At 40.8% G+C, this 130520-nt stretch overlaps 2 protein-coding genes across 2 annotated transcripts; both read right to left on the bottom strand.

The window, feature by feature from the left end:
* Nucleotides 1-31243: 31243 nt before the first annotated feature.
* PALS1 (protein associated with LIN7 1, MAGUK p55 family member) lies at nt 31244-117237 on the bottom strand. Its single transcript, XM_075192486.1, has 14 exons — nt 117089-117237; nt 74541-75027; nt 60282-60490; nt 56986-57063; nt 53745-53891; nt 53438-53599; nt 48388-48465; nt 45356-45539; nt 44982-45053; nt 43093-43164; nt 41395-41562; nt 38642-38844; nt 34001-34111; nt 31244-32387 (listed from the first exon to the last, which is right to left on the bottom strand). The coding sequence occupies exons 2-14, from the start codon at nt 74902-74904 to the stop codon at nt 32211-32213; spliced, it is 2025 nt and encodes a 674-aa protein (XP_075048587.1). The 5' UTR covers nt 74905-75027; nt 117089-117237; the 3' UTR covers nt 31244-32210.
* On the bottom strand, nt 65511-67039 carry LOC142108666 (uncharacterized). The gene is made up of 2 exons (XM_075192487.1): nt 66412-67039; nt 65511-65944 (listed from the first exon to the last, which is right to left on the bottom strand). Exons 1-2 carry the CDS (start codon nt 66995-66997, stop codon nt 65730-65732), a joined length of 801 nt encoding a protein of 266 aa, XP_075048588.1. The 5' UTR covers nt 66998-67039; the 3' UTR covers nt 65511-65729.
* Nucleotides 117238-130520: the final 13283 nt, after the last annotated feature.

The raw sequence follows: 130520 nt of genomic DNA, 5'->3' as shown, positions 1-130520 counted from the left end.
TCCTTTGGCCTCCCGAACCACCTATATGCCAACGGCACACAACTCTACCTCTCATCTCCTTATCTCTCCCCTGCCCTCCTCTCTCACGTGTCCAGTTACCTCTCCGCAATCTCCTTCTGGATGTCCTTACGCTTTCTCAAACGTAACTTGGCCAAAACTGAACTCATTGTCTTCCCTCCATTAATAATCTCCTCTCCTCCTGACCTCTGTCACTGTTGAAAACACCACTGTCTCCTCTGCTCCCCAACTCCGCTGCCTGTAATATGAAGTATAATCCTCCGCTGCCTCGGTATCATTTTTGACTCGCCACTCTCATTCACCCCTCACATTCAATCTCCTGTCGCTTCCAGCTCCACAACATCACCTGTATCAGACCCTTCCTCTCCCAGGATTCCACCAAAACTCTTATCCACTTACTGATCATTTCTCATCTCAACTGCTGCAATCTTCTCCTTACTGGCCTCCCCCACTCCCATCTCGCTTCTCTTCAATCTATAGTTTAATGTTGCAGCTAGACTTATCTTCCTTTCCCAGTGCTCCACATCTGCCTCCTCTCTCTGCCAAACCTTACACTGGCTCTACTTCCCCTCCAGAATCCTCTTCAAACTACTCACCCTCTTGTACAAGGACCACTCCATCTCCACTGCTCCCTATACCTCCAACCTCATCTCCATATATACTCCCTCCCATCCCCTCCAGTCAGCCAATGACCTTCGCCTTTCCTCCCCATCTCACTCCCTTATCCAAGATTTCGCCCATGCTGCACCTTACCACTGGAATCATCTCCCTTGTTCTATCACACTATCCCCTAACCAGTATAGCTTCAGACATTGAAAATTTACCAGCCCTCCACTTAAGCATTTCACCATGTAGTATACCTCACCCTCTTTCATCCTCCATCTCTCCCACTCTTGCTTGTTGCTCTCAGATCCCCATACATTAACTCACCCCCCATGTGTCAACTGTTTGTCTGCCCATTTCCATTAGATTGTAAGCTTTAGTGAGCAGGGCCCTCTTCCCTTCTGTTCTCATTACCTATAACTTTTGCTCCTCAGCTACACTGTGCACCTTCTCCTTGGGCTCTCTGCCCATTACCTACACACCTTTATTGTCATGCACCTCTTTCAGTGTCTCTAAACCTGTTCGTTGTGCCCACGCTAATGGGTATAGGTTTCAGCCTGCGCGGAATATACCCCTTGCACCCTAGTAGCTGTGTTGTGAGTATTAGTGTTATTTATTTACTGTATTGTACTATTATACCATGTACTGTCTTGTTGTTTTCCCTCTGTATGGCGCTGCAGACCTCATGTGACGCCCTATAAATAAAGGTTAATAAACATAATAATAATAGCTTGGCAGCAAGTTGCAGAATCAAGCTCTTAATTACATCGGCATTAAAAGAGTTACACATTGTTTATGCCTACCTGCATAGGTAAAGCAAACACCTGACCCAGCTCTCTCACAAGTACAAACCACAGTGATCTCTATCACTGGCCTCTTGGACCAACCAGTGAAAGCCTCATTAGCAGTGTACTATATCTAGCCACACTGTCCTTGGACTCGACCACAAGCATATATCTGACCCATAGGGCATAAGATCCCATAGCCACCTATACATAGCATTGGGCAGCAGCAGGAACCTGTGCATGTCTCCTCAACAGAGTCAATGGACCAATCCAACTCAGTCATAGAGCAGGAACCCAGACCCATAAGATTCCAGGACAACTACCATACAGACCACCTCTTGATCACAGTGACCAGCAGCATACCTCCCAAATATCCTGATTTATGTGGGGTAGGCCATGTTTGAGGGCTATGTCCTCAATCCTGATCAGAGAATTTGGGAGGTAAGTCTCATTCACTAATAAGAGATGGATGGGTGTCGTGTGTACTAGTGCTCACAGTAATGGAGGTGTTTGGAGGGGAGGAGAGTACGGGGCAGCCTAGTGCTTCAAAAGTGCTAGGCACGCTCCTGGGGGTGTGGCCACATGCGCAGCGGTCATGCCCTTTGCCCCCAATGCTAGATTCTCAAATGTTGGGAGGTATGCAGCAGGGACAGCCCTCCCCACCCACCCCGAGTATCAGAACACCTTCGGTGAGTTAAACATGGTGAGATTGGCCTTTAACCTCTTAATAGCTATGATTAACCTCTGATTGTACCAGACGATTGTGCGACCAGTGTTCCTCCCTTGCCAACTGGGGGGCCCCTACACCCATGGGAAGACCCCTTCATCGAAATCTGTAGGAGTTTCCTAAGTCAGTCCTGCACATCTTAAGTACTTAAGAGTAGTTTCCCGAATTACTGTTGGTCTGAAACTGCCCATCTGCATTCAAAAGGAATTTCCCAAGTCACTGTTGAATTAGAAACTACAGCCCTTTGTTTCCAACCACATACTCTCTGGCAGAACAGACACAGTTGCTTTGAATCTCCTACTGACTGTATTCTGAGCTCTACTGCCATCTTCTGTCCACTTAGCAAAATGACTGAATTTGGCAGCTTCTGCTGAACAACTTTTCCAGGCGGTATCGATTCAAGTCAGCAAACTTGCAAGAAAAGTTGGCTATTATCTAAATAGCTCCCTCTTTCCTCATGATCCTAAAACATGCAGGTGGAGTAACCCATTGCAACCCTCACAAAATACCTTACTCCAATCAGGCAACTTCATCACAAAATGCTTATGGGAAATAAACCACCAGAGAGTGACCTCACCCACTATTGAATACAGAGTGATAGGCGACTGAAGTCTGCTGTAAAAGGCACTTAGATAAAGTTATAACTAATATAATAAAGCTCAGTTTAGCATGTAAAGCAGTGGTTCCCAAACTGGGTGCCTTGGAGATCTCACAGGGGTGCCTCTGCCGGGGCCATTGATAAGCAAGGTGGGGGACTACTTGGTAATTATTTTGGCTTAGGGGTGCTTTGAAAACATTTTGGAGACCCTAAGGGTGTCTTGAACTGAAAAAGTTTGGAATCCACTGATGTAAAGGATTCACTGATGGAAGTATGTCAGTCCAATAAACAATGTGTGTTTGAATGACTGGTTTCCATGAATTAGATTTGTCATATGAAGATACAAGCTCATAGTGTTAACACAGAAGAGTAGGTTAAACGCAGCACTAAAATGTAGGTGTAATTGAGTAAAACTAGTAAGTTGCTATTACAGTCAGGGCTGCCAAGAGGAATTCAGGGCCCCGGTACAACAAATTCATGGGGCCCCCCTTATAGTTGAGTATGCTAAACTACATGACCACAGGTGTGTGGTCATGCATTTGGGGACGTGGCAAATGCGCCATTGGGGTGTGGCTAACACATCAAAATCACTAGGCTCTGAATTCGCCGGAGCGTCACATATGTCCAAGCACTCCTGACTTTCAGGACATCTAGCACCACAGTGTAGTATAGAAAGAATGCAGTGTGTACACAAACAGTTCACTCTTGGCCTGCACCTTACATTGGGCACAACACTCACCAAATATTGCCATTGTCCCTACTAGAATCACAACATTTCATGCTCTCTCCTACCTGTTCTTCTCACTTTCACCACCTGTCACCACCTGTGGCTGCAGGTTTTTCTTTAGTTGCGGCTTATCTGGATCCTGGAATGCTGGGGGCCCTATTTGGAAAAAAATGGCTACATTTAGATAATTCCTAACAACCCTGGCGTTAAATTAATACCACCCATGATTAATATTTAGGCCTTCCACTAGCTCCAACATTACAATAATGTGCCCCTTCATCATCCCACTGTGCCATGCTGCCCCCCTGTTTTCTAACCCCACTGTGCCATGCTGCCCCCCTGTTTTTTAACCCCACTGTGCCATGCCCCCCTCGTTTTTTAACCCCTCTGTGCCATGCTCCCCCCGTTTTTTAACCCTTCTGTGCCTTGCCCCCCCCTTGTTTTTTAACCCCACTGTGCCATGCCGCCCCCCTGTTTTTTTAACCCCACTGTGCCATGCTGCCCTTCTGTTTTTCAACCCCTCTGTGCCATGCTCCCCCCGTTTTTTAACCCCTTTGTGCCATGCCCTCCCTGTTTTTTAACCCCACTGTGCCATGCTGCCCCCCTGTTTTTTTAACCCGACTGTGCCATGCTGTCCCCTTTTTTTAATCCCACTGTGCCATGCCCCCCCCACATTTTTTAACCCCTCTGTGCCATGCCACCCCAGTTTTTAACCCCACTGTGACATGCCGCCCCCATTTTTTAACCCCACTGTGACATGCAGCCCCCGTTTTTTAACCCCACTGTGCCATGCTGCCCCCCCCTTCTTTAAGCCCACAGTGACATGCTCCCCCATTCTTTAACCCCTCTGTGCCATGCCCCCCCTCGTTTTTTAACCCCTCTGTGCCATGCTCCCCCCGGTTTTCCTTCCTTTACTTACCTTTTCCTTTTCTTCTCTCTTCTTTCTTGGTCTCCTCTGCTCCTTTCTGCTCTGTCTGAATGCCAGGCATGACATGATGATATCACACCCGGCATTCAGACAGTCTGAATGGAGCAGAGAGGAGGGACACCGGCGCCGCGATCACGTGAGTCACGTGAGTATGTTTATTTTATTTTTTAACTACCCTGCTCCCCCCACTAACGACCGCCAAACCCCCCACCCTGCCGCCGCAAAAAAACCCAACAAAACAAAAATTAGTTTTGAAAAAAAAAAAAAAATGTAAAAAAAAATAATTGGCGGCGCTAGGGCCCGGGACGGGCCCCCTGGCATGCCTGGGCCCAGGTAATTAGTACCCGCTCCCCCCCCTCTCTGCGGCCGTGGTTACAGTATATAAATATAAGAAAGTTACTAAATGGCAGAACATAAAGCTGGAGAATTTATACAAGTGGCAACTGTCTAACGTTTAGGCTGCATATACAGGGCCACCAAGGGGAATATTGGGCCCCTTCCAGAGCTGCATAAGGGACGGGGCCACATCAGGTTGGTGGCTTCTTCCACTAAACAGACAGGCTTGGTACTTTGTATCTGCTATGGCTGCCTATTCCACAGAAGGGGGAAGTGACCAGTGACAACAGCCTTGAGTGTACTTTTCCTAACAGATTACTAACCCCTTGCAAATCACTTGGTGTATAATTCATGTGCACAAATGGGCAGGGTTAGCAAGTTCTGCCAAGAAAGACTCCAGAAAATCAATAATGACACGCCAACTCTCTGACCTACATGCCTTCCTTAAATCATCAACGGCCTCTGATATGAGCAACACAGCCTTGTCGAGATATTCCTCTTAGCCGCTCATGCTTCACTACCAAACCATGAAGGGCAAGCCAGCTACACCGCCTGCGGTAACGGACCAACCAGACCTGGCACAGATCTTGTAGATGCTCATGTCACTGTCGACTAAGCAAGAGCTGCCTTCCAAAAAGGGCTTTGAGATGTTGGAGGCCAAACTACAGGAAGTGGTGAGACAGGAAGTTGCCACATTTCAGACTGACCTCACCCACCTAAGACACCAGCTGGTTGCCCTTGAGGAGAGTAGGGAGGCAGAGGACGAAACATTTTGCCACTTTACAAGCCACAATTGCTAATTAGTCTAAGGCCGTGCAATGGCTACACTACAAAATGGATGATCTGGATAATAGGGTGCGCAGGAATAACATGAGAGTCAGAGGCATCCAGGTAGACATACCCACCCAGGGCTTGGTTGAGGTGCTTATAACATTGTTTAATGAGATACTGGAACAACCACCAGCCAACCGAATTCATTTTGACAGAGCACTTTGGGTCCTCTGCTCTCGAGGGGTCCCCTCAGACCACCCCAGGGACGTTATGTGCTGTCTACATTATTTCTCATAGAAAGACCAGATCCTACAGAAACAGACAACTTGAGGTACTTAAATTCAACAGGCACGAGGTCCAGGTGTTTCAAGACCTCTCGTGGCACACTCTTCAACAGCGGAAGATGCAGGTCACCCACAACAGGAAATTAGCTGTCCTCCGAGAGCTGTCAGTCCATTCCTCCATCTGCTCCGCCCTGGACATTCAAATGACCCCACTCCCAGAATGGCAGGAGTCATACTCTCGTCTAACCCCAATGGTCACACCATCTGGAGAGGACAGACTTCAGCAAAATGGCAGACCTAAGAAAAATCCTAAAGGACGACGATTCAAAAAGGCACTTGACCCCCTTGGCAAGACATATGGGACTGTTCCCATACTTGAGGCCTTCCCCCATGTCCCTGTCCAATGACACTCGTTACCGACTTACACTTTCCCATTTCCCAGACTACCTATATGATTATTTTCTAGTGCGCTATTTTTCCCCTCTCTAGGTATTTGTGCCCTGCAGGCCATGGACTGATCCTGGGACAATCACTTGAGGGCCTCACTTCATGTTTCTACAAATGAGTCCTTCATTCCTCATACTCAGATAACCACTCTGAGGCCTTCATGCTCTCCTGATTCTTCACTGACTGCAAGGGAAGGGGGTGTTGTTTTGGGGACACGGCCGGCTTGAGGCTCCTAGGTTGACCCCACAACCCCGATAACATTTTCTTACTCTTTGCAAAGTTTCCAATTCTGTTTTACTTGTTCTTTTTCAGTCTGTTCAGACTGGAAAAGAAGGCCACTATGATAGACGTGGCCTTCCTGCAGGAGACCCACTTTAATCAATGGTCAGCACCCTCCCTGAGCAGCCACCCTTATCTCAACTCATTCTTGTGCAACAACACAGATAGCAAGACACTAGGAGTAGCCATACTTTTCTCTAAATTATTACTTGTACAATAGTGGCAGAAATTTATTGTTGAAATGCAAGATCTTCCATCAATTATTTCCCTTTGTGATCCTAACCATAATCAACCTGCTTTCCTAGAAACCCTCAATTAGACACCCTACAAGAAGGAATCCTAGTAATCGGCGGAGACTAGGCCCTGCAACCAGCTGTAGATGCATCTAGACATTCAGGCAAGCAAGGTGAGGAATGACCTGCACAAACACCAACTGGTCGACACCTGGAGACTCAAACATCCCACAGACCATGACTATACTTTCTTTTACCACCCCCACAACATTTACACCCGGCTAGACTACTTTTTCTGTCACACAAACACCTACACATAATCGCAGAAGTCACTATGGGCCAAGTCACATGGTCCGATCATGCCCCTGTATTCCTGTCCCTTGCTTTACCACGGCCAGGAATTTACCACTGCAAATCCCAAATTGAGACAGTGCTGGACGAATACATTCAGTTCAATGACCCCCTTGATATTCCATCAGTGATCCCGACGAAGTCACCGTTGACCTTGATCTTGGCTGTCGAGCACGTGTACAAGCCCCAGATCCTCTCTAGCCCCACAGGACCCAAACCCAGGTTGCCAAGTATGCCCAGCATAAAAATCCCAGTCCACCCTATTGAATGCCTTTTCGGGGTCTGTGGACAAAAGGATTGAAGGAGTATTGGTGGATGATGCATAATGAACAAGGTCGATTATTTTTGTGGTGTTGTCTCAGGTCTTGCAACTTTGAACAAACCCACCCGGTCAGAATGGATCACTTTAGGCAAAACTTTAGGGAAAATTAACTTCAGTCTGTTTTGCCACAAGTTTAACATACAATTTAATATTCACATTAAGCAGAGAGATGGGTCTCTAGCTGGGGCATAGTGTGGGGTCTTTTTCCTCCTTGGGAAGGATTGTGATATGTGCTGCTAGGGATTGAGTGGAGAAGTGGAATTGGTCGCAGATGGAGTTGAAGGACTGAAGCATAAGTGGGGTCAACCAATATTTGAAAGTTTTGTAATAAGGGACTGTAATGCCATACTAGGCGATTTCAATATTCTCATTGATAATCCCACTGTCTCTTCTACCTCTAAACTTCTTTCGCTTCCTCCCTTGGTCTCTCCCAGTGGAACTCATTTCCCACCTACTGTGCTGGGCACTCCCTTGACCTGGTCTTATCCCGCTACTGCTCCATCTCTAGTTTCACCAATTTAGCATTTCTCTGACCACAACCTCCTTCCCTTCAGCCTCACCTTACCTATTGCCCTCCCCCTGCACCCAAGTTCACACGTACACAACACCTAAATACCCTTAACCCAATCCACTTCTCATCTTCACTAAAACAACTATTGTCTCCTATGTCTTCATTGTCCTGCCCAAATCAGGCCACCTCTTTCTACAACAAAACATTTCAGCCCTAGACAAGGCAGCTCCAGCTACCACATACAGTCTCCGACGAGCAGGGTCCTCCATACCCTTTCTTTTCATGTCTGCATTTATTCTGTCTGCCCTATATGTCCTTATTTTATGGATGTCCTGTTTTCCCTACTGTATGGCGCTGCAAAGCACTGTGGCACCTTACAAATCTACAATAATAACGGCGAACCATTTTGCCTTGAGCTCAGGTTAACAATATTCCGTTAGGGGATACACATCTCAAACTCCTGCAACATCTTGTTTCTCTTGTCATTTCAATAAGCTGTGCCATTTTTCAATAAAATTGATTGTACACAAAAAAAAAGAAGAAGCACTCTAGCTTTGAAGTGACAAAAATAAGACATAGTATCGTCTTTTTTTACAATCTGGCCAGGGACTTAAAATCAGTAATAAACAACACCTTTGATAAGGTTATTTCTGGGACCACTTCTCTCACCAAGTCAGACCTTCGGAAATCCAAATCCCTTCTCAGACTCACGAAATCCCAACTCCTCTATGACTCAAGGAAACTATGAGAACATCTGAGCCTAAATATACCTGCTACTCCCCAGACCAATGAATATTCCCTCATAGATATGATCCTGATCAGCCATGACCTAGCTCTAAATTTGATAACAGCTCATGCTCCCATATCTATGGACATTGCCAACTTAGTAGTACTCCATCCCAGACCTATGACATGGCACCTTAACAACATAACTTCTGCACAACAATAACATAGTTGCCCAACTAAAAGACATAATAACTGAATATTTTAATATTAACTCCCCTGACATTTCACCCTTGGTCCTCTGGGTGGCACATAAGGTTGTCCTGAGGGGCAACTTAAATAAAATCAGTGAACTTGACCTCCTCTCCACACAAACTGCCAAACTCCTCTTATGGATAAAGTAAACCTTATATGTGAAGGAGGACAAGACAAATAAGATAATGGCTTAGAGACTGAGATATGGAGGAACCCAAAACAACGTAACCATCAAAAACTCCAACAAACAATTAATGACCGGCAACACAAGCACCGATCTGAGTTTCAAAATTACAATAATCTTTACATTTACAGTTCTCCCTCTCTTTCTAGTCAAGCTATGGATACATTAATCGCTACACGTGGCATACGGCGATCGCAAGGTAAAATACGCACGTACACAGTCGCATTACAACATTTAGTTATTTATGTAATTCATATTCATATTGGTTCCGTTACACAGTAATTTATGAGCAGATAGTATTTAGTTTAATATTAGTTTATATGCTATGATTATATGTACACCTCAGTGTTATTTAAGGTTCAGGTTAAAGGAAATGTGTCATGTCTGATATCATATTAATGCCCTTTCATCAGCAGCTGTCCGGTGCATTCGGCGAAGAGATCGAACATTGCATACTCTTGTTATTGATGTTAGGGAATAAACCTTTAATATGATGCTGACCATAAAATGCTAATAGACTAATTGTAACTGGAGAGTCAGGCGGGAAGAAAGGAGCACATCCCCTGGAGAGATGACCCCCACCTTTGGATTCTTTAGTTTGAACTATCCTATGACCTGTTTACCCTGGACCCACCCGAAGTCTGGACCTATAGAAGCAAGCCACGTCATCTACATTGTTCTCTCTAACACTGAATGTATATATAATCATAGCTGCACTCCCAGTCTTCAGTCTACTCTGACCACAGTATTCTAAACAAATATACGGTACACTGGGACCCGTGGGAGCGCAGCGAACGCATGCGATAGCAGCGGTATGTATTTATCTTTTGGTATTGGCTGTACTGTACTGTATCTTAATATAATAATGTATTGAACTGTTAACTATTTACATCTACTAAAATAAATCACTTTGTGCGTTGGAAACACAATACAATCGCCTATGCAATGCTTATTTGAAAACGATAGAATTACTTTAATAAACCTCAGCGGAGCAGGGGGATCACACTGGAGGAGACAGAGGCCACCATACAATACAAAAAGAACGACAAATACCCATGTCCATTTTAGTTTACCGCTACATATTACAAAACACTATTTTCAACAAAATATTAACAGGGGACTCATTCCCCAGCGAGATGTTAGAAACCAAGATAGAGTGACCCACAAGGAGGAAAAAGACCCACATAACAGTGTAATAGGCCTATCTTGCTCCTTAATAATGACGTTAAAATCATCAAAGATCCTGGCTAACAGGCTGAACCAAGCTGTCCCTTCTTTGGTCTATTAAGGCCGAGTTGGCTTCATCCCAGGTCTACAGGTAAGGGACAACATGAGATGGGCTATAGATATGTAGTTCATAAACTTCAGGAGATGCCCAGCATCTCAGTGTTCAAAAGAGTCTCCTGGAGTTTTATGAAGCAACCATTACAGAGGGAACTTCCTTCATTCAAATAAGGGTACCACTAATTTTCCGAGGTCAGGGTGGGGGAGATCTGTTACTTACTCCTCATCCTTGGACTTTCTGTACAATTATATAATAATATTCTGCGCTAAACCTAAATAGTGAAATAATGATGATTGTCCTAATGTGGTAAAATAGTCTTTATCAACTGGTATTAGGTAATGCAATCAGTGGATTACAGGACATGAAAAACATAAACAATGGTGCAAATATACATCATGGGTACATCATAACATGAATTAAAGCATAAATCATGGTGGTTAATAGGGTGCCATGCTCCACTGATGCTAGAAGATAGTGGAACAGACAGATGGTTGATCAATACTTTAACGGAAAAGTCCTGGAGATGTAAGATGTCCAGAGAATTCAATAGTGTCCAAAATAAAAGGGGGAGGAGGAGAGAAACAATGATACTTGCATATGGAAACAGTCTCAAGTATTCCAGCAGGTTAAAATATCCAGCGGAGGGAGAAAAGAGAAAAGGGGTAATATTACTTGCGCTTGAACCAATCCGGGATATAGCGGTGATCCTCAAGATATCTGGTATAATCCGTGTGGGGTCCAGACGGAAGGTAGGTAGTCCTCGCGAGGAATATTCAATACGGGATCAGGAGATCAGGAGAATGATGAGCTTGGGGAAAAGAGTAGCGAGCGGGATGTCGGCGTGCGTGCCAACCGTGGAACGCACGCTTCCTGACTGTCCAAGACCGGATGTGCACAAACTGGAAGTGGTGGGTGATAGGCCGACGCGTTTCGTCACCTAGGTGACTTTTTCGTTATAAGTTAGCGTCTGTTCTCTGTCACTGGGTAGGGAAATCAACTCTCCAGATTGCGCATCGTGCTGAACCTGATATTCCCCACCGTGCGCACAATGGGTACTTGTCAGGCCCACACAGTATCGCCTCCGAGTTCGGATGGTATCGGGCATGGACTGTGTGGTATGTCAGCACGGTGCGCATCTGACCTTGCCGTACGTGATGAGTTTCACAGACAGCTACAAATATCGAACTCCATATTAAGTCCTTTGGGGGTCTGCGTATCTAATTCAAAAATCCATCTATGTTCTTCTTTGCTGATATTTTTGGCGAGATTACCACCTCGCCAATTCTTCTTGATTCTTGAGATTTCCGTAAATGTGAGCGAGGATGGATCACTGTTGTGTTTTAAGTGAAAATGATGTGAAACGCTATGGGTGTGTAGGCTCCGTTTGATGTTCCGTATGTGTTCCGCTAACCTTACTTTTAGCGGTCGGATTGTTCGCCCTACATATTGTAATTTGCATGGACACTGGAATAGGTAAACTACCTCTTTGGTTTCACAAGTTATGAAGTCCTTAATCTTATATGCTCGGTCAGTCGTGGTAGATTGGAAGGTATGGATGGGTTTGGTGCTTCTCACACCACATGTTCTACATGCTATGCATTTTCCGCAACTGTAGAAGCCTGACTGTTGTTGTTGTGGGAACAGGGTGGTTTCTATTGGTAGTCTTGGGGGAAAGTGATTTTGTACTAACTTTTTCTTCAAATCAGGGGCTTTACGGAAAATAATGCTCGGTTTCTGTGGGAGAATTGGACGCAATTCAAGATCTTGTTTGAGTATGTTCCAGTGTGAATTTATAATTTTCTGGATTTTGAAAGCTTGATTATTGTAGTTAGTGATGAAAAGTATTTTTTCTTGTTGTGTGGATTTAGTTGGGGAATGTCTTGGATGGAGTAAGGATTCTCTTTCTCTGACTTCAGCTCGCTTGTATGCTGATTCAATGGTATCTATGGGGTAATTCTTCTCTAGAAATTGTTGTTTGAGCTGATGCCCTTGTTCTGCAAAATGATGTGGTTGTGAACAGTTCCTCTTGATTCTCGTGAATTGACCATATGGGATATTGTTAAGCCATTGTGGGTGATGATTGCTAGTGGCAAGAATGTAGCTGTTTACGTCAACGGGTTTTTGGTATGTTTCTATATGGTTATTCTGGATGAAGATCAATTAATCTAGAAATTCTATTTTGTGGCGACTATACTTGGTGGTGAATTGAAGATTGAAAGGGTTGGTGTTCAGTTCCTGCATGAAAAAGGTGAGTGATGTTTCATCACCTCTCCATATGGCAATTATGTCGTCTATGTATCTGTGCCAGAGGACCAGGTTTGCCCCATGTTGGTGGTTGGACCAAATGTATTGTTCCTCCCACCTGCTCATGAACAGATTAGCGTAACTCGGGGCAAACCTGGTCCCCATGGCAGTGCCCCTAGTTTGCAGATAAAAGGTGTTTTGAAACTAAAAGTAGTTGTGAGTATGAACTGAATACTGTCTAGGATAAATTGAACTTGAAGTGGTTGCATGGTGGGGTCGCTGGAGAGAAAATGCTCAATGCTTTGTATTCCCTGGTGGTGAGCAATGACAGTGTAGAGGGAAGTGACGTTGCTGGTAATGAGCCAGAGATCATCACCCCACTCCACTTTGGACAGGATGTTTATGATATGTGTCGTGTCTTTAATGTATGATTGTTGAACTTTGACGTAGGGTTGTAAGAAATGATCAATGTATTGGGATAGATTGGAGGTGATGGAATTGATGCCGGAGATGATAGGTCTGCCCGGGGGTTGTGTGGCACTTTTATGTATTTTTGGCAGGTAATAAAATACTGGGATGGTTGGGTGTGTGATAGAGATGAAGTCGTGTTCTTTCTTGGTTATAATTCCTGATTCTAGGCCAACATTGAGCAATTTTGCCAATGATTGTTGGAATGAAGTAGTTGGATCTGTCTTTAGTTTGGTGTATGTGGTGGAATCATCTAATATGTCATTGGCTACTTTAATGTAATCTTGCTTGTTTAGCAGAACTATCCCGCCGCCTTTGTCAGCGGGCTTGATAACTATATCGGTATTTTTGTGCCGTTCTTTTAGAGCACTTGTTTCAGGTATAGTAAGGTTGATGCGGTTGGACGCAGTGTTTGTATTCATTTTTTGAATATCATCCATAACCATATGCTCAAATGTTTGTATGAGAGGACCATTGAGAAAGGTGGGGTTGAACTGTGATGATGGTTTAAGGGCGCTGTGTTTGTATGTAGATGTAGTTGTCGCGTTCTTAGTCTGTAGTAGATGTCTGAGGAAGTATTTCTTTAATGTAAGTTTCAGAGTAAATTTATGTAAGTCGAGGTACATTTCGAATTTGTCTGGTTTGTGGCTAGGCGAATTTTAGTCCCTTGTGCAACAGAGATGCGTGTGGCGTTTTTAATTAAAAGTTGCTAAGATTGAAGATACCTTGAAGTAACTCCTCTTTGGAGGGTTTGATTAGATTATTTTTACTTTTTTTGCCACCTCTTCGGCCTCTATGTCGTTTTGGTGGAGTTTCCTTTTGATCTGGGGAGTTAGTGTGGTCTGTTGGTGTGTGGAGGTTAGTGGTGGATCTGGTGTTGGATTTTGAAGACTGATGTCTAAAAAAGGGACCAGGGTTGGATTAGTATTAGTCAAATCTATATGTTCAGGTCCTTGGATTGTATTGCTGAAAATAGGGACTTCACTTTGTATGATGTCAGTCAGATTAAGGTCGAGCCAACCTTGCCCGAATGACTCTCTCACTAAATTGTCATAGTGGGGGTCATGATCAATTTCATAAATTGAAAATGATGTTGATGATTCATCTTCTGATGAGGATGAAGATGTATTTACTGTAGGTTTAGTTTGTTTGTGTCTCTGGGGAATGTGTTTGGAATGTAGCTTGGTCATATATTGTTGGTAAGTTAGATTTAGCCGTTTGTATGCAGGAGTATTTTTATGGGTTTTTAGGCTATTGCGGCTATATACTTCCTTGTGTACCTGATGCACGTGACTGGGGGATTTTTTGGTACTTTTATCTCGTGACCTCGTTGTGATCTGTTGTGGACATTGTTTGGATTTTTTGTGTGCAGGACCTTTGATCCCAAATTTGTCTCGTAGGAGTTTCCTCTTTTTAATTTGTATAAGTGTGTTTTCTTTTTTATTTAGCCTGGTTTTTATTAAGCCTTCTAGAGTGGCATATTCTTGTTGAGTTTTAAATGGGTGGAGTATAGTCTCTAGGTCAGTGATATCTGACTCTAGTTTGTTGAGTTCGCTTTTCTACAATTAATTCAATAAGGCTTCTGGAACATGTGTCTAAGATATCTTGCCATTTTGCCAGAAATGATAAATCTTGTAGATGGTGAGTGGGGCTCTTTTTAATGTGTAGGCCTTTAGGGATCAAGTTTTCTTGTTGGTACCAGAGAAGTGTTTGTTTATCCCACCATAGTTTATTTTCTTTTTCTAATAATTTTTCAAGTTGTAGAAAGTGTTGGCAGAATGTACCTCCATTGTCACCAAGATCTATGGTATTATGTATATTAAAAAAGGATTCTGCGGCCCTAGCTGGTCTAGTGTTTCTGAATTCAGCAATACCCATGGGTGGTGTAATATAGGTTTGAAACCGTGTGCAGCTAACCTAGGACTAGTTAGTAACAGATAAAAAGCAGAACGGGGGGAAGCGTACTAAGGATGTGTATAGGTGAAAGCAGCGGAATATCAGGATAGTCCAACCTGAGATAGTACAATTATATAATAATATTCTGCGCTAAACCTAAATAGTGAAATAATGATGATTGTCCTAATGTGGTAAAATTGTCTTTATCAACTGGTATTAGGTAATGCAATCAGTGGATTACAGGACATGAAAAACATAAACAATGGTGCAAATATACATCATGGGTACATCATAACATGAATTAAAGCATAAATCATTGTGGTTAATAGGGTGCCATGCTCCACTGATGCTAGAAGATAGTGGAACAGACAGATGGTTGATCAATACTTTAACGGAAAAGTCCTGGAGATGTAAGATGTCCAGAGAATTCAATAGTGTCCAAAATAAAAGGGGGAGGAGGAGAGAAACAACGATACTTGCATATGGAAACAGTCTCAAGTATTCCAGCAGGTTAAAATGTACATATATATAAAAGACTGATTGTATGCGTTACTGATATATGTCAGAGTCCAGGGATAACATATATACATGGCAGAATTAAGTAGACTGACACCATAATATTGCTATGGATTATAAAATGTGAAGTGCCGCATTCTGGATATAAGGAAAGAAGAGGGGGAGGGGGGAAGGTGACTGGTCAGAACATTTTGGGTGTGGTTTGGGGCATATGCCTCACATTTCCCTAAATGTGGACTTATGTATATATGCATAGAGATGTATCCATAAAATGTACACACGTATGTATATATATATATATATATATATATATATATATATATATATATATATATAACAAAAATAGACATCTATGTCTATATATAGATGGATAGCATACAAATGGTACACATATCTGCGATTTGGAAAGAAAATAATGACTTCAATTTGAGAGATATAATATGGAGGAGGTAGTGTACTGCTGCGCTAATCTAAATGTATCTTTATTAAAACGGAAGGGACAGAGTGTACATTGATGATTGACAATAAATAGCTGGTATCATCACTGTGATGATGGTGAATTACTAGCAGTCACACGATGGTGTTAGTTCCGTTATAAGTTAGCGTCTGTTCTCTGTCACTGGGTAGGGAGACTCTCCAGATTGCGCACCGTGCTGAACCTGATATTCCCCACCGTTCGCACCCCCAAAGGACTTAATATTGAGTTCGATATTTGTAGCTGTCTGTGAAACTCATCACGTACGGCAAGGTCAGATGCGCACCGTGCTGACATACCACACAGTCCATGCCCAATCCCATCCGAACTCGGAGGCGATACTGTGTGGGCCTGACAAGTACCCATTGTGCGAACGGTGGGGAATATCAGGTTCAGCACGGTGCACAATCTGGAGAGTTGATCTCCCTACCCAGTGACAGAGAACAGACGCTAACTTATAACGGAACTAACACCATCGTGTGACTGCTAGTAATTCACCATCATCACAGTGATGATACCAGCTATTTATTGTCAATCATCAATGTACACTCTGTCCCTTCCGTTTTAATAAAGATACATTTAGATTAGCGCAGCAGTACACTACCTCCTCCATATTATATCTCTCAAATTGAAGTCATTATTTTCTTTCCAAATCGCAGATATGTGTACCATTTGTATGCTATCCATCTATATATAGACATAGATGTCTATTTTTGTTATATATATATATATATATATATATATATATATATATATATCTATATACGTGTGTACATTTTATGGATACATCTCTATGCATATATACATAAGTCCACATTTAGGGAAATGTGAGGCATATGCCCCAAACCGCACCCAAAATGTTCTGACCAGTCACCTTCCCCCCTCCCCCTCCCCACCTTCTTTCCTTATATCCAGAATGCGGCACTTCACATTTTATAATCCATAGCAATATTATGGGGTCAGTCTACTTAATTCTGCCATGTATATATGTTATCCCTGGACTCTGACATATATCAGTAATGCATACAATCAGTCTTTTATATATATATATATATGTACATTTGTAATGTTTAATTACCGTTTTTGATTCAATCAACATCTATCAACGCTACAGGACAAACTATGTTGAACATTAATCACAAAAAGCACGTGACTATTACCCACCACTTCCGGTTTGTGCACATCCGGTCGTGGACAGTCAGGAAGCGTGCGTTCCACGGTTGACACGCACGCCGACATCCCGCTCGCTACTCTGTTCCCCAAGCTCATCATTCTCCTGATCCCGTGTATTCTGTATTGAATATTCCTCGCGAGGACTACCTACCTTCCGTCTGGACCCCACACGGATTATACCAGATATCTTGAGGATCACCGCTATATCCCGGATTGGTTCAAGCGCATGTAATATTACCCCTTTTCTCTTTTCTCCCCTCCGCTGGACATTTCTGCCATGTATATATGTTATCCCTGGACTCTGACATATATCAGTAACGCATACAATCAGTCTTTTATATATATGTACATTTTAACCTGCTGGAATACTTGAGACTGTTTCCATATGCAAGTATCATTGTTTCTCTCCTTCTTCCCCCTTTTATTTTGGACACTATTGAATTCTCTGGACATCTTACATCTCTAGGACTTTTCCGTTAAAGTATTGATCAACCATCTGTCTGTTCCACTATCTTCTAGCATCAGTGGAGCATGGCACCCTATTAACCACCATGATTTATGCTTTAATTCATGTTATGATGTACCCATGATGTATATTTGCACCATTGTTTATGTTTTTCATGTCCTGTAATCCACTGATTGCATTACCTAATACCAGTTGATAAAGACAATTTTACCACATTAGGACAATCATCATTATTTCACTATTTAGGTTTAGCGCAGAATATTATTATAAAATTGTACTATCTCAGGTTGGACTATCCTGATATTCGCTGCTTTCACCTATACACATCCGTAGTGCGCTTCCCCCCGTTCTGCTTATTATCTTGGACTTTCTGTAGTGTAGGCGTTATTGTCTGGTGATCACACAAGATAGTAGTGTTGCGCCTCACACAGTGTTTAAGAAAAACAATTGATATCACCTATCCAACTAATAACAATAAATGAACAAACCTTTACACGGATAACAGTATAAAGATGATTCTGATGATAAGCATTTGTCTAAGTAAGAGCTTCATCTAAAGGTGTGGCTTGTGTTGATTAAAGTATTGTCAGGGTCTTGTTATAAAAAACCTGGATTGCCCTGGTTGTCTGTAATTACAAGCTGCATGAAGAGACCTCAGTGATTGAAAGAGTTCTGATTGTTGGTGCACGTTTGGCAGTAGCTTCAGTTGCTCGTAAAACATTATCAAGTTCAGCTGTGTCTACGAGTAAGAAAGAATTTTGTGAAAAAAAAAAAGCATAGGGCAAAAGTGGGGAGAACAGGATTGTGATATATGTGCATTAATTTGAAGTGCAAGTTAAAGCAGATGGGCAACTGCAGATCGTTCAACTGCAATTTTTCATGAAAACAGTAATCCATAAACACTTGGCAATGCACTTTTGCTAGTTCACTGGTGCAAATGACACAGATAATGGACTATCGAGCAGTAGAGGAAAGCAAGATGAGCACTCTTAACCATATTCTCAACAAATGGATGAGTGTACATGTGGAACAAAGCTAAAGAAGTCTACAACACTGAGTACTTATTTTCAACAATAAAGGATTCTGATGGTTCTGTCATGGTTTGGTACAGACTGATCATCTTTAACCCATCATGCAGCATTATTTCATGACAGGAGAGGTCTTCCAGGATTTCAATACCTCCATCTACAGAGCATGTGCGGTAGCTAAGTGGTGTGAGGCTCATGACATTGGAGTTACCGATATGAAATTACCTTCTTAGTCACCAGATCTAAACTAGCATTTATGAGATATTCAAGAACAACACCTTAGACAGCGTTTTCCACCACCATAAACCAGATGTCCTCCTGAACAATTCCAGATATTGGGCAGCACGGTGGCCTAGTAGTTAGCACTTCTGCCTCACAGTGCTGGGGTCATGAGTTCAATTCCCAACCATGGCCTTATCTGTGTGGAGTTTGTATGTTCTCCCCATGTTTGCGTGGGTTTCCTCCGGGTGCTCCAGTTTCCTCCCACACTCCAAAAACATACTAGTAGGTTAATTGGCTGCTATCTAAATTGACCCTAGTCTCTCTCTGTGTGTGTGTGTGTATGTTAGGAATTTAGACTGTAAGCTCCAATGGGGCAGGGACTGATGTGAATGAGTTCTCTGTACAGCGCAGCGGAATCAGTGGCGCTATATAAATAAATGGTGATGATGATGATGGTAGACTCAATGCTACGGCAGATGCGGTCATACTGGGCGCATATAGTGGCCCAGCACCCTAAAATTTAATTTATGAGGTTCTTTTTTTGTCCACTATCGGAAGGGAGAGGGAGAGGATCAGCCACAACATTAAAACCACTGACAAGAGAAGTGAATAACATTGATTATCTCGTGAAAATGGCCCATCAAGGGGTGGGATATATTAAGCAGCAAGTGAACGGTCAATTCTTGAAGTTGTTGTGTTGGAAGCTGAAAAACGTGCAAGCATAAGGATCTGAGTGACTTTGACAGGGGCCAAATTGTGAAGGCTAAACTACTGGGTCAGAGCATCTCCAAAACAGCAGGTCTTGTGGGTGCTCCTGATATGCAGTGATTCCTAACAAAAGTGGTCCAAGAAAGGACATCTGGTGAACCGCCACAGGGTCACGGGCGCCCAAGGCTCATTGATGCACATGGGTAGTGAAGGCTAGCCCATCTGTAGGACAAATTGCTGAAACCGTTAATGCTGGCTATGATAGAAAAGGTACAAAGTGCAGAGGGACATGTCGCACCAATAAAATATAAATGACTAATCTATTCTAATATATTCACTTTAATAGTGCTCATTGATAAGGTAGAGGTGCTAGTGCTAAACGAGAATAGATACAAAGAATAAGAAACTAGAGTTTACTGTAGTGTACATAGTCTTGAAAAAGCAATAATTGTAGAAACGGTCATATTCCTACAAATGTTACAATCAATGTTCAATTCTTTTAAAATTTCTAACTTACAAAGCCAGCGAAATAGTAGTGAAAAGTGACACATGGAAAACAATAGTGATCGTTAAAATCTGCCGAGAGCTGATATTTTCAATATCTCATTTCTGTTTTTATTAAATGAGGTATTGTTTGCTGATCTTTTGCTATTATTACGTGTATATCTAGTTCTTTCTAAATAATTCTCAGCATCTTTATGTGATTCACTAATCATCTCCTTCTTGTAATGTTAGATTTCACTATTTAAAGAAGGTTGGTAGAAGTAAAATGATCATTTGTAACAGAATTGATTCTGCATCAGTAATCAGATCATTATAAGTTGAGCTGTTTGTGTTACTGTGAGAGTAGATGACAGGTATGATTTGTAATTTTATATTTGGCTGTGTATCACTGTTTTAGTTTCTGCTTCATATATATTAAGCAAGTGTCTTTTGTTTTTTATATATCTCTTAGTCCATAGCACTATAAAGACTAGAAGCAATTACAGTATAACTTAATTATAGATTCTTGTAAGCTCCTCAGAATTTCCAACTAATAGAGTTGTTCTTTTTGAGGACAACTACTATAGTGGGTAAATGATAGTGGCCACTAATAGATGAGTGTTATTCAAATAGTAAGAAGAATAAGGAGTATGGTAGTATCATCCGCTGGTACGATCGTCAGGGTCGGATTAACAATGGGCCTGATGGGGATGCAGCCCCAGGCCTCTCCACAGAAATAGGCCCAATATATATATAAAATTTGTGAGGGCACCTACACTGTCTATTGTATGTACATAGAGGATCAATAGATATATACAAGACAGTGTGTATGTAATGAATATATATATATATATATATATATATATATATATATATACATATACACATACATACATATACACACACACACATTCAAGTTTTATTTTTTGTATTTATTTTCTTAAGTACTGTACTTTGTTCAATGTTAAAAACCTGAAAATGAGCACTTTCATGTATGTGTCTGTTAAACACTATAAATAGAAATAATAAACCGTTGTTTGTATTTTTGTCTTCAATGGTCAGTAAAATAACATACCTTAACCTCTCAACTGTCCCGATTCCATCAAGATAGTCCTGATTTTAGGTGACTAGCCTGATTAGCCAGGAACCAATATATAGAAGGAAGGATAGGCGGGAGATACAAGTGGCTGGAGGGAAGTGCAAGCTATGCCCTCCATGGTGCTGGCCACACCTTTGGTGGGATGGCACTTCCCACAATAGGCCCTTTATAATTTTCAGCCCCAGGCCCATGTGGCCCTGAGGGTCATTCTAATGTGCCATTAGGAAATCTTTTTACAAATCAGCAAAGCTAGGACTAAAGAGCTGTTCCTAATATTTAGTTTGTACAGTATCTAATCCCTTGTAGTTAGGACCGCATTGTAAACTGGATCTAGCTATTGCATTTATCGCCTCTTAATTTATAATGCAACCTGAGCTCACTGCAGAAACAAATTAGTGCAATATATACAAAAAAAAAATTATATATATATATATATATGCTTAGTGGTGGCGTGTGTGTAAAAAAAAAAACCAAGTTGCAGCGCCACCTGCTGGGCGGAGTTATACACTGACCTACTAAATTCTTAGTGTGTGTGGGAAAAAATAAAAAAATAAGAAAGGGCTGAAATTTGGTATACTAAGATGTTTTTAATTTGTTAATTGTTAAAAGTGTTTACAAAGATTTAAAAAATATATATATATATTTCTTGAAGGAGAAGTGACAGTTGGGAGTGGTTGGTGGTTGCCGGGGGTGACAGTGGGGAGTGGTTGGTGGTTGAGGCCTGGGCTATGGCCCAAATGCATGACAAGAACCTTTTTAACACCTTAAGTAGCTTGATTTGACTAGAATGCATGAGTATCATGCACGGGTTAACGTGTGTGCGCGTGTGTATGTATGCGTGTATGCATATACACACACACATACACATATACATATACATATACACATATATACATATATACATATATACACACACAATACTTTGGAAAAGTTTTAGGCAGGTGTAGGAAAACTGCTGCAAGGTAAGAATGCGTTAAAAAATACAAAAGTGTTATCAGCTTAATTTATCTATTAACAAAATGCAAAGTGAATGAACAGAAGAAAAATCTAAATAAAATCAAGTCAGAGTGACCATTATTTGCCTGCAGACGATGATTATTGTACCATGACTTTTACGCACCACGTGCCTTTGCAGTCCCTTGACCCCACTTTGTGGCCGAGCTGCTCTTGTTCCTAGATGCTTCCACTTTTTAATAATATCACTTACAGTTGACCGTGGAATATCCAGCAGGGATGAAATTTCATGAACCATCTCATTGCACAGGTGGCATCCTATCACAGTACCACGCTTAAAGCCACTGAGCTCTTCAGAACCCATGTTGTATCACAAAAGTTTGCAAATGGAGACTGCGTGGCTAGGTGCTTGATTTTATACACCTCTGGCAACGGGTCTGATTGAAACACCTCAATTCAATAATTAACAGTTGTGGCCAAATACTTTTGTCCATATAGTGTATGTATTCATGAAAGCCTTACAAAAGTGTACTGCACTAAGAAACTAATGCAGGGCCCTGCAATGCAGAAGGCAAATAACACCATCATTTGTACCACACTGGATGTCTCTCCTCTGTGGAACTCCAACTGACTTTTGGAGATCTATGCAGGACAGTGTGCACGGTATAAGTAGACCAGAAAATGCTGCCATGAATGCCTCTTCAGCAATGGTACCAGGGGCAAGTCATTTGTGGGGATCTGTCTACTGATTAAATGCTTTTAGCTTTGTATACTGGGCAAGTTGAATCTGTGTCTCATTCACAATACAATCTACTGGACAAATAAGAACCATTTATTAGTCAAATCAGGGGTGTTGTTAGGGCCTTACACCCAGGGCTTCATCAGTCATTTTTCTTATTAAATCTTATCAGAATTTACAAGATTTCAACACTAATCTATAGTGAAAAATAGCAGGTCTTGCAACTTTATATTGTGTGCATAATAGGAGCTACTAAAAATGTGGTGAGCTTGGTTGTGGGGCCATGTGCCCAGTGTTTTGTGAAGCTTGCAAGAGCATCAATTAAAATTGTGCAGAAATGCACACTGGTCAAAAAGGGAATTAAAGTTGGTGTAGCCTAAGAAAACGACAGGCATGTAGACTGATCATTGTTTTAATATACACTCTTGTCTTTGAACAAAAGGTAGGCATGGGTTGTAATTGAACAAATGAGTAAATGTGAAACGGAAGAGTCATTATTCTGTATCTTTAAACACACACAATTGTACAACAGTAATTTTATTTGAAATCTAAAATATAATCTTACATTTTTACATAATTGTGCAGTTTGTGACATCTCATCCATACACAATGCAGATGCATGACCGATACAAAAATTAAGAAGGTTTAGACAAAAATATTTAAGGCTTTATGTTTTCCATAAAGTTAGTGAAGTTGTTTTTCTTCCCAATTTGTCAGTTAAAACCAAATACTTCCATTGTCTCTCTTTTTTTTCATTTTTAAATCAGATATAAATCTGGAGACGATCAAGTCATATAACAGTTTGTTGTGTATAAATCTTACGTGGTCTAAAAAAACACAAAAAGTGCATCATACTGAAATATATAAATACATATTTTACAATCTTTCCGTTTATCGCTCACGTTTTGTATATGCGTCAATCACATTTTAGGAATATAATCATGTCAGATGTTAAGTCATCAGAATTGTTGACTAAGGGTTAATGGATCATTTTAATAACCGAAAAACATTTAATGTGAAATATAAAACAAGTGAACGATATGCAAATAATTCTTAAACTGCAGTTAGGGTTTTGTTCCGATGCCGTTATGGAGTCCATGATAAGTTTTGTTTCTCATTTGAAGCACAGTTTTTGATGGTTTGTTTTTTTGCCTTTGTCAATAAAAAGGAAAGACAACTACCTTTTGCTTTGTTCAACATAATGAAAAAAAACCTCAAACTAAAAATTATTTGCCTACAGCACTTGCAGGTTATAAATACAGACTAATCAAAATCTAAAATGATGCATCACGATGGAATAAACCAGGTGCCTTTTCTAGTGAAATAAATAGCAACATTAAACTAGATTTCACTTTCAAAAGAGATCTTGTGTGACTTCATTTCAAATTACATGCAAAACTTTCTTTATGAGATCTTATGGACCCAACAGATCCTCTAGGATTACACTTGAAAAAAGAGGTGACAAATAATTTATGTTTAGTAGTAAAAATATATTTGAGAAAAATCCGACTGGATTGTTTCTCTGGAACAGAAGAGTAAAACTGAAAGCAGCTGCACAAGTTTGGTGTGTAAGACTGGATGACACCATTTTGAAGAGGTAGTGCCGTTAAACATTGGATTGTTATTGTACCAAACACAATCAAACAATACATTGGTAGAGATTTCCTAAGCAAAAGCAAAGGAAACGTTCAGTAATTTATTATGACCTTAGTGCATCATTTCCAGAGATAGCAATTAGACATTTTGTGAATGAATAAAGCACCCTACAAGTCAGAAAATCATCTTTTGCATGGAACCCTAAAAACAGATACTATGCAGTAGAAAATTCATTTGTCCTGTACTTTTACATGTACACTGAATTAACAGTTGTAGAAAATGTGGTCAGATGCCTCTTCTAAAGAATACATGCACTGCAGAAAACAATATAACCGTTCACCATTTCTACATGAGATACACATTTCAAAAATTGCAGATTGCAAATCTCTTCATGTGCTTACTAGGTTGTTTTTTTTTTAAGTACTTTTTGGTATGAGAGAGTCTGTGGACTGCAATGTAGAGGGATGTTTTTCTTTACTGTATTGCAAAAAACAAACAACTATCAAATAGATACTTCTACCGATGTTGTGCAAATTGTTTTTTCACCTGGTTGTAAAATTAGTATTTGATAGACTAGACCAGTGTTGGCTAACCTGTGACACTCCAGCTGTTGGGAAACTACAAGTCCCAGCATACCCTTCCCACAATAAGCTGCTATATATATATATATATATATATATATATATATATATATATATATATATATATATATATATATATATATATATATATATATATATATATATGAGCAAAGCATGCTGGGACGTGTAGTTTCACAGCACCTGGGGTGTCACAGGTCAGCAAACACTGGAATAGACAATAGACTGCATAAGAGAAAAGCTTAACTAAATTTTATAAGCACTACTGTGTCACTGCTTTCAGTTATAACCAGACAGGTAACTTAAGAAAATAAAATCTAATGTGTGAATAGAAAAAGTTATTGCAATTTATAAGTAAAAATCAAGCTCTACTGCACAAGGCTTGTTGTAAATACAAGATTGAGTGTGTGCACAATTACTGTTAGTATCGACAACTTACAGCATACAGGACTACAGTTGTCATGTCCATATTAGGCAAAGGAAGTAGTTATCTGAAGTGTTTTCCTTACACTGTAGTGCTGTCAGAGACAGGAATACTAAACAAATTCTTATTCTCAACTAAACCTAAATTAACATTTAGAAAATTATAGTCTGTTATGGCTTGTTCAAAGAGGAAGTATCAAGTTATGCAAAATGAATAATTATTGCTCAACTTAGGAGAACTTCAGACTACCGACATTTCCTCCCTCCAATGGTGTCAAGCACTGGTTACAAATTAAACAATTGTTATCATGTGATGTGACACAGGCAGATTGCAAATTAAAATGTTAGAAAAATGCTTTTATTTTCCTTCCCAACCAGTTTCTACCAGCATAAATATTTGGAGTTAAGAGAAATATCAACTGTGTTGTTTTTACACTCATTGGGGGGTATTCAATTGCCTGCAAGTTTCTTTTTTTTTGTAAGACCGTGTTGTCATTTTAACGTTATTTTTAACATTTTCGAGTGGATTAACTTTACCCGTGATTCAATTCCAGTTTTAACGCTACTTTTTTTTTCATGAAACGGTCCTCTCGCGCTCCAGTAGAAGGTCTACTGAAAGTATAGGGTGTGCAAATATGCTGTTTTATCTCGCACCTCTTTGAGGTGTGATAAAAATAAAAAAACCTCTGATAACTATTTGAAATCATGTAATAATGAGAAAAAAAAAAAGTTAAACTATGTTTATCACTAATGCCCAACATGTAAAATGGATTGTTTTTTGTTAAAAAAATAATGAAATAATAAAAAAAAAAACCTGCTGTTTTTTTTCTTTTTTAACGCTGCGGGGGAACCCCCCCCCCAAAAAAAACAACTTGCGGTCAATTGAATACCCCCCCGTAGAATGTAAGAGTTGATGTTACAATATTTTTGAAAGCCTGTCCAAATCAGATATACTATCTGCACACTATACCATAGAAACAATGGGGTTTTTTTGGGTTCTTTTTTTTAAACTTTCTTTACCTATTTAGGTTTTCAACCTCTACATAAAATATCCAAAGCACCTTCCATTAGCACACAACTTTCTTTGCCCTCACTATAGAAAGCCCAGTATCACCCATTTGGTAAACATGACAGTTCCCAATTGGCAAAATGCCTACATAAAAGCCTATTTGTCAACTTCACTGATTTTTTGTTTTGGGTTTACTGCACAAAGAATTTCTTAGAGTTCATCTTTATGAAAACATACATTAAATAATTATTGAAGCATCACTGAATATACAGTGAAGACAAAAGCATTTTAAAAAAATGATACTTCCTCTTAAAGCAGTTTTACTGTCAAATGAAGTGTGTGAACTTATAACATTTTAACAGTAGTGCTACGTTTTTGCTGCTGGTCTGTCAGTAATGTACCCTTACCCCAGCAGTCATTTATCCCTCAAAATGGAGTTTTCACTGTAATACTCGACTCAGAAAGTAAAAAAAAAAAAAAAAAAAAGTGTAGCTGGTCCCAGAGAGAGTTGTCAGTGCCAACAAATTGCAAAATGGCACCTTACAGTCATTGATACAACAGCAAGTGTAGTCTTAGTGCATTGTGTAGGGCACTTTAAGGCTGTTTGTGGTCCCAAAAACAAATCCTGATCAAGATATGATTGGGAGCTCGTCTGAAGATGGCGGTCAAGATGGGCGACAAATGGCCGCATCGATATGTGCAAGTAGTCACCATTAGACGGTATTATTGGCCAGCACTACAGCTACATTAGCACAGAAGCATTCTGATTAGGCATCACACAGCGGATTTATTTGTATGTCCAAATCTGGCATGTTTAGCAGAGCTCCCGGATTGGCTAGTGTACAACTAGGTCAACATATCCTGTTTTTTATACAGTAAGTTCGCACTACGTTGGAACAGAGAAATACAAACTTGTTTCACAATGTAATCTTAATTTATTAAGCAAAATTCAGTCTAAAGGTTCTCGAAAGCTGGCGTAAGAAAATGCCCAGTGCTTCAAAAAAAGCCAATCACAAAATGTCTAAATTGTTTTAGGCACTGCTACATTATGTGATAGACAACATTCAGCTAAATGAAGACCAATTAGGTTAGTTTAATACTGAGCAAATATGTAATATATACAATCCCAAGCCTTTATTTTAAAGGATTTAATTTATAAGAAAAAAAACAAAAAACAATGATATCCAGTGTTTTGAGTCCCCTCCCGTAAAGTCAAAAGTAGTAATCAAGCAAGCCTTTTGCAACATTTAGGACTAGCTCTATAGTCACTGATTGGCACAATAAATCCTTGCAATTTAAGGGTATATATACACATTTATAAGTTTTTGGTGCATGTTGTTGTGATGCATTAAACAGGAATTAGCATCTGTTTAGGATATTGGGCTCAGGCTCCATAAACAAATGTTGAAAGTAAGGAAGAGGCCCAGGGGTATATTTACCAAACTGCGGGTTTGAAAAAGTGGAGATGTTGCCTATAGCAACCAGATTCTAGTTAGCATTTATTTTGTACATTCTACAAAATGATGGCTAGAACCTGATTGGTTGAGGTAGGCAACATCCCCACTTTTTCAAACTAGCAGGTTAGTAAATCTACCCCCCAGTGTTTCTAAAAACAGAAACCAGAAAAAGCTACCAATTACATTTACAAATATATATGTAAAAGCTTCAGGGACTTATCACAGATATTTGATAGATATATTACCCTATATACACGCAACAGATTGCATTCAGTGGAATTACTAGCAATAACTCTGCAGTCAGCCACTGTTAGCCACCTTTTGCAGAAAATAGGCAAAGTGAACCGCTTGCAGTCAGTCACACAGCAAATATAAAAGCCACACAGGCTGAGCCTGTCAGTATTGTGGTCGAATCCCTCCCTTCAGTCTATGCCTGTAAGTGGTTATTTTCCAACTGCACTAAGAGTGTAGTCATTTCCTAACTACATTAAACATATCCACTTCTAACCAGATTACTTTTGATTGTATTATTGGGTACTATGGTCATTTTCAGGCCTACTGTGACATTGGGGCAATGCTCAATATCGGTGTTTTGGGTAGTTCGTGGCAGAGATAAATACAATGTCAGATATTACAGATTACATACATATATGCAACTTGTATTTGAGGTTTATCGATTTAGCTTTGCCTAGGAGGGAATGTTTACCCCACTGCTGTATCTCAAATATCATGAATACGAATAACTTCCAGAAACACTTGTTTATGCACCTGAAACTGTTACTAGTAGCTAATCTTACTAAAGCAACTTGCATATTTATTTTACACTTCTAGTATAAGCACTCAAGGCATTTAAATCTCAGACATTTGTTTGTTGCAAGCAGATGGAATGCATGTCTTAGTCTGCACAGATGGATAGTGTAAAACAATGTCTAAGAACAAACTTAAGGTGCCCACAGATGCCAATAAGCCCACACGGAGATTGATCGACATCCGACGTGGTAAAATGATAGTGTATGTGGAGACAATATGTATGCCAACACCGACAGCACTTCATTCCAGTTAGGCTGAAACTAGCTTAACTGGCCCTCAAAATCCTGGTGTGCATGGGCTCATTCAGAGGTTTGGGATTGTCCCTCATTAGTTTGTCCTCGGATACTCTTTCAGACCTTACCATCTGTCAATGCCCTATTGACATAACATTCTCCCTGCCATGCCAGCAAGCTGTAATATCACATATTAATAAAGACTGTCAGGAGGGTTTCAGAAAGGCAGAGGGAATTATGGGCAAGAGAAAAACATTGGTTCTGTAGGAAAAATAAACTCTGCATACGCATCTCGATATTCACATGACAAAACACAAAGGAAAAATGAACCAGCTTAATATGTCTAAGATTCGTTGATCGATTGTTCCTGTTTATTACAAGAGTAGAAATGACCGATTCTAATCCTGAGCAGGCATTACATATGATTTATCTAGTCAATTTGTACAGTATAAGATTGCAGAGAAAATGTCAGGTTTTTGAATGACATATGGTAAAATGTATGATCTCTAACAGGAGTGTTAGGTGAGCACAACAATCCAGGTGGAAAATATGACATAGTAAATACAGCAAGAGAAGGAAAGTCACCAGACTATTTAAATACTGTAATACCCATCTCCTTTACTCCAACCATCTCTTAGCAGAATATGTCCTCTCACCTGCAGCCAACACTTACATAAGTTATATGGTAATCATACAATTCTAAGAGGCAGTTCTAGAAACACACTGGATAAATATGAAAAACTCTTTGAACCTGATCAGATATTTTTCTTGGAAGCACAGACTTCAAGTCTTTAACCCCATTAAATTACACAACATGAAGCCTTACAGAGACAAAAATAAACAGAAACCAATACCTTGCATTAAAGCTAAACAGTAACTGAATATACAATATATATTTAGGGATCTATAATTAAACCAAAAGGTTTTACCAATATATTTGTGAATGTCAGAAGCTACCTTTGGGATAAAATGGTTGTTGAAGCTAGGAAGATTTTATTCACTGGATCCTAATCCAAACTACTCACCACCACTCCTGTAAGCTGCATAGAGGAATTGCTGAACTGATCAGTATGTCAGAGACGTTTATACTACTACTTATGGCACAACGACACTAGAAGGACCATAAGCACAGTGTGTCGGGACTCCTGGGGGTAAATGTATCAAGCTGAGAGTTTTCCGGTGGGTTTAAAAAAAATTCTAGTTCTCAGTTTTTTAGTACATTCTACAAAATGACAGCTAGAATGTAATTTGTTGCTATAGGCAACATCTCCACTTTTCAAAACCACCGGTAAACTCTCAGCTTGATACATTTACCCCCTGGTCCCTTCAGCATTTGTGAATTCAGCCAGGAAAATTTATCACAGGGAGATATTTCACTCCATTATGAGACATGCTCAAAACGTGTTCACATTCGGGTAATCACTACAGAGGGTAATGCACCATGGCTGATGTTAAACCACCAAGGATCATGTATCCCTAGTGATTGTACCTCTTCAGTGATATATGGAGTTCCTGCTAACATCCAATACATCAGCTGCTGAAAAAAAAAAAAAAAAAAAAAAAAAGTATATCGTTAGCGATTACAGATTACGATATCAAGTCTAATGCTTAAACAGTCTGAGTAGTAGCACGCCTAGTCTAAACAACTAGGTCAATGAAGTTAGTCATCATACAAAACAGCTAGCAGCACCAGCAGAATACTTCTATAGAGGTCCTACGTTAAGTTTGTATTCATTCGGAATGAATTAAACATTTCAGTTTGCCTTCTCACTATATTAAAAAAACAAAACCAAAAAACAACCAATCCTTGAAAAAAAAAAAAAATCAAAAAAAATCATGATATGTGAGACTGCCAAGCCATAGGTTTCCAAAGGTAATAAAAGTATGTGCACACGTTTGCGTCAGTCTATTCATCTGCACCAGCCCTGGGTGTCATATGACTCGTACTGAAAGGGTTTCAGAACAGAATCTCTAGCTGAATGCTAAACACATCTAGATGTGAAGATCCCCTCATACAAGCTACTCTCTACATGATTTCATCCCCAGTTAACCATTTCCTTTGTTAGCTTGTGAATAATGCACCAGCTGACCAGCATGTAATTATCTACAGATCATACTAGCTGCACCTGAGACAATTCAGCGATATTATACAAGGAGATGCATTATTCGTGATAATTATATGAAGATAGATAAGTTTTCTCTTGAGTGTAGTCGTGGCTCAGACAGACAGTGAACTTCTTAAAAGAAAGAATTTCACACCTAAATTATTCACCTATGCAACCGTATTACTCAAGTTTATTTAAAGAAGGAGAGAGAAATAAAAAAAGTTTACATTCGTCGCAATTTTTAAATCAAAAATGACTGCTGGCATCAAGTGCTTTTATAGAATGGAATGTTTTAAAGTCCCAGATCATGTAAAACGAACGTTTCTCTTGTTTAAAAATAGTGGCAGAATTTGTACACTCCAGCTTGTGATATGCCATATGGATTTATAAAGCACATTGCTAAAACACAATCTATTCTCTTATATGTACATCCAGTTACTCGTTCCCAGTAATTTAGCCTGGCAAGTGTGGCAACACAGCCATGAAATCGTATCCATTAACCATTGCCGGCTAGTAGAGCCCCAACTGTGCTTCTGATTCTTATACACGATAACCAACTAACTGCACATCTGAAGACATGGAGGATGGAAACCAATTTTGTTAAATAACAGTGATCATTTCAGTGTATATAGCGTTTTCTTTCTTAACAATGTAACTAAATTGTTAGATGGTATTATGTAGTGTGTAAGTCATGTATAAATGTCAGTTTGAGCTCTATTACAAATAGATGAATGGGTTTCTGTAAACAGCTAAATATACCTCCTTCCAATGGGCTATTAGACTGGCCTATCTAACCCTAAGCCCTGCACAATCTGGAGAAAGGGCAAGTAGCTTGCATTAGGTACAGTAGCTTAGCCCCATTGACCAATCATATAATGCCAAGAAATATTTCACACAATTTAAAAAAATGTGATGATCGCTATAATCACAAATTGCAGATAGTAGTTGCACACTGTTTGCTGGGTCTTCGCAATGCAGCTCCTTAAAATAGATTAAGCCTAAATTGTGATCCAACACTGGGCAAGGTATCCTCCATATGATGTTTTCAAGCCTTCTTCTACATTAAACCAAAAGATTCAAACTGGCTCTTCAGCACTATGCCTTGTAACATCCCCTGATATGTCCCTATCCACTTTGCTTTTATCGCAGCCACGAGGATGGAACCCACTGAGGCTCTGTGTCTAGTTTATTGATTAGTCGAAGGAGTTCCTGAAAGGCCTTGTCTAGATCGGTATTCACAATGGCCGTGTCAAAGTAGTGCCCATTATTTTGCTCCATTTCTCTTGCTTTCTCAATGATCTCTCTCAGTTCCTCTGGCTGCAGAAATAAAGGTAAACGTTATCCACACGCAACACAGCTATTGATGTGGCAAATTACAATACAAAATAAAAACAGTTTACAGATTGAGATTTCTGGTTTCTCAGATTTAAATCTCTAGAAGAGTGCACCAAGGTATAATTCTATATATACAAAACAAATTCTTTTTGTTTTACAGTTCCTTAAGCTATGTTCAAATATTAGTGCTTGATGGGCGTTTCAAAAGAGTGCATTAACTGCACTTAAAAAGGAACAGTAAAATAATGACTATGATAAAAACAGTATTTCACACAGCACAAATGATTGCTACCCTATATATGTATGCAATCTGAATTGATTAATACTTTCTCTGCATGGATCTTTGCATGTGATAAATAGTTATGTCTGTTTCTCTCTTCAACCTATATTTCCCGGGAGAATACTCACTTCAGGGCATGCTGTAAAACAATTTGAATCTGTCCACAAGCTGTGTTATAGCAGTCAATGGAAAACACAGATCCAATAGGAGTGAAATAGTAAAACCTGCACTTTACAAGCCGACACAGTAAAGCTACATCAGCCGCTTAGCACAATTTTGGCATGTATGCAGTTTAAAAACACAAAAGCACAATGCCCATGTTGATGCATGTAAATGTGATTGAGTCTCCCCTAACTTCACCTTTAGCTAACCACCATAAGTTAGAATATGGGTCTGGGACACGGTGGACCGCCAAGTACAAGTATCATTTAAGTACTTTCCTTGTACCCAAGTCCTTAGGATGGACGTTGTGACAGGGACAAGATAAGCATGACAAATGTTGGGGTACGGGTAATCATGTGTGAGGTGACCACACACACGTTTGACAACCATAACATATGAATGTTACATACAACAATGACACTACTTTATCATGCAGTGGAGGGAACAGGGGAAGATTATAGATCTACAAACATTAACAAACATGCCCGAATATAATCCAATTGATTTTGATTGGATAGTTCTTGGACATGAAGTTTGTTTTAGGGTCACATACATAAGCCAATGTGCAGATATTTTGGGCAGCACGGTGGCTAAGTGGTTAGCACTTCTGCCTCACAGTGCTGGGGTCATGAGTTAAATTCCCGAACATGGCCTTATCTGTGTTGAGTTTGTATGTTCTCCCCGTGTTTGCGTGGGGTTTCCTCCCACATTCCAAAAACATGTTGGTTGGTAGGTCTGTCTGTCTGTCTGTCTATTAGGGAATTTAGACTGTAAGCTCCAATGGGGCAGGGACTGATGTGAGTGAGTTCTCTGTACAGCGCAGCGGAATCAGTGGCGCTATATAAATTAATGGTGATGATGATGATATTAGGGAGTGTGTAACCTGCATTAATCTTTCCTATTTTCAGCCAACTTAAAATCAAAAGTGAAGACATTTAGCCTTGCCAATTATAATATTTAAAAGGAATATTTTCTTCCCTGCCCAATTTAGAATCAAACATTTATAGAAGCCTAAGAGGATCAGAGTAATTAAGTTATTTTTTACAACCGATACGTTTTATTCAGTTTCAGTTCTTTTATTAAGAAGCAATATTTTTGCCTGCAGACTGTCATTTCACATACAACACTGAAAAGCAACAGAGGATTATCTTACCTTTGGATTTCTACCATCTTTTGCTAGCAGCGCACGCAACCTCTCCTGGGAAGGTGGAGCAATGAATATAATGTATGGTTTTAAATCGGAATTCCGCAACATTTTCAGAGCCTGAAATTTAAAAAATACAAATAAATAAAAATACATATACAGTATATGGAGGATTGATCCTCATATCATAAAAAGGATTATTTATAATGTCTAAAAGCTGTCAGAAGCCTCTATTCTTTGGGCAATTTACCACATTTTAATAAGAAATTATCCAGTAGGGCAGTTTTTATTGGTGAAAAGACAAATGTAAAGTGTTGATATAGATTACATTTCATTTATGCCATTAGCATAAATAATTAAATATTGGTCTATAAATAGACAACTGTAAGAAACTACTATAGCATAACCTTACTATAGATAGTACTTTCTATAAATGTGGCAAACATGAATGTATGCTCAAAAAGTAAACCAAACCAGTTTCAATTTGAGCTGACTGAATATTGTCTGACTGAACATCAGCACAATGCATTCAGTACAGTGTCTTAGGGGTTTATATTAGCGGCCAGCAATCACATAAGACCTTGCTGTTTATCTTCCAGCTGTATTGCTGTAAGCGTGGGAGACCAAGTGGAAATTCATAAGAAAACCAATGCCGTTTATAATACGGGCTTGTTTATTACACTCCCTAAAAACCTCAATGGGCTGACCAGGCACAAAGCAATTTTAATGAATGACTTTCCAACCTTATTAGTATAAATAGAATCTACAGTGCTGATATATACTGATAACTGGTGACATTCGCTCTTGTTATTCTAACCCTCTGCATGACACCCAATGCAGATTTGACACCCCCGGATAATCACTCCTAGGCAACAATCTTCCCTCCTCTGTTGAGAGATACGTCATGCATATTCCAATGGCTGAAGTAGAAGGAACGTACTGTGTGGGTGATATCTATGAAACCCGGTGCAAAGGAAAACTATGTTGTCGCCTATAGCAACCCATCATGCTATGGGCTACACTTTACCTTTGACCAATTCTCATAAATGTCCCCCAGTGAATTTAGCAGCATGCCGTATGACTGAATATCAGATCTTAGGGGGTAAATCAATCAGATGTGCGCTGCCTGTAGTGTAACGGAGAGCAAATCAATTACAAGATGCACGGTACTCTGTAAATAGAGATTAATTGCGCTCATTTTTTTTATCCACAATTAAATGGCCTATTTCCAGCCACTAAACTATCATCATGCTGATTCTCTTAACATCTCAGAAAACAGAGCATATTCATAAAACAGCACTGGGTAAAAAAAGTTTGTAAATTGAAGCAATAGGTATCACATGCCCAGTGCAGCATACCAAAGAGAAACTGCTGGTTTGGTTTCTTCATTGCCACGCTTACTTTCCATTTTCAGCACGGCTGTAAACTGGTCCGATCTCATCACTGAAGAGTAGCCACACATTTATAAATATAACAATTGTATAATAAGGTGAAGAAACATTTTTCTTACAGTCCCACAATTTTGGTTTCTTAGAAGCCTCAAAAAGAAAACCAGCATCTTTTTAAGAAAAAAAAGAAAAGAAAAATAAATCTAGAAAGAAAATGGGTGAGTGGTAAGTGGGAACTGATCCCTGTGACCTCAACACTGTTATGTTACTGACTATAGTGATATAATACTAGCTGGCATGTCAGTGTTACGGAGGTGGAAAGAAAGACATTAAATTATGCCACAATTACAGCACTGGTACCGTGAGTTCTGTATAAAAGACCACAGCATTTAGACTCTATGCTGTGATGTGGTGATCAGTTGCTTGGCAATCAAACCCAATGGCTTTTACATAATATATAGTTATAGCAGTATTGTTACCAGGTAGGCAGGCACTGAAAGCTCCTGGCTTCTTGACAAGGGGATAATATTAATACCCACACCACCAGGAATTTTGGTTGAGGGTAGTGAATATTTACCTCGAACAAATGATGGCCCTAAGAAATCCCTTTGTATTAAGCTTAACACCAGGAGCTATTCGGAGTATTTACCCTCCCCATTTGTGAATGTTACAATAAGGTTATTGCAGCTGGAAAGGCAGTGATATTTACTAAACTGCGGGTTTGGAAAAGTGGAGATGTTGCCTATAGCAACCAGATTCTAGCTTTCTTTTATTTAGTAAATTCTACAAAAGACAGCTAGAATCTGATTGGTTGCTATTGGCAACATCGCCACTTTTCCAAACCTGCAGTTTAGTAAATATACCCCTAAGAGTTCACACAATGACAGTTTTTAAATATCATCCGCCATAGCAGTTTTAGCTCTATATCATCAGCAATAATGTGCTGGTATAGTCCCTATACTTTATTGCTTGTTGACTAGGAGTTATTGCTTTAATGTTTTCTTTTAACACTATGTATAACTACTTCCGGGCATGTTTAACAAGTGCATGAGCACCTTTTGTTTGCTCTTTACGCATCCATGGGCAAGTAGTTTGACGTGGTAACTAGCCAACTAGGAAATTGCCATCCTGTAGCCAAGAAGTTTCAATAGACTGTGCCTAGTCTCTGCTGCCCTGGCACCAGTCAATAATCTCCATGAAACAGACCAGATCAGAACAGTAACAAAATGTGTTAAACAGGCTTCTTCTAACTTGGGATGATGGCTAGGCCAGTAACACTAAACATATCACCGGTAGTAGCAAACAGGTGCAACAGAAGTCAATACTACAGGACATCAGTGAGTTACAAAACATCCTAGGACTGAAGTTTATTAAGCAACTACAAGTTTCAATATATTGTTTAAAATGAAATAACACTGCAGTCTAATTTCAGGGCAAACGTTTAATTTATTGCTTTTATATGTTATGTAAATAAGATCTGAACCCTTAAAACATTTGTATCATTGCATTTTTACAATAAAAAAAAAATAATTTCCTTTCATTTTCAAAAATATTTAAGGCTCATAGTTTAAACCAGCGGTTCCCAAAGTGTGCGCCGCGGCTCCCAAGGGTGCCGCGGCGCTGCCACTGGGGTGCCGCGACCAGCCAGAGGAAAAAGAAAAAACACTTACCAATCCGCGCGGCGTCGGGACCCAGCATCCTTCTCTCTCCTGCAGCTGTCACTGATTGTCGGGCGCGCTGCAGGAGAGAGAAGGATGCTGGGTCCGGGCGCCGCGCGGATTGGTAAGTGTTTTTTCTTTTTCCTCTGGCTGGCCGCGGCGGAGGGGGGGTCAGAGTGGCTAAGAGGGGGTCAGAGTGGCGGAGGGGGGCAGAGTGGCGGCCAAGTGAGAGAGAAGCATAGAGAAAGGGGCAGAGAGTGAGTGGCAGAGAGAGAGTGGCAGGGGCAAAGTGAGAGGGGGGCAGAGTGAGAGGGGGGCAGAGTGAGAAGGGGGCAGCGGGGACAGAGTGAAAGGGCAGCGGGGACAGAGTGAAAGGGCAGCGTGAGAGAGGGCAGCGTGAGAGAGGGTAGAGGGGCAGCGTGAGAGAGGGCAGAGTAAGAGGAGGCAGCGTGAGAGAGGTCAGAGGGGCAGCGTGAGATGAGGCAGCGTGAGAGAGGGCAGAGGGGCAGCATGAGAGGAGGCACCGTGAGAGAGGGCAGAGGGGCAGTGTAAGAGGAGGCAGCGTGAGAGGTCAGAGGGGCAGCATGAGATGAGGCAGCGTGAGAGAGGGCAGAGGGGCAGCGTGAGAGAGGGCAGAGGGGCAGAGTGAGGAGGCAGCGTGAGAGAGGTCAGAGGGGCAGAGTGAGAGGAGGCAGCGTGAGAGAGGTCAGAGTGGCAGCGTGAGAGGAGGCAGCGTGAGAGAGGGCAGAGGGGCAGCGTGAGAGGAGTCAGCGTGAGAGAGGGCAGAGGGGCAGGGTGAGAGGCAGAAGCGTGAGAGAGGGCAGAGGGGCAGCGTGAGAGGCAGAAGCGTGAGAGAGGGCAGAGGGGCAGCGTGAGAGAGGGCAGAGAGGCAGCGTGAGAGAGGGCAGACGGGGCAGCGTGACAGTGAGCAGAGTGAGAGGAGGCAGCATGAGAGAGGGCAGAGGGGCAGAGTGAGAGTAGGAAGCGTGAGAGAGGGCAGAGGGGCAGAGTGAGAGGAGGCAGCGTGAGAGAGGGCAGAGGGGCAGTGTGAGAGGAGGCAGCGTGAGAGAGGGCAGAGGGGGAGCATGAGAGAGGGCAGAGGGCAGCACTGAGAGAGGGCAGACGGGGCAGCGTGAGAGGGGGCAGAGTGTGTGGAGATGAAGGAGGTCACAGTGTGAGTTAGTTGTCAATTATTCTTTGACAGAAATATAATTGAAAAAAAATATATAAAAATATTATTTTTTCCTTGGATCTATGCGTATTATTTTGCATACAACTAAATAAGTATTTCTGTCCTGACCTAAATACTTATTATGTTTTTTTGACCCAACTACTTCTAAAACAGGACTGCTCTGTAATTATTTTGGAGGGGTGCCTTGAAAAAATTATGGAGACTCTAAGGGTGCCGCGAACTGCAAAAGTTTGGGAAACACTGGTTTAAACATATTGAAAATAGACATCACTTTGACAAGCACACACCATAAACCATTTCTTGTAGCTAGACTTTTGTGCTGGAATGCGCATTATGGCCTTCTTTAACTAAGGCTCCTGTAATGCAAGTTTGTTTGCAGTGTAGGATTCTTTGGGTGGCCCCACTCGCTCACCTGTGTATAAAGACTTAACAGGCAAATCTTGCCAGAATTAATGACTTGTCGCACTGAATCGACACTGGTGCCGTAGATGTTTTTCTCAAACTCCCCATATTCGATGAACTTGCTGGCAGCAATGTCGGCTTCAAACATTTGTCTTGAAGCAAAGTGATAATCTCTCCCTGCAACTTCGTTATCTCGCCTATTTCGAGAAGTATCTGGAAACAGACAGAAAGCAGACAGAGAACATAGCTCATTTAATGCAGAGATAAACCAGATCATATTCTACGATAGGCAATATATTCTTCTGAGAGAGTGAAGGCCTCTATTAAAGAGAATAAATATGTTTGCGTTTGGATAACATAATACAAGACTCAGAAGTGTTTAAGAAAGACAAAGGAAAAAACAGTGCAGCACTTCGCTGCTATTAGGGAAACATGGAGTGATGCAGCATTTTTTTGAATGAACAACAGTAGATACATCCATGTTAAAATATAGTAATAAATAAAACTAGAAACACGAATATATAGCAATAGGTTTGAAAAAAACCAAAACCCTAATAGCTCATCTTCAACTTATATAAAAAGATATGTACTTTTTCACTTTTTTCACTTCACCCCCAACCAACAGAAATTTGGGGGCCAAACTTCTGCAGACATTTAAAGATGGTTAGCTTTATTTACTTACTGGTTCTTTACTAAAGAACTGACAGAATGAAGTCTCTGTGCCTCTGGCTAGGGGCACTGGGCACATGAGTAAAATCTTTGCAGGGATGGTAGAGAAACTTTAAACGGTTTCCCCTTAGGCTGAATGTGTCGCAAGAATTTCATGTCCAGAGTGGAAACCACTCTAGCAGGCATGTGATCCATTATCCAGAATACTTGGGAGCTTTCCAGATAAGGAGTTTTTATGTAAATCGCCTGTCAAGCCGAAAATGTAGTAAAGCACAACTAAAACGGACTCCCTATCATTTCAGAATACTCTGCAAACATTCCAATGCTGGGGAATTGGAGGCCACTGAGCTTTGCACAGACTTGTAGTCATTTGAGCAATGCCAGTATAACATCTGTACAATTCTGTTACTATACAGAGTGTTAATGATTTACAGAATGTGCTTGAATGACAGGTATTATGTATAACCACATAAGAATAAGGTGCTACATCACGAATACACTTGAGAGGAAACTCTGCAAAGTAGTGTGGTTGTTCAAATTTTCTGTCCCTCCATTGCTCATGACATAGGAAGCCTGTGCAATAACCATCATGCCTCATACTGGGATGCTGAAGATGGATTCAATACCTGAAATAAAATTATTCAGGAGCAAATCACAACTCAAGGTAGTTAATCTAAAGGATAGTAGTGGATATAGGGTAAAAATTGGATTGCAATATTGAGTCTGGGGGGATTTTCAAAATTGAAACAGATGGGCGGTTGCTTACTCTGGATTAATTTCAAATATAAGTGCAGGATCGCAGGAGATCCAAAATAGGTTGAACTTGATGGACTGGTGTCTTTTTTCAACCTCATCAACTATGTTACTATGTAATCTATAATAGAGAAATATTTTTCCCTATACATACAGGAAATCACAGCTGCACACCGTCACCATTAGTACTATTGGATCAGATGCAAATATCGCTCACTGAATTTACCATCTGATCCCCATCAGGTGTTAATGGGATGAGAATTTTTTTTGGGCCCCTACAAGCTGTAGACTGCAGTCTATTAAGTCTAGAACAACCAAACTGGCTTTTAAAAAATACAAAAAAAACAAAAACAGTTTGCACCCTACTGATTGATGAAAAATGTAGCTACATTCAGACTATAAAATGACCGATACTAAACGATATTAAATTATATGGACCATGTATTGAACCCATTATCTTAAGGCACAGTTATTTTGTGCTGATGAAGTGTTTTCTGTAATCACAAACTTTGTTGTTTTATAGTTTGATTAACTCCAACTCTTCTGTACTGAACCCAGCATTCTCTACCCGCCAACATCCTGATCCAAAACAAGCCAATAAAATGATCCAGCCACAGTCACCAGCAAAGAGGTGCTCCAGTAGTTGCATACCACCCAGAAGTAAGTGGTTCCAGGTGCCAGTAAAGGAGCCTGTTGCTGGCAGTAACTATTTTCCTAAAACTGGGGGCACCACATTTAGCCGCCGAGTTTCTGTTGGCTGTGCCGCACCAGTAGTAGCTAATGGCAGGTTATAGACCGCAAGAGAAACACAAAACAATCTGTAAGATCCTCCCCTTGACAGGGTGGCCAACCAAGCCCATCCCATCCAGCATATCAAGGTCTACATAGCAATACTTAGTTCTGATTTTTTTTGGACATAATTGCTGCAATAAAAAAATAGAAAAATTGTGATGCTAACCCTCAGAGGGAACTGTGAAAGCTAACCCAATCTTCATTCCATTTCAGATAAGATTCTTAGACAGAGTGAGAAAACCTTTTGCATAAATCAATTTTAAATTTAGATTTAGTGTTCCTTTATAATATTTCAAGTAACTTCCCTAAAAGGATGTGTTTAGACGTATCAACACAGCAAAGTCTACATAATTAATCTATGATGCAACAAAAACTTGGATAACGAGTTTGACATGCAAGCAATGGCATACTGCCCCACACTTTAGCACACACACGATTTTCAGCTGCACTCTATGAACCTTCCTGCAGTTACCTCTGGCAAAGCCAGCTCGTAAGACATTTCACCTTTCTTCCAGTGCAGTCATAGGGGTTAGAAGACAAAATACTTACGAGGTACGGCAGCAGCAAATCTGTCAGCCTCGCTGTTCATCAACCGCAGTCGCAACTCATTCTGCCCACAGTTCTGTGGCCCTATAAGGACTATGGGGCGCTTTCTGTTCGCTGGCTGGTGGTAGAGGGACATTTCTTCATATGTTAAGATTTCTTCGTTATCATAATCTAGAGAGAGCAAGCAGGGTTAGATTAAACAACGTGCGATCCATAGGGTTTTTTTTTATTATTATTACAAAAAAAAAGTTTAACGGCGCAAACAGGATTTTACTTATCTTGTTGGAGTACTTTGGTAACTTTGTAGCCACACTAGCAGTGGGAAAACTTAAAATATGGAAATTTAACTTCTTTTGAAAGGCTTATTGGTACCGCTTCCTTACAGCACTAGGGTCTTGGATTAGATTCCGACCAGGGTGCTATACGTGTGGAGTTTGTATTTTTTCCAAGTATTCACATAGCTTTCCTTGTGCTATATCCTATGGACCGAAGACACACTGGCTTGTACATAGACAGAGACTGAAATGGTCTCCGATTGTAAAACACCATGGAATATGTTGACGCTATATTATTGCGAAGAATTATTTAAAAAAATAAATAAAATAAATACTTTCACCAATATTGTGCATGAAAAAATTAGTTCCACACTACCTTAATATTGCACTCTGTGGGCCTGATTCACGAAGGCGCGCAAAACTAATGTATTGCACGTTTAAAAAAACAAACAAACAAAAAAAAAAAAAAGCAAAAAAACACAAAAGAAAAAAAAAAAAAAACACACCTAAGTCGGGCATACATCTGTATTCAACTATAAGCGGATCTGAAGAAGTGTCTCTTGTTGAAGGTGGGTGCAAGTACGCTCTTTATATACGGCACTTGCCGAATTGAGACAGTCAACACACTGCAGGATACGAACAATGCATATGTGCAATATAGAGTACCAGCTGAACGCACAGACAAAAAAAAAAAAAAGGATTCAATTAGTATCACCTGTGAATAGTCACGGATGAAAAAACAAAAATGTAAAAAAAATAATAAAAAATATCTTTTAAAATACATTAGGCTTTTCCTGCTATCTACTGTACATAAAATTTGTACACATCCTGTTGATTGCAAACACATTCTAGCATGCATTCACCACCGCTATCACTTGGCACTTACACCCGCCCTGTAGCTGGTTCATGTACAAAGCATGAATCGACGCTGCTGCTGCGTACGCTTGACCTTGGCACGTCCTTACTGTACATTGACTATGTGCATAGCCCCCACCCTCTTGTTCCACCCATGAAACTTCAGGCTGTCGGAAGTGTCCTTTTCAGACGAATTGGATGTACTTGTGTTTACTGGTATATAGTCCTGTTTTGGCCATGCACAGTGTAATTTTACACAAAATACGGCACGTATCAGCCTTAACTTAATGAATCAGGCCCTGCAGGTGCAATATTTGCTTTTGCTGGCAATCATAACATGTCTAAATAAAGTGAACACTACCTCAGCATGTTACAACGCTTTTCCTCATGACCTCAGGCAGCTGGTCCTTGCAGTACTGCTCTAGAACTGTAATGTTTACCTCTGGCAAGGCAAGCTCATGGGGCATACATTATGGGTTTCTCCCACAGATTGTGCCATCAACTTTTACAGTTCTGGGAAAATACATTTGAGCTACCCACTTCTTTAACCCTTTCCGCCCCACACACTCACCATCATTTTTGTTAGCGTTGTATAATACTTTTTTCCTCTTCTTCTTGTTTTTCTTCGCACACCACAACTTCCCTGCAATGAAAGAAGCACATTTTAACCAGAGATCAGTAAACCAGGAGTTATGTGTCGTCATAAGTGTAACAATGTGCGTATTCAGAGCGGCTTATTTCTGCTGCTTGTAAATATTAAAGAACCTTTTTAGAAGCAGGTGTTTTATCAGATAGGGAAAACACTGCTTTAATACCGCAAGAGCTACGGAAGAGCTGCGAGTTTACAGCAGGTCTCTGCTGCTTTCTGATGACACAAAACGCTTGTTACAAAATTTAGGTGTGGCACCAGCTTTACATAGGGGAAATACCCCTAAGGTGCTGTAATGTATAGCAGCCCAACGACATATAAGCTTTAATATGGCAAACACAGGCTACAATAAAAATAAAAAATGCAACTGAGCCTAAGAGTTAATAGACAAGCAATTGATGGTGGGAAAAAACCTGGAAGAGGATGTCAATTACAGGCTACTTTTATTCAGTAGCAAACCTTTTATTTAACATGCACATAGGACAATCCTATATTCTCTGGACAACCATTGCAGAGACAATGAAGTGTTGAAGTGAGGACAACACTGCTGGTCGGGCAGAGCATCATACAACAGGATCACTCTACCCACCAATAATAGTCATCCCCTGACCACATTTACCAACATGTCAGATAATGATCCTATCTATTCCGGTGATAATCATGAATCTCATTCAATCTGGGGCCAAGCAAGTGGCGATTTGGGCACATTTGTTACTAACAATACAGAGAACATAAAAGAAAAAGAGAACATTAAACAAAGTCGCTCATGCAATCTGTATAATTGAAAGAGAATTGTGACTAAGAATCGATGCTTCATGAGAAGCTCTCAGAAGCAGAGAGGAAAATAATCTTCAAAGGCAATGATTTATTAATGCATTGCAGAATAGGGCAGGTGTAGCAGTAACACAAAACAAACATAAGAAGCAGTTTCCTGGATAGCAAAAGGAAGCACCTATTATTCTGACAGCGACACCAGCTAAATCCCAGTGTGCCATACTTACATGCTGTCTGGATTAGTCATACTTGCCAACATTGGCATCAAGCTGTCCTGGAGGGGGCTCTGGCATACGGGCGTGACCATGCGAATCGCTTGGCAAGGCCCCGCCTCCTTTCAAACGTCAATTTCAGCCTATCACAGCAGGGGTCAGGGCCAAGACAACACATTTAGCCCCGCCCCCACCCACTTCACTAACGAATGGATCATGATGCGGGAGGTTGCCCTGCTCTCCCGGGAGTCCAGGAAAGCCGTTAACTATAGGATTAGTACAACCAGATACTTGGCCTAACTTGTAATGTGCAGGACCCATGGCTATATCATGTATTCGCTTTTCCCAAGACATGTTATAGATTATAATACCAATATTTTTCAGGAGATCTAGCTAGCAAACAGATGCCCCCATACCATGAAAAATATGGACAGCTGGAAGACGTATCACACATCACATTTAAAAAAATAAAAATCATGTTCATGAAAGATTTCTGGGCCAACTTTAGAAATGTCACTTTTGTGAAGTGCATCCATCACGTATAGTCTTAACTTAAAACGGAATTTTAAGAGCTTTTATAAAGCTCATATTCACAACTGTGTGATTCTTAATAGTAACAAATCAGCAAGTTATTAGATAAAACACTTTAAATAACTGATAAAGATACAAATATAATACGAGGGTTTAAGAAATCACACAATAAGCAAAGATTTTCATCCACTTTATAAACGCGACATCTTGCCTCACAGTGTGTCTTTGTAAACTCAGCTGTTTAAAGACCAACACGTTCAATCATTTTCTAGATTTAGGCTTTGTGTGTCTCACCTGATTTTTCAGGCTCCTTATCCTCCTCTATAGTCTGCTTCATTGCCTCCCGCTGCTGCTGAAAACTTTTTCCTTAGGATAGAAAAATAAAAATAAACCCTCAAATGGATTAGTAGTAAAAAATAAAACACAGAAAAAACCCCCCAAAAAAACAGATTAGGTTTTAAAAATAAACTTGGGAAACATGTGTTAATATAAGCCGCTTATCACAATTTGAAATTGCAGTTCACCATCTGCTCACAGCTAATTTTAGTTACATGAACACTAATCTGCAATGTCGGACATAAGTGAACTATTTTTAAACATCCCATTGAGATGAATACGTTACTTGAGATTTGGTAATATTGACAGATAAACAAGATAACAAACATTACCTGGTACAAGTCCTGCAAGAGGCTGATTATCTTCATCTCCATCCCTATATGCTTGCCACCAGTTGGGGTCATCTTGGCTGATGATATGGAGAATGTCTCCCTTCTGAAAAGAAAGGCCCAGCTCCCTACACGGGACATATGGGTCATCTGTAGGATCATAATCAAAGTGTGCTTTCACATGTACCTTGGGAGAAAATTTACATGACTTAGAACATTCTTAAAACAATAAAAATATTAATATATACAGATTTCAACCACACAGACAGATAAAATTACTACGTAGGAGACAGTCCTTATCTGAACCAAAAATCATACACCATAAACATCTCTTCAAAACATTCATATCTAGAAATGGGAGGTTAGTTCCCACCAACCAGCCTTCATTAACAAACAGTACATCACAAGTTAAGAGGATTAGTAAATTGTTGCCAGGACAAATGAAATCCAATAATGAAAGAGCAGAGATGAAAACTGGTACAGTGATAGATGTCCTAAACAACTGGTTATGAGAAATTAGGTTGGAATGACTGATACACTGATCCATTAAATCTCTCTTCCTAGCATCATTGTATTCAAAGGGCAATCATTTCATATAATAAAATATTAGTAATAAGGATTATGGCAGCACGGTGGCTAAGTGGTTAGCACTTCTGCCTCACAGTGCTGGGGTCATGAGTTCAATTCCCGACCATGGCCTTATCTGTGTGGCGTTTGTATGTTGCGTAGGTTTCCTCAGGGTGCTCCGGTTTCCTCCCACACTCCATAGCCCATTATTAAAAGCATATTTACAAACATCAATATATGAGATGCAGACCTAGTGCAAAAAATGCATCCTCAAATTAGCACAAAGCTAAAATTGGATCACATTAAACCAATGAAGCTTGTGCTAGGTTAATCGCAGTGACTGCTTCCTTGCTGTCATTATAATATACCAGATAGCTACAAAATACAAGCACATCTCTGTACAACCACAAAACATTACCTAGAAAAAAAAAATAAAAAAATATACAATTAAAAATATATCATTTATTTCTATAGCGCCACCAATTCCACAGCACCGTACAGAAAATATTTTTCACTCACATCAGTCCCTGTTTGGTGTTTACAGTCTAATTTCCCTAACACACAGACACAGACACAGACACAGACACAGACACAGACACAGACACAGACACAGACACACAGACTAGGGTTCATTTTGTCAGGAGCCAGTTAACCTACTAATGTGTTTATGGAGAGTGGGTGGAAACTGGAGCACCTGATACCTAAAAGTACATGGCTCTCAATTTTGGCTTTTAGCCTGTATGTTATCCAGTAGGCATCTGCATTACATGGTCCCTTCACATCTCTTATAAAAGTTGCCCATCAAGCTGGTTTAAAGAGAACATGGGGCAGTCTTAGAGAGCCATATCTTGCAGATTTCAACATATATTTTAAAGATGCAGGGGCGCACGTAGGATTTGTGAGGGGGGGTTTCCTCCGCCCCCGGGGAAAAAAAAAAATCCTAGAGACCTGCCGCGCATGCGCGGCAGCTCCGTTTCAGCTGCACTGTAGTATACAGCAGCCGCGGCGCTGTCAAAGAAGCGTCCGCGGCGGTGCTGTATACAATACAGCACCGCCGCGGACGCTTCTTAGACAGTGCCGCGGCTGCTGTATACTACAGTGCCGACATGTAGGGCTCTTTTTAGCGATGGGGGGGGGGGTTTCTGGAGACCCAGAAACCCCCCCTGCGTGCGCCACTGAGATGAGTGTTGTGAATGCTTCCATTAGATCATTTGATGTCAGGGAAGTAAACTAAACATTTGACATTAGTCTATGCACAAAAATGCAGAATACCTGCAGCAAAATGTATTAATGTGAGAGCACTAAATCCATGGTTGGTTTACCGTTGGCACTTCTGATTAAGTGAAACTCCCACACTGGGGGTAATGATTGCAAGCTTGGAGAGAGGCATAATACATCAACACAATCATCGCAGCAAGATCATACACGATGCGATAGTGACTCCCTCCCCAGTGCCCTGCTAACTACTGATTAATAAGTTTCAATGGCAGTACAAACACGTCACTCTATAACAGTGAGACCATAATGTAGGGGAAGCACATGTATGGTGCCCTCTTGATGCACAAAGTATCTGCAAGTGTTGCACCAATCGCAAACATAACTATTCTAGGTATATGGTGGTATGGCTTTACTGTAAGTGGTGCAGCAAACAATGGGAAATAGATTATATAAATAAAATGCTAGAATTAATATTTTGCCTATATTTGCACGCAATGTCCTTACAAAAAGGCAACATTTGACCAATCAACAGCAAAATGAACTAGAAAACAAGATGCAAAGCAATGAAAATAAAATTGTTATTACTCTCACTATACCTGCTCAAAAAGAGAACATATAAATCCACAACATAAGCATTTACAAGGCAAGTATTTAAACAACGGACATATACTGACTAAGTCAACAGTAAAAGTACAAACAAAATCTACAATGACTCAAACCATTCATATTAAATTTACTGTGTATGTAGGTGTATGATCATGCATGATTATTATGTGTCCCATCATAAAAGCAGCATCATTACCAGCTGATATAGCCAGTTTATAAAACAGGATTATTCACCTTGTATTCCAGCTTTAAAGGCCAAGTTGTTTCCCCCCCCTCCTGGGTGCAAACATCTTTTGCACTAGTTTTAAACACCCAGTATAGTTGGGAGGAGGACGCAATTAGGGTAGGCATGTACTGGCTCCTTCACCGTTCAAATAACGCTGCAGAAACCCTTGTGTGTCATTACGTCACACAGGGTATGAAAACATACCTTCTGAATAAATTTGCCTTAGTGTGCTTGTGGTATGAAAGTTGGGAAGAGGATTAAACATTCTGTGATTGTAAAGTGCTGTACAATATATCAGCATTATAGAATATATATATATACATACACACACACACACACACGCATATACACATACATACACATACATATATAGATATAGATATAAAAGTAATAGCAACTTAAACGGCAAATGACTTACCACTGTTTCCCTGGTTGGTGGAGGTCTAGCCTGTTGACTAGGAATAAGCACAAATGACAGTGTTCCATGCATTTCAGCCTAGTAAAGAACATAAGATAATAATGACATGAAAGAATAAAAGACATTAAGTTGCAAGTCTAATGCGAGTATATTATATGTACAGAAACACAGAAATGAGCAAGATTATTCAAGACAGCTGGACCTGCAGTATTAAAAAAAAAATATGTTAACCTGACAATCCACTGCAGCTGCTAAAAAGGAACGTATTACCGTCCCTCTCCATTTCATACAGATGTAACGCCTCCCATAGGACAGTGTGTGCATGGGTTATAACATAGGCAAGAAGGCGAGACAGACCCCAATATACTTACTAACTTGGCTGTAACATGTCAACCAATCACCACGAAAAAAAAGATATTTAAACATCTGTCACAGGCAGATCATTAAAACACACTAATCACGGATAAAGTTAAAAACAAACAGGTTTTGTATATAAAGTATGTATTTCGTGATTATTTTAGTACTTGATGCACTAATGGTATATTGTTGGATTTATCTATTCTTACAATTTCATCACTACCTCTGGCCCCTGTGTGTGAACCAACCAATCTACTACATAGCTCAGTGATACACAGCATTTGAGATAAGGGAAAAGGGAAAGCAGATGTGCATAATCTGTGTGTTCTTCCTCTTCAATCTTTCATGGCAGCCATTATAAACAGTAGGCAGGTAGCGATGGACCGTATATAACTTAGCTCTTTCCCTATGTCTTTCACTGTCTCTAGTATAGTTCGGTCAGGAAGTGTTTTCTTTTTTTCTGTAGTGCAGAGGCTTACCTTTACTGTGGTCCCAGCGACGCAGCATCTGTGGTGCAAGCCGAGGACTTGGCTGGCTACCCGTGGAACACCACTCTGCTACCTCTGGGAGCTGATCTGCTGTAAATAACTGAATTTCACACGAGAACAAGGAGCTTGACAGTCTGCGAATGCTGTGTCATATGTCACAGGGCACAAATGGCTAAAGGAGGACTCAACCACTCTGAAGTGTTTCCTGTCTAGGTAAAAAAGGATTACCATGTTCATTATCATTGCAGCAACCAGAGGTCTGCAGCGGAATGGAGACAGAGTCCAATCTCAAACAGCCTAAACCCTTAAGAAAAGCTCAAGTAATTTCTCTTGTTTCTGCAGATCAAGACGACAGGTCTTATTCCAGACTCTTTCTTGTCAAGAAATCATCAGGCGCCTACCGCACTGTTCTGGATTTGAAGAGGCTCAAAAAGTTTGTCCTTACCAGACACTTTTGCATGGAATCTGTGAATTCTATCCTCACAGCCATCAGCCCAAAGGATTTTCTCACATCCATAGACCTTTAGAATACTTATTCTCATATCTCTGCTCATGACAGGAAATTCCTCAGCTTCTGGGTCATGGGTCAGCACTTTGTTCACTTGCCTTCCCTTTGACATGGTGACACCCCAAAGAACATTTACCAAGGTGTCATTTATTCTGGTGGCAAAATTAAGATAGTGAGGGGTCAGGATATGGCCCTATTTAGAGGACACAGCACACTGTCAACTGCAGGACCATGTGATAGCCTTTCTGCAAGAACATAGACAAAAAAATCATCTAATCACAACAAATAAAGTTTCTGAGGGTCTGGATAAACACCATTTAGAACAAAGTATCTGTCAGAGGAAAGATGCATCAAAACTCGGTCCCGGGCACATCAGCTCAAGACTTGTCACCAAATATCGTTAAGGAACGGACTTCATTATGGTGGAGGAAAACATTCCCAACGGTCGATCAACCCCTGGGAAAGGTGGCACATGTGGAGTCTCCAGCAGGAACTTCTAAACCAGTGGGATCACAAGCAGATATCTTTGGATCATGCCATCACACTGCCAAGAACTACCAGGAAGTCTCTCAGCTAGTGGTAAAGAGCAAAATTAAAGATAAAAGGAAAGTCACTTTTAGAACCAGAGTGGATAATACAATAGACTCCAGTGTCACAGGCTGGGAAACAGATAGCACAAAGGGCATGGTTACAAAACAAGAAGAGACTTGACATAACGGTCTTTGAAATTAGGACAGTGTTGAAGGCAATTTAACACTTTCATCTTTAACTAAAAGGGAAAGACAACAAGACAGCTGTGACCTTCATAAAATCACCAGGGAGGTACCAGAAGCAGAACCACAATGGTGGAAGTAGCAACAATCATGTCTTGGGCAGAGAGAAATCTAAAGTCGCTCTCAGCATTGTATATAGAAGGCAAATAGAACATAAGAGCCAATTACATCAGTCAAAAAACTCTTCACCCAGGGAAGTGGACTCTGCACCAGAAGTGTTCCAGCTGCTAAAAGGAAAAAAGTCAAGATTCCTCAAACACACATTATGACATCAAGCAAAAACATGAAGGCACCCAGGTTTATCTTTACACACAAAAATCCAGGGACAAAGGGAAGAGACAGTTACAAGGGACATTCCATCTGGGTTTCTGTCTTAACAGACACTCCTTGCTCGCATGTTTTAAAAAAAGATCAGAAAAAAGGCAAAAGTGATAGCGATCACTCTGTTTTGGCCACATTATCTGTAGTTTCCTGTGAGATGCTCTGGGAGCAACCATGGCCTCAGCCAGATCTCCCAAACCAAGGCCATATTCTTCACCCAAACCCAGAGTGACTAGCTATAATAGCATGGGGATTGAGCAGGAATTCCTCAGGCATAAGGAGGTATCACAGCAAGTGATAAACACAATTTTACTGTCAAAAAAGTAAAAATGAAGAACTCTTCAATAATATAATACAGAATTTGGAAAAATGTATCACATGGTGTGACCAAGTTTAATCCAACTGCAGCGGCTATCCCACAAATACTAGACTTGCTTCAGGATGGTTTCAGCAAAGGTTTTGCCTTATCTACACTCAAGGTACAAATATGCACACTGAATGTCTTCTTAAGATACCAAGTTAGCTTCAGAAGAATTAATCGTTCATTTCATCCAAAACTGTTAAGAGAATCCATCCCTCTATTAGGTTCTTTGTGGCTCCATGGTATCCTCAATTTGGTGTTTAACACCGACATCTGACCCTTGTGAACCACCACATGAGGTTTCTCGGAGATAGAAGACAATAAAAAGTGGTGACATTTACAGAAGAATTACAAGCACTGAAATATTCTGAAAGGTTTTCTTGCACCTATGCCAAATCCAATGTTCTTGCACAATTAGATCTACATTCCACATTAATCAGAAGTTTGTATTGTCATCCTTTTGTCCACAACCTATTATTTTTATTAAACAGGGACAAACAAGGTAGACAAAATAAACGCAGACATGAAAACAAAGGGTAAGAAGGACCCTGCTCATTAGAGAGCTTACATTCTAAGTGGAAGAGGGCACAGCTGAAACAAGAGGAGTGAGTGTGGCTTAGAGTGGAGATTGGGACAGTTCTGAGGGGGCTTTAGATCCAGACGGATCAGAGAAGAAATTAAGCAGACATACAAGAGAAATAGGCATAAGGAGACAGAGATACTGAGAGGCCACTTAACAGAGGCAGTAGCAACAAAAGCTCAGGCTTCATGGCAGAACTTTGCAAAGTAGCTGGATGGACATCCACACACACCTTCACTATTCATTGTCATCTGGATGTCTTATTCTCTATTGACACTCCATTTGATAGATATGTTCCCCACAGAGCCACTGAATAAATTCTTGATCAGGCAGCATATGTGGCTGATCTGTTGGGGGGGGGGGGGGATCTGCCCTCACTATTGTATTACTTGGGCACATCCCACTGTTATGATTGTAACGGAGAATTGAAGATGAAAAATGCAAATTATGGCTACCTTTAATTCCTTTTCCTCTGAATTTCAGAGAAAGCTTTGGAAGTCACTCAAAGATGTAGGGGAAGAGAAGGAGCTGCCTTATATGCTGTCTGGTGTCATTTTTACTTAACCTTTCTCTACCTAAACTAGAAAGAGAACCTACCCATTGTAATGGCTTCCATGGAGTATTTTGAGGAAATTTTTTTATGGTCCAACACTACTCATTACAGACGTAAACCAACTGTAAAGATTAGCTATACGTAAATTAACTGTTTTAGCAGACTTCCCTTATTGAATGCATGACTTCAAAATTGCACAAAGTTACAGTACAAAACAAATACCCAGCACCAAGTTATTAGAATATCACTGGCATGTACACTTGTATACCTGCCAAAAGGAAGCTGGCCTATATGTGTTTAAGTTCATTACCCTCTCTGACAAAAATGCTAAGTGGTGTCTGCCAATGAAGATCAATGGTTTACAGAGAACCCATCTCTCACCCAGACCCAAAACAAAAGTAACCCCTCTGGTACACTGGAAGCTCTCACGAGGGGGACTGTCGTGCGTCTGTACATTCTGTATCAATCTCATATGTATTAATTCAGTTTTTACACAAGATTTGTCACACCCACTGCCCAGTACTGCAGTTTACTAAAGGATGACATACCACCACCTTATTGGATCCTGCACAACCCAAAACACGGAGGGGGGGAAAAGAAAGAAAAAAAACAAGAAAAAAACATAAAGCATACATTTTAAATTGCTCATAAGATTAGTCCTGTGGATCACCTGCTATTGAATTAGAAAGAACTGCAGTAAAAAACCCCATTAGATATTTTTTTTTTTTTAATTAATTTACCCCTGTGGTAAAAAAACAAAAAAGAACTGTCTCAGCAGCCAATTGTAACGTTGTAAAGTTCATTTCCACTCTGTAAACACTCACTTGACTTCACCAGTACAATTCAGGGGCAGGCTTCATACACAATATGGAGATACATAGAGAAGAAAATCAAGGGAATTTAACGCCATAATTCAAGAGCTATAATCCACAGGACAAAGTCAGTGAGCACTACCAAGGGTGCCCCTTCATGTAGGTTTTCTTCCGTTATCGGATTTAGTGCTTCGTTAACTGCGCAGTAATTTGCTTTTCATCTTGTACTGTAACAGTAGATAGCAGTAAGTAAATATACTGTGCTTTTCAGGGTATCCATTTCACTTTTACACTTACTAGCAGCTCAAAGACATCATTGACATCCTTTCCCCGAATTTCTATTCCATTTATTTCCAGGATTTCATCACCTTCATGCAAGAGTCCACTCTTTTCTGCAGCACCCCCTTTCACTATGCGACTAATGATGACAGAATCCAGCTCATTGCGCACTGTAGCCCCCTGTAAGAAATAAACACTATGAAACATGGAAACACATTAAGGGTACTGCTTAGTAACTTCTGCCACAGACAGGTCATTAAACTGCACTAATCACGTATAAAGGTCATAAGGTATAAGACATATGTGAAGCACATACTTTACTTACCAGTGGTATATCTCTTGCTTTTTCTATTCTTACAATTTTAACAGTTTCATCTCCATACTTTACAATGTTTTCATGGAAATCATTTTCCGAAACATATTCTGGCATCATTTCCTGCTCTGCCACCTTGTCATGTGCCAAAAGAAGAGCCTAATTCAGGAGGGGAACACATTTACATTTATTATTTAAGTGTCTGGATGACCAAATTTACTGCAATTCTGTATTAATTGTAATTTATCGGTTTCTGTAGCATTATTCAACTGGAGAAAATAAAGATAAGAGAATTGTTTGCAATAGGCCAACTGAAAAAACGGATTTCCCATGATTAAGCCGTTTTAGGTGAAACGTAGGTTGGGCTGGACATCGCGTCATGCGACTCCAAAATCCGGAAGCGATAGGGACTGTTCTCTCCCTTCTCTTAGAAGGATAATGTTATGGACTCATCTGTGTGTTCGTACACTGACAACCTGGGCGGGTAATTCATGCATCGTTTTCCGTCTGGTATATACTGGCGTGTGATGGTGCAGCCCAGCCTGTGTGCCAATAATTCAGATGGCAATTTGTGTGCTAGCACTTGCTTAATATATAGGTAAACTGGACACACTAATGACTACTATCTCCAGTTAAAGTACTTCGGGGAGTCTACGACTAATGAAGGCATATTCATTATGCTCTAAATATTTGAGTGCTTACTCTCAAACACAATGGACAATATATGTCAATATATGTCCTATATTTATACCATTTATACACACCACTAACACTGGGTACGGTACACGGCATACAATATCCATTTTGGTCTATATATAAGAGGTTCCACATGATCCATTATAAATAATCAAGAATCATCATTCTAGACACAAGAAATACCTTTGTTGATTCATATTATTTGGGACACCCTTATCTTAGACCAGCCGTATTTAACTGCTTCCTAGACCTTTACAGATCAGTCCCATCACTGGGTTCCTTTTTAACCACTTTTTCCTACTCTATCACTAACTACTATTTTTTAATCGTTCACCTAATTGTCTCTGGATGACAATATTTTAAAATTACTCTATAAAGTTTAGTTTTAGCTATTATTGGCAATCCCTTCAGACCTGGAGTGCGCCATATTCAACCTGCATTTTCTCCTTTTCCTTATTTCAACTGGAGAAACTGCACACCTTTTACAAATATCTTGCATTCTGGCACCATTTTTTTTTTTTTTGGGGGGGGGGGGGGGGGGGGGACAAGAAAGAAAAAGAAAAAAAGAAGAGGTGCCGTCTGACATGGCCTCGATGCACGTCCATAAGATGCGAGGGGACATCATGCACAAAACTGAATCTGCCCCATTAAGTCTATAGTGTACCAAACAATTATTTAAAACCACTTTCATATTGTCAAAAGTTAATATATAAACATTAGCCAGATTTTGCCTTTGCATAATAAGTTCAAGAAAAACATCTAATTGATACATAGAGTTTGACACAAAAAAAAAAAAAAAAAAAAAAAAAAGCATGAGTGCACCAACGTCATGTGATAATCCAGAGCCAATATACTGAAAGCTGGCTGCTTGAGATAAGAAAAATTATAGCCTAAAGCATGTGAATTACATTCTACTTCAACATAGCCTTTACTGCATGCAATAAAAGGAACTCCAACATTTCTCTTACAGTAAAACTATTTTAGGGCCTACATATGGACGACACCACTGATCATCTGTCCTCAAAATATTGACTAGACTACAGAAAACAGGTTCTACACATAAAAACAACCATAGAAATGAAGATTAAAAAAAAAAAACACAACAGTTTCACTACACTAAAGGAAATGAAGTGTCATAGAGCGGCATAAATCATCTGTAACCCAAGACCTAAGAGAATAGTGTCTGAGAAAGAACCAGTGGTTAAAGTAAATCTTATTTGGCAAAATTTACTAGCATAGTGCTATGCACACAAAATATGCTGTAACATAGTGATGTTTGGTTTCATTTTCTACACTGTACTAGGAGAGAAATTAACTCGCTCGGATGCTACACACCAAGTTAATAAATAGGAGCTTTTATCAAATACCAGACAAGAAGATTTTGTAAACCACCAGTTCATCAAAAAAAACACTACACTGAAATATGTATGTGCAAGAGGCCAATAGTAGTCCAGTTTGCGGCTAAAAAGGAAAAAAAAAAAACCCCCAAAAAAAACCAAGTACAGCAGACTGTAGAGGGAACAGTGCAGGAAGTGATTAAGATAAAACGCCCTCAAAGTTTAGATAAGGGAAGAAAAGTAACTAACATGGGATGGAACACATACAAAGCTCAGAGAAGAAAGTTATTTGCAGTAACGCAAGGTTCCAAAGCAGATTCCAGGCTCCATTGTGTTTAAAGAGGGGTGTGTCAGGACAGCTAATGTACAAAAACAAATGTAACAGCTTGTCCACAAAAAATGGTTTCTCTAGCAGCATAAAAAATGTAACGCAAGTTGAGAAACCTGCCCGAGGAATAGCAATCTTTACTCTGCACAGTCTCTGCTCTACACACAGTAAATATATTCGACTCGGAGGTAACTGATATTTCTCTGGCAGATTCCTGAGCTGCGTTCCATTTGGAACATATATCAAGAGTTCACTCATGTGGACAAACCTTAAAGTAAGTCCGGCATCAAGCAGTGCCACAAAAAAATTGGTTTCTATTTGACAGTTTTCTTGAGAGGAAAACGCAAACAATGGAAAATACTGATATACTGATAATAATTTGTTTTCCAATAATGAAAAACATTACCAATTAGAAGCCCTACTATAAACTGAACATTAAGTTGGCTACATGCACTGCAATAACACAACTGATTTCACCAGCAGTATCATCAGCCATGGTGCAACATGCGATCATGAATGTTATCCGAATGTCTCATCAACAGGCTGCAGTGGTACTGGACGTAAGCTTGTTGCTCCACCCAAAACACCAAGTGGCTGGTTCTTTTCTCATTTGATCACCAAGGTGTGTGGCCAACTTGAACTTTGATCCTGTCACTCGACAGTCTGTGGCTCAGCATTGTATTATTCCATTACAGAGATATTTTGCAGTACTGTTTCAGTACATAGAATATATCTGCAATGGACCTGAACCCAATGTAATGATCTTACCTTCTTTAATAGGCTGACATTTATGTCTTTTGTATCCAGACACAGATGATTGACAACAGAAGAAGTATAGGATGCTCTAGTGTGCACATGTACCCAAATACTTAAATAATCACAGAAAACATACCTGAATGTGTGGTGTATTTAACAAGTCAGTAAGTTCTTTGTCTTCTTTGTGATGACTTGACTTTAGAATATGCTGCACCTAACAAATAAAGCAGACAGGTATAAATAACTTAAAAACTAGCCACAACAGAAACATTTCATATGTTTACGGTCATCTAAACCATACAATATTTTTATAGAAGACTGATGTTTATCATTCACAAATATGAAAGGTAAACGGTCCCTAAGTTTATTTGACAAAAGAGTAAGACTGCACCAAGCACTCCATTCGTCTTCCTCTGATTATGATACCAATTTAGCTTATGAATATATTATATCTAACAAGGAAGGGTGCACCCGATCATTTTACAAGTACTGATCCAAAATTTCAAAAAAAAGAGAAAAGAGAATGATTATCTGGGGCACTCAGAATGGAAAAACAGCATAAACGTATATATTGTATTGCTGAATATTGAGATCATTAAAATTATTCTTTATTATTTGAATTGGTTTAAAATTGGTCTAGTAGCGAAATATTAAAAGATGCAATGGATTAACACACTAAGATTGACAAAAATGCTGATAAAATAGACAATACTTCCTTGTCTAACCGCTATCCTGCTCAGAAGAAATAATTACTTTATTTGGATGTAAATTACCATCTTTAATATATATCAAGAGAATTTTATTTTTAAATGATTCCCCTATTGCTGTATAATGTTTGTCCTCTGTTGTGTAGATCAAAATATCACCTCAATAATATGAGGTTGATATTACTCAAATTTAAGCTCAATAATATGAGACAGATGGGTTAGTTGAACACATTTTACATATGATTAATCATTAATAGTGAAGGTTAATAGGGCTGATAGACCTTGCAATAACCCCTCTGTAATCTATTTAATATAAATTGAAGAGATATATCAGTCCTATTTAATTCATAAATGGATTATTCCCTTGTCAGGTACTCCCATTCTAATAACATGAAGTGTCTTATTCTTATAGCTGTGATATAGATAGGAGCAGTATTATTTCTTTTTCATTACGCTATATCGCGGCCTACAAAACCTTCTATAGGGTTAAGCCACTCAGTGTGGCTGGGGTTTGTTACATTGTAATCTGTCTACTCCCACTAGCCTCTATTCTGCTACTTCGCTATTATGCCACCCCATTGGACAAAGAGAACGCTCAACTTAATATTTATTTTTGGTAACCATCTGCCCTTTATAACTGTACTATATCAGTAAACATAGGAGATAACTGAGCAGCGATCGCGGCGTCCGCCGCCGCGCGTTTCGCTATCAGCTTTAACGAGCCTAAGTTTATCAGAACAAAGGACATTTGAGCCCTATCTGTGCACTCTCCTCAAAAACATACTTGTAGGTTAATCGCTGTTGACAAGAGACGGACCCTATCGTGTGTGTGCCTGTTTGTGTGCACGCGCGCTTGTATGGTACAGAGTTTAGATTGTAAGCTCCAATAGGCCGGGACTAATGTGAATGATTACATCTTCTTCATTCAGTGCTGAGCAATATAGTGGCACTGGAAGTGATGAATAAATAGTGATGTCATCTAAAAACAGTCCCAGTTCTGCAGAGGCATTCGATATTTTACATAAACTTTGATATAAAAAGGCAATAAATAAATAAAATATTTAAAGGGAGCACAAGCCCTAGAATACAAGTTGACATATCATGCAATAAAGATAACATTCACAGATGTGTGTAAAGGTTTCAAGAGCTTATGAGAAAGATATTTGAGCTACAGTAATTTTGGGAGACATTTACCAGAGCACAGCAGATGTCTTGTCCATAATCCCATTGAACAACACTGTAGTCAGCCACTTGAACCAAGTTTTACAGAAAAAGACTGACAATAGTTTGAACTCATCTGCTCACTTAGCTTTTATAAATTTTAAACTCAAATGGCATCACATTCTGGTAGGGTATATAAATCAACAAGGTTTTCTTTCATCAATAATTTTCTATACATTTAAATATTATACGGGCATATGTTATTTTGCAACCAAAACCTTTGATATACCTAGATTTACTAACACAAATGGGAGCAGACACTTGCCTCACTGGAGCACTGCCCTAATGCTCCAAAGGAACCGCGCGCTCTATGGCCAAATTACTAAGGACAGTTTTATTTTACATATACACTCTCAAAATAGCTTATTTTTTCAGTGTTCTGTCACATTAGGGAGACCAAACATAAGTGTTCTGTCACATTAGGGAGACCAAACATAAGCAAAAAAGAAATGTTCTTATAATATCACTGTTGCTCTGAGACCAATATCTACCATACACATTTGCATTAGGATCTTTGAATGTCAGATGTTCTCCTTTAATGCTTGTTTAATACATAATGAACAGCAAAGTTTATTGTTCGGAGACTAGACATAGGAATAAAAGGTGTTCCATTGGGAAGTTTGCATTTTTAGGGTGGAATTCAATTGACCACGTTGCACGTGAGAATAATGTGGCCCGCGTACGATTACCATTGGTATGGTAATTTTAAGTGAGGATTTTTCAGAGCTGTGAGCAGAAGTCAGTGTTGAAATGATCGTACTACCGGTAAAAATGCGCACTATTTGGTAATGGTAAAAGTGTATAGGCTGTGCTACTCTCACGAGTAATGCGATCAACTGAGTACCCCGCCACAGAGAGTGTCTTATGCAGGCACCATTATCCCACCAAAAAATAAAGGAATAAAAAGTTATTGCTGCCATTCTGTGATGTTGTCATCTGCACAGACATAATCACCTAGTGCTTTTTTCCTATAGTTACTGAGGAGAACTCTGCTAAACAATCTAAAGAGACAGGCAATGCCAGAGGTGCTGTAGCTTCAGGTTCTCATGGGTTGTGCAGTGCCAACATGCTGAGTATACGATTAGAGACAGGAATTCTATTTAAATGATGTCATGTAGAAGGTTCTCAGGTAAGCTAGAAAGAGCCAACAAATAAAACTAGTTTGACAACCTGAAATACAGTTGACTAAGCATCTGCAAAGATAAGGGCTTCTTCCTTTTAAGGCATCACTAGGATTGTAACACAGCTGCGGAGATTTAAAAAGCAAGCATAAGGTTTGAATTTTAGATTGGAAAAAGAACTTGAAATAAAATGCAACAAAAAAAGCAGACAACTGGGGGCTATAGAATCTGACTGCATCTCACACGTGTGGTCAAACTGGACTAGGCAGAACAGGCAGGAGTTGCCCACGTGTGACCTCTATAAGCCAAGTTACATTTTTACAAAGCTTAACAAACGCTCTACAGATATTAGACCATGTTTACCTGCCATGTGCGTCACATACCTCATGTGTTAACTCCTGTGCATTAGGGACCAGTGGATATGGGGGACTAGCTTTGTTCATGTGGACAGCCACAGCATTGTGGATTTTGAATGCATTCTGAAAGTCTACATTTTGCACTAGCTGTAGAAGCAAATACAGGTCTTCCTGGCTCTGAGAATCGGCCAAAGTATGCTGGATCTCTTTCAGTGAGCACAATAAATCTTCCACTTCTGGGGGGAAAAAAAAAAAGATAATGTTTTGTTATATAGCTTTACAATAACAACAATACCTTGTTACTTTGCTAGACTACCAAATGAAAAAAAAAACCTACAAACTTTGCAAAGTATAAAAAGAGAAATGCTCAAACCTTTATGGCTAAATATAAACAAATACTGGGTGTGGGCAATGTGGTGCGTTTTGTGGAACACAGGAAGCTGCATGTTTTAACCATGAATAAAAGAATTCTATGAGCCAGAGTTTGGGCAAACAAAAGAAAAATACATTATGTGCCTCTCCTAAAGGAATAATGTTTGGCATTATATAGCCTGGTCACAGGTTGTATTCAGTGAGTGAGCCAACTGCAGACACATGATGCTGTAGATAAGATTATCCTCATCAGGGAACTAGTCCGCATCACTTCATCAAAAAATACAGAACACACATGAAAAAGATCTTTATTTTTTAAAAATGTTTTTAACAAAATTATGCATTGTTCATGTATTTTCGTACATCAACTAAAAAACACGTAAATAAAAACGGAGAGCAGTTCCTCTTTAAGTAGTTAATTCAACAAATACTCAAGCCACTTATTTAATATTTACAATGTACTAGCATGCCTAACCATATCCCCTCTGCTACAAACTGCTCACATGTTCAACACAATCAAGAATACTAGTTTACATGCAGGAATGGTCCCCCCTTTTATACACACCAGATACCCTGAAATGAATGCAATGCTTAGAAGCGCCCACTCACATTTTAGTTTGAAGCGGACAGACAGAATCTCGTCCCCTGAAGCGGGAGTAGGGAGACAGTTTTCTGAATACATAAAACTGAAGAGCAGACCCTCCCTATTGCTACCAGCTGTCACAAAAGTTGACACACAGCATTATAACAACACAGTTCATGAGATCTACGGGAACAGGTCAGCTGTGAAAACTGAAACTAGGGATGTCAAGAAGAGAGCATGACATTTCAAAAAAGCAAACCAGCAATAAAAAGTACAATGCTGCTTTGAGTGTTGCAAATAAAAGCCAGCTGTCCAAAACAAATGGGGGACCTGTTAATCGTGGTATAATTAGATGCAATGCAACATTGTTGCCAATGCAGATCTTATTGTCTATGCATGTGGCCTACACAAATGAGATAGTGAACAATAAAATACTAAAAGGGAAAGCACACTACAAACACTACTGTTGTACATTGATAAAACAGGACATACAAAACAAGTCATTTAAAGAAACAGAACGTTTAAGACTTGACAAAAAAGTACATTAGTGTATGTCATTCCTTCATCACAAGGCTTCAACAATTCTTAAATACAGTAACAAGTGTGGCGGGGAATGCTGATTTTGTACATATACTGTTTATCATTAGTCATATTACAGCTTAAATAAGGTTACATTAGGACAAAGAAGCAGTTTACATCATTTATAGCATTGCTCATTATAATTATAGGTATTCTGTGTTGTACAAACAATATAAACTACAAAAAAGGGGAACAATGTTATCTACCCAATTAATCTCTGTATTCTAAACAGTGAGGGGGGAAATCAATCGACAGTGTTATTCGCAAAAGTAATGCGGCATCCGCACTATTACTACGATAAAAAAAAAGCACATTATTACCGTTGGTAAGGTCATTTTTAACAGTGATTTTTGCTTGTGGCTCCCTGAGATCTGGGCTAAAATTACCGTATGAGTGGTAATAGTGCGCAGGCAGTGTTACTTTTGAGAGTAACGTGGATATTTGAATTTCACACTAATAGTTACTATTTTGTTAGACTTTAAGCAAACATATTTCAAATAAATAAAAAATAATGAATATTTTTGCATTTTCAAACATCGTTCTGACAATTGAAAAATCAGTATTGAAGTAGCAGACTTTAGAAGCATATAAAGCCCAAAATCTGGAAAATCTGGCTTAATTACTAAATTACATGGCACAATTTTAGGAGCACCCCTTTTAGCCACTTTACAGTTAAATTGCTATTGCCAAATTGCCTCTACACCAACACTGTTGAATAACAATTACATTTTACACAGTTTATGCTACAAATACATCCTTTTTTACAAGCTTCTGTGTGTGGCTGGTACTTGAACAGGCAGGAAGGCCCTTACACTACAGTGAATAACTGAACCATGCAATAAAACCTGAAGACAATTAGCATGACTAGAACTTCAAATATTTTTTAAAAAATATATTTTATATATATATATTTTGCACTGACAGACACACCCTGTCTGTTTGCTGAGAGGAAGGATCTTTCAAACCATGTTGGGATGGAGGTGCTATACATCTGACCTGCAAAGAGTCTTCTATTTCTGAGATACATTGCTGTACTAAGAATATCTGGTACGCAGATTATATGTTTTATATATAGATGTGTTTACACGGGTGCTCCATCTATATTATTTACCCTTACTATGGGTTTATGTGTTGATTCACTATAAGGAAACCCAGTCATCTAAGGTGGCATATTGATCCACACGAGGTGTAGCTTAAGTCTATGACAATACTACTTTATGTTGGCTTTTTTCTGCATTGTCTTTTATTTGCTGGAAATTCGGAGGAACAGCCCCTGAGGAGGACCCTCAATCTTTGAATCAACTACCGATTACTATTCTACGGAACGCAGCATAATACATTTCTCTATATTTTACATTCAATAATACACAATGAGGCGCCCTGGCTGTTTCTTGTTGCAGTAATTATCTTTAACCTGCGACCAGATGGTTAGTCCGGATATTGGAGATGGAGATGATGGAGATATACAACCATAAAGCAACATGCATGATTTGAAGAGAGAAAATGTGGCATTACAAGAGTCCCGAGACCATATATGAGGGCCTAAGTGGTGGTTCTATGTCCAACAAGGTGGCCACACTTTATCCTACATATATATTTCAATACCAAATAAGGACCCAGGCTACCTGCAGCCCATTACTGCTGTACACAACATACAACTCTAATACCACTTTCATACTGCCGCCCCTGCAATATCCCGGGTTTTTGAAGCCGGGTTTTTGCAGGGTCTCGGAGCGTCCCAGCTCAGAAACACCATTCATACTGCACCTCGGACCCCCTCGGACCCGGGAATTTCCCGGGTTGACCCCATTCATACTGCACAAGTCTGTGCCCTGGCAATTTGTGGGAGTCATCACCAGAGCAGTTTTCATTGGCTGAAAAATGGTGATGTCATTGAAAGGTGACTGGTTTGTTGACGCATAAAGATGATGCTAAAGTGGGTGGTGATTGTTTACCACATTACTTTTCATCATGGCCGACGACTCACTTTTGTGTAGCCCAGAGTTCATGTTTACTAGTATTTTTTTAATGTTTTATGCAGCAAATGAGAGTTTGCTGCAGCTGCTGACACTGTGCACTCTTGCACAGTCCCAGTTCAGGAGGAGGAAGGCGAAGTTTATGGCACAACAGAAGAAAACTCGGTGTCTGTATATGCGCAGGAGGAGAGCGTTTCTCAGGGCCAGCATTGTCTCAATTTTGAGAATGAGTGCTGCCAGTAACCGAACCATGCGTGCCAGAGAGCGTAGCCACGGAGAATCTTTCTGGTCTACTGTGGAAGCGTTTGAGGAACAGCAGTGGATGCAACACTTCAGAATGTCACGTGGGACATTTAACTATGTGCTGGACCTTATTACCCCAGCACTTTCCAGGAAGGCCACTAAATTTGGGAAACCTTTTCCTCCATGTAGGCGCCTTTCTATTGTGTTGTGGTGGTATGCTACCCCTGGAGAATACCGGACAATCTCCTGCTTGTTTGGAGTGGGGATATCCACGGTCTGCACTCTAGTGCATGAAGTAACCACGGCATTGCTGGAAGCCCTGTATCATCGCTTCATCTCCTTACCGCAAGGTCAGCGCCTGGATGATACAATTGCAGGATTCCTGAAGCGTGGGTTTCCACAGTGTGCTGGAGCCATAGACGGGACACACATCCCCATCATTGCCCCCACAGACAACCATGCAGATTACTACAACCGCAAAGGCTGGCATTCCATCATTCTGCAGGCTGTGGTTGACCACAACTATTGGTAAGCATTTTTTATGTGTTTTTTTGTATGTGACTGTGCTATGTGTAATGCGTATTGTAAAACATATTTATATGGTTTTTTTTTATGTTCGTTTCACAGATGTTTTTATTGGGTGGCTTGGACGTTCCCATGACGCCAGAGTTCTAGCAAATTCAACGGTACACATCATTGGGGATGCTGCTTACCCTTTGAGGCGCTGGCTGATGAAGGGGTTCACTCAGCAACATCACCTGTCTCAGGAACAGATCCGTTTTACACATTCCCTCAGCTCTGCTCGAATGGTGGTGGAAAATGCTTTTGGGCGCTTGAAAGGACGTTGGCGCTGTCTATTGAAGCGCATTGACATTGACACCAAGCTTGTGCCTCACGTGGTTGCTGCTTGCTGCATTTTACATAACATTTGTGAAATTCAAAAAGACCAATTTCTACCTGAGTGGAATGTGCAGGAATCGGAAATGCCAGTGCTGTCAGTGGACTCCAGTACTTTGGAAGGAGAGCGCACCAATACCTCTGCTGAACTTATTAGGACCACCCTCACTGCCAATGTGACCTCACTTGTTTGAATGTACCACACAAATGTTAAATTAAAAAATATATGTTTATTTCACATATTGTATTTTGTTTTGTACATATTTCCTCATATGTCTCTTCACAACAAAATATAAAATGACACAATATAAAAGTGCTTACTTGCATGTAGAAAAAAATAAAATATATACATAAGTAGTAAACCCAAGACACAAATGTGCCTAAACAGTAAGTGCAAATTTGCTTTTCAGGATATATATATATATATATATATATATATATATATATATATATATATATATATATATATATATATATATATAAGAAGCTAACGGTATGATTCCAGATCACACGTAACATACATGATAACAACTAACAGTTAAACATTTGACCATAAAACATGATTATTACAATTGCCTATATTGTGGCATTTCTGGTTGTGGAGTGGTTTGGAGGGGATAACCCGGTGGGTATTCTATGTTGGGGTTACCCATAGGTTGAGCATGTTGTGTATTGTGTACCGGGTTTGGAGGGTTAATGTTGCCTAACATGGGTTGCCCCCGCTGGTACATAGGATAATGTCCGTCATAATAGTAAGGACTTGGAGGAGGTGCCTGCACCCGTGAGAGGAGTCTATCCATGAATCCCATAATACACTCACGATTTTCACGTAAACACGCGTTCCTGCATGTTCATGATTTGCATGAGGAAAGAGTCCTGGAGATCCCGCTTATTGTCCATGAAACGCTGCAGTTGTGTATTCTCGTGTTCCCTCATGTTGCTCTCCATCTCCCGCAGTTGATCCATCATGACAGTTGTCATTGTTTTAGTTGCTTGCTCCATTTTGTTGGGCCTTTTGCGTTTTTTAGGAACGTTGTAAACTGTACGTAGAAAAAAACACAGTAAAACATACATTAGAATATATAATGTGGCAGAACAAAAAAGCAGTGTTGTAAGCTGATATGTGCTTGAGGCCTCCTTCCTCTTGCTCAGTAGTTTTGCACTGCAACATATGCGTGTTAATGTTTTAATACTTTGTAGTGTATTATATTTGTCTTTTGGGCTTTTTGTTGATATAGTTCTCTTTTTAAAGTTATGTAGAAACATTGGTGTTTGGTTTGCATTTATGTTGATATACTTTTTTTTGACAGTTATGTTCCAACATTTTTTTTATTTATTTTTTTAGTTATGTAGATATATTTATTGGTATTTGGGTTGCATTTCGGTAGATATATTTCTGTTTTTGGGAGTTTTGTTTATACAGTTTTTGTTTTTTTTTAATAATTATGTAGATATATATGTATGTAGATATGGTTGGTTATTATGTGAGATTATTAAAGATACTTACTGTTGGAGCGTAAACTGGGACCTGGCATAGACTTTGACACCGGCACTGGTTCTGGCTGCGTTTCTTGCGAAGTCTCTGTAACGACTTGCGCAGCAGGGAATGGCTGTGAATCGTTCAATTCCTCCCAAGAAATGTTGGTGTCATCTGTTGTGGCAGAGCACTCCAGTTCTGGGGTGTCTTCAATAGAATCTTCTATTATTATGGTTGCGGTCTCGCTTGTCTGTGTGCTCTCTGGTGGTGTTGGTATAGCCGCATCCACATTGCTAGAAGATGACTGGACATTCTCCTCTGACAAATCCAATTGCACTAAGACCATATTCCACTGGTCATAAAAGGGCCAGTCCATTCTTTCAGCGCCACTTTTGCGCCTGTTGTGGTCATGGACTTTAGTGTACTGCTTCCTCAGGGACTTCAATTTGTTCAGGACTTGTTGCTGTGTCCTCTTTATGCCACGTTGAGTGAGTATTTTGGCGATGTTGTAGTACACTGTGGCATCCTTCACAGTCCCAGTCACTTGCCTTCTAATTTCTTCCTCCCCTCTGACATTCAGCAGCTCACGCACCTCTTCCTCCATCCAGTGTGTCATTATTGCTGTATAAAGACTGTTTTTGCAAAATAATAAAATAAATTTTCTCTGTACAAAAACGCTTCTGCTTCAGCTTTAGCTTGAGACCACCATCTCACCTAGAAAGCTTCTACAATGTTCCACGGGCTCCCAACGATGACATCATCCTCCAGAGACAGGCAGTCAATCAGCATGTTTTCTGTGCAACCCGGGTTGAAAAACCCGGGTTGCACCATTCATAGTGCAGGCGACCCGGGTCCGACCCGGTAATTACCCCTCGATAAATCCCGGGTTGAATACCCGGGATTTTGGACATGTACCATTCATACTGCACCAAGACCCGGGTCGTTTCAGCTCGACCCAGGAAAAACCTGGGATTTTGGTGCAGTATGAAAGGGGTATAAACTTCAAGGCTATCGCATGTTATTCCAATACTATGATGGAAGAAAGTGACCAATATCATTTGTATCCATGGTGTCTATGCATTTAATATAGAACTTTAAATTTTATGATTACCCAATGTATTAACGCCACAACATTATCCATGCCCAATACACTCCATATATTCAACACTACACTAAACCAACAAAATATCACTGAATTCTTTAAAAAAAAACAAAAAAAAAAACTCTACACAAAAAGTTTTTTTAAATAGAAACATGAAACAAAACCAAATGAAAAACAAAAACAAAAAACAAAAAACAAACAAAAAACAGACACACACCAATGTCTATAAACAATGCACTAAAATACATAGTACTAACAATGGCTCACAGACTAAACTCACAGTTCCTACTCATTGAACTGAAAACACACTATATTTAAACAAGAAAAGAAGGTGGTCTCTTCACATAGCATAACATGTACTAAATATACAAAATGTACAAAACCAACTGCATGAAAACAAACTTGCTCTGTTCAATAAAGCAACATGTGGGGACATTTTCTAATTGTTTTTTAAATATTCGCCAACCGAAAAGACACCACAGCAAAGTAAAAAATAAATAAAATAATTTTCTAACAGGATTGGTTGAGTTAAATGTGGGTGAAAAAATAAAGCCAACAAAGTGAGCTAAACACCCAAAAAAAAAAATGTCAAATTAAATAAAACTAAATCAGAATATACTCAGAATCTGCAGAATCTGTTAAAAACAAAAATTGAATACAAGCATAAGCTACTGTGCATAGATGTAATATTCTGGAATTAAACATTGAAATGCACCATTTATGTTTTTACACATCTTTGAGCATAGTAGTACTGCACCATTAGAGAGACAGAGATATCCATATAAAACACGGTACCTACATTACGAACACAAATAGCAGCATTAATTTGGTTACTTTGTAGATGTACCACAAGGGTTCATTTGCATCAAATTTAATGTCATTTCTGCACTGTTTGGTTACGCAATAGCCACATGAATGGCGCCTAGTTCTCGGTGATTTTGAAATGATTTGCCACTCTGGCTACCACACTGGGCCATCCATATAAGAACATGTGTAAAAAGCACACACAAAAAGTGTTGCACGTTTAACAATATATTAATCCATCGATAAGCAACATGCCGCAATAATGCAAAAGGAGTTAAACAGATACACTTATTAAGAGTTAAATATTTTCACATTGAAACCTAGATTTGACAGACTGGATTTCTGGTAGCTTAGAGCTGGATTTTTTATAATTGGTCTTAACAGTAAGACTGTTTGGCCAAAGTAATCTTACTTTATTTTACTACTACCACGGCTCGGAAAAGATTTCATGGATTATCACCCTCACTAAAAAAAAAATAAATCTATATATATTACTTCTGTTACAATATTAGGATTGTTGTTGGGGGGGGGGGGGGGGGGCCTAATTAATCATAAAGAAATAATATATAGATTAAAAAGAAAAAAAACAAATTCTAAAGCTATTCACGCTTAGCAATTTGAAAGAAAGCGGTTTGATTGTTTCAGATTAAATTGACCCTGATACCCTGCATGTGTTAGCCCAAAATAACAAGCTCTCCTGCTCATCATGATTTAGCCTTTGCTGAAAATTTATTAGGTGTTCCCATTGAATGTCCTCAAAATGTATTTTGACATTATCCAGACCTAAAAATGATCAAGAAAATGAGGTAGGGTGTTGCTATAGCCATGTTTAGCCTTGTTCTTAACCTATTCACTGGCTAACAGGCACTAAAAACCAAGCTTTGTCACAAGCCATTACCACCTTGCATACCTGTACATCATGTTAACAAGTTCAAAGCTGTTATTAAGTATACGTAATAACAGCTCTCTAGTCGTTTCTATGGAGACCAATGTATGCACAATTTCCCTGGTTCCTTAAAAGATTCTTCTAGCTCCTGATTTTTATCCACCTCTGATAAAGATAGAAAAAGCATCAATCCAGGAAAAATTGTAAGAATAATATTCACTTGTACAATTTCAAATCTTTCATTAACAGATGGAGATAATAGGGTACAACTGTGAATTTGTCTCTAACAGAATGTTCTCCAAAACAGAGCACCAAGGAAGAATAGCACTTGTTGAGGAAGCTACCATGAGGCCGATGGCAAGTCTGCCAGGGGCAACACTAGCTCTGTCAGGATTAGAGAAATTGCCCTTAAATTATAAAACGTCCTTTATAGTTTAGATTTAAAAAAGGACCTTTAGTACAGAATAAAGATGGAAAATCTTATACATGTAACTCACCAGTGAACTCAAAATACACGTGGTCAAATTGAAGTGATTAGAGGAGGTGGAGATCACCGCTCGACTTCAATTCCTGTAATACCCAAATCACATTTTGAACGAGTGGGGATCGTTTAAGAGACCAGGGGGTAAATGTATCATACTCCGGTTTTGTCAAGTCGCCGGAAATCGGCGAGTTGACAGCTAAAATTTAAAGCGGTGCTGCCTTGTAAAGGGAAACTTGCCTTACAAGGCAGCGCCGCTTTAAATTTTAGCTGTCAACTCGCTGATTTCCGGCGGCTTGACAAAACCGGAGTACGATACATTTACCCCCAGATGTGATAAAGTGGTTGAAAAGTTTGGATCAAATTGATCATCCAGAACTGCACTTATATTACTTTGGGAGGATGTTTTTAAAAAGGAATGTCCCACACTTAATTTCTACAAGAATACATTAGCTTATTAACACAAAGCAGTTGGATAGCACATTATTGAAATGAAAGAAATTACTTGCAACATAAAAAAAAAAATCTTTATGCAAGCAGGCAGTCATCTGATAATACAAGACAAAGTTTGGATCTCCGCACATCTTTTTTCATATATGTTACAACCCAGCTCTTTACTAAGGCCTTGAAGTGTCCCAGCATCAGCTCAGCAAACTCAGCAAACTCCATTTATGAATCAGACATTGGCTCAGGTGTGAAGGGCAGATGGGTTGCTCCATGAGAATTTATCTGTACTAACTATCTCCATGAGCTGGGTTTGTTTTCACAATGTAAAAGAGTGCATCATTTTAAGGTGGGACATCAGAATTTAGTCAACTTGGTTGTTGCCAAGTATGAGAGGTTACACGTATCGTACATTAGGACTAATAAATATTGTTAGCTGGGACATTTTAGTAGCTGGGTTTTTTCCCTAATTTCCATGGGTGCATGTTTACCAAAGCATCTTAAATCTTATGTCGTTGCTAAGGTGACGTAATGCCCTCTCTCTCCAGCTCCCCATACCCTGCCTTGTGGACACCCAATCTTTATCTCCTGGGTTAATCTTCCATACCTAAGCTACGCACAAAATGACATTTATTTTTTGTGTTGCTTTTTTATATCATATCTCATTGCAGAGGTTTTAAAAAAACACGGCCATGTGAGAAGGATTGAGGTTTGTCTGCAAGCATCTTGTTAACTCCAGGAAGAGACTTCACTTACACTTCATCCTGGACATAGTCAATGGGCAGGGACTAATGTGTAATACCAGAGGCTACAGTAAGCAGAGCTTGCTAGGTAACACTAAAGGAGAGCAGGCACATGCATTAGACTACTCGTGTGAAAGGGATTCTTTGAAGTTAACGCAATGAGACATTACTAACCTCGGATACACAATGAGGTTTATGCTCAGAATCAGATTCTAGGACTGTGAGCTGAATGTAACTGCTGATTTACAAGTATTGTGTAGAATTATTGTGGACTGATTTATGTGCAGACACTTTGCTACAATACTGTGCATGTTCCACGGAGGTCGTGTGACCAGAGTTTGAGGAACACAATCTACTGACATTACAGTAGTAGGCAAAGCCAACCTCAGGCATATCATTGGTTTGCAATGTATGAGGACAGATATTAGTTATGGCGCAGTTAAGAAAGGATCTCAAAAGGGCTTCTGAGCGCTTTGAGGAAAAGTGTAAAACAAAAATCACTGCAGATGACCAGTTACTTCGACCAGATGCTCCAAATAGTAGTGAAAAGCATTAGAGAGGGGTCTCTACCTCCACTATGTACCTCTATATCCAATATAAAAAGCCTTTCCTGGTCGATTTGTCTTTGCCTATGAACGGTCTGTGCGACTATTTCTAAGTACTAAAAAATCAGCAGTGGTTTGGTATACTATTTGGAGTAATTATAGGATGGCCATTATTAAATATGATGCTCTGTTACTTAAAAACATGCATCATCACATCCCTAAAAATTATTGCTGGCTCCTAATCTAAATAGGACAGGCACAGACTACAAATAAAAACAACTATGTATACCTAATGTTGACCAAATTCTCAACTATACCCTAACTTTATCACGAAGGTGGCACAACTACTTGTGCACTCCAAAAGTACCATATGGCTTATGCTTCCAATACATATACAGTCATGGCCAAAAGTTTTGAGAATGACACAAATATTGGTTTTCACAAAGTTTGCTGCTTCAGTGTTTTTAGACCTTTTTGTCAGATGTTGCTATGGTATACTGAAGAAAAAAAGTGTCAAAGGCTTTTATTGATAATTACATTAAGTTTATGCAGCGTGTCAATATTTGCAGTGTTGACCCTTCTATTTGAAGACCTCTGCAATTCGCCCTGGCATGCTGTCAATCAACTTCTGGGCCACATACTGACTGATGTCCACCCATTCTTGTCTAATCAATGCTTAGAGTTAGTCAGAATTTGTGTGTTTTTGTTTGTCCACTCGCCTCTTGAGGATTTACCACAAGTGTTCAATGGGATTAAGGTCTGAGGAGTTTCCTGGCCATGGACCCAGGAATTCAATGTTTTAATCCCCGAGCCACTTCGTTATCACTTTTGCCTTATGGCAAGGTGCTCCATCATACTGGAAAAGGCATTGTTAGTCACCAAACTGTTCTTGGATGCTTGGGAGAAGTTGCTCTTGGAGGATGTTTTGGTACCATTCTTTACTCAAAATTGTGAGTGAGCCCACTCCCTTGGCTGAGAAGCAACCCCACACATGAATGGTCTCAGGATGCTTTATTGTTGGTGTGACACAGCGCTCACCTTTCTTTCTCCGGACAAGCATTTTTCCCAGATGCCTCAAACAATCTGAAAGGGGATTCATCAGAGAAAATGACTTTACCCCAGTCCTCAGCAGTCCAATCCCTGTACCTTTTACAGAATATCAGTCTGTCCCTGATGTTTTTCCTGGAGAGAAGTGGCTTCTTTGCTGGCCTTCATGACACAAGACCATCCTCCAAAAGTTTTCGCCTCACTGTGCGTGCAGATGCACTCACACCTGTCTGCTGCCATTCCTGACCAAGCTCTGCACTGGTGGTGCCCCGATCCCGCAGCTGAATCAACTTTAGTAGATGGTGCTGGCGCTTGCAGGGTGTTCTTGGGTGCCCTGAAGCTTTCTTCACAACTATTGAAACTCTTTCCTTGCTTTCCTTCCTTCTTGATGATCCAATAAATGGTTGATTTAGGTGCAATCTTACTAGCAGCTATATCCTTGCCTCTAAAGCCCTTTTTGTGCAAAGCAATGATGACTGTACATGTTTCCTTGCAGATAACCATGGTTAACAGTGGGGGAAGAACAAATATTTCAGGCACCACCCTCCTTTTAAAGCTTCCAGTCTGTTCTTCTAACTCAATCAGCATGACCTGGTGATCTCCAGCCTTGTCCTCGTTAACACTCTCACCTGTGTTAACGCGAGAATCACGGACCTGATGTCAGTTGGTCCTTTTGTGGCAGGGCTAAAATGCAGTGGAAATGTTTTGGGGATAAAGTTAATTTTCATGGCAAAAGAGGGACTTTGTCATAAAGAGTGATCAGATGAATCACAATTTCATTCTGGAGTATATGCAAATTGCCATCATAAAAACTGAGGCAGCAGACTTTGTGAAAAATAATATTTGCGTCATTCTCAAAACTTGTGGCAATGACTGTACTTCAGCTCTGTTTTGCTGCACATGATTTACTACTGAAGAAAGGAAAAAGTAAAACTAATTTTTTTACACAGGATCTGGAACCATCAGACAGTCCTCCACATCAAATGGGATTCATTGGGGATACTTAGCATAGTGGGGAAAAAAAAAATGATGTTCAGTATGAAAGGATCATGGGAGATATACAGGAGCTCTAATAGCTGGAATGCCAAAGGATTGTTATTTTCTTGTTGTAGCAAAGTTACATAAAATTAGTAAATTCTTTTTCCAAGTATATTTAACTGGTGTCTGTGAGATATTTCAGTAATAAGTATCTTTATATCACAAAACAGACTGTGTGCATTGCTGACAACAACATATCAAATAAAGTTTCAAAGAAAGTAAGATGAAGAGTGCTAAATGTTGGCTATGTTCATTTCCACAATATGCCCAATTATGTGTCGAGCGCATCACCAGTTATTTATATAGCACGACTAATTCCGCAGAAGTGTACAAAGAACTTGCATCAGTTCCTGCCCCATTTGAGGACCACCACATAGTTCATCAACTTCTGTTTTTCTCTGCAAATACTGCGGTTAGCCTCATTTATTTCCAGAATTAATTTTGAATGAGGGAACTTAAAGGCTGTCTTTATTATGCATTTGAATATTTTTATTACACTTTTTGGCGTGTCCATAAAAATGGAATTTACTATAAAAGTGAACTGGAAGGGTGCAAAATTCATCCCCTTGAAGGGACAAGGCCGGGTTTCTGGCAACTTTGACCAGCCGAAGAACAGCCAGGTTTTTCTGCACAGAGAAAGCGTCTGTAGCCTACCAGTAAAGTTAAACACTTCCCCGTTAATATTCGCCTTCCACCCTAGCCAGCACAATAAAATAATCTCATCCTTAAAATTATATCTTGTTTTTCCACATAACCCTGCCTAATTTGTAAACAAGGTGCGCTTCCGATCCTCCCAACAAATTTTTGTACACCTTGAATCATCATTATGGCCCACAAATCTGTGCATTTAACTATAACCAAAAATGCAATTTCACAAAGTAGGTGCATAATCAAACAAGAGCATTTGCAGTACTCTTGTACATTTGCAATTAGCTTGCATTAGAATTATGCTGGGTGGGAGATATGCTTAAAACATGTCACATTAAGACGGTGAAAAGAAAAACACACAAATTAAAAAGACAACAACTTATATTTACAAATTTAAAAACAAAAAACACAATGTCCTTACCTAATACTTTCACAGCACGACTGGGACTTTCCAGAACAAGTCCCTCATCTGTATCAAAAATAGGGTTATCTATTCCAGTTTTAGGAAAAGTTTGTGCCAACTTCTTCAGTCTCATTGAGGAATTAACGTCAAGGTCCTGCTTCTTTCCTTCTTCTTCACGTCTACGTCGCATGTCTTCCTGATGCTGCCGAATCCGCTCAAGCTGAGCACTTCGTCGTATGGGCATCGCCCTATTACCCAAGTCCCCTGGGCAATCAACTGCCATTTCTCTGTGCTTGTGAGGCTCGTCTGGAGAAAGATCAGCACTTCGCTTCTCGCTATCAGAGTCTTCTGTTACATGACCATTTACATGGGAAGTGGTCATGGCTGCTAAAAGTACCCAGCACTGGGATTTATAGATGGATTTCTTCCCAAAAGTCTAGGCATGGATATGCCGTTGTAGTTCTCCAGGGACCACTAAAAAGCACATGCTCTCAAGGAAAGTAACCTGTGCATAAAAAAAAGGAAAATATCCATTAGATAACGGTTTTGTATTTGCATATGATAAAGAAAAGTTGTTTGTAATCACTTTAATAAAGAGATAGCCTCATTCATCCAAATTAGTAGCAACGATTAGAGAAGCAACATTTACAATTGTACTGCGACATGACAAAGTACTAACAGTCTAAACCAGTGGTTCCCAAACTTTTGCAGTTCGTTGCACCCTTAGAGTCTCCAAATTTTTTCAAGGCGCCCCTCCAAAAAAATTACTGAGCAGTCCTGTTTTAGAAGTAGTTGAGTCAAAAAATTGTATAAGTATTTAGGTCAGGACAGAAATACTTATTTAGTTGTATGCAAAAATGCCCCCTCTGTCCCCCTCCGCCGCCACAATCCTTCTCACTCTGTCCCCCTCCGCCGCCACAATCCTTCTCACTCTGTCCCCCTCCGCCGCCACAATCCTTCTCACTCTGTCCCCCTCCGCCGCCACAATCCTTCTCACTCTGTCCCCCTCCGCCGCCGCGATCCTTCTCACTCTGTCCCCCTCCGCCGTCACGAACCTTCTCACTCTGTCCCCCTCCGCCGTCACGATCCTTCTCTCTCTGCCCACCTCTGCTGCCCTGCTGTCACGATCCTTCTCACTCTGCCCCCCTCTGCTGTTCCGCTGTCACGATCCTTCTCACTCTGCCCCCCTCTGCTGCTCCGCTGTCACGATCCTTCTCACTCTGCCCCCCCTCTGCTGCTCCGCTGTCACGATCCTTCTCACCCTGCCCCCCCTCTGCTGCTCCGCTGTCACGATCCTTCTCACCCTGCCCGCGCCAGCCATAGAAAAAAAGAGAGAACACAGAGAGCGCAGCGCCGGGACCCAGCATCCACCTCACTCCCGCAGCTGTCACTGACGTCGATATTCAGTGACAGCTGCGGGAGAGAGGTTGATGCTGGGTCCCGGCGCCGCGCGGATTGGTAAGTTTGTGTTCTCTCTTTTTTTCTATGGCTGGCCCGCGGCACCCCAGTGTCGCACACTTTGGGAACCACCGGTCTAAACCAAGGGTCAGCAAACCCCGGACGCGTGCGTGGCACGCGGACTACTTCTATCTGGTATCTCCGCAGCTGCCTCACTAAAGAAGCCGAAGATGGCTGAAACAGCTGCTTTAGTGAAGCTGCCTCCAATCCCAGCTCCCAGGCATGTCTGCAAAAGTAAATAGTAAGCTTAATGTTTAACTGGGGGCACAACTATGTGGTATAATATGAACTGGAGGCACTATTGTGTAGCACAATATGAATGTTTATTGGTTGGCCCCATTACTATAATTATTATTGTATATACACATTTGGCACAATTGGGCTTGACTGGATTTTAGCCGGCACACTGATAAAAAGTTTGCCAACCCCTGGTCTAAACCAACAGTACAATATGTAAAGCCCCAATGCTTTATTTGCAAAGGTAGCATAATATTTAGATATTAAGAAACACTAAAGTCCATTAATGTAGAGATTTATTCTCTGTAGTAGCAGTCTGTCAATCAATAAGTGAACTTTACCAATGATTACAATAACTATTGATGATGATGATGAATAACTAGCTCTAACTAGTTTAGGCTAATGTCTGCAAAGTATGACATGCTAAGTTATACATTTTAATAGTACTAGAGACTTCCAGATTATCTTTACAATATATGCAGCAATGCAAAATATGGCATTTGTGGGCAAATACTTATAAACATTATGATGGTGTGGTAAATTAAATGCATGATAATTCAATGAGTCAGTGTATGCCATCTTGTCAGATACTTATTCCGCTTTCTCCATACCCAACACATCACATACTACACACAAAAAGAAAAACAAACAAAAAACTTTGTCATGTGCTACAATTTTACAGTTTCAAAAGCAATGCTAATAGAAAAGAAAAAACACTCATAGAAATTAAAATTTAGAAAGCAGATCATGAAGATTAAAACAAACACACAAATTATGCAAACATCATAAATTAAGAGAAACAAAATGTTTCACAAAATGGGAAAAATATTGAATATTTTACATCAAATAATACAGAGGAACTTAAAATACAACACAAAAACAGAAGCCCAGGCTCTGTAATGTAAGCCTTTGATTTATCACAGTTTCAGATGCCTTCTATTACCAACACTTCTAAGCCTGACAAATATGGTATGGTCAATACTCTTCTTGCAAACATCAATGTATATTCAGAGATAAATTTATACTCTGTCCCCATTGAGGCATATAACAATATACTGCCATTGGGTCATATCCTAATAATGGTGCTGTAGTAAAAACACACAAGGAATCAGATACGATATGCAAAAATACATTAATTGAGAAACTGAAAATACATGGATTTGACCAAAAAGCTAGTGGAATGCAGAAAGCACAGGAGACTGGAAAAGCCAATGGCGTGAGCTCAGAAAGAGGCCTAGTAAAAGTGGAGAATCTCCAGGATCAAATCTGAATTCTACTTTAATGTAGTCATTTGTGCAATTTATTACTTGTGGTCTATCAGGGAAAGTAGGTTTTCAAGGAGATTTTAAAAATACATGTTTCCAGTGTGCTTGTTTTAAATAAGGGAAAAACCCCACTCACTTAAAATATAAAGTATTGCCAGACATATTGGAGTGACAAATTGTGTTTTTGGTGTGGCTGAAAATTTCCATCAGGAAGCCAGAGGTCTAATAAGATGACAACCGCGACTTAACATTCCCTTTAGATGAAGAGCGTAAGTTTATTGCAGACCTACTTTAAGTGGACTTCCAAGAGTCCTGGACACACAAACAATCAGAGACTGACAATGCAGCCGCCCACTGGCAAGTGTCCAAGGCAAGACCTACCACTCTCTGGAATCTCCAGTTCATATCGGCAGGACCGCACACCTATGTCCTGAGGTGAGGACTTTATTCCCGGGTCACAGCAGTGCGGTTCAGAAGCCCCTGCCCAACTCACTCAAGATTCACTGGCTCTTAGACAATGTAATATGCTCTCCAAACAGGCCTTTGAAACAAATGGCTTTACCTAAAGAAGCCATATTAACTTTCCCACATTTTCTCCGGTTTAACACATATCCAGAAGGCCTCATCCACATGATCCCAAGGAATACTCTTCTGAAGCGGCTAGTGAGCAGGAGTAACCAACTTATACAAGTATCAGAATTCCCCCCCCCCCCCAAAAAAAAATGCAGATTTCAAGACTTTTCTTAAAAGAAAAATCTCTCTAGCGGCCTGCAAATATCAATCAACCTGTATTTTCTGGAATTTCCTGCATGGCTTCTGACACTTGCACCTGTTTAACAACCTATAAGTAAAAACTGTATCGCCTCTCCAGTATCTACGCTCACCATACTATTATGTACGAAGAGTTTCCCCCCAGCCATACATAGCCACTTTATGGAATACTTAGCAAAACTACAGGTCAGTTGGTCTGTTGTTCAAAACACACTTTAGAGATCATGCTTTAGGAAGGGAACAGACTCCATTTGTCACTTCAGGTGATTTTAAACTATTACAAACTGTCACAACACATTAAAAATTTATCATAAGATGGTACAGATGCCCCAAAGTTCTTAATAAAATGTTTCCTGTGCACACCAAGAGGGGTAAAACAAATGATAGATGATCTAGGTCAGTGCTGGCTAACCTGTGACACTCCAGGTGTTGTGAAACTACAAGTCCCAGCATACCCTTCCAGCAATAAGCTGCTATATATTGGCACAGCATGCTGGGGCTTGTAGTTTCACAACACCTGGAGTGTCACAGGTTAGCCAACACTGAACTAGGTAGACGAGAGGAATGGTCAAGAGTGTGGTAACTACAGTTTAATGCCCAAAAATCCCAAATCATGCATTTGGGTCTCAAAAACCAAAGGCTAAATATACTATTAATGGCATTATAATGCAAACTGAGGAGGAAAGGGGTTTAGGAGTCACTGTTTCAGGTGACTTAAAGGCAGATAAGCAATGTAAAAGCAAGGAGTCAGATACTTGGTTGCATAGGGAGAGGAATCAGTAGCAAAAAGAAATAATAATGCCACTGTATAGGTCATTGGAGCGGCCTCATCTAGAATACGGTGTCCCATTCTGGAGTTTATATATCAAGAAGGTTATATGATTATTATAAAATACACACACACACACTAGAGACTATACAAGGAAGGGCAACTAAAATGGTGCATTGTCCTCAGTACAAAACTTACCCAAAAAGACCTTAATATGTGTAATTTGGAGCAGAGAAGGGAACGGGGGGATATGATAGAAAGTTTCACATATATCAAAGGTCCAGGTGGGAAACAGTCTTCAAAGGAAGAGAAGTACTAGAACACAAGGACATGTACGGACACTGGGGGGGAGTAGGTTCAGAGGACATTTGAGGGAAAATTACTTCACAGAAAGAGTAGTGGATAAGTGGAATAGCCCCCCATCAGAGGTAACATAGTTGATGAGGTTGAAAAAAGACACCAGTCCATCAAGTTCAACCTATTTTGGATCTCCTGCGATCCTGCACTTATATTTGAAATTAATCCAGAGTAGGCAAACGCCCATCTGTTTCAATTTTGAAAATCCCCCCAGACTCAATATTGCAATCCAATTTTTACCCTATATCCACTACTATCCTTTATTTTAAATTAACGGTCGTATCCCTGGATACACCTTTCTGCTAAAAATTTGTCTAACCCTTAAACATATCTATTGAATCTGCCATCACAACCTTCCCTGGCAATGAATTCCATATCTTGACTGCCCTTACTGTAAAGAACCCCTTCCTTTGCTGGTTGTGAAATTCCCTCTCCTCTAACCTTAGGGGATGACCACGTGTCCTGTGTATGGTCCTTGGGGTAAAAAGTTCCCATGAAAGCTCTCTGTATTGACCCCTAATGTATTTGTACATAGTAATCATATCTCCCCTTAGACGCCTCTTTTCTAAAGTAAACATGCCTAAACTGGCTAACCTTTCCTCATAACTTAATGACTCCATACCCTTTATCAATTTTGTCGCCCTTCTTTGAACCCTTTCTAGTTCTAAATTATCTTTTTTATAGAGTGGTGCCCAGAACTGTACTGCATATTCAAGATGAGGTCTTGCCAACGATTTATACAGTGGAAAAATTACACTGTCTTCCCTTGCATCTATGCCCCTTTTTATGCATGCCAATACTTGTTATGTTTGCCCTTGCAGCTGCTGCTTGACATTGAGCACTATTGCTAAGTCTACTGTCTACGAGCACTCCCAAATCCTTTTCCATTATAGATTCTGCCAAATTAATTCCATTTAATTTATAGATTGCGTTCTTGTTTTTGATCCCTGAATGCATAACCTTACATTTATCTGTGTTAAACCTCATTCTATTTAGCCGCCCAATCTTCCAGTTTATTTAAGTCCCTCTGTAGAGAAGCTACATCTAGGTGGTAGAGGCCAATACAGTAGAGAAGTTTAAATATGCTGTAAACATAAGAATATCTTTATAAAGAACTAAGGATCAATGGGGTTTGAGGTTACCATAGGATAAAAAAAATAAATACAAATATTATTATTATTATTATTTATTTATAGGGCGCCACTAGCTATCCGTAGCGCCGTACAGGGACACGATACAGGGTGAGACAGCACGGTACAGTTAACAAAAAGCACAGTAACTCCGAAGCTCAAAGTACAGCTAGATGAGAGGTGAGAGCCCCAAGCGGGGTAGAAAGAGGGGTAGAAGGGCAGAAGGACCTCGTGGAAGAGACAAGGAGCTGAAGAGCAGAGTTAAGGTGGTGGAGAACAGAAGGAGAGGAGGCCCTGCTTGAAGGAGCGTACAATCTAAGGGGAGGGTAGGACGAACAGAGACACAATGGTAGGAAGAGGCAGAGACGGAGAGGGGGGGGGGGGAAGAGGAGAATGAAAAGGAGGGAGGTAAGAAGGGGACAGGGGGGAGGGCAGGAGTGGGAGGGGGTGGGAGGGGGGTAGGGGGAGACTGGGAGGAGGTCAATTAGGTGGGGGACTGGAGGGCTTTAAGGAAGAGGTGGGTTTTTAAGCCCTGTTTGAAGCTAGACAGGTTGGGGGAAGTTTTGATGGAGCGGGGGAGCTGGTTCCAGTGGAGGGGGGCAGCGCGGGAGAAGTCTTGGATGTGAGCATTGGAGGAGGTAACCAGGGGGGGGAAGAGAGGCGGCGGTCGTTAGGCGAGCGCAAAGGGTGGGATGGAGCGTGAATGGAGATTAGGTTGGAGATGTAGGGAGCAGTGGAGTTGGAGAGGGCCTTAAAAGTAAGAGTGACGAGCTTGAACACGATTCTGTAGGGGATGGGGAGCCAGTGGAGGGATTGATAAAGGGGGGAGACAGAAGAGGAGTGGCGAGAAAGGAAAATGAGCCGAGCGGCAGCATTGAGTACAGAGCGAAGGGAAGCGAGATGAGAGCGGGGGAGGCCAGTAAGGAGGAGGTTGCAGTAGTCCAAGCGGGAGATAATGAGAGTAGACAAGAGCTTTAGTGGCATCTTGGGAGAGGAAGGGCCGAATGTGTGCGATGTTGCGCAGCTGGAAGCGGCAGGATTTAGCGAGAGAGAGAATATGAGGGACAAAGGAGAGAGAGGAGTCAAGGGTGATGCCGAGGCAGCGAAGTTGTGAACAGGGGAAATAAACGAGTTGAGAACGGTGATAGAAAGGTCGGAAGGGGAGGGGGAATGAGCGGGGGGAAAGACAATAAGTTCGGTTTTAGCGAGATTAAGTTTGAGGAATCTAGAGGACATCCAGGAGGAGATGGCGGAGAGGCAGGCGGACACCCTGGAGAGGAGGGAGAGAGAGATCGGGAGAGGATGGGTAGAGTTGGGTGTCATCCGCATAAAAGGTGGTACTGAAGACCAAAGGAGCTGATGAGTTCACCCAGGGAAGAGGTGTAAAGAGAGAACAGTAGGGGTCCGAGAACAGAGCCTTGGGGGACCCCAACTGGAAGGGAGGAGGGGGGGGAGAGATCCAGAGGTGGAGACGGAGAAGGTGCGGTCAGCAAGGTAAGAGGTGAACCAGGACAGGGCGGAGCCGGAGAGGCCAAAGGATTGAAGGGTGTGAAGCAAGAGTGGGTGGTCAACGGTGTCGAAGGACGCTGAGAGATCCAAGAGAATGAGAAGGGAGAAGTGGCCCCTAGCTTTAGCAGAGAGGAGATCGTTAGTGACTATAGCCAGGGCAGTTTCAGTGGAGTGGAGGGGGCGGAAGCCAGATTGGAGAGGATCGAGGAGGGAGGGATCAGAGAGGTAGGTGGAGAGGCGGCTGCAGACGAGCCTCTCAAGTATTTTGGAGGCAAAGGGGAGAAGAGAGATGGGGCGATAGTTGGAGAGAGAGGTGGGGTCAAGATTAGGTTTCCTAAGAATGGGGGATACAAGAGCGTGTTTGAAGGAGGAGGGGAAGATGCCGGGGGAGAGGTTGAAGAGGTGGGCGAGGTGGGAGCAGGTGGTGGGGGAAAGGGAGCAAAGGAGGTGGGAGGGAATGGGGTCCAGGGACAGGAAGACGGGGGAGAGGATGAAATGAGAGCGGACTTCTTCTCCCGTAGTGGGGCGGAAGGAGAAAAGGGAGTGGTGGCTAGAGGGAGAGGGAGGGTGGGGGGGGGGGGGGGAGGAGATTTCGAGTCGGATGGCCTCGATTTTAGAGGAGAAGGCAAAGTCATTGGCGGTCAGGGAGGAGGGGAGAGGAGGGGCAGGGGGGACGGACAGGAGGGTGTTGAAGGTGGCGAAGAGGCGGCGGGGGTTGGATGACTGGGAGGAGATAAGGGATTTAAAGAAAGATTGTTTGGCGAGAGAGAGAGCTGAGCTATAGGAAGAGAGGATGAACTTGAAGTGGAGAAAATCAGCCAGGGAGCGGGATTTTCTCCAGTGTCGTTCAGCCGTACGGGAGCATTTTTGGAGGAAGCGGGTGAATTTGGAGTGCCAAGGTTGGGGTTTGGAGCAACGGGGTTTGACAGAGTGGGCCGGGGCGATGGCATCAAGAGCAGAGGTGAGGGTGTGGTTGTAGAAGGAGACCGCCAGGTTGGGGCAGATCTGGGAGGAAAGGGGAGAAAGGAGAGTGTCAAGAGTAGAGGACAGAGCAGCAGGATCGGGAGCGTCAAGGTTGCGCCTGGAGTGAGTAGGAGTGAGCGTGGGGAGGGGAGCGGGAGAGGAGGAGAGAGAGAGAAAGAGAGAAGGTGGTGGTCGGATAGAGGAAAGGGAGAGATGGAGAAGTCAGAGAGATTACAGAGGAAGGGGAAGACTAGGTTGAGGGAGTGACCAAGGTAGTGGGTAGAGGAGGAGTTCCATTGTGTGAGGCCAAGGGAGGAGAGGGTGAGCAGTTTAATGGACGCAGGGTCAGTGGGGTCATCGATAGGGAAGTTAAAGTCACCGAGGATGATGGAGGGGAGGTCAGAGGAGAGGTGGTGAGGAAGCCAGACGGCGAATTTGTCGATGAAGAGGGAGGTGGGACCAGGGGGGCGGTAGATGACAGTGACACGGAGGTGGATGGGGTAGAAGAGACGGATAGAGTGGGCTTCAAAAGAGGAGAAGGAAAGGGAGGGTTCAGGGGGGGATGACACGAAAAGTACAGGCGGGGGAGAGGAGGAAGCCCACACCACCGCCTGGACGGGCTCCAGGTCTGGCAGAGAGGGTGAAGGAGAGGCCGCCATAGGAGAGGGCAGCGGGGGAGGCAGTGTCAGAGTCAGAGAGCCAGGTTTCCGTAATGGCAAGAAGGTTAAAAGAGTTGGACACAAAGAGATCATGGATGGCGGTGAGTTTGTTGCAGACGGATCTGGCATTCCACAGGGCACAGGAGAAGGGGAAGGAGGGAAGAGGAGAGATAGGGATGAGGTTGGCAAGGTGGGCAGAGTGCTGAGGAGAGCGAAGGCAAGGGGATGAGGTGGAGCCCCGGGAGAGAATGGGAATGGCGCGTGGACAGGGGGGCATAGTGAGAGGAGAGAGAGGCGCGGAAGGGAGAGGGCAGAGAGGCGCGGAAGGGAGAGGGCAGAGAGGCGCGGAAGGGAGAGGGCAGAGAGGAGCGAGGGAGAGGGCAGAGAGGAGCGAGGGAGAGAGAGAGACTGGGATAGAGGGCTGAAGAGGAGAGGACGAAGGAAGGGGTCAGATGGGAAAAGGAGGGCAGGATAGAGGGAGGTAGCGGGCGGTGGGGAGACAGAGAAGGGGCTATGGGAGGATACTAGGAGGGCAGGGGAGCAGGAGCCGACGGCTGCAGGAGATGGGGGAGACAAGGGACACTAGGAGAATGAGGGAAAGTCAGTAATGAGGCTTAAAAGTGGAAGGGAGAAAAGGTGTGGCAAAGAAAACAAAGCAGGAGGGCATAAGGAAAAACAGTGAACAATGGAGTGAGTAGCAGTGAATAATGGAGACAAAATAATGGGGAGACAGAACAGTGAGTAAGGGAGACAATGAAAAGCAGTAGGTAACAGAAAGATAAAAGTGGAGGCAAGGAAAACAGGAAAACAAAAACAGGTACTAGGGGTGAAGGTAGTCACCAGATAGCCACTAAGGAGTGGATCAAGTAAGTGATGATCTGCGGCAGTTACCACTAGTGAGTCGATCAGCTGAGCGATGATCTGCGGCAGTTACCACTGGTGAGTGGATCAGGTAAGCGATGATCTGCGGCAGTTACCACTGGTGAGTGGATCAGGTAAGCGATGATCTGCGGCAGTTTCTACTGGTGAGTGGATCAGGTAAGCGATGATCTGCGGCAGTTACTACTGGTGAGTGGATCAGGTAAGCGGTGATCTAAAAAAAAATAGGCAGACTAGATGGGCCAAGTGGTTCTTAACCGCCGTCAAATTCTGTGTTTCTGAGTCTGCCGGATATTGACTGTGACAATGGGTGTCAGGTACCCCTACTCACATTTGGTGGAATACCCCTAAAATTCTCCCATTTAGGAGGTTTTTCTGAATTGCAAAAGGTAAATCGTAGTATGTTTTATGTGTTCTAAAAACGCTATTAGAACACACAAAAATGCAACCAAATGAGTCATCCCGGTACATCGGAAGTTTTCAAATCCCCATCTATTAAAGATTAGATTAAAAGAATGGTCTTATATATGGAGATGGAAAACATTACTCCAGCAGATCTAGACAGTTATGCTAAATTTATAATATCCACATGGTACTACAGATGGAATTTAAAGAAAAACTCCAAAACCATGGGCATTAATATGGAGTTGGTCCCCCCTTTGCTGCTGCAACAGCCTCCACTCATCTGGTAAAACTTTCCGTAAGACTTTTGGCAGTTCTTGACATCCATCCTCCTCATCACATACACAGGATGCTAGCAGCTCCTTCAATTTAATTTAGAGCAACTCCTAATTTAAACCCCTTACTAGCATTTATTAACTGGGATTAAAAAAATTGTTAAGCAGTTTTGACTACTATTGTTCTTCTCTGGACTTTTGTATACATGGAGGCACCAGCACAGCAGGGGAAAACTACTGTGGGGAGAATCCTGCCCACCACCAACCCACATTTCCCTCCCGACCAATACCGAGACAAGCTGACCTAAGACTACCATTGCAGGGTGGTTCCCACATGGGAAATTTGGGCAGTTCTAAAAAGCCTGCACAGGGGACCAGTGGTGTTCTCACCAGCTCCATTATGGCTTCTGCATCGATACGCATCTTTTACTTGCATCCTGCTGCCAAGAACCTCTGCTTCCTTCACAGTTGCTTGTGGATATGTTCACCTGGCGGGTCTACTGGAGCAGGGAGACTGGGATTCAGATCCCTACCAAGCTGGCAGAGAATTATTATTATAGAAATCTAGGGATAAACAGCTTGGCCGGGAGCTGATTTTCAGAAAGATTCGGCAGAGCTGAAGGCTCCATTGCTCTAGCAACAGCCTCAGCACCACTCTACTACTCGGCTGCAGGATATAACAAGTGAAACAGGGTCAAACTGCTTGACCAGAGATTGCCCCAAGCGCTATTGGAGACCTACCTTTAACATTGAAGGTACAGAAATTAAACAACTTGGCATGGAGTTAAGCATTCCCTCCTACCATTGAATCTCTGCAACAACTGCATCAGGACCACTGTTTAAACCAACAGCTTGGCCGGATGCAAACCTCCATAGACTTATAGCGGACAAGGTAAAGTGGTTCTTATAAATTAATATTAAGTATTACTTTAGCTTGGTCGGGCACTGCAGTACTCTCGGCATACTGGTGTACCTTCCTTGTGGTTTTCCCAGTAACTGCATCAGAAACATTGAAAAAAAAAAAAACTACAGCTTGGCCAGGAAACTGTTTTACATAGCTTGGCCATTATTAAGACCTGCCTATCCATTTATATAATGGTTAAGGCTTAGATGCACTGGGAGGTTATTGATTTTTATTTGATGTATATATTCTCTCTCTGTGTGATCCTGAAACCCTAGATACCAGACTTTCACCCTTAACTTGCTGGTATCATCATAATAAGCACAGGTCTGAAATAACGAAATTTAATTATTTTAATTCAAACAAAAATGTTTTTTAATCATTGTTTTTTTTTTACACCATTATCACAATTTTATATTATATAGACTCCCTGTATCTCTATCATAACTGCAGATGTTTTCTGCACCTACACCAATAGTTTCCATTTATTAACCAGTGCTGAAGTGTCTGGAAGTGTTTTGTTGGCCTGATTAAAGGTACATCTATATAAGCACTTACTATCGTATGATATGCCTCCTCTTACATTAATGTAGTTAGGATAGTGTGGCATTTCTCTGCAAGTTGAAAGAAAACAATTTACATAATAAACTGTATACCGTCGTTATTGTATCTCACAATAATTCTTCCCAAATATTAAGTTAAGGCTGTACAAGGCCGTTCTCTAAATGAGGGAGTATGTTTATATCAGGATACATTATTACAACTGGGAAAGGAATCAAAACACTCCTATTCGTTGTTGTAGATATTCATCAAATGTTGATAGTTTTAACTCAGTTTTATCATTAGTGCTGAAACAGTCACAAGTAACGGAGTGTTCATCATAATCGTAATGGTTTCTTTAAGTTACGATTGAATTATCTTTTGTCCTAGTCTCCTAAGTATAAAAGGTTATAGGGATAGGATTAGCCCATATTCCTAAACAGACCACCAAGTATCCAATTTTGTTTCATTAAAGTAAGGTCACAGTATGTACCCAACAATTGTCAGCAAATATAATGCATTAAACAACTTGTGGTTGAGTAAACAAATTCCATTGCAGACTTCTGCTTAAACGGCAGGGATGCTACAGTAATACACAACGTCTACGACAACATACAGCGTGGGTGGAGGGAAACAAGCGGAATCGGAATGTGTCACGTGACACTGACGGGGAAGGTTGACTGAACTCACAGGCAAATAGTTCTGTCGTATTCAGTGAATTTAAGTGTTTTAACTGAATAAAATAAAAACATGGGCCACAAAAAAACCAAGAAAAAAAAACCAAAGCGCTTGGCCCAAGAATTTGACACGACTGAAAATCCTGACCTTATATTGATTTAACTTCCAGATTAACATTTTATACATTATTTCTTCTCTTGTTCTTAGAGGACACGTCATATGCAGCTTTGCCATAAGCAAAGTCTGTAGGATTTGGTCCCTCTAGTGAAATCAGCATCAGATTAGTTAATGTGCTCTGCTCCATGCGATTTCTTAAACAGGTATAAATTTGTGTCAGAGTAGAAAATCCTCTTTCACATTCAGCTGTGCTTACAGGTATGGTCAGTCCTATAGCAGCTAATTGTGTTAAATTTGGAAAATATTTTATAAGCTCAGTGGTTGAAAATATATGCACATTATTTGCTTTGAGCTAGAGTCCTACAAAAATCTATATTCAAACAATTTTGATGCAACTGCCCATTCTAGTTTGCTACTTTTTTGAATAATATTCAAAAAGAATCTCACAAGCCTCATTTTGATCACAGCTGTCTGTATTGAAAAACAAGGATATGACTGGCATATCTCGATATCTTGTTTCTATTTTTTTCTATTTTTTTATTTGTAAGGCGCTACAAAGGGTCCGCAGCGCCGTACAGAGCTTGGGATAACCGTACAGGGCATACAAGGTAGTACAAAACAAAGTGCCGTAAGCGAAGCATAATAAATATAGACAAAGAGCAATATGTATAAACAAGTACCAATTTAGCAGAGAAAAGTACATAGCGCAAAGAGGTAAAAGTGAATACCAATGTACAGATATGAAGGGAAGGAGGTGGTTAATAACTATGTATTTACCATAGATATATATGTCATAAAAGCAGTAGCATCAGAATTTATGTGAAGGTCTGACCATTCATCAGCAAGACGTAGATAGAGATTTTTAAAATAAGTAGCAGGTGTATGTTTCAATTCCACAATGCAAAGTTTTCTAAAATGGGGTCTATTTTCTCTATTTCTAAACGGACATCTTACCTTTTCCAAACGAGGCCGCTCATCTGAAAGCATCATAAGTGAAGCTGTGAAATTGTATGTTCTCATATATTAGCTTAAACCTTCAGTTGTAATGTTGTTTCGTTCAATGGCCTCTCTTTCCAATGCAGCAATGACTCACCAAGCACTCTTTTTAAAAAACTGTACAGCAAAGTAAACAGACAGCCACCTAGTGTCACTAGCCATTTTAAGTTTAATCTGAGGACTGTTCAGTATAGTCTGAATTTCAGTTGAACCAGCCATTCTAACTGGGGAATTTTGAAAAAAGAAAAATAGTTGTCTTAGGCTATTGTTAAATTTTACTAAATAAAGCACCTCAGAAGCTGCCAAGATCCCGGAGGTGGTTTATACAGTGACAGTTGACCCTTACTGCACCTGTATCATCTAGTTTTGCTACTCCTTTGTGGTTCCCAATCACGACAGCTGCTCCATCAGAGCCTAGACCCATCAAATTAGTTTTTCAACTCTATATTGGCAATTAAGTCAATAATTTTGCTATAGTTTCAGCTTTTCCATCAATGATATAACATGTTGATATAAAACAGAAATCTCTTAAGTTGACAAACACATTTAATGCATATAAAATCTGCTTCAAAGCTGAAATGTGTCGTTTCATCACACAGAACACTGAAGTAATCTGCTGAATGCAAATGTTTTAAGCAATTCACATCTTATTTGTGAAGTTAAGATGTCAATGAATTCTTGCATTATTCTTTCCAAAGTGTAATTTGCATTCTTTCCAATATAAAGATGCTTTAAGTATGTAGAACCCATAGCCTTGCAGAGCTCAAGCAAATTTCCATATAATGTAGTATTTGGTAGTTTGTTTTCTGCCAACCAATATATAGTTATTAAAGCTCCCACAAAAGCATCTCTATAAGTTACTCAAAACTGATCATTCAATTTCTCCTATACCAGTTTCTTTAAACACACATTTTTTATTTTTTTTTAAGTATATTGGAACATGAATTAGTGTGTAATTTACTTTGCCCACGGTCAATTAAAAACTCTCTTTTCAAAGTCTTTTACGCCAAAAATAGTCACTCAAGTTACTTCCTTGTTTGTGGCCGGTCTCTCCATATTTTATACATATGCAACACACATCATGCCACTATCTTTAACAAACAACCACTATAATGTTTTAAACAAGTCTCTGTTTACTCCCAATAAGCAATGTCTAGAGAAAAAATTAAAAAATAAAAACTTTTGCAACTTTTAGCATTTCAGAAAATAATTTACACAGCCATTCTTAAACAGTTCTCAAAACCTTCTTATTAGGATGATCAGCCTTTTAAAATGGGTTGAAACAATAAAAAAGGTACTTGTCACTTTCCTCCATCTTTATTATTTACTTCTCTAAACCAATTTAAAAAACACCAACCTCTGCAAACACTGCTCTAAACCAATTTAAACACCACAGCAAGCTCGGACTGAGCTGCCGGGGAAAGAGTTCCCATAAGACACTGCTGAGGGGTGAGAGGAGCATGTGATTGGAGGAGCCCATCACATGCTCCTCTGACCCATGGAGATCAGCAGCAGCCTCATGGGCTGTGCCTTCTCTTCTCTGTCTGGCCGGGTGACAGGCTTCTTGGCCCCAAACGCACCTGAAGAGGAACGTGCATTCCTCGAATGAAGTGAACTGGGAAAAATATTGTTTTGTTAATTCACCCAGATGTGTGGTGCCTTCATAAATACAATTTTCATGCATTATTCAAAATTGAAAGCTCTTGGAACAGATAATCCCATCATGACCCCAAAATAAAACTTGAGGGATTTTTTTAAAATTTCACATTTTTTAATTTTTATTAAAACATAATGCTGTATTATACATCATGTGAAAGCCCATTATTATATAAAAAAAAAAAAAAAAAAAAAAAAAAAAAAAAGTTTAAAATGAGCCCTTGTCCAATTCTCTAGCGCAAATCAGGAGAGCTACAAATGCAATAAAAATAACTGTTATTTTTATTGTGAACTTCAAAACCAGTGCACGTATCAGCCTAAGATTTGGGGGTTTTCTTTACCCCTATGACAGCAAGTGAACTGCTGGGAAACGCACCCTTCCTTTTATACAGGTGCCCTCCCCCTCAAGTTTGACACACCCTCCTGTGATGCGGCCATGTGACAACCCACAATGCGAGATAGGATTCAAGAGTAAATCATAGCCAGCCCCCATTAAAATCGTATTTCTACATATTTAACAAAAAACACCTAATTAAAAAAACAAAACAAAACAAAAATGATCAGTTTAGCACCAACACAAAAAAGTGACTGGATTTTCCCATATTATCAATCAGGTTTTGCCCTGCCGCCAAGCACTATGACACAGCCGAAAGCCGTGCTGCACCGACCTGGAGAGAACCCAGATACTGTGCAAAAGTTTTAGACAGGTGTGGAAAAAATGCTGCAAAGAAGAGAAATTTAAATCAACTCAATATTTGGTGTGACCACCCTTTGCCTTCAAAACAGCATCAATTCCTCTAGGTACACCTGCACAGTCAGGAATTTTGTAGGATTATGGTCAGGTGTATGATTAACCAATTATACCAAACAAGTGAAAAAGATCATCATTTTCATATGCAAGTTGGAACACAGTCATTAACAAACAGAAACCGCTGTGTAGGAGGCTTAAAACTGGGTGAGGAACAACCAGTCTTCCACAACCTCACCTTTACAGCAGTTTCAGGTCACAGGTCATACACCATGGCAAGACTGAGCACAGCAACAAGACACAAGGAAGTTATACTGCATCAACAAGGTCTCTCCCAGGCAAAGATTTCAAAGCAGACTGGAGTTTCAAGATGTGCTGTTAAAACTCTTTTGAAGAAGCACAAAAACAGGCAACAGTAAGGACCCTAGGCGCAGTGGTGGGCCAAGGAAACAGTGCATCGGATGAAAGACATTATGCTTACTTCCCTTTGAAATCGGAAGATGTCCAGCAGTGCCATTTGCTCAGAACTGGGGAAAATAAATAAATAAATAAAAACAGTAGGACCCAGGTACACCCACCTACTGTTCAGAGAAGTCTGGCCAGAAGTGACCTTTATGGAATTGCAGCCAAAAAGCCATACCTTGAAATATTTGGCTGCAACAGAAGACAGTTTGTTTGAAGGGCTGAAGAGTGGTACAATAATGAGTGTCTGCAGGCAACAGTGAAGTATGGTGGAGGTTCCTTGCAATTTTGGGGCTGCATTTCAGCATATTGAGTTGGGGATTTGGTCAGGATTAATGGTATCCTTAATGCTGAGAAATACAGGCAGGTACACATCCATCATGAAATACCATCAGGGAGGCATCCGATTGGATCCAACTTTATTCTGTAGCAGGACAACGACCCCAAACATACAGCCAACGTCATTAACTATCTTCATCGTAAAGAAGAACATGGAATCTTAGAAGTGATGATACAGAGTCCTGATCTCATTATTGAGCCTGTAGGTTTGAACAAGGATTTTGAACTTAAATGTTTTTTGGAATAATACATTGGAGTTCGATTATGATACTTCTTTTTTTCTCCTCTTTCCTTCCGCCATAATCCGTTTGTGTGCCAAGTTTGAAGACAACAGAAGATGAAAGGATCAGCAGCATCATGATTACGACAAACTTATGACTATTTTACATGTATTTGGGTTTCTTCACCTTGTAAATCCAAGCCTCCTGTTTATCTTCTATCTGAAGCACTATGGATTAGAATATAGACTCTGATTTCAGAGTTTTCAATATGGAAGTATATTAATAAGATTCACATAAGTTCCAATTACATACCATCTATATTTGGAAACGAAGCTTGGATCCACTAATACGGAAGTGTAGCAATGAATGATGTAGCTGAGGTCTGGATTAACTTCAGCTTTTGTTTGACATTTGGATTTTAGAATTTGCAATAGGATTGATCTTATGTTTCCAATAAGGAAACAAAGGAATGCAAACTGCAATGTTTTGATTATATTCCTTTTATATCTGGAAATGAGGTTTGGATCCACTAACACGGAAGTGTAGCGGTGAACGATATAACCAGGGCTTGGATAATTTTGAGCGGTTTTAATATTTCGTTTTTTAGAACTTAATATATGAATATTGTTTAAATGTATGTGGCGAGTTCACCCTGTTTAATAAAGAGTAAAGTTTTATTTGTTTTTATCTGGATGTGCGATTATGTGACCTCCACGGACTATATATGGCAATTGAAAACTGCTTAACACACTACCTTGATAAAGACCTACGGTTGAGGGTCGAAAAGCGTCGGTGAAGTGTGTTTACAAGCTCAGAGGGACTCATACCTGCCTACTTTCAACATCGTGGAGGAACAGCAGCATTGATTCCGCAGCATGTTACATCTTACTTTTAAGGCTTATCACTCCTGTATTTCGGTAGGAGTCCCCTTGTACTTTTTTTAATTGTATTAAATATTTCTGAACTAACTGCATTAGATCATTTTTATTTATGTTTTTCATTGCACTCGTGGGTTTGCTGTTGTCAACTGAAACATTGGAAAAGAATGGATCTATATGAAAATCTGAAAGTGTCCTGTGAGTAGGGACTCTTAGGGGGCGCTGAACCTGGGTAGTGGTGACTCACACATTACTTATGTGCACCAATACTAGTGGTTTTTTGGTGAAAGCATGATTAGAAGAAATATACTCAATTTTATGGATTTATATTTATAAAGAATTCATATTGTTATAAACAGTGTCACACTATTCTCCTATATATTTCTTTTTCATGTACATAACCATCTGAGGATTTGAGAAGATTCATTGTGTCAAAAACCTTGAATTTAAGTATTCTTTAGTTTCTTCTTGTTCTCTTTTGGGTTATATACAGCACAGAATAACTTGCTTACTCTGTATCTACTGAAGGCAAAGGGTGGTCACACCAAATACGGATTTCATTTAGATTCCTCTTTTGTTCATTCACTTTGCAATGGCAAGTATATATTAACATACTTTCTTGAGCAGTTCACATAATATTCCCTCTATGCCAAGAACATTTGGAACCATTTTGTTTAACATTTGACTATGTGCCTAAAAGCCAAGTGGCTTTAAAGAACAGTCAGTGTACAACCCACACTTGCTGTGTAATAGGCTTAAAAACAGGCAGCTAATCGCCCAAAGCATTGTTAGACTCATTGGGCCTGATTCATTAAGGAAAGTAATGGGGAAAAAATGAGTAGGTTTTCTCCTGGACAAATCCATGTTATAATGCAAGGGGTGCAAATTAGTTTATTATTTTGCACATAAGTTAAATATTGGCCGATTTTTCATATAGCACACAAATACTTGATAGCTTTAATGCTGCACTGAAATATAGAGTTGATCTAGGACCGTGTTGGCTAACCTGTGACACTCCAGGTGTTGTGAAACTACAACTCCCAGCATACCCTCCCAGCAATAAGCTGCTATATATTGGCAAAGCATGCTGGGACTTGTAGTTTCACAACACCTGGAGTGTCACAGGTTAGCCAACACTGAGCTAGGACATGCTCTACCCCAACTATAAGTCTGTCCCCACATTTTAAATGTACCTCCCCTCCAATGCAACATGGTTTTGACAAAGTGCAAAGTTACTCTTTTTTTTTTTTTTTTCTTTACTCTCCTTAATGAATCAGGCCCCTTGTCTGAAACTGGAGATGTCACCTCTATTGTATAAATCCGTTTAGTATGATGCTTATATTTCAGCCCATTCAATTGCCTTAGAAGTAAAAAGACAGCAACTTTAGAAAGCAAATTTTAAACGAAAAGATGAATGCTGATAGACTAGCCAGCTAACAAAATAGTTACAAAAAATCCACATATTAAAAGCATCATGTTCTTAATTTTTCATTGTAATTCAGGAAAAAAAAAATACATGCATTATTTCTACAAATGTTAAATCATTTTTTTTTTTTATATTTCTAACCTAGAATTCAGTCATCTATTTAGACAAAAGGAAAATCTTACTCACAAACAGTAAAAGGGAATAGAGTTCTTAATTATTTGCAGGAATACTGTTCCCTTAAAAATTGTAGAATCCTAGATCATCTCTCTCATGAGCAGGGTCCTCCCAACCCTTTGTTTTCATGTCTGCATGTATTTTTTTTCTACCTTGTATGTCCCTATTTTATGTATGTCCTGTTTCCCCTATTGTATGGCACTACAGTGCCTTACAAAATAAAATAACAGCAATATTATAGCTGTTATGCTGGCTACAAGTAGCAATTGTAGGTAGCCAAATTGAACAAGAGGTATACGTTAAGTGCATGGGCTGAGCAAATGGAAATCTTACAGCTTCACTGGAGCATCTTAGTGCAGTTGGAAGATAACTACACATGCAGGACAGTAGCAGCCAACTTCCTACCACAGACATGTCTGAGAATCTAATTGGATAACAGTTTGTTTTGGTCATCGCACTTGTATGTACAATAAATACAAACATCAAACTTAAGCTGGGTACACACTCAGGGCCGGATTTACCGCTAGGCAACCTAGGCACCTGCCTAGGGCCTAGCGGCTCTCGGTGGGCCCAGCTGGAGGGGGACAGGAGCAATTTAAAAAAAAAATTAAATTCGGCCCCTCCCCCGACTCGCGGCAACGAGTTGGGGGAGGGGCCAATTTTTTATTTATTTATTTTTTAAATTGCTCCTGTCCCCTTGTGCTGCAGCAGAATGAATGAATGAAACGGCTGGCATTTCTCACCATCTGTAACACTGACCGTGTGCCTGCTCGCTGTCTCTGTTCTCCTTCACTCGGGATGCAGATAGTGCAGAATTACATTGAACTGTCAGCAGCTGCTGACAGTTAACTAGCTGCTAATCGACAAAAATCTAATCAGTACGACCAACCAGATGAAGCGATGATCGGCACTTTGGGACGACTTTGGACCATCGGGTAAGTATACACACTCACAGATATCTGGCCAATCAGTCGTATATCGTCCGATTGGCCCGATAATCAGTGTAGTGTGTACCCAGCTATAGGAAGACATAAAAAACAAAAAAGTTTCAATTACATATTTATTGTGAAAATTACGATTTTGATTACGATTCAAGAAAATAAAATGTGAAAATGCAAAAGGGTTAAATACATTATAGCCACTGTATAAACTCCTGAAATGTGGCTCAAGTCTTTATTCAGATATGATGACACACAGTGCCATTCAGAAGGGGTACTACAAATAAGCTAATCAGGCTATTGTGAAAAAAAAGTGGAATGTGTGAAGAACGTGAAGAATCCTGTTGCTCCGCTCTGCGGCCTGACAGAGAGCCTGACATTGTGCAGACTTATGTTTATGGATGAGCAGTCCCACAAACTGAATGTGGACAATGTAAATAGACCTTAAGAAGGCAGCTATGCATTATTTATACAAAACTGAGCAACACATTGGAAATTCGGCAAATGTTATGTGATGCTCAATGTCTACCAAAAATAAACTATTTTAAATAATGTTAAGACATGACATTGAAATATTGGAATACACATACCATTTATTTTCCTCCCACTCTGCACTTCATCCTCCTCCATTTGACTCTATAGGTCTCCTATATTTACATTGTAAACCTTATTTCCAGTGCCTGTTTATCCTTCTTGTAAGCACCCTGTTAAAATTATGTATTTTGTCCATCTTGTCATTGATGCTAGTTATTACGCCAATGAGCTGCATATCTCATTCCATTACCTGCTTCTTGAGGTACAACATCAGTTAAAAGCTACATATGTGAAATTGGCTATAGACCTGCATGTATATCAAGTACTTAGGAACACAGCGCACTGGTGGCAAAGTTTGACATAATCATGCATGTCTATATTTTAATAAACACTAATTTTAACCTTTTCATATCCTCAAAGCAAACTCCAGTTTTCACATTGCTTTTTATATGGCTACCAATGGCCATAGCTAAAGTGTATATACACTGGTAATTTATATACAGGATTTGCTAATCTACTTGGAACCTGTGTGAAAGCTAATGGAATTTCTTAAAGAATTAAAAAAAAAAAAAAAAGGGATAGCTCATCTATTTCAGCAAGTCCGTCTTTTACAAGAGTATAAAATAGTTTTAAATACAAACACCAAAGCTTTCAATGTACGTCAAGAACCTTTACAGGATACATTTAGAAGCTTTTTTTAAACGGTGCTTGATCAGTTAACTGATCCAATAAAAATATTTATCACCACACCCCACAATCCTCTTGGCTCACAGCTAAATATGTGATATTGCATAACACACCAAGTATACGTGCAAGAAGGGTGATTCAAATTATTACAGAGGAGTGTTATGGAACAGACCTTCAGCAATCTTCAGTGAGCCCAAAGTGGCTTTGCTGTTGGTAAGCAGGCATATTCATATAGCTTTCAAAGGAATATCACTAATTTTAAAGGCACCATTTGAGCGAGCTAAAAGACTAAAATAAGCAAGATTGTGCACACGAGAGCCCATGCATACTGTATTGGCTCAAACAGTCTTATCAAAGGTCACTCAATAAGATGTCAGTTCATGTACACATATACAATTACCCTTAAACTAAAAATACCAGATCTTATTTTTGGTGACTGATCTGGGCACTTTAGAGTTGTTGATAGAAGGAAAAAGCAAAGTCATCGCACTTGTATGTACAATAAATACAAACATCAAACTTAGGAAGACATAAAAAACAGTTTCAATTACATATTTATCGTAAAAATGCCAACATAAGTTGCACTGTGCAACCAGTGACACAACAGGGGCATATTCAATTGTCCGCGGGATTTTCGGCAATCCCGCGGTCCGCGCAGGATTACCGTTATTACGGTAGTCCTGCGCGGAAAAAACGTTAATACGGTAATTTACTCGCTGGATTTTAGCTCGCAGCTCACGGAGCTGCGAGCTGAAATCCAGCAAGAGATTACCGGATTAATGGTATTAGTTTTTCTGCGCTCAAACCCGAGGACAATTGAATACCCCATAACGTTTCCATGAAAAGACTATAGTTTCGTTTTCATGCATGTTATTGACAAGTGTGTAGTCTAAAGGGATTTTTTAGTTTAGAAATACAGTACACTTACAAATTACTCAAGCAAACCTTCCATTTCCCTTTCTGGAATCCCTGCTTCTGCATGACACACATACAGCCAGCTGGGAGTTCTCCTTCTTACAAAAGAGATTAGCATTCCACAAGCATTCCTTAGGTCAGGACCATTAGTTCCTATAGTAACTACTGGGCAAGCCTGGGAAGGAGTACAGAGACCATGTAAATAAAAGGTGCTCTCATACCAGTGCATTAGCATTCTTTGCATAAAATCTATTTCTTAAAATAAAGTGAGAATAACTTTGATTTAACAGGAAATGATAAAGAATAAAAACAAACATATGTAAGCTTTCTTGTAAAAAGAATGGCAGCAAAGCAGCAGAAAAAGACCCTAACAAGACATTTTCACCATTCTTCCCATTGCTAACTTGATAATGCAGGGTGGTGCAGATATCGCAATAATAGTCCAATAGGCGACTCCCCAAAACAATTGGTATGCTGAGAAAAAATGTATCAAAATATTTATCATCTATTTATATAGCGCCACTAATTCCGCAGCGCTGTACAGAGAACTCACTCACATCAGTCCCTGTCCCAATGGAGCTTACAGTCTAAATTCCCAGAAACAGACAGACACTGTGGTCAATTTTAATAGCAGCCAATTAACCTACTAGTATATTTTTGGAGTGTGGGAGGAAACCCAAGCAAACAGGAGGAGAACATACAAACTCCAAACAGATAAGGCTATGTTTGGGAATTGAACTCATGACCCCAGTGCTGTGAGGCAGAAGTGCTAACCACTGAGCCACCGTGCTGCCCATATAACCTGATGTACAGGTATGCCAAAAACAGCAGTTAGCAGATGACCGCTGTTAGTGTACCTCTCTGCCAAAAACACTAGACAGACGACATGTGACTGCTACTGTCTGGTGAACTTTACACAATTAGTTAATCGAAAGAAAGTGACTCTGACCAGTGGTAATAGAAACATAGGGTTTGTTAAGTTTTACATTGAACTTAACTTATTTGCACAGGAGACGATACGAGAGATGAAAACAATTTACCAACCACAGAGAGCGTCCAATTCACCCATAGTCCATTTCCATCTATCTTATTACAATGTCTACATGCACAGATTGTTTTAATACAGGGTTCAATGATATTAATATTTAATTAAATTCACATAAGTTAAAAAGGTATGCTTGCCTTGATACAGACTAGAACATCTTCCACGTATCTGTTAAAATCATGAGTTAGAAATGGTTCACTTCACAAGCCAGAAAAGCAATAGGACACTTATTAGAAGCATACATTGCAAACACTAGAGCAGTATGCTTGAAATACACATCTTCACTAATGTTTCAACAGTGAAAATTTAATTTTTATTACAAGTTACGATAGTATGGACAAATTCCATACAAGAGCAATTACTTTAAAGTTTAATTACACTTAACATTAGTTGTTTAAGAAAGTTTACACAAAAGTCAGTCTCCTGTGCTAAAAAAGTCCCACAAACAGCACAAAAAAATTACATGAGCAGTCTTTCATATTCAGAAGAAGTAGAACAGAACTAAATTCACAAAATAGATGTAGTACGCTGTAACATACACGTTTTCTGGAGTTCTGTTTTTTTTCATTCCCACTACACATTGCCATATTTCTAGGAAAACTCATCTCACTTTCCAAGTCACTGATTTAGACGGATATATTAACTTGCCTGTAAGTAAGAGAATTATTTTTACTTCCTTTACATAGTCAGGGCATTGTCATATAAGTTTCAGTATATACAGGCCAGCCAAAGATATTAACAGCTGAAACTAGAGTTATCATCATTTATTAGGCGCCACAAGAATTCCGCAGCGTCATACAAATCAGTAGTCAATACAGGGTGAAACAATACAGTATAAACAAATAATACCAAGAAGGGAAGAGGGCCCTGCTCATAAGAGCTTACATCCTAAGGAAGGGTAAAACAGACATCAGGTACAAAAGGGAGTCAGTAAAGGGGAGAGCACAGGAAGAGAGAACAAAGGGGGCGGGAGGAGACAGGAGATAAGAGCGAGCGGAGAATATAGAGACGGGGTTAGGTGGATGGCCGATAGGCTTTAAGGAACAGGCAAGTTTTAATAGCCCCTTTGAAGGAGCACAAATTAGGGGACAGATGGATGGAGCGAGTGAGGTAGTTCCAGTGAAGGGGGGCAGCACAAGAAAAATCTTGAATTGTGGAGAGGGATGAGGTGATCAGAGTGGAGAGGCAACGGTCATTGGCTGAGTGCAGGGAGCGAGAGGGAGTGTGAATGTAGAGGAGGTTAGAGATATAGGGGCTGTTGAGTGGAAGAAAGCTTTGTAGGTGATGGTGAGGAGTTGGAACAGGATTCTGAAGGAGAAGAGGAGCCAGTGTAAGGCAAAGGCAGAGAGGGGAGGCAAAGGAAGAGTGGTGAGAAAGGTTAGATAAGTCTTGCACCCGCATCAAGTATAAAACAAAGGGGGGCAAGGTGGGAGGCCAGTAAGAAGGTTACAGTAATCAAGAAGGGAGATGAGTGCATGGATGATAGTTTTGGTGAGAGAGGAAGGACCTGATGCAATGTTTTTCAGTTGCCAGCGATAGGATTGGGCAAGGGATTGAATGTGTGTGTGTGTGGGGGGGGGGGGGGGGGGAGTCGGGGGAGGAGTCGACTGGTTAATACACTTTGAGATCTTCTATATGTTTTGGAAGACTTTCTCCCAGACATCTGCTGAAATAGTAATATCTAACTCAGATTCCCAGATAGTTTGAATCGGTAAATCACGATTATCGATAGGAGTTAAAAGTAGCCGCTACCATGAATAGATGCCACCTGCATGGGAAACAGGAGAAAGGGACAGCTGGATACCAGGAGGGATCGGCCTCAACAACGGTGGATGTGAAGGACGCGTTTGTATCCAGTGCCTGAAGATATTTATAGAAATCACGGGCAGGGATGCCATACTTGGCTTGTAGTTGAGAGAAGGAGGGGGGGACCCTCCTTCCAAAAGGTCCTGCACTCGCCTAGCACCCTGCCTGTACCATAGGTCGAGGCGGAGATCTGGAATCAGTTGTGAACGTGCAATTGTAGAGAGACTAGAGGAGGGGAGGCGGTAGCCCGGTAATGGGGTCAACATCTTGTCCCAAGCTTTAAGCGAGTCTCTGACCCTTCTAAGTGTAGATACTGGATTTGGTCTACTAGGTTTGTCCAGCCATAAGAGGTCTGCTAGTGGGAATGGAGAGGAACTATGTTGTTCAATGTCTACCCAAGGATTTCTTTGATGAAGGGGAAGCCTGCCAATCTCTAAGCTGATCCAAAATAGCAGCCTGTTGGTAGGTTTATAATTTAGGAGTGGATAAGCCGCCTCTTACTCTAGATCTAAACATTCGTTCTCTAGAGTGCCTAGGCCTCCTATTATTCCAGATAAAGTTAAACACAATTGTGTAAAACTTCTTGAGGAGAGATATAGGAACTATATAGGGGGATGAATCGAAGCAGAATCTTCGAAAGCAGCTGCCACTTTAGTGCTGCCACTCTACCCATCCAAGATATCTCAAAATTTGCCCATGACTTTGTAAGCTTATCAAACTGTCCCAACAGTGGCTAGTAATTACACTCGATAACTAGATTAGGGTCCATTGGTATATATGTATGCCTAGGTAGGTCATGTGGAGGGACCACCACTGACATTTATAGAGCGATTTTAGAGACTTCAGAGCATCCTGTGTGAGGGCCACCCCCAAAACGGCAGTATTTAGCTTATAATAGGATACCTCTGAGTATTCTTGCAGGATTCGAGATACAGCAGGTATAGAGGACTCAGGATTCGTGAGTACATCAACAGCAAAAAGACAAATCTTGTGGTGATAATTACCAATGACGGTGCCCTCCATATCTTCAGCCAGTCTGATCTTAGCAGCCAGGGGTTCGATAGCCAAAGCGAAGATCAGAGGGGAGAGAGGGCACCCTTGTCTGGTGCCGTTAGTAATCGGCAAAGCAGAGGAGATAAATCGATTGCCGAGGACCCTGGCAAGGACAGAAGCCACATATTCCCAGTGGATTCTGTCAAACGCTTTCTCTGCTTCCAATGACAATAAGAGTAGGGGGGACTGAGCTAGCTGAATGGCTCTCTAAAATGTTCTGAACTCTCCTTGTATTATCTCGGGCCTGTCTCCCAGGTACAAAACCCATCTGGACTAAGTGGATTAACTGCGATAGGATAGGATTTAGCCGATTTGCAATCAATCTAGCAAATATTTTAATATCTAAATTGAGAAGCGCTGTAAGGCTGATATTTGTGACAATGTGAGGAATCCTTTCCAGGTTTTGGGATGGTGACTATTTGCGCCTCAAGTATTTCTGCCGAAATAAATGTATCTTTAGTGGCAGAGTTAAACAATTTGATAAGAACTGGGGTTAGCTTGGGCTGGAAGGAGGAATAAAAGTCTAGGGTGAAGCCATCTGGGCCCTGCGCTTCATAGCGACTTTAACCTTTTCCTCCGTCCAGTCCGAACACAAAGCCCCGGTATCCTTAGGAGATAAAGATGGGAGCGAGACGGAGGCTAGAAAGTTATTAATTGACTCAGTGAAGGGTTGGGTCAGAGTTACATCTTTCTTTAGATTATATAGATCTTCATAATAAGAAGCAAACTTGCTCACTATAGAGAGGGGGTTAGAAATGTGGGTGTCCTGTGGATTACATATAGATTTGATCCAGTTAATGGCGTTCTTCCCGCGTACTTTGCGAGCCAGCAATTTGCAAACGCTATTACCTAAAGTGTAAAATCTCTGATTTAGCTTAGCTATAGCATTGTTAATTTGTAACAATGAGATTTCATTAATTTTCCTATGCAGGTTCACCAAATCAGCCTTAACCTCTCTCTAGTGTCCTGGGGGCTATGCTTGTGGAGAACTTCTAGAGATGCTAAATGTGACTCATAAGAGGTCAATACCTCTGCCTGTGTTTTCCTAATTATTATTATTATTATTAATTTTTATTTATAGGGCGCCACAAAGTGTCCGTAGCGCCGTACAGGGACAAACAAGTACAATACAAGGTGGGACAGCACGGTACAATAAACACAGTAACTCTGTAAGCTCAAAGCACAGCTAGAGAGAGGGGGAGGGAAGACCAGCAAGCGCTGGAGCCCAAGAGGAAGGGCACGGATGACGGGGAGACCCCCAGAGGGGTGGGGGGAAAGGTAGCTGGAGAGCAGAGTTAGAAGTGAAGGAAACAGGAGGAGAGATGGCCCTGCTCAAGGGAGCGTACAATCTAAGGGGAGTCACTGCAGCCTGTATTGCACCTCTCATAATGGCTTTAAGGGTGCACCAGTGGGTGTATACTCTGGTTTGGTTTATTAGTCTCCAAGTAGGAGTCTAAAGCATCTCATTACCCGACTACCCTCCATATCGACCAATATATGTTCTGCCATCCTCCGGGGTCTCAGCCGGCGGCCTTCAGCAATGGATTCCAAATGCCACATCAGGGGGGCATGATCCGACCACGTAATGGGAAGGATCTCAATTTTCTTTATATGTTGAAGGGACCATCAGATAGGACCATATCAATTCTTGAATATGAATTATGCACATGTGAAAAGTACATGTAATCTTTTTCCAGAATGGTACACCCACCACACAAATCATTCTGCCAACACTTGAGAAAAACGCTAGAGAAACAGCATTAAACGAAGACAGACTGTTTGGGGAGACTAGATGAAAGATCTAACTTCAGGTATGGGGCTACATTGTAGTCACCCATACATAGTAACATTCTACGCTTAACTTTATGGACAGCCTGGCAAAGCTTCCTGAGAAATGGAAGCTGCCGGGAATTTGGGGCATACAGGGTAACCAGGGTAATTGTCGACCAATTTTCCCAACTAGAATTAAGTATCTAACATATTTGTCGGAAATCTGTATCTCCAATTTGAAGGGACATTTAAGACCGATCAATATAGCTACCCTATTCCTCTTCAATGGTCCTGAAGCAACATAGCAAGTAGGATAAGTTGTGGAATTGTGGTGGAGAGTGGCTTGAAAAGTGGGTCTCCTGAATGGCTACAATAACTGCACCCTGAGCTGCAAAACTTTTAACAGCAATCCTCCTTTTATTAGGGGAATTCAAACATCATCATCATTTATTTATATAGCGCCACTAATTCCGCAGCGCTGTACAGAGAAGTCACTCACATCAGTCCCTGACCCATTGGGGCTTACAGTCTAAATTCCCTAACACACACACTAGGGTTAATTTGTTAGCAGCCAATTAACCTACCAGTATGTTTTTGGAGTGTGGGAGGAAACCGGAGCACCCGGAGGAAACCCACGCAAACATGGGGAGAACATACAAACTCCTCAAAGAGAAGGCCATGGTCAGGAATTGAACTCATGACCCCAGTGCTATAAGGCAGAAGTGCTAACAACTTAGCCACCATGCTGCCGTCAGAATTTTTGGGAAATCAATTCACATTCATAAGCTGTCCATCTTCTTCCAAGCCAAACCTCCCTTGGCCAGAAAGCAATTCATGTAAGTGCAAATCTGAATGTAACCCTTTTTATTTTAAACTACTTTGCTTGTTATGTCCATATATTAATTGTTATTCTTTTTTTTTTATCTGTATGCCCTGTATTTTTGTATATTAAATCTATAATTTAATAAGTTGCGTCCTTGATACTCTAATAAATCCATTAGCCTGTTTAGAAGAGGCAGATTGCTCGACCAAGTTAACCCTTGGAATGCCAGCGTGTGATTTGTTGATACATTTGATTAACCCTGTGTGTGCTGGTGTGGTTCTTGCTAGTCTGTGGAACTAGAAGCTTGTGTGCCAGTGTGGGACAGTATATTGGGGTCCGCACTCAATAGGTGGTGGCAAAACCTGAAGTGTCTGGGGGTGTGAGCGCTGTGTTTGGGGGCGATTCCATCGGTCTATAACCTGTGTTAATGGAGAAAAAAGTAAGCATTATCTAGGATTATTCAAATGATTAGGGCAGTTTACCCAGGATTCCAGTCTCGGCGGCTTCCGTCTCCAAACAGTCTCTGACAAGACAAGAAACAAGAGGGAGGACACAAAAGGAGGGGGGAAAACACAAACAGAAAAAACTAAAGTAGTACCTATAGGGGAACTATTACGTTTGCCACTAAGTAGAGGAGAAAGAAAAAAGTGGCAGAAAATAGGTAACAATATGGGGGACGTGCATCCGGGCCTCAGGCGCTCCAACCCAGAACCTTCTAATCACGGAATATAAGATAAAGTATTTAGCATGGCCATATAAAGACCAACAGGTTAATAACACATTTGTAACTATGCACCAAAACTTTTGGTGCCATACTTAGAAAAGAAATGACACAAAAAACAAGTAACAAAATCGAGAAACCATAACAGCATGGAAACTTGAAAAATTGTAACATCAAAAACAGCTGTAACTTATGAGTGCGGAACCTAGACTTCTAAATTTTGGCAGATGATGACTCAAACTCAGCAAGTACAACCTATTGTAAAGTACATTGTAAATGGCCGCTTCGTTACATTACCCCCTTAAGAGCAGCGTTAACAGCGTTGCCTATGTCGGCGACGACATCCAGTCTCGTCGGCGTCTACTTTCTTCGGGATTGCTTCAAATCGCTTCACAGAAGAGTCGTGATGGATCACCAACATAGGCAACGCTGCTCTTTAGGGGGCAATTAACTATGCGGCCGTTCAAGGGTGGAGCCAGATATAGGGGGACCGCTGCGCTTAATGCAGCCCTATTTAGCTCGCCGCCAGTAATATAATGTAGGCCGATGACTACCACTCCAGGGGTCTCAGGGCCCAGGACCACAAGCTCCCAGCAGAGCGGAGGAAGCACAGGAGGGTCACTTCATCCAGGTTTACTAGCGGCTCCAGAGCAGTTAAAGCCCCCCCCCAACGTGAAGGCAGCAGGCACCTCGATTCTTTCACTCTGTAGCTGTTATTTCTAAGCAAGATGGCCCTGAAAAAAATCTGGTTAAGTTGCTGGCAGAGGGAAAGCTGCTCAAACAAGTGACCATCCAGTATGGTTGCTAAGCCACGCCCCACTATTTAATATTTTTAATCATGCTTCTGGAACCAATTTTTTCCCCTACTTGTAGCTAGGAATGGTACTGCTATTTGGAAACTGCATGCTCTATTTGCTCACATTTATTGCAGGTGAACTAAGCAGGGTTAATAGACACCACATGTCAAAAAGTGTGTGAACTGCAAGTTTATTCAAGCACTGGGTATAATGATCTTGGAGCATGCAATACTGCGCAGTAGAGACACAGTGCATTATTTCTCGACTTCTCAGTGTTTACACTCAACTCTAATGACCTTTACCACAGCTAGCAAGTTGCAAGAACAGGAGGAGATCCTCTGAGAAAGCGCTTGTTTTACAACTTCTATCCCCAACCATAAATCTGGTAATGTTCAATTTGTCCCATATCCTCACCACCAGTGGCTGAGCTGCCAGAGCAACCAGCGCCAGCTATAGTTGACACTTTAGTCTAAACATTTTGGATATTGATGGGCGTGGAATTTTAGCCCTGGAACGAACGAGATGACCCTGCCCATAAGAGCTTACATGTTAAAGGGAGGGGGTGATGAGACACAAGGAGAAGATGCCAGAAAACCCACTGTAACTTGCTCCTTCAGTGTCCATGAAGGCGATTACATATTTATTTTGCTCTGGTCTTTTGGCCATCCTAGCAGTTTTTTTCTTTGTTTTTTTTTTTTAATTCTTGCCAAAATGCTGAGGGTTAAGAAACATTTATTTATTTTAGCATGTGTTTGTGTTTTTTCCCCACCTATTTGAACAAGGAATTTTGTATCAAGCACTTAAAAAGATTTCTGCCCACTATGTCTAGGGGAGATAAATGTGGCCATTTGATTCTCTCCTCACCAACCCCTTCAGATGGTCCCTCTTCGTTTCTTTGGGTGGTTGCTGACTTGTAGTCTCATGTGGATGTGCTGGTATCTCAAGACATTGCTTCTTTGGTCAATAGTGCAAGGCTCTCTTAAGACAGAGAACAGCCCGCTATATATTCATTTAGATCAGATTCGCACTCGAAGACACCAGCTTCCTAACTCCAGAGCCTCAGAAACGCCCTCCAAGAGCTGTTCTTTAAATCCATAAGTTTATCTTTGAGAGCCAGTATACAGTTACCTAGTTCAGTGGTTCCCAAACTGCATGCCTAGGCTCCCTGGGTTTGCCGCGGCGATCTCACAAGGGTGCCTCGGCCAGGGGCAGTGGTAAGCAAGGCGGGGGACTACTTGGTAATTATTTTGGCTTAGGGGTGCCTTGAAAAAATTATGGAGGCACTATGGGTGCCTTGAACTGAAAAAGTTTGGAATCCACTGACCTAGTTCATTAAGGCATAAATGGTCTGCTCTAGACCAAAATAACAGATTTACTGGGTGAAGTTATACACGTCCACAGCTAGCTTGTTTTTAAATACTTGCTGAATGGACATCATTATAGCATGCAGGTGCTTCTAGCAGAATGGTCCAAAATTAGTTTTTTACTGGACCCAAATGTGGAGCTTACATGGTAAACTACTAGCTCGTGCTGTACATCATCAGCTATTTATATAGCGCCACTAATTCCGCAGCGCTGGAGCGTTGTAGAGAACTCACTCACATCAGTCCCTGCCGCCACTGGAGCTTAGTCTAAATTCCCTACACACACACAGACTAGGCCAGTGTTGGCTAACCTGTGACACTCCAGGTGTTGTGAAACTACAAGTCCCAGCATACCCTTCCAGCAATAAGCTGCTATATATTGGCAAAGCATGCTGGGGCTTGTAGTTTCACAACATCTGGAGTGTCACAGGTTAGCCAACACTGGACTAGGGTCAAATTAATAGCAGCCAATTAACCTACTAGTATGTTTTTGGAGTGTGGGTGGAAACCACAGCACCCGGAGGAAACTCACACAAACACGGGGAGAACATACAAACTCCTCATAGATAAGAACATGGTCAGGAATCAAACTCATGACTTCTGCTGTGAGGCAGAAGTGCTAACCATTAAGCCACCGGGCTGCCCTGCACATGTATTCACAAAGAATCACCATTAATAATATTAAAAGAATTAGCTTTAAAATACAAAAAAAAAAAAAAATAATAAAAAAGAAAAAAAGAACTAGCTTTGGATCCAACAAATGTTAAGAGTTGTAGTTTGACTTAACCAACAGATTGCAAAACGCATGCTAATGATAAGTTTTGACAACTTATGAGCAAAATTCTTAACAGTGTCTTATAAACAATGGCTTGGCAAGCTGTCTTTTATTAGTGTAGGGAGTAGACTTCGGAATTAATCACTGCTTGTTTAAACACACAGTACTAGGGGAGAAACTCAAACAGCCTACTAACACAATTACAAATATAAAAAGCAATGTTTTTATTGCAAGATTAAGCAACCCCCTCATATCTTTAAACTACTAATGAAAACATATTAGAATTTATAAAAATTACAAAATTATAAAAAGTAGCTTGCAACACAAGACCTATTACAGCGGATTTGAATTGCTATACATATTAGTAAAACAATCAAATTAATCATCATGGGAGGTATAACTTTTTTCAATTATTTCTTCAAAAATACTCAAAAAACTAGATTAATTAAAATCAACTCTACTATATTACCTTTACGTGATGTTCTCTCTAAAGTGCAACGTGATCCAACGCATGCAACAAAACAAAACTTTGACAAGATTTAAACACAACAGACTTTCATCCAGCAGCCTCTGAAGCTGCTGCCATTAGAAATTGTGACTTATCGCTTACAGGTTATGTAGCAAGTTTGAGACAATTTGTTGTATTACACATAGCATAAGCCTTAGAATTGTCAATGCTATTGTTAGCAGAACCTAACAGATGTTTAATGTTGTAATTTTACCTGTTATACAGCTGAGAGATATTCTTTAGTCATATGGGTTTAAAAAAAAAAAAAAAAAAAAAGGGGGGAGATAGGAAATTATAGGACATGAGTACAAAGGATCTTTTATCCAGAAACCCTTTACCAAGAAAGTTGCAAAGTCAAGAATGTTAAAGGAAAAACAAAAAAAAAAAAAAAGGAAAAAAGAGAATTATCTACTATATAAAAGCCTAGTGGCGTGTGTGTGTGGAAAAAAAACAAGCTGCAGCGCCACCTGCTGGGCGAAGTTATACACTGACCTACTAAATTCTTAGTGTGTGTGGGGAAAAAAAAACTCAGAAAGGGCTGAAATTTGGTATTAATTTGTTAATTTAATTTGTTAATTGTTAAAAGTGTTTATAAAGATAACGGGGTAACAGTGGGGAGTGGTTGGTGGTTGCCGGGGGTAACAGTGGGGGGTGGTTGCCGGGGGTAACAGTGGGGAGTGGTTGGTGGTTGCCGGGGGTAACAGTGGGGAGTGGTTGCCGGGGGTAACAGTGGGGAGTGGTTGCCGGGGGTAACAGTGGGGAGTGGTTGCCGGGGGTAACAGTGGGGAGTGGTTGCCGGGGGTAACAGTGGGGAGTGGTTGCCGGGGGTAACAGTGGGGAGTGGTTGCCGGGGGTAACAGTGGGGAGTGGTTGCCGGGGGTAACAGTGGGGAGTGGTTGCCGGGGGTAACAGTGGGGAGTGGTTGCCGGGGGTAACAGTGGGGAGTGGTTGCCGGGGGTAACAGTGGGGAGTGGTTGCCGGGGGTAACAGTGGGGAGTGGTTGCCGGGGGTAACAGTGTGGAGTGGTTGCCGGGGGTAACAGTGGGGAGTGGTTGGTGGTTGCCGGGGGTAACAGTGGGGAGTGGAGTGTGATACTCAGGACCGCTGAGAGAGATCCCTGTGTCTGGATAGACATCTGGATAGATGTGGCGATGAAAATGAAGGATGAGGTGATGAAGAAGAATGATGAGGTGGTAACATGTGGACAAAACCACGTTAAAAAAGGGCGCTTACGTCGGGAAGTAATGCTCTTCCCCTGAGGAGGCCTGGCCTAGCCCCAAATGCATGACAAGAACCTTTTTAACACCTTAAGTAGCTTGATTTGACTAGAATGCATGAGTATCATGCACGGGTTAACTTGTATATTATATATACATACATACATACACAATCCCTGCAACAATAAGCCTCAATGGGGCATATTCAATTGTTGAATATCCCCGCGGCGTTAAAACTATTACCGTTATTACGGTAATAGTAAGCTGGATTTCAGCTCACGGCTCAGGGAGCTGCGAGCTGAAATCCAGCGAGAAAACTACCGTAATAACGGGTTTTACGCGCACTATTACCATAATAACGGTAAAAGTGCGCAGAGCGCGAGATTTTTGGCGTTTCCGCCAACAATTGAATATGCCCCAATAAGTGGTTTAACAATAAACATTGCTAACCCACATATTAAGGCTGTGAATACCAGGGGCGGGGAGGGTAAAGATTTGTGGATTTTTTTAAAACTTAATTTAGTATACTTGTCATATGCAAGCTAATTTTTAGGCATAAATCTGCAAAAAGGTGTTTGTGAATTACTTCCTAGAAATAGTGTGACATGGTTCCCTTAGAAGCTGTTAGATCAAGGGGTTTTGTGTATGTTAAACCACCCAGAGGGGGCTGGTAGATAAGGATAGCACCTTATACCATTTATGGCAGGACGCAAATGTGAAGGCCTTTGAGGAGATCTCTTGCAAGACAAGGAAATCTCACACATATTTGGGGGGCCCCAGACAGGCCGACTGCAGAGACTGGGTTGTATGTTAATGCTGTCATTCAAGCTGAATAATGGCACAGGAAAAGATCATATCATTTTCTCCAATATCATACATACAAGAGGCATGTGTGGTATGCAGATGAAGGGAAACTTAGGACCTGTTGTTTGAAGGTAAAATCATGTTAGTAAACCATACTGTTGCAAAGTTAAGACGGTGTAAAGAAAACTTGACTTAAAGGTATTCAAACAGCAAAGTCATAAGACCCTAATTTGCATTCTCCCCTCCTGTTGGTTCTAACCTCACAGGAAAGGGGGCTGGGGGGGGTCCTGTAGCTGGGTTTTAAAACTGTACTGAAAATGTAACTCCTGGTTCACTGAGGGAGTCAATTCGATATTGAAGAGGTCCCATTTTTCCTGCTTCTCCCAGCAACAGAACCTTGATTATAAGTGAGGTATCAATTCTGTGTTTTATCCTTTTTATTTTATAAGAAACAATTGCATTATATTTGTATGTCGTTTATTATCTTTTTATCTTAAGCATTGTGGATGTATTTTCCATATTAAATTACACTTAATAAGTTATAGTCTCTGTGTTCTTACGAATTCACGCGACAGTTTGGTCCAGATGCTACCTAATGGAAACTGTGCAAACCTTGTGGTTTATGTGAACTCTGATTAAAGTAAATTGTGCTAGATTAATGCTAGGGAGAACCGATGGCTTCCTAAATAAGAGTGTCAGCTCTTGTCCGAAAAACCGTGGTGGTGGTAATTAGTATCGCAAAGCTAGTGTGTGGCATAGATAGGGAAAGATTTATTCATTTTAGACAGACCAGGTGGTTGTTGTTTGGTTAACCCTGTGTCACATAAGCATCAGACAGGTGAGTGCTGTTTGTGACAATACTATATTTGATACAATGCTCAGAATTAGAGCAAAACCCATATACAGAAAACCTTAAATTCCAAGAATTACACAAAACATGGATTTGAAAAACCACTGACATAATGTACTTCAGTCATAACCAATTTACTTCACTGTGGCGAGGGTGGTAAGCACTACCAAAATACAGAAATTAAAAGGATATTTTCTAACCAGTGTGGCTGTGTCACACTATGACCAGAGTGAAGCCACTGTTTGGCCACTCATTTGTGCCGCATACCTGTAAAGAGCACTTTGATTTTTCTGGGTTTTGTTTAAATAAAATGCATTTTTCAGATGTTGGTGTCTTTATTTTTATAGTGCCGTTTATTTTATTTTTCTCCAGTTTACTATTAAAAATTACCCCACACCAGGGGTGTGGGAAGAGCTCTAGGGACGACATCCAGCATAGGTCTGGTTTTTCCAGGTCCAAACCCCACCCCCAGCTCTATTCACCTAGGAAATTCAGTGTCATGCTTAAGGGCTGGCTGACATCATTGTGACAGGAACTCCACACTGCAGGTTTCCCCTCTATAATGTCACCAGCCCAAACGGTCATAGCTTAGTGGTGTGTGTGTGTGTGTGTGTGTGTGTGTGTGTGAGTGGTCCCTGTTCGCCCTTCTCTCCCATTACCACCAGTCTAGAGCATGAGAATTTTTTAGAAAACGCTTTTAAAACGCCAGTCACCATAAAGTTCATCTACCGCATGATTAAACGTATGCACCGCTTCATGCGTGTTAAGATACGTGCAGCTCTATATAAAAACAGGAAAAATAGTCTTCTCAGACAATTTGCGTCTGCGCTTTTTATATAAACTGCATACAACTCTATATCGGTCCAAACTTGATGCATTTATCTGACTTTAGTGAAAATGCAAAGAAAACGTTGACAATACAAATTGGGGGACATTTATACTGTCACATTATATACATTTAATGTCATGATTACTTGGCTATATCCATATGGATAGTTTTCTATAGCGCCTTGGCTAAAGGACAAAGCATGTAAGAGGACGTGGGGGTATGAAAAATTAAGGCTGCATAATTTTCTGCACTTCCATCGCAATCCAACACAGGTACAAGTCAGTTTTTCTTCTAACGCCAATAGACTGCATGAAAGTGTGGAGATGAAATCCATTGCTTAAAATGACCCCATGCCACTCAGAATGTTACTTAAGCTTTGTGCTAAAGCTCCCCTACCAAAACTTCAGAGCACATGCCTATGACATAATATGCATGAAAATCAGTTTCTCTCATTCGACTGCAATGAAATAGGGCTGTATGCTATATTATTACCTGATGAAAACACAGTGGTGCTCTTTCATTATAGCTAACAGAAAGATCAACACTGTTCACCCCAGCCAGGAGTAATGCCTGTAAAGCAGAAAGAAAAACAAATAAAAAAATAAAAATAAGAGAGAAACAGCTAGACCAGGGTTTCTCCAGTCATGTGAATGGCTAAAGACACTAGGTAGAATGAAGAGGGACCAAATGTACAGTGAACTCAGGGGAAAAGGAAGGGGGGAGGGTTGGGAGGGGGAGTGAAGGAAACTTCTTATTCATCAAACCTTAAAGAGCTGAAAATCATCCAATAAGATGTTCATATTGTTACAAGGTGAATTAAGAAGGGCACCAATGAAGATAGTTGATAGAACACAGTTTGCAGAAAATTGGGAGGTACTGCATTAACAGTTCATCACCTTTGGACACCACAGTAGATAAAATTATGAGTGGAAAATCTATTAACAGTTGAAAGCTGTCCAAGATCTGAGCTACTTAATAGCGGTAGCAGCAGGGACCCAGAGGAGTGGTCTTTAAACACAGGAGTCTTGCAGATACAGCCGTGCATATACATCTGTTGGCAGCATTAACAACAACAATGCTATTGGTGTGCAGGGTACTGAAGAAAACATTGGAAGACACAGCAAAGGCTATGCCTTGGTGGGCAAGAATACTGTGGTTTCCTATGGCAGGCTGGCTGCCAGAATACCATCCTTACAACACCTTTTCTCACAGGGTTTTCTAACACATCATTCATACAGAAGCTGACATTGCTTGGAGGAAGAGATGAGATAGAGGTTCGTCAAATAGTCATTGCCACCCTTGTGGCTTCTAGGAATGACTCCTTGCAAAGCAAATCACAAGATTTTTCAGACCTTGCAGAAATGGTAACCACAGATGGACAATAATTTTAATACTTTGTCACTAGGCGTTGTAGTGGAATTTATTAACGTAGGACTCGACAACGGTCTTAACCTGAATAATTTGGTCAAATATCTACAATGTCAGTGCTGCCTGAAGATAGATAAGCAGCCCATCCGTTATATTTTAGGTTCATGCAGACAGTAAGGAAGATTGGACCTCAAGTAAGAACAAAAGTACCGCCTTGGAACTTGTCATCAATTCTCAAATGATGAAGATGAAGAATCTCGTCTATATCTAGTGTTTTACTGTGATAAAGTAGTTCTAAGACCAAACAAATATTTTCTAAAATTGTATCACAGTACTATCTGAACCAAGATCCCCAGTCTGAAGCAGAAAGACTTTGGTAAAGATAGAGAGGTCACCTGCAGAGTCCATCAGACTTCCTTCTGGGTTTGGAATATGGCCCTAACTCCTTTATTCGCCCTGGAGAAAGGAACCACAAATAGCCTTAAAACGTCAATGACAAAACCAAGGCTATAGATCGAAGTGTGAGGTGGTGTATTTCTAAACATTACGGAGAACTGACTGTTTACGTAGAACTCTCCAATACTACAAGTGATCTGAATATTTTCCAACCTTCAGACATTCCTATTGTTAGCTATAAACTAATTTAGCTAGGGCTTGTGAAGTAAATATGTCAATTACGCCAATCAGACTTGGATTATTATCAAATGACACCTCTAGCAGTAAAGTAATTTAAACATTCCCTTACAGTTATTCCAACGCCAAAAAAGCAGTCGATTAGTGGGCACTAAAACATTATGTACCTATAAAACAATGAAATGCAGGGCAATTATTTAAATTTTAAAGCCCCTGTATCACAAACCATCCTGCATCACTGACTGGGGGCACAGTGTATCAATGACCCTGAGCAGTAGCATGGTGAGAGAACAGGAACAACCCACTGCTCCATCCAGCACTTGTATATGAAGCAAAAAGCGGCAGGGGGGGTGGGGGAGAAATGATTTACAGGGAAGGCTGTGGAGGATAACTAAATGACCTAGTAGGTGGTTGGAAATGAATAACATGTGGAGACTGGTGAAGGATAAAATTAATTAAAGAGGAGGTATGTGGGGGGAAATTAGTTACAGTACATATGTTAAGACTAATATTAGACATCATCAGTGTATATAGTACCTACATATTACTTTAGCGAATATTCATTCACATCATTCATCTAAAAGTTGACACTACCAGACCAATATCAGTAGCTGCATGTGACTTTAGCTGCCATCTACTGTAAAATACACACATATATATATATATATATATATATATATTATATATATATATATAAGAGAGATCTTATAGCTAAAGATCTTAAAAGAAACAGAACACATTACAAAAACAAATTGTATCCCAAGAGCCCTAAATGAAGTTTATAAGAACAATTTGGTGTAATCATATTTCCTATTTGAACGCAACCCAAGAAGTCTGCCAGTGTTATCAACAATAAGTTCACGGTGGTAAGAAAAACAAGCTACAGGTGCTATTGTCCAAACTGTCCCAAAAGAGTGCATCATCTTAGAACGATCAGACAGAAAAACGAGTGCATCAAACGATTGAAGAAAACTTTAACGCTCTGAGGTTAAATACAAATGGGCACCAGGCTATAGCATGCCGTGTTGCATTTTGTACATCGTGATCAATGATGGACTTTAATGCACTTGTATAAAATACATATGCATCCATGGCCCATCAATCATTACATGTGCATTAATGTATAGGGCTATGCAGTGAATGTATATATAGAATATCACTGCATATCAGAAATTGGGCTGTCTAGAAGGATTCCTGACAGTTGTGTGCACTAGTCCTAACTAAACGATGCTGGGACACAATAGCTAATGTTTAGTAAACTGGCTATGGAAGAACAAACTTGAAAATGCCCTCATTTATAAAAAAAGGTTAATCTACAGAAATCTTCCAATTCTTCTGGTCAGTCAAAAGAAGTAAAGACCACTAAATCTATAAAAAACCAAAAACTTGGCCCACAAATGTATAAATATGAGTTCCCATGAGACATTAGGATTGATAATGTATATAACCTTTTTTGTTTAACGCAAACAAGTCACAATCTCTGACCAAAATTTGCCCCACCATAGACTTCCTGGCAGGAGGCCAGATATGAAAATTAGTTCCTGAATGTATTAAATATGTAAATGGCTTCGTAAGATACTAATAGGCAGCTTGCAAATTCAGTATAGCAAGCTCGAAAATCAGATTTGTGGCCCATGGACAAGTTTTTAATTAACAATTAACTTTTTAAATACGATTAAGAATAAACATTGTTGTTAAGAAACAAAACCATCAATTAGGCATTGTATAAAATTATATAAAAATATAATTATTACATAGGACTCAGTAGTTGGGCAAAAAAGTAATTTGATGAGCGAGTTTCAAATAACACTGCTACCCAAAACATACACACCCATATAGTTTAGTGTTGCGGGCTCCAAGAAAAAATTAAGAGACATTAAATTACAGCCATCAACTAGAAAACATGAGAAAAACAATGAGATTTAAAATATGCCAAGGTTAACTAGCAGATAGTACTATTCAGGACATGCAGTATTTTCAAATACACAAAATGTAACAACTAATACTTGCAATGTTTGTGCGGTCTATAAATAAAAACTAGAAGCAGCGCTTCCGAAAGGCCACCAGAACACAAATGCCCTCACATTCGGAGAGCATGTGAAAGTTACATACACATTTTTAATAAAACTAGTATCATAATTATACAGCACTTACGAAAACAAAAATATATATATGCAACAATGCATGCACAGGGAGACTTTAGCTAACAAGCGCATGTATCATGTATTTATATAGCACAACTAATTCTGCAGCGCTGTACAGAGAACTCACTCACTTCAGTCCCTGCACAATTGGAGCTTACAGTCTAAATTCCCTAACATGCACACACACAGAGAGAGACTAAGGGCAACTTAACAGCAGCCAATTAACCTACTAGTATGTTTTTGGATTGTGGGAGGAAACCCACAAACACAGGAAGACGATACAAACTCCACACAGATAACGACATGGTCAGGAATCTAACTCATGACCCCAACCAGCACTGTGAGGTAGAAGTAGTAACCACTAAGCCACCAAGCTGCCCCCCAACAAGAACATGTATGCTTTTGATTTCAGAGCCGTCTTTATAAGCAGTTTCAGGATACAAAATAAGCAAAAAGGTCAAATATTGTCTTAGTGATGTTTTATCATGCTCTACATTATTAACTTAATAGGAGATATAATACCAGTGCTGATGAGCACAGAACTATACTGTACTCCTGACACAATTAGCGTGCGTTACAGTCATCCATGCATTGTGCAATGGGAGTGGTGCTGTGTGAAGGCATGTGGGTGCAACAAGGTGATACTGTAGTCACATGACAGGAGACAATATGACACGGCTTAACCATTTAAGAGGATTATCATGGCAGCTGACATGTACTAGACATAGCTGGGTGTGTGTCTCTAGCCAACTTACCCCCACACAGTGTGGAAGAGATTACTAGCTCTTTCTGCTAAATGATTACGTATAATTACTGTAGTTCACAATCTGCTAGGTACTTACCCCCTTCATCATTAAGAGGGGTGCTTGTCATATAAATACACGGGAGAGCTTTCTGTACAACATTAAGAACTGCTGCCCCAACACATATATCCTTCCTGTGTGTGGAGGCCTCTCCCAAGACTGTCATCACTGGGAACAAGTAGAACAACTGCAGCAACAGGTTATACATTGAACTCAGGCAAGCAGCTACTCTCTGGGTACTGGGGAACTACAAGTGCCAACAGAGGCTCTGTAAGGAAGGGGACGATGGGGCTTGTAGTTCCTCAATGGTTGAGGAGCCACAGGTTGCCTACCTCTCTGACAAAGACATACTCTGCTCACAGTGACACTCACCTCTGAATGAGCCTTCCTACTCCCTCTATTCAGCTGTGGACCGTGTGCTCCAGCCAGCAGGACACACGGACTCCCAGCACAGTGTCGGGACCACAGTGACGTTGTCTATCTGCGTAAGGAACGTCAGGACACTGACGCGGGAGTCTCCTAGACTTCAAGCGGACCAGATGCGCATGCGTCTGGAGCAGCGCTGCAAGTAATACTGCGCATGCGTAGCATTTAGGGTGCCAGTTCACGCACGCGTACAACCAAGTGGTGAGCGCATGCGCATTCGACCTGTTTATGAGGTTGCTGTGAAGCAGAGATACCTGCTTATCGGTTCTTTAAGCGCAGCGTGGTGCTTATAACTCAGGTTTCAATATAGTATGCAAATTGAGCGTGGCATCTATAATGTGGGAATAAAGCGCCATCTGCTGGTTATAACATTTAAGTTTGATTTGTTGTTTTTGCGGAGCGTACGGACTGTTATCAGCATGTAAATGAAACAAAATGACAGTCATGGATAGCTTGAATTCTTAGTTCATTTCTATATTTGTTGAGATTTTTTGCTACAGAGAAATATATTATGTGGAGGAGAAGGGAGGGGATACACAAAAAAGGGGAAGGGATAGGGAGCATATAGGGAGCATAATACAGAGACGCAGGGCCTGATTAAGGGTTCTGGCCACCCTAGGCTAATACGGCCGCAGCGCCCCCACCCCACCCACTGAATATATATGTGTATAGGAACACTCCTGAATATGAATGTTCAGGTGTATTCTCCAGCATTCAAATTTAGACAGATTGTGCCATTGTCTCTTACCTGTTCTTGCTCTTCTCTCTTGCAACTTTGTTATCCTCTCGCTGGCTTCTGGAAAGTTGGCGTCCTGTTTTGAAAATGCAAAAATGTATTATAATGCAAACCCTGAATGATTAGGCCCTTTAGTTAAAACAAAACACTCCATTATGGCCAGCTAAAAGTACCCCATTGGACAGGCATATATAAGCAATATCTGAATATTTGTTGTCAATCAAATACAAACCTCTACCAGCCCCATCTCACTAATATTTAGTATTCTAGTGATTGCTGAGACCACCCATGTGACCACCACAAAATCATGAGATTCTGCCCCCCAAAGCTGCTCTATTTTTTAAATACCCCCTGCAGCCATTTTCCTTAACCACAACCCCCCCCCCCCCCCCCCACAGCCATTTTCCTTAACCCCTGCTGCAGCCATTTTCTTTACCTCCCACCCTGCATCCATCCCCCTTGCAGCTATTTTCCCTACCTCCACTCTGTAGCTATCCCCCCCCCCGTCACATCAAAACTCCCCCAGTCACATATATCAGCCCCCCTCCTCTGCCCTCCTTCATACATATCAACCTCTCTCCCTCCCTATAGATTTTCATGGCAGCACCCCCCCTCCCACCCTATAGATGTGCAGGGCAGTTCCCCCCCTCCCTATAGATATGCAGGGCAGTCCCCCCCTCCCTATAGATATGCAGGGCAGTTCCCCCCCCCTCCCTATAGATATGCAGGGCAGTTCCCCCCCCCCCCTCCCTATAGATATCTCCCTATAGATATGCAGGGCAGTTCCCCCCCCACCCCTTCCTATAGATATGCAGGGCAGTTCCTCCACCCCTCCCTATAGATATGCAGGGCAGTTCCCCCCCTCCCTATAGATATGCAGGGCAGTTTCCCCCCCCTCCCTATAGATATGCAGGGCAGTCCCCCCCCCCCTCCATATAGATATCTCCCTATAGATATGCAGGGCAGTTCCCCCCCCCCTCCCTACAGATATGCAGGGCAGTTCCCCCCCCCTCCCTACAGATATGCAGGGCAGTTCCCCCCCCCTCCCTATAGATATGCAGGGCAGTTCCCCCCCCTCCCTATAGATATGCAGGGCAGTTCCCCCCCCTCCCTATAGATATGCAGGGCAGTTCCCCCCCCTCCCTATAGATATGCAGGGCAGTTCCCCCCTTCACTTACCTGTAGTTGTGCCAGTGTCGCTCCTCTCCTCAGATCAGCAGATAGGAAGTGAAGACGCCCTGCTTCCTGTCTGCTGCACAGCAACAGGCAGCCTGGCGATTGGCTGTGTGTTGCTAACCACTGACCACCAATGCTTTTGATCGTCGAGCCCTCCACCCCCCCCCCCGCGCGCGGCGATCCCCCGCGGCGACCCCCTCCCCCACCCAGATTTTTTTTTTTTAAAAAAAAATAAAAATACCCACAGCGCCACGCCTCCCGGGACCCAGCGCCCCAGGCTGCAGCCTGGTCAGCCTAGTGGTTGATCAGGACCTGCAGAGACGTTAGTGAGTATCACTCTTATCGGATCAGTTGATACTTATTTCATTAATAATTCATCAAAAAGTAGTTAATATAATCAATATTTAAATAGAGTGATCACTAAGTGGAATTGGGGGGAAGAGACAGGATAAGGTTAGGGGGGGGGAGCAAAAAAAAGTGAGAAGGGGGGAGAAGGGGATGGAATGACGGACAAAGGGTTGCAGGCTAGTATAAGAAATTTGGATATTAAAATCAAGTGATTGGCCAGGGGTAATTTGGATAAGATATCCAATCATTTCAAACGTTAGAGAATTGCTAGGAATGATCATATATAATACTAATGATGTGTTATAGTTTTTTTGGATACTATTATTATTATTATTTATTAGGCGCCCAGCGCAACGTATGCCCAATCCAATATTACTGGGGGCCCCCCCACTAATATCGGATTGGGCATACGTTGCTTGACAAATGTTTATTTTAATATACCTACTCTGTATTTTCAAAAAGCAAAAAAGATATCTATGGATTAATGTACCTTATGTATGTTCAACAATTTGTAGGAGTGCAATAGTTTGAAAACAAATTGTGGTTTATTAAGGTTAAAACAATGCTAACTGGTTATAGCATAGGTAAATAATAAATGGTTGCTATAATTATAACCAGTTAGCATTGTTTTAACCTTAATAAACCACAATTTGTTTTCAAACTATTGCACTCCTACAAATTGTTGAACATACATAAGGTACATTAATCCATAGATATTGGGGTATAATAGGGATCGCTGAAATATATTTTACTTACCTACTTGCTGTCTTCTTCCTCTCCGACAGGCTCCAGTGGAACCTCTATCTTCTTTCTTCTTGCCCTGTCAGTGCGGGCATGAAGCGCCCAGCACTGCTTAGTGTGGTCAGGTCACGTGAGATCACAGTCTCACATGACCTCCTCACTAAGCAGTACTGGGCACACCATGCCCGCACTGACAGCGTTAGCTGGCAGTATGAAAAAATAAATAAATATATATATATATATATATAACGCTGCCGGGAAATCTTTTTTAGGGTCCCCCACCTGCCCGAGGCCCCTGGGCTATAGCCCATAAAGCCCTGCGGTTAATCCGGCCCTGTAGACGCCACAAGATTTCTGCAGCGCCGTACATAGTACAAACAGTAGACTATACAGGGTCAAACAGTACTGAACAACAAACAAAAAATACCAATACTTCAGAAACTCCAGGCAGGCTAATGCAGTAAAGAAGGAGCAAAAGAACAGGTATGGAGACAGGAGGGAAGAGGGCCCTGCTCATACGAGCTTACATCCTAAGGGAGGTTAAATAAAAATCAGGCACAAAGGGGAGCCAGTTGAAGCATGGGGGAGAGAAAAGGGGGGCCGGTAGGGGAGAGAGGGGGGAACAAGCTGAGTCGATGAGGGGGTTAAGTGGATATTTGGTAGACTTTGAGGAACAGGTGAGTTTTAAGTGTCCGTTTGAAGGAGCACAAATTAGGAGAGAGACAGATGGAGCGAGAGAGGTCATTGCAGTGGAGGGGGGGCGGCACGGGAGAAGTCTTGGATTCTGGAATAGGAAGAGGTGATCAGAGTGGAGGAGAGGCGATGGTCATTGGCCGAGCGCAAGGAGCGGGCAGGAGAGTGCTGGAATTGTAAGGGGGAGGGTCAAATTTTTCTCAAATTTAAAGAGATCTTGCTGCTTTTAATATATGGACGATTAGTTCTTGGGTATGTTTCGGGACATCAGGTATCAGGCGAGGGAGAATGTGTTAGGAGTTGTTGATTGGGCAGCACGGTGGCTAAGTGGTTAGCACTACTGCCTCAGCACTGGGGCCATGAGTTCAATTCCCGACCATGGCCTTATCTGTGTGGAGTTTGTATGTTCTCCCCGTGTTTGCGTGGGTTTCCTCCGGGTGCTCCGGTTTCCTCCCACACTCCAAAAACTTACTGGTAGGTTAATTGGCTGCTATCAAATTGACCCTAGTCTCTGTCTGTCTGTATGAGTGTGTGTGTTAGGGAATTTAGACTGTAGTCTCCAATGGGGCAGGGACTGATGTGAATGAGTTCTCTGTACAGCGCTGCGGAATTAGAGGCGTTATATAAATAAATGGTGATGATGATTATGGTAGGTGTATTTTAGTAATGGACAAAATTAAATGACAGACTTTTCTCATATATCTCTCAATCCGCAGGAAAATCCCACCATATATAGGACAAAGTGCCCTCAGTTCCACAGCCGAGCCAACAGCTGGTTGAAACTTTCAGATAAATGGCTTCAAGTTTGGTACCAGCGAAAAAAGAGCTTATATGAGTTCTCCTTAAATTGTGTACATATAGAACGTTTAGATACTGCTTCGTAAATCTGGGACCAATTTTGAGGCCTGAGAGTTTTGCCCATGTCTCCCTCCCATTTCAGTTCATGAGGTTCCTTAGACGGTTGACAATGTTTGATAAGTAGAGAATAAAAGGTAGGGATCAGGCTAGTGGAGGAGACTATTGAGGCAGAAGGTTTCCATCGTCAAAGGGACATGCAGGGTTTAACTTTTGATTTTAGTTCTGTAGAAATTATGAATCTGTAAGTATTGATAAAAAGTAGATTGGGGTAGCCCAAAGTAAACCCATATAAGTTTCCCGGTATTATGTTGTGAAAAAATGGGACATCCAGCATTTGAAAAGTTTTAGGGCTAAGTCCTGGGTAAAATTTTTAATTATTCCATAATGTAGTCATACAGATGTGATCTTTAATTAAATCAAACGTACTGGTGCAGTAGGTCCAAATAGCCAAGAAAAATCAGTGTGTAGGAGGAAAGTTGTAAGAATTTAGGACGATATGGGGGGTCTATCCTGAAGAGGTACTAGGGAGAGTACATGTGAAAGAGATGTCCCTCAATATCGACCCATTGTCTAGTGTGAGTATGCGCATGGGTCAGCACTATTTGCTTTAGATGTTAGGCCAGGTAGTATTTTTGAAGGCATGGAAGGCCCAGACCTCCGTCCTTTGGATGTCTGTAAAGAATTTTTAGGTGATGCCAGGGCCTTTTAGAACCCCAGACAAATCTTGTGACGCACGTTTGAAGATCTTTAAAGTCTAAGTAGTAGGCTTATTTTGCAGCCATCATCCTATCCATGAAATGTGATGAGAAGCCCAGGAATGGAGATCTTTTTTAAGGGTCTCAGTTAGCGCTGGGAAGTTAGCTGAGTATAGTTAGGCATCGTTTTTAGTGAGATACTTCAGTTTATATAATTGACAGTGAATTTGAAAGTTGGATTTTAGAACGAGCAACTGGTTTTGGGGAATGGTGAGTTGGAGTGTTTCAGACTTATCTGCATTAATTTTGGAGTTGGATAAATACCCATACTTCTGGATTGACTTGAGAACTAAAGGAATCATTTGTAGTCTTGTGTTCCTATCTTTATGCCTGTAATATCTAGATTGTTTCAGATGGAGCCAGCTTAGGACAAAGAGAAGGGGGGGAAAATGGTATGCCTATTGGGGTTTTTGATGCAGAGCGGAGTAAAAGAAAAACCATTTGCTAAGACCGATGCTGTGTGGTTGTAATAAAGTGCAGAGATGCCTCTGAGAAAAGAGCCAGAGAATCCCATTTCCCATAGTGTATCACACATGAAAGGGCAGGCCACACCGTCAAAGGTTTTCTCAGCATCTAGGGCCAATATCAGGGCAGGAGTCACGTTTGTTTTTATTAGCAGTATGAATTAAGTCAATTACTTTACATGTTTTATCGGCCGCTTGTCGGTTAATTATGAATCCCATGTGGATTAAGATTGGAAAAAATACAGCCAATCACATTGCTAGCATTTTAGCAGAGTTTTAAGAGTTTAAAGTCCACCACGTTAAGCAGTGAAATGGACCTGTAACTAGAACATAATAGTGGGTCTTGGCCTTCCTTTGGGATAACTGCTAGCTGCTGGTGGCACCATTAAACTTTTTACCACGAAGAATGGAAGCCATCAGGGCCTGGTGCAGATGAATTTTTGAGTTCTTTGTTCGTAGCTCCAAGTTCTTTAGGAGCTACATCGGCATTAAGGGATGTTAATTGTAATTGTGCTTGGGAGAGGCGAGGAAGGTGGCAATTCCGCAAGTATTGTTTGATCTGTGAGTCAAGCTGTTCTGAGGAGGGATTATCAAATTGTAGATCATATAAATTTGTATAAAATGAGTGAAATTGGTTACCTATTTTTTGCGGATCAAAGAGAAGTTGACCCCCTTGGTCTTTTAGAAAAATTTGTATATTCTGTGTCCCTTTCACCCTAAGTGCAAGGATGGTGTCTGTTTTATCTGTGCGCTAATAGTAGCGTCATCATCATCATTTATTTATATAGCGCCAACATATTCCGTAGCGCTTTACAATTGGTGACAAACATAGTAAACTAATAAACAAACTTGGTAAAACAGACAAAGAGGTGAGAGGACCCTGCTCGCAAGCTTACAATCTGTTGGACAATGGGAGTTTGACACATGAGGTTAAGTCTATATCTGCAGTCGGCCCAGCCAGACTGCAAGGATAAAAGTGACTCAAAAGCCATTTAGTTGGTATGTTAGAAATTTTTGGTATGTCTTATTTTTAGGGTAGTTTTGGTGTTGGGTGGTGAATGAAGCAATGTCTAATTTGAGTTCAGTAATGCATTGCTTTGATTTTTTTCTTTTCTTTGCTGGCTAGGACCATAAGCGTACCTCAAATTGTGACCTTGTGGGCTTCCCAGACCAAAGGTGGGGAATCTCCAGTGAAGAATTGTTTTCGCAGAACTCAAGGCTCCCATGGGCCACCCGGTCTTTATTTTCCTTATCATAAAGCAAGTGATCATACCGTCTCCATTAGAACCGCGATGGGTCGTGAGCTCCTAGATCCACCTCCAGCAGCACTGCGGAATGATCCAACCAAGTGTTCGGGATGATATTTGCTTTACAGAGCAACTGAATGCGAGAGTGATCACGAAGAACAAGTCGATTCTCGAATGGACCGGATGAGGAACTGAGAAATGGCTGAATGCCCTAGTTGAGGAGTAGAGGACCTGCCACAAGTCATATAGGTTATGACGTGTTAGTGTCGAGACTAGTTTTCGTGCGGTACGGAGTAGGTTGGATCAAAGACCAAGTTAAAGACTCCACCTATTATTACTTTCCCCTTGGAGCTCCTAGAAAGTTTCCTAAATGTCGTAGGAGTCACTTTGTCCCGAATTGGGGTTATACACAGAGGCTAAGGTGATTGGCTCCTGAAGAATTGTTTTGGTTAATATAACAAATCTACGGAGGTCGTCAGTTATAGAGAAATATATTGCTAGTGGTACCGTGCTATGGATTAGAATGACCGTATCTTTAGTCTTACAGTCTGAGCAGGAGTAGAAGACATGGGGGATGTGTCTACCCGCTAAGTTGGAGTGCTTTTGTTTGAAGTGTGTTTCTCGCAGAAGAATGATGTGGACTTTAAGACGTTTGAAGGATTGGATCGCCACTGCACGTTTTTGGGGGCTATTTAGCCTGTTCACATTGAGTGTGATTATTTTAAAGGCCATTTTGAAGGGCAGATATGGAGATGATTAGCAAATAAAGGGAAAGATGATAGATGGCTAATACGTCGGGGGGGGGGGGGGGGCGCAGTAGGGGGGAGAGAGGGAGGTTGGAGGGGGTTGTTAGTAGATAGAATGGAAGGGGGAACAAAACCTGTAGCTGATCATCAACCACAGGTAATGCAATTTGTGATTCGGCACATCCTGTATACTGAGGGGTGTAGTAGGGACTGGAGGCCTGCACTGGGGGGGTTTGCAGTCAAAATATGGAGTACTAGTGGTGGGGAAATATCGTGGGGAAATCAGTCATTCGTGTAAATGGAGCTGGAGTACTACCAGTAGAGGGAACAATTTTACATGTCAGGGGAGTGGGCAAGTCCTAGGAGGGGGAAAGAGCCGATGTGGGGAAATAAATGCATAATGTTTAGGGTGTGGCTATATTGTGTTGTCAGATAAGTGCTTTCCACATAAATAGGAGTTGGAATGTCATATTAGTAAGACATGAGATAGGGACATGAATATCTGTAAATGTATATAGACACTATTCAGTCCTAGGTGCATACAAGATGTAGTGTATAGATGCAGTGTAGCGCAGACACTACCCAGTGTAAAATGCCTGGTTGCTGTGCAAGGAATATGTCTCACCGTTAGGGGCTGCTACTGCAGACTGCCGTTATCAGTTGACAGCTCCTGTTGGCACTGGGTGCATATTCATTATTTAGCGTTTGCATGGAGCCCGGCACAAGGCAACATTAGTAGGCCGGGCGTGCCAGTGACATCAGAGCTTTAGACCATTCTGGAAGAGGTGACTCAATGACAGATGTAGAGGCTATCGATGTCAAATTTGGTAGAATTAATGGATCTCCAATTTTTTGGAGGGCCGATAACCCTTCTTCAGGGGTCTTGATCTTGTAGGAAGTTCCTTTGTGTGAAACAGAGATGAAAGGGAAATCCCCAGTGAAATCATATTTTATGGTTACAAAGTGCTTTGGTAATATTGATCAGATTTCGTCTCTCCTGCATTGCGGTGTGATGTCTTGGTAAATTTCTATATTGTGTCCTTTATAAGCAATAGCCGAAACAATGTATATTGATGACATGAGCTGCTCTTTTATTAGGAAGCAGTGAAAGGGCACCTCTACATCCCTTGGAGGATGTTCAGCTGGCGGTGAGCTTGATCTAACTGGAAACTTTCAGAAGTGACGTCAGGAAAACATTGTCGGAACAGACCTTCTAAATATCCCAGCACGGAGTTTGTATCTACTGATTCCGGGATGTTTCTAAAGCTGGGTACACACTACAGAAATTTCGACCAACTTTTTATGCCGAGCAATTTTACATGCGATCGATGGTCCGATCGCTCGGTCCATGGACTCCATACACACTAGGCTTGTTTAGGACGATAAACGGAAGAGCGGACGTCCCTTTGGCGACTTTTTACAGCCATGTTGTAGTGGGCAATGATTTTAATTTCGTACACACTGCAGCAACATTTGCGGGGAAATGTACGAGAAACCGGAGACATTAGCATAAATGGGCGGACCCTGAACTATAGTCAACTCCCAAAACAGCGTAAAAACAAAAGGCTACACTGTCCCTTCATTCATTCCCATTTGTAAACGTACAATGGCTACAAAACAAGAACAAGCAGCCGTAATTCTCATGCTTACTGTGGCAAGAAGAATGATGGTACGGAACCAACGAGAAAGAAGGAGAAAGAATAGATCTTGTTGGAGCAAAGAGTGGTTCAAGAGGAGAAACACGTTCTGCCATATGCCCCTGCTGCAGGAGATACGGGACAACAACCCCGATGATTTCAAGAATTTTCTCCGTATGAATGATTCAACTTTTCAGGAACTGCTCCAACTTGTAACCCCTCTCATCCAGAGGGAGAACACCCATTTAAGGAGACCCATACCGCCAGAGCAAAGACTGGTAGCAACCCTACGTTTTTTGGCAACAGGGAGAACACTGGCAGATCTGAAATACAGCACGGCTATTTCACCTTAAGCTCTTGGCATGATAATTCCTGACACCTGTGATGCTATCATTGAAGTTCTCAGTGACCAGTATATGAAGGTTTGTACAAAGCAACAGTATTTATTTATTTATTTTAAAAATATCGTTTTACAAATTTACATATTTAACGTAGTAAAAATACATTTAACTTGGAATGTTCAAATCAAAGATTGTTAGGACCAGCGCAACAGTTTATAAATGTTGGTAGTGCAAAATTTCGCTTGTGTCCATACCAGGTGTGTCCCCAACGTAATGTGGCATCCTTACTGATGGTAATGGTGTGGATGTCATACAAGGTTGAGACATGCCGCTTTGTCCACCCATGGCCTGAAATGTGTATGCTTGTTGGTGTCTATGGTTAGTTGAGGAAAGGCATGTGTCCGGCCACAAATCTTCAGTGGAAGCCCTAGACATGACGTCGCACAGCAGCCGTTCCATTTCAGTTTGTATGCGCTTGCTACTACTTCTCATTTTGCTAGCTAGTGTTGCTGCGAGTAAATCAAATGTGTCCTGTTCCTTTCTTGTTTTTAGCAGACTGTTAGCGCAATCAAGCATCCTTTCTGCTAGTGCATCACTTTCTGGTATTTCATGTATTCTGCGTCTCTTTCGCTTCTAAATTTATTTTTGTTGGTGTATCACCTTGGGTCGCATCTTGCCTGTCTGCAGTTAGCTGGCTTTCACGTGGAGTGGGATAAATAGTTGTAGCATCCGGGTCTTCAACTTCCAGCAGGAGAGCATCAGACAGTAGTGCAGGCTGCAAAAGAGTAAACGAATGAGGGGATGCAATTGCATGCATGTTCAAATGTTAACTATGTACACATCTTTATGTTTCAGTTCCCATCGAGTGAAGCTGACTGGCAAGTGATAGCGGAGGACTTTGAGCGACTGTGGAATTTCCCAAATTGAGGTGGTGCTATTGACGGCAAACATGACCGAATCATGCCACCATCAAACAGTGGCTCTTTCTACTACAACTACAAAGGGTTTTTCAGCATTATTTTAATGGCCATCGTGGATGCGAACTATGAATTCCTATTTGTGGACATTGGGAAAAATGGAAGAGTCTCAGATGGTGGTGCATTGGAGCATAGTGCCTTCCATAACAAACTAAAAAACAAGGCCCTAAACCTTCCATTGTGGAGCAGCACTAAATACGGATTAAATTTTGTCTTTGTGGCAGATGACGCCTTTGCATTGCATGGGAATGTATTAAAACCGTACCCGCAAAGAAATATGACCCACGAAAGGCGTATATTTAATTACAGACTTTCACGTGCTCAGCGTGTCGTAGAAAATGCCTTTGGGATTTTAAGCAACAGGTTCAGAGTTTTTCACTCTACAATCAACTTGCGTTTGGACATAATAGACAAAGTTGTGATGGCCTGTTGTGTTCTTCATAATTTTCTGCGGCGTAAAAGCATTAGTGGCCATACCACCCAGGTCAATGCGGAAAGTAATGGTGAGGACATGGAGGTAGTGGGCTTAACAGCATTAGAGTGTGCCCACTCTAAAAACAGTTGTTCTGTGGCAAAATTAAATCGGGAGGCCTACCTTTCATATTTCAACTGAGATGGTGCCGTGCCATGGCAAAATGATTGTATATGAATATTTATAAACATGCTATGCATTGTTATTGTGTTGTTGATTGTTTGAACATTAATAAATCTGTTACATAACAACATAATGATGTACTCTACTTACTGTGCCGGTTGCAGGTGTATCATATGCTTGCTCTACCTCTGGGGATGAATTGCTGGCTGTGGGCAAGTTGATAATGGACGTACGTGGTGTTTCTTGGTCCTTCACAAAGTGTAACATATCAAAGTACCATAGCTTTGGCACATACACTTCTTCAGCTGCAGCTCCTGATTTTTTTGGATGCTTCAACTTTATTTAATTATTTTTTATACACAGTCCTAAGGTTCTGGATCTTGCTTTTTGCCCATTGAACAGTTGCTCCAGGGTGATATGGCAGACATGCTTTTACAAGCTCTTGCATCGCTATGTTTCGCATCATTCTGTTAGAATACTCCTTGGATTTGGCTTTCCACAAACATGGGTGAGCCCTGTAGGTCTCAATGAAATCCTTCATTGGGTCAGCATTTCTTTCATATGTCATTATGATGATCTGTTTTGGTATAATAAAAAGAAACATAAGTCCCATCCATGCTGTAAATATCAACAATGCAAGTACACATGTATGTATCAATCAGAAAGAACTTACCGTATATATGAACGAATGTACAGCTCCGAAGAATCGTTAAATCCCTTTGTATGTAATGGTCATGAACGGGTTACAGTTATTGAAAAAAAAATGATACACAAGGTTTTTATACACGAATAGTCTTCAACCACAATGCTCCATTCTGTAAACAAACGCCCATGTCAGAGTGTATAAAATTATAGAGGAGCCTGTCTGGCGCCGAGGAACGTGAGAAGATGGAGAATAAAGAGAAGGTGTTAGTGGGGGTGGATGCAATGGAGACGGAGACGCAGGCCCAAATGGTGCCGGAAGGGCCAACAAATGTAGGAAAAGTTACAGAGGGGGATGGAGATGCTCAAGAAGAATGTACTGCAGGAAAAAGAGCCAATGAGCCCTAGAGAGATGGAGATGATGGTCAAAATACTGGACCAGTACGACTACGACTGTCAAAAGCGAAAGTACAGAAAAGTGAATAATAGAAAGGAATTGATAATGCAAAAACTACTGCGATTACTGAAGGAAAAACTTGGAAAGAAAAGAAATAAATTCCAAGTCCAGAAGAGGTGGTCGGACCTTAAAAATAAAGAAGCTAGGAGACAGGAGCGAATTCGTAAAAACATAAAAAAAAGTGAGTACCACGAGTAGTCGTGTAATGTACCTGTTTGAATTCTACTGTCGCTAGAATCAATGCAAACGTATGATTATTGTTTTGTCAGAAGCAAGAATTAACGGTGACAAGGCCACTGTAGATACCAGTGATGTAATTACACCTGTGATAAAAAGCGAAAAAATAAATGTGTCCGAGGGACCGCAACATAAAGTTATCTCGAGCAGTGTGCAAGGTGAGCACATGTCAGGTCTTGGATTAAAACTTGTATTAACTTTAGTACAGATAGAAGCGAAATGGTAAAACCTTTGTATTTTCTTACTTCATAGATACCATCGTCATATCAGACGAAAGTTCGGAAGAGGGAAAAAATGTCGCCGAGCTCTACGATCATTTGCAAAAAATGAAAGACAATATTGCGAACATTAAGAGAAAAATCAAAATCCTTGATAATACTTTCGATGATATGTATATGCTGTTTGCAACTGTTGTGCCACAAACCAGTACCACCATTTCACTGTAATGCTACTTTTTTTCAATTTTTTAAATTGTACTGGAGAAGTTGAATGTTTCTATTGCTTTTACCAGCAATAAAAGTTTTGCATTCGCACTGTGCGGTTTATTTCGAGTATTTCAGACATATTGGGGCATATCCATTATATAATAAACGTTATTATGGCTTTCATAACTTTCATAGTTTTGAAACTTTATAGAGGTTAAATGACAAATGAATGCCAACATACATCCAAAGGGTAATAACCCACGTGGTTTCTACACGTGTAACAGTCTACAGCCAGACAGGTGC

The sequence above is a fragment of the Mixophyes fleayi genome, chromosome 12 (genome assembly GCF_038048845.1).
Source record: "Mixophyes fleayi isolate aMixFle1 chromosome 12, aMixFle1.hap1, whole genome shotgun sequence".
NCBI lineage: Eukaryota > Metazoa > Chordata > Amphibia > Anura > Limnodynastidae > Mixophyes > Mixophyes fleayi.
The sequence above is the reverse complement of the archived record's forward strand: the minus strand, read 5'-3'. Positions and strand labels throughout refer to the sequence as shown.

Bases quoted from the DNA above. Each gene is read 5' to 3' on its own strand.
- PALS1 (XM_075192486.1), bottom strand. From the start codon at position 74,904: ATGACCACTTCCCATGTAAATGGTCATGTAACAGAAGACTCTGATAGC. The intron at 48,466-53,437 runs GTAAGTGTAAAA...GTTCTTTACTAG, and splicing joins ATGATGTCTTTGAGCTGCTA to GCTGAAATGCATGGAACACT. The intron at 38,845-41,394 runs GTAAGTATTTTG...GTCTGTTTCCAG, and splicing joins ATTTGCTGCTGCCGTACCTC to ATACTTCTCGAAATAGGCGA.
- LOC142108666 (XM_075192487.1), bottom strand. From the start codon at position 66,997: ATGACACACTGGATGGAGGAAGAGGTGCGTGAGCTGCTGAATGTCAGA. The intron at 65,945-66,411 runs GTAAGTATCTTT...TTCTACGTACAG, and splicing joins TCCCAGTTTACGCTCCAACA to TTTACAACGTTCCTAAAAAA.